This window comes from Malaclemys terrapin, chromosome 2, assembly GCF_027887155.1.
Source record: "Malaclemys terrapin pileata isolate rMalTer1 chromosome 2, rMalTer1.hap1, whole genome shotgun sequence".
NCBI lineage: Eukaryota > Metazoa > Chordata > Testudines > Emydidae > Malaclemys > Malaclemys terrapin.
The window spans coordinates 122,063,620-122,207,798 of record NC_071506.1 but is presented as its reverse complement, the minus strand read 5'-3'; the positions used below and the strand labels follow the sequence as shown (position 1 = coordinate 122,207,798).

General features: G+C 43.5%; 1 protein-coding gene and 1 long non-coding RNA gene across 5 annotated transcripts; both read right to left on the bottom strand.

Moving 5' to 3' along the window:
* Positions 1 to 4,497: 4,497 nt before the first annotated feature.
* Positions 4,498 to 6,726, bottom strand: LOC128831182 (uncharacterized). The gene is made up of 3 exons (XR_008443771.1): positions 6,603 to 6,726; positions 5,580 to 5,628; positions 4,498 to 4,603 (listed from the first exon to the last, which is right to left on the bottom strand). It is a non-coding gene; the product is annotated as an uncharacterized LOC128831182 (long non-coding RNA).
* Positions 6,727 to 74,850: 68,124 nt separating this feature from the next.
* Positions 74,851 to 143,088, bottom strand: RNF152 (ring finger protein 152). 4 transcript variants are annotated; one of them, XM_054017990.1, is made up of 3 exons: positions 142,845 to 143,088; positions 141,624 to 141,747; positions 74,851 to 82,625 (listed from the first exon to the last, which is right to left on the bottom strand). In XM_054017990.1, exon 3 carries the CDS (start codon positions 82,451 to 82,453, stop codon positions 81,842 to 81,844), a length of 612 nt encoding a protein of 203 aa, XP_053873965.1. In that variant the 5' UTR covers positions 82,454 to 82,625; positions 141,624 to 141,747; positions 142,845 to 143,088; the 3' UTR covers positions 74,851 to 81,841. The 4 variants fall into 4 exon arrangements, with proteins under 4 accessions (XP_053873965.1, XP_053873967.1, XP_053873968.1 ...); XM_054017992.1 differs by lacking the exon at positions 142,845 to 143,088 and adding an exon at positions 142,716 to 142,796; XM_054017993.1 differs by lacking the exon at positions 142,845 to 143,088 and adding an exon at positions 142,068 to 142,088.
* Between the last annotated feature and the right edge of the window lie 1,091 nt (positions 143,089 to 144,179).

Below are 144,179 nucleotides of genomic sequence, written 5' to 3'. Positions count from 1 at the left end.
ATCTGCTGAGCTCCTGCAATCAAGTGACCCCAGCCAAGAAAGAGACAATGGGGAACTCTAAGTTGGTGGGCAGCAACCCTGAGAAAAAGCAATTTGGCTGCCAGGAGACTAGCCATGAAGGGTTTAAAATGTGTCTCTTTACCACCAAACAGAATTTTAATTTATCTTTGTATAACTGAAAGAAGGAGATCCATAAAAGTAATAGGTCACTTTAGGAGCTTTAAGGCTCAGATTCAATCCCTAGGCACATGCTTCTACCACTTCAGCTCACCCAAACGAACTCATCAGATAGTAGAAGTAGTGAGCTCTTATCCTCTTGGTGGACTGTCTGCCAGAGAAGGATACGATACGTGTGGCTGAGGAAACAGAGAGGCACAAGAGTCACCCTACAGAATTGTCTGTTAGTGCTGCCCTCATGGAGAGCACAGCAGGGTGCTGGGGCTTGGGTCCTCCAAACCTGCTCATCTTGAGGAACCAGAGACCTCTGTTCCAGATCCCAAAACTTCCCCAGAGCTTCTAAAATTGCACCTGGACTCTCTTCCCTCACCCAGCAGCACAGAAGAAGGTGTTTGCAGATGTGTCAAGTGTCCTCTCCTGCAACACTCACATGCAGGTCACTGACACATTTGCAGAGTCCAAGTATTCATCTGGGCTGTGGAAAGCAGGCAGTCTTGAGCTGCAATTGATTCTCCTGTGCACCTGCTAAGCATGCAACCTCTCTGCTCCCTTTGCTGGTTTCCAGCCTACAGGGAGTACAGAAGGGTAAGGAGTGGGTGATGGACATGGCCTAGAGCTGGACATTGGAAGAAGTTAAGAAGGAGAACAGCTGGCCATTCCATAGCATCCCCCTTAGATACACACCAACAATCACCTGGGCACTTTTGTGCCACAAGCCACATGCTTTAGGTTCCCATGGTTATTCCAGGTTCTCCCCCTACAAGCTCATAGACTCATAGACATTAAGGTCAGAAGGGACCATTATGATCATCTGGTCTGACTCCCTGCATGCTGCAGGCCGCAAGACCCTTCCCTGGACTCTACCGTTGAAGTCCCCAATCCTGTGTTTTAGTGACTTCAATCGGCTGAGACCCTCCTGCTAGTGATCCCTGCCCCATGCTGCGGAGGAAGGCGAAAAACCTCCAGAGGCTCAGCCAATCTACCCTGGAGGAAAATTCCTTCCCGACCAGCTTCTTCTGGATCTCTTCAGGCTCTCCCACTGCCCTGTTGTGAGGAAGGTAAGGAATGAGCTTCTGTCCCCCACTCCCGCCCCCATCCACAACTGCTCAGGAGAGTCCTTGCAGTGTAGTCAGTCAGTGTATGGTTTTATGTATATTTGCAAACTGATCATTTGTGCATAGCATGGCAAGAAGCTGCACAATCCTCAGCAGCTGTATGTTTGGATCAACATCAATTCCCACCTGGGAGTCTGATAGGAAATGCTCAGAACCAGAGAGGAGGACTCTGTAGAATCCCAGATGTTCCCCAGCTCCAATCTAGCCTCACCCCTTCTAATGCTGCAGAGTCAAGAGGGAAGACTTGAGTGTTCTGGGGTAGCCTGCTGCAAAGCCAGCAAACCCTGCTGCTGCAGCTTCAGAGACATTGTCTTTCTTCCCCTACATCATCCAATGGAAGGAAGAATCTGACCCTTGATTTGGAGGTTTTCCCTGGATCACAGAAAATCCGTCCTACAGTAACACACCTCTGCACACATTAGAACGCTAGAGACTCGATCTCGGTCACATGGTCCAGGAAATAACGGGTTCATTTCTTTGGGTCACGCCAGCAGTACTGTGTGTCTGACCCTTACTACATGGCTCTAGAAGTGGGATTCACAACCATGCCTCTAATACCCACTGACTCGAATGAGGTGGGAGGGAGATTGGGACTGGGAAGTAGTGGGTGGAGGGAAGGAGGGAAGAGAGTAACAGACTGAAGAGGAACCAGGAAGGAGAAACTAGAACTGGCTGAGCAAGACAACTGGGGCTAGGTGTGGGAAGGAGAGATCTAGTGGGCGGGGAGATTGGGACTCAGACAGCAAGCCAGGAATGGGAAACTAGGACTGGCTCTGCAAGGAGATAAGCCTGGGATGAGAATTGGACAAGGACAATTTGGAAGAAATAGGGCAGAAAGCATCGAGCATAGGGAGGAATGAGCAGAAGAAACTGTGGCCACAAGAGAACATTTCCTTGCATAGCCTGGGAAAGAACCCAACATTCCTCAGCTGTCGGCAAATATCTGTAAAACCACTGGCAATGTGTACGTCTCATCCACCTCCAGTTCTGGCCCATGTAGAGGATGGCAACCTACTACTACTACTATCAGTTACTCTGTTAGCACTAGCGGTGAGATCTGTGTGGTGGGATTTCTAGTTTTTCAGTTTACTTTTTTAAAAACTAGGAAATTTCATGCAAAAAATATTTTAAAAAGCATTACGGTTGTAAAGTCAAGCTCTGAAAAGATAGCAAGTGCCAGAATTAAAATTGCCTGTGCAACTTTAATTTGACTCTTTGTGCATATGTGCTATGATATAGTCTTTAATCAGGGGCGGCTCCAGGCACCAGCGCTCCAAGTGCATGCCTGGGGTGATAAGCCGCAGGGGGCAGCCTGCCAGTCATGGATGGGTGAGGCAGTCAGGCTGCCTTCGGTGGCATGCCTGCGGGAGGTCCGCCAGTCCCGCGGCTTTGGCAGCAATTCGGCAGCAGGTACGCCGAAGGCGCGGGACCGACGGACCTCCCACAGACATGCCACCAAATCTGCGTTACCAGTGGACCTCCCGCAGGCATGCCACCGAAGGCTGCCTGACTGCTGTGCTTGGGGCGGCAAAATACATAGAGTCGCCCCCATCTTTAATTACATTATCACATATTACCTTTTTTTCCACAGAATGAATCAGAGTTTGCTAGTGCCAGAGGCCATTGTCTGTAGGCCCCCCTGCATTTCTGGCAAAAGTTGGAAGGTGTGTAGTGAATGAGGCAGGGGGTTGTAGGAAGAGAAAGGAAAGTCTCATAGTTAAGGTAATTGAATGCTGCCCTGGAGAACTGGATTCTATCCCTGTCTCTGCTAGAGTTCCTATGTGATTCTGGGCAAGTCATTTAATCCAGACATTTCACATGTCCACACTAATTTGTATTCCTCCTTTTTTGGGTGGCCAGCTTGATATCTGAGGTCTCATTTGCAGAAAAGCTGAGCACTCACAGCTGAAGCTGAAGTCAATGCGAGCAGTACTTTGAACAAATAAAGTACTTTGAAAAATCAGGTCCTAGGCATCTTAAATCGGTCACCCCAAGTTGGTGGATACTTTTGACCTTAATCTCCCTGTGCCTCAGTTCCCCATCTGTAAAATGGAAATAATAGCACCCCCTCATCCCACAGAGGTGTTGTGAAAGTAAAATAATATTTGTGAAGCACTCAGATAGTATACTGATGAGTGCCATAGAAAAGCCCATAAACTAATCAATAAATCAGTCTTTAGAACAGGGTTTGAATAGAGTACAGTAAATCCTGGGGGGGGCACACACTAAACCAGGGATCGGCAACCTTTGGTACGCGACTTGCCAGGGTAAGCCCCCTGGCGGGTCGGGCTGGTTTGTTTACCTGCCGCGCCCGCAGGTTTGGCCGATCGCAGCTCCCACTGGCCGCGGTTCGCCGCTCCAGGCCAATGGGGGTGGCAGGAAGCGGCAGCCAGCATATCCCTCAGTCCGTGCTGCTTCCCTGGTGAGCCGCGTGCCAAAGGTTGCCGATCCCTGCACTAAACCATGAGAATAATACAAAATATTTAATAGGTGCTCACAAAGTGAGCACTGTCCATTCTGTGCACTGAATGAGGCAGGAGTCCTGTGTAAAAAACAGTGTGTGATCAAGTAATTAAAGATGGTATCATAATGCAGGGGCTGCTTTAAAATTGCACAGATTACAGTAATTCTGGCATTCCCTATCTTTTGAGAGTTTAATTTCACAACCTTAATTATATTCTTTTAACATAGTTTTGTGTGTGTAATTAATGATAAATAATCATAATTAATAATACAGCACAGCTTTGTTAAGCCAAATGTCATGGTGTGTGGGGAGATTATATAAAATCTTGATTACATTCATTTATATAATCTAGGGAATGGTGAATATAATTAACGAACATCATGGGGCATGACCCTGTTTTGGAAAACAGAGGGCTTAGAATAAATAGATGTTTGGATAGCGACACAGTAGTCATTTACACAGCAGCATAGTTCAACACACCCCTTTACAAAACAAATTGAAATAAATGTCCTGTCCCTAGGGAACACTCTAGATTCCCCATGAAGTCCAGTCATATCCTACAGTGATTCCAATGAGAAAGCAATCTCTACTATTTATCACCGTGTAACTCTGCAGTGGTTCCATAGTATCATCCATCAACAGTTGTCAAGTTGGTGCTATTGGGAGAATCACTTCCTATTAGAAAAGTCCTGAGGGACTCATGCCTTCACCTTTCCTTGGGGTTTTCAGCTTTCCCTGGATTCCTGTTACGGAAGGTCTGAACGTTGCTTTTGAACAGGGTTGTTACTTTTTACTTCGTCCAAGTTTGTGGTCTCTCCTTACTTTCCATGTTAGTCAGTGGTTTAGCCTGTACAGCAGCAATAAGGAAAGAAGGAGCAAAACGCATGACCTGTCAATCACTACTGAACAAGAAAAATAATGGGCCTGATTCAAAGGCCACTGTAGTTAATGGAAAGGCTCCCACTGTCTTTGACGGACTTCAGATTGGTCCTATCTAGAACCAACCAGTGCAGCAAGAGGAATTTTTTTTTTAATTACCTTTCAGATTTTCACGTTAACATCCCCAAATAGTTTTATTTCCCATTTTTGACTATAATTGTCTTGAAACATCTGAGGAGGCAGGGTAACAAGTAGCAAAGACAAGCATAAAGTGTAACCCTGAATGTATCAAACATTAACAGCCTGGAATTATCATAAAGAACCATGGCAACAACAGGCAATTAATTCACAATTATTCAGATTACCATAGAAACTGGACCGACATACTAGGAATTATCTATAATTTCTCACTCCAAACATTCAAGCATAGTCTATAATTTCCATAGTAATTGCCTACTTGTAATAACCACAGAAATATTATAAAATCTCTATAAAACTCCGGAAATTCTTAACAAATATATATATATAGCAAAACAAAAACACACCTGCCAGCAATCTGCACAGCGTTAGCCTGCCTTATAATACACTGCATGGAATCCAAAAAGCTTTAATTGCATTATAGATGTTTAGGTTCTGACTGAGGGTAACTATTGTAGCTACACCCTAGCTGACCTCAGCATCTGGCTTTCACACTTAAATATAACTTCACATTCTCCAATCACTACAGTGAAAGGGAAATCTCATTATGAACTTAATCCAGTCAAATTTGAAGGAAGATGTAGTTAGCAAAATGACAAATCACAAGACAAAGAAACTGCCAAGGCATCCACATGGGGCTTGTTGCTCTTGTTACCGACTGACCGTGGTGTATAGGATGTTGCTATTATGTTGCAAAGCCTTTTTGTTTCTGTGTATTGCATTTGTACATTGTTAAGAATTCTCACCCAGTGCAGAGTTCAGCAGCCATTTTGTTCTCAGCTGCCGGAGCTTGTTCTGGAGGAGAGACACAGAAACACAGAGACTTTACTTTTGTGCTTTCCTGCTGTTTAGTTTAATCTAAAATAAACCATTTGGGGTCCCAGTCCTATCATTGGAATCAGCATGGATGGATTTTTCCACCCCCACTTAAATTCCATTGCAGGAGCAGGTTCTTAGACTGTAAATACATGTTTTGCAACTTGTGCATGGAAAAACTACAACTGAGAGAAAGTCTCCTTTGAAGAAGCAGCCTGACGTACAGTCTGGGTCTGATCTGAGATTAATTAATGCTCAATAGAAGAAAAACTAAAGCAATACACATCTAGTCCCCAAACAGCAGTGTGTTTTGCCTGAGCCTACTAGTTCTGCAAAGACCTCACTGCAGGAAACACTATACCATCATGCAGTTTTTCCTACTTCTTTATACAGTTTCACAGCTTCTGCAAGTCCCTAACTATAGAAAACTCTACTGAAGCATCTAGCATAGGCTGCCAGGATACCAGACCAGATGGTCTGTTCCACTAGGACTGTTCCTATGTAAAGTATGCTTGGGAGCTATTTATATGGACTTTCTGGTAGTAGGGGCTGCTTCTGCTATTGTTAAAGAATTGTTTCTAGTAAAAGATTCCGCAACAATCAATGCTACTGGCAAAAGGTGGGAAACTGCTGATCCAAAAAGAATTTTGAAAGTATCAAACACTGAGGAAATTATTAAAAACGTGAATGTAAATTATTAAATATGCTGGGAAGGTAGATAAAAAGCTGGCTCTTAGTCTTTTTTTAAAAAAAAAGAATAGTATAATGCAGTGGATTCCAGACTATGGGTCACAACTCCAAGTGGCTTTGTGTCATCAGTGCAATCCCATGCTCTACAAATGGTGTTCTCCATGCTGTCCGGGGTCACAGGAAGCAATAAAGTCTGAAAATGGGGTCATGCTGGCAAAAAGTTTGGTCTTATACGTCATTTGAGGATGTGAAACAATACCTACTGGTGGGTGTCCGTGACTGGGACACAGGCAGTTGTACCCAGTGGTTAGAGCAGCAGCCAAGCCTCATGAGTACAGCAGGTGTCAGTAGTCAGGAATTGGAGCCAAGGGTCAGAGCCAGAGTCAGAGGCCAGGAATTGGAGCCAAAGCTAAAAACAAGGGTCAGAGCCAAAGTGAGAGGTCAGGAAATGGAGCCGAGGGTCAGAGTCAGGTTACCTGGAATATGGCAAGGCTGGGCCCAAGGCTAGGAACAAGCAGGCACAGAAGCTACTGCAGTCACGGTCAACTGTTTTGAGAGGCCACTTTGTTGCCAATGCTACTCCTGGGGTTTAGGAGCCAGTTAACTGGCTCTTGAAACCAGTCAGGAGGTATAGCCAATCAGATGGCCTATTACAGGCAGCTACACTCTTTAGGTTGGCAAGGCTTCATCCAGACTTCTTCTCAGGGTAATTTATAACTCCCATTGACGCTGGAGTGAGCTGAGAGACAGGGTTTATTCTGCTGCAGGCCCTGATCTTGACAGTATGCTTAATATACAGTTTTGATTGACTGAGTTTTTGGGAAGTCACCCTCTTGGGAATTGTGAACAAGACCAAGAATTTCATGCTTTTGAATCAAACTGATTGGCATTTTTGGAATGAATGTCTAGGGTCTGGTTTGACAAAGAGGTAAATTATAACTAGTGAAAAGGGATGACCCCTCCCCCCCGCCAAAAAAAAAAAAGTTGGAGCTTCGGTTCACATAAATATCAAAGTTTGGATGCTTTTTCGCTTCTTGTCAAATTACACAGAATTCCCAAGCCTGACAATTAGGAATGGAAAACTCACTGTTACAGGGTTTCATCACTTCCTGCTTCTGGTGTTTTCTAAATTATCACAAGAGCAGCCTATCGAGTAGTATTCTTGCACTTTTACTTTCAATCGTGTCTAATTAGGAAGTTTAGAAGAGCAAAAAAGGTGAAAAATACTTGAAAAAATAGTTAATCCAAACTTTATTGAACTTCAACAAAAGTTTGGTTCTCTTTTGGTTTGAGTTCTGGATGAACAATTGTACCAATGAGGCAATGGAATCTAGTAGGACTAGAAGTCAGATGCCCTGAGTCCTGGTCTATACTGGGGGAAGGGGGAATCAATCTAAGTTACGCAACTTCAGCTATGTGAATAACGTAGCTGAAGTTGATGTACTTAGATCGACTTACCGTGGTGTCTTCACCGTGGTGAGTCGACTGCTGCTGCTCCCCCGTCGACTCTGCCTGTGCCTCTCACTGAGCTGGAGTACAGGAGTCAACAGGACAGCGCTTGGGGGGTCAATTTATTGCGTCTAGACTAGACACGATAAATCGACCCTCGCTGGATCCATCGCTGCCTGCCGATCTGGTGGGTAACGAAGACATACCCTGAGTTAAACTCCTTGCTCAAAGCCATGCAGTGCGTTAAGCATTTAACTTCTCCAGGGCATGGTCAATTATAAAATAGATATGCTTACCTTTCAGAGATGTAGTAAGGCTTAATTAATTGATGCTTGTTGAGCACTTTGAGATACATCAGTAAAACTACTATATAAATGCGGAGTATTGTTAATTTTATCAGAACTAGGGTCCCCCCCTTGCTCCTTAATGTTAATTTACAGGGGAGCATAAGAGGGCTGTGTGGAAGGCACAGTTCTCTTCTGTCTACGAATGTAAGGTACGCACTACGTATGATACTTAACTTGAAATCTGTGCTTGAAGACAGCAACAAAATTATTCTAAGGTACTTATATATCCCCCATTACCATAGTATCTGAGCACCTCACAATCTTCTATGTAAACTGTGCCCTCAAAAAGCCTTTGTGAGTGATTTGATAACATAACAATTCAGCAGCTGCACAGGTTTTCACAGTCATTGGCTATATTTCAAATGATGGCCACATCAATTTCTCGGTCATAAGCAGGGGCTAGACTTCAGGACTCTTCTTCCAAAACTACTAGCCCCTACCACTCTAGTGAAAGGAATCGTCACTACCTCTAGAGCAAGGGTTATACAGGGCTTGAACACTTTGGTGCTATTTAAGTATAAGGGAGTATAGGGGCAGATCCTCAGCTGGTGTAAATTGTCACAGTTCCATTGACTTCAATAGAGCTATGACAATTTACACCAGCTGAGGATCTGCCCCCAGGTTTTAGGGCTCATGGCCCCATTTCAACAAGGTACTAAACTACATGCATGAGTCTAGGGTGATATGGCCCATTTTAGCCAGGACGGTCCCTTTTCTAAGCCCTGTCCTGGCTGTCCCAACCTTTTTGGCAAATGTGGGCATTTGTCCCATTTGCTCTTGCCAACTTGATCAGATGCTCACTTTTGTCAAAAAAGTGAGGTGCAGAGGAACGTGGGGAGTGGGGGTAAGTGGCGATGCTAATCCTGCACGGGGGGAGAAGGGGAGCAGGGCTCGGGCGAGCAGCAACCCCAGCCCCAGGCTTGCGCGGGGGGCAAGGAGGGCTTGAGCAAGTGGCTCGGGCTAGCCCCACACGGTGTCCCATTTTCCCTTTGGGAAATATGGTCACGCTATGCATGACTTTAAGCCCCTGAGTAATCCCACTGAAGTCACATGATTACTATGTCCATGTTAACTTGGCAAGGTTTTTAAGCACACAGGTAGTAGGACTATTCACATGCTTAAAGTTACACACTTGCTTAAATGTTTTGTTGGATCATGCAGCCAGGAGCTCTTCTCAAGCCAGGAGGAAGGTAGCCAGTCGCAGCAGCCGGTACTTGGTGGAGGACAAACAGAAGAGCAGGTTTCCGGTAAGCGGGTTTTTTTTTCGGGAAGGAATTTTTTCGGTGCGGGCTCTTTGGGAGAGGAGGGTTAGGCACGTATGCCTAGATGCGGAATAGTGCATTGATGTGGTTTATCACATCGCGGTAATCGGCCTCGGTAATCTCTTCGAATGTCTCATCCAGAACGTGTGCAATGAGCTTGCGCAGGTTTATCGGGAGAGCCACCGTGGTCCTTGTCCCAGCCAGGCTAACGTGTCCGCGCTACTGTGCTGCGAGAGGGAGGGGGGAACATTGCTGCACACAGGCAACCTGCATATGGGCCAGGGCGGAAGCTGCATTGCAGTAGAAGACCCTCCCTTGCTTCTCAGGTCAACCTCAGCAGCGAGATATCGTCCAGGACGAACTCCTGTGGAAAATGTTGGGACAGTGTTCAGTGTAGGTGCCCCCTGCAGCTGTTGGCTCTCCCCAAGGCACAGAAACCCAGAGGACAGTACAGCCCTGAAACAATCAGTCCCCCTTACTCACCATTTTGAGGCTCCCGTGGGCTATGTGTGCTCTGTTTGGGACGGAAAAATTATGCTATAGTGTAGACCCTATGTATACCCTCCTTAAGTGCGGGGGAAATCATTACTCTGTCTGCTATAAACAATGCTGCCTCTGTTAAATGTTGCATTTTGCTTATACAGCAGCATCAACCTTGAGACCTCAGTCGTCCCTCTTATCGCCGGGCTCAAAGACTGCAAAGACTCAGGAAGAGACCACAAAAAAACAAAGAAGACATGCTGCAAGAAGTGATGTAGCAATCTATTAAAGAGAATGAAAAAGCACAGAACAGGAGGGAGAGAGAAAGCAGGATCAGCCATGAAAATGCAGCGCACCGGCGGCAAAGCACGGAGCACCGGCAGCAAAGCATGGATCGGCTCATAAGCATCCTGGAGCGCCAAGCAGACGCTATCCAGGAGCTCGTAGCCATGCAGAAGAAGCAGTACCGCAAACGCAAATGCCGGCCCCCCCACAGCCCTTGTCCCAAAACTCTTTTTCTCTTGTGCCCCACTGTTACCTCCAGCCCACTTTCCCCAACTTCCGGGTTCTTCACGCCACCAGCTGCCTCCAACACCAGTATCTTCACCACCCAGCCCTGAAAACCACGACCCTTACCCTCTGCACTCAAACCCCATCACCATGTAGTATAGCTATCCTGAAGTGCAGCACTCACTGCACACAACATCAGACAGGACATACACGAATCTGTTATTGTACCGTTCCCCACTCCACCCCCTTGCCCTTTCTGATTCCCAAGCAGATGTGTTTCTTTTCAGTAAATAAATTTTCTTTTCAATAAATGGATTCTTTGGCTTTGAAAACATTCTTTATTAATGCATAAAGTAAAAGATTCCTTAGCCCAGGAAATAAACAGGCACTGCAAGTCTGCTTAGCAAACACTGATTCCTAAAGATTGGAACTACTGCACTGCACTCCCGTGCAGGGCACCAGATATCACTGCTGGTTTTCAGCCTTAAATTGCTCCCTCAAGGCATCCCTAATCCTTGCAGCCCCGTGCTGGGCCCTGTAATAGCCCTGCTCTCTGGCTGTGCAAATTCAGCCTCCAGGTGTTCAACCTCGGAGGTCCATGCCTGAGTGAAGCTTTCACCCTTCCCTTCACAAATATTATGGAGGGTACAGCACGTGGATATAACCACAGGGATGCTGTGTTCGGCCAAGTCCAGCTTCCCATACAGAGATCGGCAGCAGGCCTTTAAACGACCAAAGGCACACTCCACAGTCATTCGGCACCGGCTCAGCCTGTAGTTGAACCGTTCCTTGCTGCTGTCAAGGTTCCCTGTGTAGGGTTTCATGAGCCACGGCATTAATGGGTAAGCAGGGTCTCCAAGGATCACAATGGGCATTTCAACTTTCCCTACTGTGATCTTCCGCTCTGGGAAAAAGTCCTGGCCTGCAGCTTCCTGAACAGTCAAGTGTTCCAAAAGATGCGTGCATCATGCACCTTTCCAGGCCAGCCTGTGTTAATGTCAATGAAACACCCACGGTGATCCACAAGCGCCTGGAGAACCATAGAGAAATACCCCTTCTGATTAACGTACTCGGATGCTAGGTGGGGTGGTGCCAGAATAGGAATGTGCGTCCCATCTATCGCCCCTCCACAGTTAGGGAAACCCATTTGTGCAAAGCCATCCACTATGTCCTGCACGTTACCCAGAGTCACAGTTCTTTTGAGTAGGATGCAATTAATGGCCCTGCAAACTTGCATCAACACAATTCCAACGGTCGACTTTCCCACTCCAAACTGGTTTGCGACCGACCGGTAGCTGTCTGGAGTTGCCAGCTTCCAGATTGCAATAGCCACCCGCTTCTCCACTGGCAGGGCAGCTCTCAATCTCGTGTGCTTGCGCCGCAGGGTGGGGGCAAGCTCCTCACACAGTCCTATGAAAGTGGCTTTTCTCATCCGAAAGTTCTGCAGCCACAGCTTGTCATCCCAGACTTCTATGACAATGTGATCCCACCACTCAGTGCTTGTTTCCCGATCCCAAAAGCGGCGTTCCACGGTGCTGAGCATGTCTGTGAATGCTACAAGCAATTTCGTGTCGTACGCGTTACGCGGCTCAATAGCATCGTCGGACTCCTCACTCTCACTGTCACTTTGGATCTTAAGGAATAGTTTGACAGCCAAACGTGACGTGCCGGCCAGACTCGTCAGCATACGCCTCAGCAGTTCGGACTCCATTTCCCGCAGACAGATCGCGCTGCACAGAAACCGTTGAAAGATGGCACCAAAGGTGGACGGAAACAAAGGGATTTCTGGGATGCAAAGCGATGCATCATGGGTCATGGGGACAGGACCCAGAATCCCCTGCACTCACGCCCCCTTCCCACAACCCACGGCGCCAGAATGGGAAGAGTGCTCTGTGGGATAGCTGCCCATAATACACCACTCCCAATTGCCACAAATGTGGCCACGACAGTGCGCTGGGCAGCTGTCAATGTGGACAGACTGCAGCGCTTTCCCTACTCAGGTGTATGAAGACAGGTTTAACTCACAGCGCTGTACAGCTGCAAGTGTAGCCAAGGCTTCAGACAATGAAAACAACTATCAAACTTTTACCTTTTTTCTTGGGCCTTTGATGAAAGCTGGGGCTGTTTCTTACAATCTTTCCTGGCTTTTAGAAAGCTTGATAAAGGCTATAAGATTAATTGATAGTCCTAGTAAATGGCAGGTGATTGATGGCTTGTTGTTATCGCTCATTTGATTTCATAGAGATCAATCCACTTCTCACTGTTATCAGTGGCAAAAGGAAAGTGTTTGTGTTCACAGACTATGGTGATGCTTGTGTGAAGCGACTGGTTGGCTGTTCCTTACAAATGGAAACCTCAATGCCCCCAAGTAGTTGATCTAAGAAAAAAGTTAAATTTCTCTATACCAAGTGCATTGCTTTCAAAATACTTCATAGTGTCCAGGATTCTTCCAGCACTCCACAGACAGTACTAAGTAACTTGCTGCACAGCTCCTTGCTGTCAATGCCATACACAAATAAATCCTCTCGACTGCACCATAAAGCCTTATCCAACACGCATTGAAGTCAGTGGGAGACCTTTAATTTACTTCCCTGGGCTTTGGACCAGGCTCCTCATATATGGAAGTCAGGCCTCTGAAATCTGCTATAAATTCAAGTACATCTTCTCCTGAATGCGGAGTTGTTTCAGAAGCTAAAACTTTGATTTTAGATATTTTTCTTGGGTGATTACAAATCTCCTTCTCTGATGAAACTTTGGAAAGGGTTAAAAAAAGAGCTACACCAGAATCATTCAGGTCTGGAAAACCTGCCTTCCAGTGAGACACTAAAGAAGCTCAATCTATTTAGCTTGTCCAAGAGAAGATGAAAAGCTCACTTGATCACTATCTACAAGCACCTACCTACGGAAGAGGTTTCTGATTGCAAACAGCTCTTTAATCTAGCAAAAAAAGGCACAATGATATGCAATGTCTGAAAACTGAAATTAGACAAAATTCAGACTAGAAAACATTTTAACAGTGAAGGTAATTAACCACTAGCACCTTCAGGTTCTTATCCCCTGCCCACCACTCTGGTATCCGAGAACCCAAATCAACCCCTTAATCCACACACAAACCCACATTTTGCTGAAATAGGTTATTTCTCTTTCCCCTCTCCCCCACTTTTACCATGTTCTTTCTTTTCCAAAAGGCTATCAAATCAAGTTCTTTATGGAAAAAGGAAGATTAAGTCACTTACAAAAGCAACATATTCTTTATCTAAAGAAAGCAACAGAGGGTCCTGTGGCACCTTTGAGACTAATAGAAGTATTGGGAGCATAAGCTTTCGTGGGTAAGAAGTGAGGTTCTTACCCTCGAAAGCTTATGCTCCCAATACTTCTGTTAGTCTCAAAGGTGCCACAGGACCCTCTGTTGCTTTTTACAGATTCAGACTAACATGCTACCCCTCTGATACTTTATCTAAAGAGAATCCATTCAGACTAGTTTTTGCAAAACGCCATTTCTAAAGCTCTCTAGCAAGAATATTAGATTACAACATATCATCACAACAAACTCTTTGGTTCATCAGTGATTCTGAGGACTGGATTGTGCTGCATAGCAGCTTTCCAGAACTGGATTTTATAAATGAACCCTTTGATAGGTATAATCTTCACTATACGTTAGTGGCTCCCAAGTTTCAGGAGGTGAAAAACAGGGGTGGAGTTAGGGGTACAATAGATTTACAAATTAGCCAATATAAATCCAACTATTCCATTATTAAAAGCCAAAGAGAAGGCAAGCAATGACTCATCTCCTGTCATGAGTAACAAAGCTCTGTCATTCCAAATGGAAAATGGATTGGCTGACGGTACATGTTGCTGGGATACTAAACAAGAACATGATCCATATAGGCCTTTAGTAGATTTGACTTATCAATTGATGGATATGAGACCCTTATGGAAAGAAAGTAGTGAGGGGTACCTTGAATATTCAGAAGGACAAAATGATATACTGTACAACCCTAACTGGAATCTCTGTCTCTTTGATTTAGTATTTGCAAAAGCTAAACATAAAAACCCCAGCCAAGTGCACATTCTTTGTAGAAGGGAGCAAGACATCAGGTGCCAGTTTGTGATTACATGGTTCACTTGTGTAATGGCAATTAAATTGCTGTGTTAAGTGATTGCAACTAAGTAAAAATTTGCTCTGGTTACTTATTAGCCACAGTACCTTGCACCTGTGGAGCAGATCACACTGTAACAGGCAGAATTCACAAACAAGCAGCGGAGGGTTACAGAGATATGTCAGAATCACAGTACCCAATATACCTACTACTTTAGCCATCAAGAAAATACTCCCAGCTACTCAGATGACTCAACCTACTAGTTACCTTTTAAAAGTCTTAGGCCCCTTACAGAGAGAGAGAGAAAACAAACTATTAACCTGAAGATAACTGGCAGAGTATGAGCCATTTACTCTACACTTACTTCTCATGTCCCTATTTTTACCTCTGTTGTCCATGTGGCATCAGCACCACTGCTATAACGGTTTAAAATAACTGCTATAACAGAGCCACCCTATGGAAAGCATGTGGTTAGTGCTGCAAATAGGTCAGCAGTGTATGCACAGCATACTTTGTGTGTTTGCCTGTTTGTCAGAAGCATTCAGATTTTTGGGACTGGAGGAATCACAAACAGTTGTGGAATGGACACTAAGGGCAGATCTACACTACAGGGCTAAGTTGACCTAAGTTATGCAACTCAACATATCTAAGTCAACATATCTTAGGTCGACTTATTGTGGTGTCTACACCACACTGGGTCGAGGGGAGAAACTCTCCCATCGACTTACCTATGCATCTCGTTCCAGTGGAGTACTGGAGTCAACGAGAGAGCGATCGGCGGTTGATTTAGCAGATCTTCACTAGACCTGCTAAATCGACCCCCAGTAGATCGATCACCACTCGTTGATCCCCCAGTAAGTGGAGACAAGCCCTAAGCCTAGCTGCTACAGAGGAAGAGTGAGAGAAAAACACAGAAAAAGTAAAAAAGGGAGTTATAAGCAAATTAAACCCCCTCTGGAAACTTGGCGTGAAATCCACAATAGCTGTGTCTTTTTTAGCTCTCTATCTCTATTCTGTGTTTGTCATTGTAGTATCTCAGCAACTTATACAATTACATAGACAACAACTACTTATGCTAAATAATCTGTTCAAATATTGTATTTAGCAGTGAAACGTTGAGTTAGTTTGCCAGACCCGAAGAAGAGCTCTTTGTAAGCTCAAAAGTTCGTCTCTCTCACCAACAGAAGTTGGTCCAATAAAAAATATTACTTCACCCACCTTGTCTTTCTAATAGACAACAAACACAGTAAAATTATAGTTCTCTTTTCCCCCACCCTCCGTCCCTTTCCTGGCAGGTAGGCAAGGGTATTTTTTTGTCCTTGTAATTACTAATATAATATTAGAGGGGTAGCCGTGTTAGTCTGGAACTGTAAAAAAGCAACAGAGAGTCCTGTGGCACCTTTAAGACTAACAGATGTATTGGAGCATGAGCTTTCGTGGGTGAATGCCCACTTTGTCGGATGCATTCACCCACGATAGCTTGTGCTCCAATACATCTGTTAGTCTTAAAGGTGCCACAGGACTCTCTGTTGCTTCCTAATATAATATTGTGTGGGAAAGCCATAGTGAAGAGATAGGCCTTGCATTTCATCCTGTAAGGAATAAGATTTATTGTCATTCTAACCTCTTGGAGGAGTTACACAAAGGTGGGCCAGTGCCTGAGACAGTGTGATGCCCTGCTCTTGTAATCTCACTCATGTTTGCTGTTGGCTATTTGATTGTTCTAAAAGATGAGCCAGGGAGCTTAAATTCATTACTCTGCTTGACACTAAAAATCATGGACTGAACAGAGACACTGAATTTAGGGCTTATTACAACAATCTGTTACCTACTAACCCCTTCTTCTTGTCCTATGACTGCAGAGTTTTTAATGGGCCACTCTACCTTGAATGGTCCCTTACAATATGTGCTAACTACTTACGCTAAACAATCTGTCCCACCTTGCATTTTGCTGTGACACTGGGAGTTCCTTTCCCAGACCTGAAGAAGAGCTCTGTCACTGTGTGGCTTGAAAGTTTGATTTCTCTCACCAACAGAAGTTGGTCCAATAAAAGATATTACCTCACCCACCGTATCTCTCTGTTCCTGGTAAATGCATTTGTTGTGGCAGAACCTGACTGCAGGAAGAGAGATGGTACCTGATGGAGCAGGCCCAGCCCACTGACGGTTTTCTCCATCCTAACTCAGTCACTGTGAAAATACACCAGGAACAAATTAAGGACAAAAGTGGCCCAGGTTGACTAAAGCCATGAAAGCTATAACAGTAGCAATTAGACTCAGTGGCCACTGACCTGGTCACATAACGAGGCATAACTAGAGGCGATCTACGTTTTTTATCATTGTTGTTGAAAATGTTTTAAAAGATAAAATTCTTTTTGAATGAAACAAAATGTTTTCTTTTGAAATACTCTGATTTGTATACCAAACAAAATGAAAAAAAGTTGATTTTTGTTTTGTATCACTACATTTTGTTTCATGTTGTTTTTTGAGACCCAAAATATTTTTGATTTTTAGTGGTCTCCCTCTCTTTGTCTCCCTTTTTTTTTTGCCCCCGAGGTGTGGGCCATGTTTCCTAGAAAAATGGGAGAGAAAGGGGTGGGGGAGCAATATAAAGAACAAAAGTTTTTAGAATATCAGTTTCAAAAACTGAAATGAAAATTTTCAATCTGAAATAGACCAAACATTTTCATGTTTCATGTGGGCAGAAGGACAAAAACTTAAGTCCCCAAACCACTGGCTTCTTCAGTCAAAGACTATTCACCTGAAGTAGGTCCAAAAGAACTAAATCCCAGGAAACTAGAACAGAATAAAGACTATGCCAAGAATACTAAACAGATAATTCGATTGCAAATGGGAGAGAATCTTAAATTTCAGACAGAAAGCAGCTGGAACATGCCAAGGTAATAGATATGCCATATACACCAAAGTCTTATGTCATCATTACCCCCCGAGGCCCAAACCCATTGGATGAGCAAAAACAAGCTCACAGAGGACGTTGGTTCTCTGTTTCTTGAAGACCTTTCTAATGCTATGGACGGTGCTCCTATGCTAATAGAAGTAACACACACCTATTGCGCCTCCAGACATTGCCCATGAAAAACACCAGGAGTAGCAGCATAAGCGCCAGGAGGTGGATCCACATCCCTAGCTAAACAGACAGAAAGAACAGCTTTGAAACTAAGTGGCCATGAGATCAGAAAGCCACTGCAATACAAAGACAATACCATAGTTACCTTCCTGTACCCTGACCTCCCTTCTGAATGAGTCTATCTGTGTGTTTTATTAAACAGCTGTAATGGTTCTGTGGTTATTTTTTTACTAATATTTTATGAGCCTTTGAAAAAAATGTTCAAGCAAAAGGAAGATGCAGCAGTAGCCAGTGGACACTGACCCATATCATGCAGCAGGAATATAACCAGAGGTTGTAACCCTGACCTATGTGATGTGGCTGATGTGAGGAAATAAATATTATTAGGCTCTTGCAAGCATTTTTTTGTCACACCTTTAATTGAAAACCAGCTCACAGGTCGTCTTTTATTTTATTTTCTAGTGGCTGGTGAGAACAAGACCTGTTCTGCACTATAAACTTACATTGGTATAACTACATCGTTCAGGGGTGTGAAAACTCCACACTGTGCTATGTCAACGGAAGGGTCTTCTCCTGTCAACATAGCTATTAACTCTCGTAGAGATGGATTAACTACTGCCATGGGAAAAGCTCTCCTGTCGGCGTAGTGGCTTCTTCACTGAAGTGCTACAGCGACACAGCTGTACTGTTGTAGCTGTGCTGCTGCAACATTTTAAGTGTAGACCTGCACCAAATAAAAATATGGGTGCACTTTTAGACCACAAAACAGCTGATGAATACACATGCTCTAGGATTTTTACTCCCAATCTGGGGTCCCATCAGAGCACAAACCATTTGGATCAGACAAACCATTCAGTCCAAGCTTAATCTTAATGTATCACTGGGCTCTATCCTTGATTACACCTACGAAGGAGATTGTCTGAGGGAGGTAAAGGGGCTGAGCCCCATATTATTATTATTTATAAGATGTTGTAAAGGTGTACGGTGTTTTACATACACATAAATGAGAGACAAGGGCCCTGCCCTGAAGATTTTACAGTCTAACTCACATGCCGTGTTTGTGTGTGCCGACACCTTGATTGTACACAAATTGTGGATCTATATATGCCCAGAGCCAAATAGGCATCTCACTGGTATGTGAAAATCCCAATTTTCAAATGTTAGGCCTGTGCTCAGCATGGAAACTGTGGCCCCTAAATTATACCTAATAACACTACAAACAATGGAGATCCTCCATGAAAGGCATTTTTATGCCTGAGAGCTTCTGCAAGTTCTTTAACCCACTTTTTACCTCTAGACTAGGGCTTAGTCTTTTAGCACCATATTTACTGACTAAGCCCTGGTCTACACTACAAAATTATGTCAGTAGAACTGCATCGCTCAGGTATGTGGATTTTCCACACCCCCGAGCAACACAGTTGTATCGACCTAACTCCCAGTGTAGACAGCGCTATGTTGATGGGAGAGCGTCTCCCACTGACACAGTTACTGCCTCTCAGAGAGGCAAAGTACCTATGCCGACAGGAGAAGCTCTCCCACTGGCATCTTCACTAAGTGCTAACGTGGCACATTTGCACCAGGCAGCACTGTAAGTGTAGACAAACCCTTAAGTTCTTTGCATTGTTCAGTAGCACCAGCTGTGTTCTCAGGCTGGCCATTAGTACTGGCACAGTGCTGTTCTCTGAGGACTATGTTTTTGATGCATCCAGTGACGTATTAGCAATGGATAGAACGCCTCCCTAACTCTGCAGGGGTTAAACTGATAGCAGTTGGGCACCTGACATACAGGCAGCTTTCCAATGTGCTCAAGACTGAGTCTGTTCCTGAATGCTATCATGTCAGTTGTGCTGAATGATGGATGGAGGCTCCTGAAGTGATTACCACAAGGTGAGTCAGGAAGCTGTATCCAGGGAGGCTGAGGGCTTGTCTGTACTTATACAGCACTGCAGCTACGCCAATGTAGCACTTAGCTTCTCTCATCATTGTAGGTACTCCACCTCCCTAAGAGGCGATAGCCCTCCCATTGACATAGCGCTGTCTACACCAGGGGTTAGGTTGGAATAACTACATTGCTCAGGGGTGTGGATTTTCCACACATCAGTTCCTAGTGTAGACCAAGCCTGACTTTAGTGGAGAGAAATTTAAGAGCTCTGTGTAACACTGATGCTGTACTCAGGATTAGGACTTCAATGGGCAACATTCGTAGCAACACAGAACTGTTGAAATATAAAAGCTCACGTTGAAGCAGCAGCAGCAACACCTTATGACAGGGTGCAATTGCATTACCTGGTCCCCAGTAAACAAGGAATTAACTCCAGCTCAGCTCTCCCCTCCATGTATACTGACACTCAGAAGTATTAACAGAGTAGCTGCTTGGGAGGAGAATATACATGAGAAGGCCAAGCTGCATACCCCGGCTCATGAGACTGGACCGACCCCTAGACCCGGGGAGATTTTCTGTTTACTTTCATATCATTTTACTTTCTTGCTATACACACTTGAGGAAGGGACCTTGCTGCTTTGTTTTTTTCCTGCTAAGTCTCTCCAGCAGCACATAAGCCTCTGATGTGAGGGAAGTGGTGCACAACTAGAGATGTATTAGATACAGGAAAATTTCTCCAGCTCCATTTGAATCCTAGTGATCCACATCACTCTGCTGCGAATGAACTCAAGAACTCTGACATACACTGCAACATTTTCATTGTAAGCCTTTACTCACTTTAGTAAAGGGATTGAAAAAAAGCAAACAGGGTGAATTAAGTGTATATGGCATTGATGTCTACAGGAAGTTCATATCACAATCTGAGCCTTGGAAAGATATCTATGTTGAAATCCTGGCCCCACTGAAATCAAGGGCAGAACTCCCATTGACTGTAATGGGGCCGGGATTTCACCCCTATACTCTAATTATTGACTTAGAGCAGTGTTTCCCAAACTTGGGACACCGCGTGTGTAGGGAAAGCCCCTGGCTGGCCGGGCCGGTTTGTTTACCTGCTGCGTCCGCAAGTCCAGCCAATTGTGGTTCCCACTGGCTGCGGTTCGCCGTTCCAGGCCAATGGGAGCTGCTGGAAGCGGTGCGGGCCGAGGGACGTACTGGCTGCTGCTTCCAGCAGCTCCCATTGGCCTGGAGCGGCGAACTGCAGCCAATGGGAGCCGCAATCGGCTGGAGCTGCGGACGCAGCAGGTAAACAAACCGGCCCAGCCCACCAGGGCCTTTCCCTACACAAGCGGCGTCCCAAGTTTGGGAAACACTGACTTGGAGGAAAGATACTATTCTGTTCTCTCTAAAAATAAAACCAAAACTATTCCCCAGATTTCTTCTACTGCTTCTTTACTTAACCAAATTCAAGCAGATTGCTACTGTATATTAAATGGGGGATTGGGAAGATATTACAGTAGAGGTAACCATCTGTATCTACTTATACATTCAAACAAGGCACGATTGTTTTATCTCTTTCAAAGGAAGATTCAGCTTATGTTTTGGCAGTGAACAAATGTGATTTATTTTCATCAAAGAGGTTGTACAACTGGCCTAGGCTGGATTCACATTCCACACTGAGAACTTATAGCTATCTCCATTTCCTGGTTAATCCTGACCATGTCGGCTATTTAAAGGTGGAATGCACTGACTATACATTGGTGACCCTTATCCAGTGTAATCATATACAGCAACCAACACACAGGGAAATAGTTTTTTAAGTGATCTGGCACCAGGTGCTATTTGGAATATAAATCGTATATTACAAGAATTAGACTATTATTAATTTGAGCCACTATTGTCCCCACAAATATTCCACTGAATATGGTTGCCATGGCACTGTGACCTCTGTGTGAGCACCAAGGGAACCTGAAATGTCTTGAGTGATTTGCCACAGAGCAGGCATGCCTCAAAATCCTCAACCAACAATTAATATGCTGCATCTCTGGACTGTAGCCTACAACATCAGTTCTCCCTTGCTGCGCCTCTGAATGCTACATTTGAGTACTTTTGGTCAAAGTTCCTCAAAATTTTCTACTCTCCAGTAACCTAGAGCCCTCTGCTGGTGTTAGCTCTTTCTACAATTAGTAACAAGCAGTGGGTTGTAGGGATGTGGAGGTCATCCATCTCAAGCTTAGTGCTGGACCTTCTGGTTATGTGGGTCTTGCATTGACTCATTCTCCATTGCCCCAGCTGTAACCAACACCACCTCACATGGAGTTCAGAATACTTCAGATTCCCTCTGTAGTGAAAAAGCAGGTTGCTGCTAGGAAGCTACACCTGAGATGTTATTGGGCAGCTAATTATCATACCTGTTTTGCAGGTATTGGGCTTTAAATAAATATTGGCACCGACCATCATCCAGCAGAGCAAATATTTAGGGCTTTAGACTTCACCCTCAATCACTAACACACGCAATAAACAGGAATTGGAGGGTGTGACAGAAAATACCTGGGTTCACTTCCTACACACTATTGTAATAATCTTTGTACAAGGTATGCCGTGTAAAATATTATTTGAAAACTCATAATTTGCTGGTCAGTATTGTCCTGATAAAATGCATGGCACAACATTGTATGTGAAGTTATAAGATCCCCCTGCATGGTGTTATTAACACATGTTCCAAACCGCACAGCCCTGCCCAAACAGAAGTTGGCAAACAGGTCTGTCCTAAACAAAGGAATGTGCGCTCTGCTTAATTTGCATTTAAGCAGTAAATGGAGTCATCAAGCAGGGAGGGAAACAAAAACGGCTCAAACATGTGAGGAAAAAGCCAGCAGGGAACATCCTTCCATATGAACTCATAGTCTCCTAGTGGCTATAGTCTCTTAGTGCTGGAAATGTTTTTCAAGAGGGGGACTGAAATTATAAAAAGGAGGGACAAACAGTCCTAGGCATGCCCCCTCTCTCCCTATCCATCTCATTCACTGCATATGAAGAGAAAAAGGAAGCAATTGTTGGACTTTGGAGGTGGGGGTCCTGACCTACCAAGTTTGGTCAGTAAGACTGCTGAACGCATGTGGTGAGAAGCTTTGCCTAAATCTGATATAGTTTGTAACTTAGGCATCAGCAAATGTTTTAGCTTTATTTTTCCTATAACTGTTTCTGGCTTTTATGCCTCATTACTTGTATGCACTTAGAATCTATATCTAAGTAGTTAATAAACTTGGTTTACTGTTTTATCTAATCCAGTGTGTTTAAATTGAAATGTCTGAATAATACGCTGGCATATTATTCCCTTTAAGGAATAACGGACTTAAAATATTTTGTACTGTCCACAAGAAGGCTGGGCAGTACAGGATGTATATTTCTGGGGTTATGAGAGTGTTGGGGTCATTCTGCAGTATAACCAAGGCTGGTGAGACCCAGAGTGTAACCCAGGTGTGGCTGGTAGGATGCAGTTCAACAGCCACTCAGGTTTTGGCTTGCAAGATGGAAGGCTGTTTCTGAGTGGCCCAGGTGGGAGCTACTTTAGCAAGGCATATAAGGCACCCAAGGTTCCAAGGCAGGGGTGACACAGCTACTCATTAGTTTATTGTACCTTGGTATGTCACAGAGGGTTTGGTGGAAAATATGTAACACAAAAATCAAACCCTTATGTGTAATCATGCCACCATTCAAAAGCAAGCCAGTAACTCATGTTCTCATGCAGCATAACGCTGCTCTGTAGGCAATGAAGTCAGGGAAGGAAAAGAAATGGGATGGTCGACTGCCTTGTCAAAGAGTGATTAAATGTAGTGTGCCTTATAAATGAAAGGAGGAGGAACTCTCTTGTCTTGAGTGTGTGCTAAGAACATACTTAGGCAGCAAGAAAGATAGGCAGGTGTTGCAGTTAGAGAGTAGCCATGAAATAGGGGCTGTGTTTAGAGCTAACAAAAAAAAGGAGTACGCAATACTGTACTGTACATCATTATGATAATCTAGGAATCATTGCATGCTGGAGCAGCAAAACCAGTAATAATAAAAAGCGCTTTTTTTTTAAACCCAGCACTGAGCAATTAAGTGATGGTCCCAGATGGACACCTAACCAGGAACCCAACTGTGTGAGCAAAGGATGAGATAAATACTGTAACACCATTGTGGATTTATGAGAGGATTGTGTCAATGACCAGCCTGGGGGCAGGGGTAGTAATTGTCATGGGATCATATTGGGTGTAGTGGGAGAGGACCAGGGCAGACACCATATGAACTTCCAGAGTTGCTATTCCATCTTTCTTCCGGCTCGTCCAGTACCACTCTACTCTCTTATGCAGAATGTTGTAGAGTAGGCACTAAAAGAAGCAAAGTATAGTATTTCTCAGAAGGTGTGATGATTAGGAGAAGATATTCCTATTTCCAGTTCATTGATTGGATCTCTTTCAGCACAGATAACTCAACTGATCGATTCTTTCCATCTTTACTATGTTTAACAGACCATAATAAATAGAAGGCTACGTCTCCACATCAAGGCACCCAAAGCTTTATCACTCCTACCAGATTTCCCGGCAGCTTCCTTCTATATAGTCACAAGGAGAGGGAGGAAAGAGGGCACATAAGTTGCCTTTCCTTTATTGCAAAGGGATATGCACCATTTTGGTGAAAATGTATTGATTACAATAGGAAGCCAGTTCTTTGCCTCTATGGAAGACTGGTAGCTGTTCTATTGGACTATGGTGGTTAAATGACAGAACCAAACAAATAGCAACTTACAAAGCTTACATAGAAAAACAGACATTTGTCCAGTGTTAGAGTCTGTAAATGGCATTAGGTAGTTTAGTATGTAGTAGATATTTAGTAGTATGGTTTCCGAAGTGGGGTCATCATAAACAATATGATCCAGATAGCTCCAGATATTCCACTAAGCACTAAGTATTGGATGCAGGTTAGACTGCATATAAATAGCATCCTCTTGACATGAAACAAGTTCAGATGAGTCAGGAAAGTTAGAACTGCTAAAAGAATCTAGACATAGCTCTAGTGGAGGTGAAATTCGGTGAATACCTTGAAACGATAGCATTGTACTGCTAATTCTTTTGCTGTGGGCAGCTAACAGTCTGAAAGCATGGCCTTGTTTCTGTTTCTAAGACCCAGGCACAGCCAGAGCCCCCTCACTGACTTCTTGGCCATAACATTAGAGACCTTGTTTTCCTGAAAGATAGATCTGATTTTCCCCAGCAGGAGAATGACCCTCCTTTTAAAGAAAATTAGTGTAAATTTAACGAGTGCAAAAACAAAAGTTACTTGATGTGGAGGTCAGCAAGAGCTTGGCTTTGTTTTCTGTCTCCCCATATTCATGGTATGAATAATGTAAGAAAACAATAATAGCTTTATTTTCATTAATCTTTTTAGCCAGACTTTTGTTTTTTGGTTAGATGGAAGAACACCAAGATACGGTACTGGCAGGAAGGGGAGCTCAGTGTCACAGCCTATAAACACAGCTCTCGCTGAGAGGATAACAACGCCTTTGTTTGGTTGCACACAGCAGAGGCAGAAGATGTCACCATAACAAAGCTGATTAAAACACACCCAAAATATTCTTGTTTCTCTTTCTTCCTTAGGTCAGATTTACTGCTGGGATAAAAGATCAGGATTCAGGAGGACTCAGGAGATCACTCCTTTTAAGAAGTGAAGTCTGCCTATCTCAAAGGTGACTTTAAACATGAAGGGCCATTTTCCAACTACCTGTTAAATTATATTTTATGCTCTTATAGCTCTTCTAAGCACTTCTTGCTGCTCCTTATTTTCTTTACAGTCATAGGAGTGGAAGCATTGGAAGAAGATGCCCAAGGAGTACTAACTCTGCCCCCCTCTTGAAATGGTGGTGACTTTTATTTGCAAGTGTTTGGACCACATGACAGCCTGATGGCAGAGAATGGTTGAACCTTCTTATCAAAGAGTGTGGGGCAATATCCTTTATTGGACCAACTTCTGTTGGTGAGAGAGCAGTTTTTGAGCTACACAGAGCTCATCTTCAGGTCTGGGAAAGGTACTCGCATGTCACAACTAAATACAAGATTGAACAGACAGTGGCTCTTCCCCTTGAATGGTCCCTTAGAATATGTGCTAAGTACTTATGCTAAACTACCTGTTTGATCTTGTGGTTAGCTGAGTACCTTTCTCAGACCTGAAGAAGAGCTCTAACTAGCTTGAAAGCTGTCTGCCTCACTTAGGGCTTGTCTACACCACTGCAGCTTTTAGCGATAAGGCAGGGTCAACACAGCCTTGTCGCTAAAAGTCAGCCTGTGTAAACGCTCTTTTTCAGTACTTTGTCCGCACTTTTGCCGACAAAATACTTCCAGCCCCACGAGCAGCATTAGCTTTGTCGGCAGGAGAGCGCTCCTGCTGACAAAGCCATGTTCACATTGCCACTTGTGTTGGCAAAACTTGTGGCTTTTTTAAGTATCCGTGAAAGACAAAAGTTTTGTTAAAAGAACAGGAGTACTTGTGGCACCTTAGAGACTAACAAATTTATTAGAGCATAAGCTTTCGTGGACTACAGCCCACTTCTTCGGATGCAAAGTTTTGTTGACAATTTCGCAGTGTAGACGAACACTAACAGAAGTTAGCCCATTAAAAGCTGTTACCTCACCCACCTTGTCTCTCTAATGTCCTGGGACCAACACGGCTACACCACCACTGCATGCTTCCTATCAAAGAAGCCAATTTAGTTTAAAAGCAGGGAACTAGAAGTACCTAGTTTGCAGAAAAGAGCAGAGGATTTTTCAATACATTCCTAGCCTGAAAACTGTTAAAGTGTTAAAATGGTGATGACCATTAGTAGAGAGCAAGAAATAAACTGTTTATTGTCTCGGAAATAGTCCTGAGGCCAAATTCAGCCCTAGTCTCCTTCCTTTTCTATGGGGCAGTGTTGCCAGGCAGTATAACACAAACTGGTGCTAAAAAAATAAAGGGTAGCTCCCAAATTGCAAGTACTAGGCCAAATTCCTGCTATATTCCACATATTCTCCAGCCAGCCAGCTCAAATGACCTGCTCCTCCTAACCTCTAGCCCAGGAATTTGCCCCAGTCATAAGCACCGACTTCGGGGCTGGAGCACCCATGAAAAAAAAATAGTGGGTGCTTAGCACCCACTGGCAGTGCCCCCTCCCCCTGGTCAGTGCCTCCCCGTCCCCCCAGCACCTCCCACCTGCCAGGACCCCACCAATCAGCGCCTCCCCCTCCCAGCACTTCCTTCCTGGCGCAATCAGCTGTTCCATAGCATGCAGGAGTGGGGTGCGGAACAGTGTGGGAAGAGGCAGAGTGGGGTGGGGCCTTGGGAAAGGGATGGAGTGGGGGCAGGACCTGAGGCAGAGCAGGGGTCAAGTACCCCTGGTATCAAAGAAAGATGGCCCCAGTTACAATAATCAGTAGCCAGACACCAGTGGCTTACATCGATAGGCAAAGCTACTCTTTGCTTCAGCTGGAATTGGAGTAAGCTGTGCTGATGCAAATCATGGCTTATACAAGTTTATCTTGTCTACATTAGGGGGTTGCACCACTTGCAGCTGCATTGGTGCCTGGCCACTGAAAGCTGTAATTGGGGAAAATTCGCATTGTAGATGAGGCTCTGTGCATACCTTGACCTGCTAACGCCCCTTCTACTTGTCATAATCCCTACTCCATTGCTGATTATTGAGGGAAAAAGCCTTTGGTATTTTTATTATAAAAATATGATGACCCTGTTCCCACTAGAACAGGAGAGATCCATTTCTGAGAAACTCCCTAATAGCCTTGTTTGGAGGGTTCTTTTCATGTGAACTCATCTGAGAGGTCCAAGCCAGTAGGACTTCTGAGCATGCCTCCTGGATAGGGCCCGACTCACAAATTAGCACCTGAACACTTGTCTTCCCCAGTGTGTAAATCACTCTTAGGCAGAAGAAAAAGTGTCTGGACACACAGACTGAGGCAGCAGTGTGCATGTCCAGACACAGAAATATAGGCACCAGGGGAACTTTTTACTGTAAAAACTTAGGTGCCCAGTGAGTTTAGGTGCCTACAGGGTTCAGCCAGAGTTTTGTGAACCACAGTGAAGCCCAAAACTGGGATTTAGGCATCTAAACCTGTGCTTTAGGCTACTAAGTACCTTTGTGAATTTAGGCCCCCTTCTTCTCCTCCCCCCCCCACACAGATATGAGACTTCTCTCTCTCTCCCATAGCAATAGGTGTCTTATCATATCCATTGTTGGTGTTAGCAGTGGAGTGCCAAATCTCTCACAAAACTGCTCAGTGAAAGTTATGGCCACTACAGAGGAAAGCAGTAGTGTTCAAGCTAACATTCATATACTGGCTTTGTCTTCACTGCTAAAATAAAATAAAATAAAATAAAATAAAATAAAATGTTTTGCCACAGGTAACTAACAAAGACATGTTAGATATCCCACTGTAAAATTCTAGTGGAGAAAAGGCACCTGTGTTACTGAGAGGTAAACTATGTCAGCTATGAGGTGAGCAATGTAGGGTTGACCTCACCTAGCTCCCTCAGGGTGCAAACTACAGGAACCTCAATCAGTTTTGCTGCTGGAGAAAACAAAAAATACTAAACACTTCTTTTGGCAGTGAAGAGAAGGCCAAAGTTTTCATTCCCAGAACAAGAGCAGAGTGTCAGACTTCTCACATGACAAAAATCAAACTAGTTTTGGCACTCGAACGATAGGATACTATCATTTACTCTCAGCTATCCTGAACAAGAGATTTTAACGTAAACACCATGCTAGCTGGTCAAATACATGAGCTATTTGTTATAATATGGCCTACCTCCCAAACACAAACCTGCCTACCATTCTTCACTGGGTGTGGGGGTGGGTTTCCATAGAGGCAAACAACAAGGGCCTGGATGTTGTGGATCCATCAACCAACAAAGGCAGTGTCTCAGAAGCAAGGGGTGCCTATATTTGTGCAACAGCGTTTCCATTGCTGACTTAGCTAAGCTTCTGCAAGCATGGGTGACACATGAACCCCCTGTTTGGGGAGGCAAGCTCCACTCCTTTGACCTGAGGCCCCAACCCTACCCTGCCCCTTCTTCCTCCCCTCTCTTGCCCCAGCCAGAAGAGTCCCGAGCCCAACACTGCAGCTGGAACCCCGGCTGAGCCATCCCCAAGCTCCAGCCCGCTGCCATGAGTTCCAGCCCACCCACACAAGCCCCGGCCCATCCGAGCCACCTTTGGCCCACCACCCCAAGCCATGGCCAGTCGAAGGAACTCCAAGCCCCCGCTGCCTGGCAGAGATCTGAGCCCTGCCATGGTCCGGCCCCCCAGGCCATGGCAGGGAGCATTAGTGGAGGTTTGTGGAGGCTTAGCCTCCCCAAGCTTCCATTACACGCCGCCCATGTCTGCAAGCTATTTGAATTGCCAGCAGAGTCTATTTGCAAAGCACACACTGGGCCAAATTCATCTCTGTTCTGGTATCTCCTCCTAGCAGAGGTTCATGTAGTCCCCCAGCCCAGGTAAGGGTAGCCTTGCAATGACCCTAATTTGCACTCTTCATCAATGGCCAGAGGCTTCACATGGGTGCAGAATTCCCAGGGCACAGGTTAGCCACGCCCTTTCCTTCTGCTCTGTGCTATGGTGGTCAACTTTCTAATGTGTGAAAACTGGACCCCCCACCACCACCCTCCCTTTTGCCCCCTGAGGTCCTGCTCTTGCTCCACCTCTTTCCCCCAAACTCCACCACCACTTCACCTCTTTCCCCCAGGCCCTGCCCCTTGCTCACTCCTCTCCCCCCTCAACTCCAGTGTGAGCAGCCTCAAGGAACTTGCAAACCCTAGCAGGCCACCTGGCAGTGCAGGTCAGAAAAGCGCTGAGGCCACATGGGAGTAGCCAGACAGCCTTGCTGGGGAGCTGGGACGGGGCCCTCCTGCATGACAGCCTTCCGCCTCTCTCTGCGCTGCCTTCCCAGCAGCCCTCTTCCTGCCTGCTTGAGCCCTCCCCTCCCCAGAACTGCCTGAGAGTGCGGCCTGTGGACGCGCTGGCTGGCAGGGCAGCTCATGTTCCTTCCCTCCCGGGGAACGTTCCATGCCTGCTGGGAGTCCCTAACCCTGCTCGCCATGGGCCCCTGCACTCTGTCCTCTGCCACAGCCCTGCAAACTGTGTTCCTCAAAGGGGCTGCTGGAGCTGGTGCATGTGTGCTGCTGCGGGAGCTGCCATTTCACGGTGGGCGATAGGCTGCCACTTCCCTCCCTTGTCCTGCCCGCAATAACCAGACTTTCAGTACATCTCACTGGACACTGCAGTCCCTTTTCGACTGGACTTTCCAGTCAAAAACTGGACCTCTGGCAACCCTACAGTCTGTGCCCACCTACCTCCATCCTACTCCTACCCCAGCCAACCACAGACTATACAGGGGCTCTATTCCAGGGGGTAGAGGCCCTCTGCATTGGGGTATTCCTGAGATAGTCTAGCTGTCCCAAAGGGGTTGCAAGGCCGTAATGAATCAGATTCACTTGCAGGACATCAGAGCAGTTAGAGGTAGGGTTGTCAACTTTCTAATCACACAAAACTGAATACCCTAACCCCGCCCCTTCCCTGAGGCCACGTCCCTTCCCTGAGGACCCACTCACAACATTCTCCCTCCCTCAGAGGCTTGCTCTCCCCTACCCTCACTGACTTTCACTGGGCTGGGGCAGGGCGTTGGGGTGCAGTAGGGGGTGAGGACTAACTTGGGGTGCGGGCTCCGGGGTGGAGCCAGAAATGAGGGGTTCAGGGTGCGGGAGGGGGCTCCGGGCTGGGGCAGGGAGATGGGGTGCATGAGGCTCTAGCTGGGGTTACGGGCTCTGGGGTGGGGCTGGGGATGAGGGATTCAGGGTGTAGGCGGAAGCTCTAGGCTTTGGGGTGGGGAAGAGGGATTTGGAATGTGGGAGGGGGTACGGGCTCTGAGCGCGGGCTCTCGCATGGGGCTGGGGATGAGGGATTTGCTTTAGTAGATAGTGTGAGGCTTGAGGCCTATAACCTTTGGTATAGATAAATTTAAGTAACTCATAAGTTATGGGGAACTGAAAGTAGCATGCAAGAGGGGCAATTTTGTCCAGAATACTGACATTAGCCACCCACAGAACATAGCTGATACCAGCACAGACCATCGCTGACTCCAGCATCCGGAAGGTTCCGGACAGAACCTCTGACCTCAAAGGTGCCATGACAGCAAATTGACATGTATGCTAATAGGGTAACATCATACATATACTAACCTATAGAAAACGGACACCTTAAGGGGAGGAAATACAAATAAGGACTGAATATGCATTGGACATGGCAGCGTCAGTGTAACCTACTATAAAAGTAACATCCCAGGGGCAGCAGATAGGTTGGAGAGATGTAGACCTTGGGAGGGGCCAGAATGATGGCCACTGGGGAAGATGAGGATGATGACGGTGATGAGAAAGATAATGGTTAAGTATGAAAGATAACAGTTAAGTATGTAAGATAATGGTTAAGTAGGTTAAGAAAGATAAGGGTGTAAGTATGGATGTCCAAATGTACTTTCTGTATTATCTCTATCTGCCTTGTTGATCTTAAGTGTGTGTATAATCTTTGCTAAATTATATATGTATGTAAAAAGAGTTCCTATGGTGTGAGTGTTGCACCTGTGCACATCAGAGTTGCCAAATTTTATAATTTTACAATAATCTTACTGGATCTGATCTTGGGACAAGAACCTGTGAATCCTCAAGTTACAATTATATATACCCAATTTTGGGTCAGGCTACAGAGGTGCCAGGACAGGGAAGGACTAGCCTGCCTTATCCCTCAAGCACCGCTGACCGGAATTTAACAACCCAATCGGCAGTGCTGACTGGAGCCACCAGGGTCCCTTTTTCAACCGGGCGTTCTGGTTGAAAACTAGTAAAGATAGAAAGATGTTTTAGCTCCTCTAACTTAATGGCAGCTCATAATCCTCATAGCTGCATGCGTTACTACCTGACATCTCTTGCCCCCAATTTACCCTCTCCCACCCTCAACCTTGCCCATTACCTGAAGGTTTCAAGGGGGACAACACAGGGCCATTTACAGTAATTCTACCTTGTATATGCACTGAGGGATTCCTTGAGTCAGCTGCAGGACACTAATGGCACCTTTAAATGATATAGTGCATAGCTGGTCCAGAGCAAGAACAAAATATATCCTTCAGTCTGTCTGTGCGCCTCCCCACTGCATTGCAATATCCACTGAGCTCTGACAGCACAGTTCAAACACTCCGCCATGTGCTGTTCATAAGACAGCAGAGGGCCGAGGGAGAGGAAGAAGAGATGAAGATGCGGGAGGGGAAGGAGGGAGCAACTACCTCAGAATTCCAAATTCTGTACACCTGCGAAAAGTTCTATTAGTGCGTTTATGTACAGTAGTAATTCATTGAAGGACTTTAGTCCAAGATTCTTTCACATATATTAAACTTCACAGCACCCCTGTGTGGGAATACTGAGGTACAGTCTTCAAGATCCCATTTCAGCTAAGTACTTAGCCATGTATGTAACTTTCAGCACAGGAGTAATCCCACTGAACTCTATGAGATTACTCCTGTGCTTAAAGTTACAAGCATGCCTGAATCTGTCTAACATACTCCTATTACCAGAATATCCATTACCATAATAGCTCAGCATCTCCAATCTTTAATGTATTTATCGGCACAACACCCCTATAAAGTAGGATATATTTATGCCATTTTATAGATAGGGAACAAAGATGGAGAGGCTAAGTGACTGCCCCAAGATGTTACTAGAAGTCTGTGGCAAAGGAGGGAACTGAATCTAAATCTCTGAAGTCCCAGGTTAGCTCCCTGACTATTAGATCATCTCCAATCATAGGCTGAGTAATTTGCCCAGGATCATATAACAATCAGTGGCAAAGACAGGAACAGAACCCAGGAGCATCCCAACCTACCTTCTGAGTAACATTTCATTTAACACAGTTCAGTCTGAAGGAAATAAGTAACTATTCTTCCCACTAATTACAAATTTACTTGCTTTGGAAAACATACTTTGTGGTACCTACTGTTTTTCGTATTTTATTTCAAACAGGATTACTCGGAAGCATGTGCATTTGTGCTGGTTGTAGCCTAGTAACCATCAAAACTTCACAAAAAACTACTTTCATGTCCCCTAACTCCTCATTGAGATCTGACTGCTAACTGTCTTCTGAGGGAGGTTTTATTATGATGATCGAATGTCTATAAAACAGAAAATGAAAGTCACTTGTATTATTTTAGGAACCTGTATGACCCTACCAGCATAATGTAACTCTGAAATTTGTATATTTAAACAAAACAAAAACAAACAAACGATCTAGGACACTGATGGGCAGATCCCTGTGCAGATCACTACAGGAGTCAATGAAGCTCTGTGGGTGAAGGGATCTGGACTCCTGGACCTCTTTATAGGTTTTCCACCCCCAAACATTCAAAAATTGTGAGCTGGGGCTTTAAGAAAATATCAAATAGCGTGAGACGTGAATAAATTCCTGAGAGATGGCAACACTGTGACATTGCAGGATCGGAGCCTATGTAACCTTGCACTGTGATGTGATGAACAAAATCTTTATTGTTTTCATAAATGTGACTTTTACATTTCAAAAAAATGCCTTGAGTACTTATCCTAGTGCACAGCTTCTCCTGCTGTCTGCAAATAACTAACCATTTTTTAAATTAATTATTCAGGTTAGTCATTTCCCTGCCGCAAAGGGATATTTTTTCTCAAATGGCACTTAAACAAAGCAAGAAATCCTATTTCATTTGATTCACTTTGAGATGACATGCTGAAAACCACTTCAATGTTACATACTGAACAAACACAACAAAAACCTCACCCAGTGGAAAATGGCAAGCAAGGCAGTGCCAGTCTCATTCGCCTCCCAGTGTCAGACAGAAAACTCAGTGTGGCAGTGCTATCAGCACCAGGGACATATGTCTAATTAAAAGGATTTTTTTTTAATTTAACATACAGCTAGCTTAGCAGAATTCTAAATATAGATACAGTCGTAGATGGGTGAGCTAGGGTATAAATGGAAATGGCCAAAGGCAAAACAACCGTTAAAGTAGCAGGATTAGAACAAATCAGCATTTTATTCCTTTTCTATAAATAAAACTTCTCTGCAGATAAATCACTGATTAAACAATGAAGATATTAGATTAAACTGCATAATTAATGGGAACGTGAAATGCACCCAACATCAGCCTGACGTCCCTGTGTACTTTGGGAAACATTCTGCTAGCTTGAATGCAGATGAATGAATGGCTGAGCAGATGGGAGGGCTTTAGCTTCCTTGGCCATGGGGTTCTGTTTTGGGAACCAAAGAGAGGTCCACCTGATCAAGAAGTGGAGAAGCATCTTCACACACTGATTTGCCAACCTAGTGAGGAGGTCTTTAAACTAAGTTCAAAGCAGGCAGGTAACTAAATCACAGAGGTAAGCATAAATAAGGTGAACTTAACAGAGGGATAGATGATGGTGGAGGAGCAGTGGAATCATAGGGTTATAGAAGCAATAAGAGGGAAAAATCACTGGGGAAATCTGCTCAACAACTTAGATGTCGATACACAAATGCAAAGAGTACGGGGAATAAAAAGGAAGTATTAGTAGATAAGCTCAATTATGACAATTGGCTTCACAGAGACTTAGGGGTGATAAGTGTCATGACTGGAATATTGGTATAGAGGAATATAGCTTGTGCAGGAAGGATAGGCAGAGTAAGAAGGAGGGAGATGTTGCAGAAGGAATATATACAGTCCACATGTTTTGAGGTGCAGAAGGAGGCAGGAGGCAGACCAGTTCAAAGTCCCTGGGTAAAGATAAAACGGGGAAAACTATAGGATGATTCCATGGCAGGGAATAGACCACCAAATCAGGAAGAGGAGGTGGATAAAGCATTTTGAGAAAAAATAACAAAAATATCCAAAACACAAGACTGGTAATAATGGGGGACTCTAACTATACAGACATCTGTTGGAAAAGTAGAGTAGCAAAATATAAGTTCTTGGAATGTGCTGGAGACAACTTTTTGTTTCAGCAAGTGGAGGAAGTAGCAGGGGACTCAGCCATTTTAGACTTGATTCTGACCAACAGAGAGGAATGGGTTACAAAGGTGAAGGTGGAAGGCAGGTTAGGTTGAAGTTATCATGAAATTATAGAGTTCATGATTCTAAGGAAAGGAAGGCATGAGAGCAGCAGAATATAGACAATGGACTTAAAAAGCAGAGTTTAACAAATGCAGAGAACCAGTAGGTAAGGTCCCAGGGGAAGGAAATCTAAGAGAGTTGCAGAAGAGCTGGCAGCTTCTCAAGAAGACAATATTAAAGGCACAACTGCAAATATTCCAATGTGAAGGTAAGACAGGAAGAATAGTAAGAAGCCAATATGATTCCATCAGGAACTCTTTAATGACCTGGAAAATCAGAAAGGTATTCTACAAAAAGTGGGAACATGGATGAATTGCTAAGGAGGAATACAAAAGAATAGTTGTATGCAGTGTTGTTGTAGCCATATTGGTCCCAGGATATTAAAGAGACAAGGTGAACCAACTTTTCTTGATGAGAGAGAGAAGCTTTCATGTTTACATGGAGCTCTTCTTCAGGTCTGGAAAATGTACTCAGAGTGTCACAGCTAAATTCCAGGTGGAACAGGTAGTTGAGCACATATTTCAAGGCCCCATTCAAGGTGAAGTGGCCCATTAACATCCCTGTAGTCATAGGACAAAAGGGGGGATCAGCTGGTTACAGGTTGTTGTAATAAGCCACCTTGTCTCTCTAATATCCTAGGACAAACAGGGCTACAACACTGCTGTGACGAACTGGGACTGTTCTTAATGTGGTCTTTGAATGCTGAGTGGGGAGTGTTAGCTGGGAAGGCAGGGGAGGTTGGCTAGGATGGTCTGCATTGGGGGATGGGAGACTGGCCATGAGGGAGAATACCTGAGCATGGAACGTGAGAACCCAGGAAGGGGTTAGAGGCCAGGTGACACCTTTGCCCGGGAAACTGAACAAAGGCTGTGGGAGGGGACACTGGGGAGAGAGTTTCAGGAGCTGGCTGGTGGAATGGCTGGGAGGCAGACAGGGCTCTGACCTCCCAAGGGGGCTGTGGTGCCTTGGGACCCCAAGATGGACCTAACTGGGGGGGATCCTGTTGTCTGTGCCTGCAAGACCTGTCTTGGACTGTGTTCCTGTCGTCTAAATAAACCTTCTGCTTTACGGGCTGGCTGAGAGTCATGGTGAATCGCAGGAAGCCGGGGGTGCAGGGCCTTGTGTCCCCCCACACTCCAGGTCAGCTGGTTACAGGTTGTTGTAATAAGCCACCTTGTCTCGCTAATATCCTGGGACGAACAGGGCTACAACACTGCATACAACTATTCTTCTTCTTTACTGGGACTATGATTTTTAGTTTCTAGCAAAGTTATGAATTTAAGCTCCCAGGCTCATCTTTTGAAAGTGTCATGAGGATGAGGACTGATAGGCCAGATATAAAGTAATCACTTTGTGAAAAAGTGTTCACCCACAGGTGATAGGGTTTTTTTTGTCTTTTACCATTCCCCTGTGTGAATTCATTCGATAGCAGAGTAATTGTCTAGTTTCACCCACATAGTATTTATTGGGACATTTAGTGGTGTACTGCATCCAGAGCACATGTTGTAATTGGCATGTGTGGGACCCATAAATCTTGAAAGGTGTGTTATGAGGGTTGTTGATCATAGTAGCTGTGGAGGTATGTCTGCAGGTTTTGCATCTGTGGGTCTGGTGCTGCTATGAGTTGGTGCTAGGAGTTGTTATAAAAAGGATGGTGATCAATTGTTCTCCTTGCCTTACCTTCAGTGGATATGAAGTAATGGGCTTAATCAGCAGAAAAGGAGATGTAGGTTAGATATTAGGAAAAACTTCTAACTACAAGGATAGGCTTCCACGGGAGGTTGTGGAATCCCCATCACTGGAGGTTTTTAAGAACAGGTTAGACAAATATCTGTCAAGGATGATCTAGGTATACATAGTCCTGCCTCAGTAGGGAGCTGGATTAGATGACCTCGCGAGGTCCCTTCCAGCCCTTCATTTCTATGAGTCTATTAATCTAGCAGCCATGCCAGAGCCACCAAATTCCTGCGAAACAGCTGTGTCTGGGTCTTGATGACACATGAAGAGTACACGACTAAAATCTTGGCTGCAGTACTGATAAGTGGTAAATCTCATGAAACAAGTGTGTCTGAGGGATACTTTGTACAGGAAAAATTATCTAAATTACCAGTGAAACTGGATGATAGTCATATATTGAAGCCAATCGGTGTCCATAAACATATGCCCTCTGTGATGTATATTTTTGTCTTTAACTGTAAGATGTCTGCCTGCTTGTCTACTAGGCACAGAACTGTGATGAAATTGATGCTGGAGCAGTTTACAGAATGGAAGATACAGTCTGCTGTCTCTCCTTGGGATTTTATTAACGTTCTTTCTTTGTTGTTTTTCTTTCTTAATCTGAAATAAAAGCCCCCCCCCCCCATACATGATACACATTTTGCTCCTTGTAGGGGGCTAACATTTCATGTGTATGTGACAGTGACCTGCATTGCCAGGACAGTGGACTAGGTAATCTAATAGATTGTTTCTATCCCAATCATTGAGAGACTGGAAGGATAGCTATATGGTTAAAGCACTAAACTTGAACTTTGGAAAAGTGGGTTCAGTTCCCTGCCCTGAATTTTCTGCCTGATCTTGGGCAAATCACACTACAGCTTTTCCCTTTGCCCAATCTGTAAAATGGGGACAATTATATTTCCTTTTCTCTATGTTTGGACAATGGGTATAAAAGTAAGCTATCAAACAGGTAGCTTAAGTCTATTAATATGTGCACAGCATCTAGCACAGACTATGACTATGGCCCCTCTACACTATGGTAATAAAAGTAATGATAAGTTAGCACCTCTTGGGTGGGGCCTATGCTAAGTGAGCAAACCTCTTCAAAAGGCATTCTCAGGTCAAGAAAATGTTTAGTCATTAGTTTCAAAATATGCAATGTCCTACAATCTAAGCAGCATATTTTAAACATGGGGATCCATGCAAATGTTGGATTTATTTGGGTGTGTTTGAGCCTGTGTAGGGGATCCAGTGTCTTAGACAGAGCATTGGGAACCCAATATGTTTACTAAAGAATCCCACATAAGCCCTGAAAAAAGTAGACATACAGCTGTGCCTGCAGAATGTGTGCAATTGAAAGCTATGAGTGATTGCAGTATACTTAAATAGGTGCTTCTCAACTTCTGAAATGCCTGAGCAGCAGAGCTTCCATAACTGAATTATACATGTATTCATTATATGTGAACACAACTTTAAAATGGAATAAGATTTAAGGGGGGGGGGGGGGGAAGAGATTGCAAGGGGCAGTTTTTTCAATCAGGAGGAAAAACAGAGGGTGTCACCCAACCACTGAAAGTCTAAAGATTTGCCATTCAACAAATTTCTAATTGTTGTCATGCCTATATGCTCCTTTAACTATAGCAATAAAAATGAATGGAGCTCGCTTTTGTGGTGATGGAGGGTTTTCTTCCCTTCCTCATGCTCTAGGGGCCTAGCAATACCTATATAATAGAGATAAATACCACTCCAGGGATGGACAGCACACACGGTGAATCAGGAAGGGGTCTGAAGTGTCTTTATATAATCACCAGATAGGGTTTCAGGGCTTAAATATATACATTTTATACACTTTGCTCTGATTTTAGTTCTGCTGTGACAAGAATTTAATTTAATTTAAATGGCATTTCATCACAGCAAATGTGCTATTACTATCTGGAGCCCATAGTTAATTAATGGCCATTATCTATGACCTTTCCATTTACTTTACGGTGAAAATTCCAAAGTTCAACCACGAGGTCTTTCTAAATTAGACTCTCACCCCCATTGCTGGGGCCAAGGAAAGCAGCATAAGCTAGACCCCATAGCAGCTTCTCTTCTTTGGGGTGGCAGAGTGGGAAAGCGGGAAGCACATATATTGTCTTAAATTCACATTGGCTCTGATATTTTCAGCCTGGCACAATTTATAGACAACTTGCACTGCCAAATGGAAAGAAATTGGTTGACAGTCTGCATAACTTTTAAGGAAGGCAACACCTGATCCAGTCTCCAAAGTCATTCACAAGCACAGTTTAGACCAGCATTTTATTACAACTGTCAGAACTATAGTGAGTAACAACTAGGAAATCTTGTTATGTATTTCAGCAGGATTGCAGCTAAGCTTTGATTAATATATAGGCATCCACATTTGCAGAAGCAACATTTATTTGCTTTTAAAATGCTTTTGATATTATAGACCAGAATTTATAGAGAGGTATTTTTCTACAAGATGCTTCCCCCCACTTTAATAATTTATGTTTTGTTTTGTCTTGATTTCTGCCAGATGAAAGATTTTTTCCATAACTTTGTGAAAATTCTAAAGCAATTTTTATGCACACTGCATCAAAGCTGGACTGTTTGATGCAATTAGCGGCTCATTAGAAGCCATGAGGCTGATGAATTCCCATTAATTTGACTAACCTGATATTTTGTGCATTATAAAACTAAAAATACTTGTAAGTCACATAATATCATCTAGCAATTTACAATATTCTTCAAGTTAACATTGTACTTGAACATGTTCCATGTAGGTCTAGCACATATGTACTATGCTGCTCTATGTATGGAATAAGACATGCATCTAAGGCAGTTTCATGGCATTTGTGGAATTTAAATAATTTGTGTTGGAGTCCAGCACCTACTGCTCTTTCTGCTGCTGCTCCTTGCCTTTCAGTTTGGTTATGTTTTCCACAAGGTTTCAAACAATAACATGAGCTTTACAATCTCTTACCATCAGACTTCTGGGCTTGTTCTCTCTCTATTTCTTAATTACTTCTATAAAACAATCCAAGTTTGAAAAAAATCATTTCTACCATTTTTGAGTTAGAATTTTGCCTGCACAACATTTCTGATTGATATTTCTGAGCAGGGAAGAGTGGTTATTTTAATATGCACTTCCAGAACAAGTCAATTGATTTTGATTAGAATTTCCCTCCCACCACTCAAAAAAAGAAAAAAAAAATGGACTATGGAACAAGCCCAAAGGTGGAAAAATTTTACAACAAAGTAGGTTGCTTGAGAAAGTTATGAGCCACTGAAGAAGAAAAGTTAGAATGGGAGTTGGAACTACTATGCCTCTTCCTCATTCACATAGGAAGCAATTCAGGGAAGTCCCATGGCATGTGTTGTACTGGAAGTCAGATAAGATGACCACAGCAGTCCTTCTGGGTTTTATAATGTATTAATCTTATATTGCATTGCAAACAAAAGTTATTCATCTCCACAACCCTCCTGTGTAGTAGGCAAGTATTATTGACCCTGTTTCAGAGCTGGGGAAACTAAGGCAGAAAACTTAAATGGCTTGCCCAAGGCAATCAGTGTCAGAATGAGGATGGGAATGTGCAAGCCCTTTGCTCTCAATCCCATGCTTAGAGCACTAGATAATATTACATCTCTTGCCACTTGAGCAGCCCCCCAGCAACATACACAGTCTCCACTGGCTGCTCAGCGGAAGAGCCACAGCTGAGTTGTAAGCCGTTGGCCGTGGAGGAGCTTGCAGTATTTCTAAGTCCAATGATAGGAGCCCAGGCTGCACTCACTCACTCACTCCCACAGCTGTGAATTGCTCTGAGGTCCCTCCAGATGCCAAGGGACAGGTAGCCATGGGCTTTACAAATTTTAGGGGCCTGCCCTGATTATCCATGAGTGAGGGGACTCAAAGTGAGGGGCTAAGCTGTGATTTTTAGGAAGAATCACAACTGCACATTTTCAACTTTCCAGATAGCTTTTTCTTTTGTGGAGAAAGCCTCAAAAATGTGAAATGACCTATAAATTCTCTTTTTGAAATGGACACTGAGGTTAGCTGTGACATGTTCAGAGTCCCAAAATTCAAGTGGGGCTCAGCTCTGTGGACATTTTGGTTTCCAAAGGCATTTCTGCTTGGGATGGATAACAAAGGAAGGCCTAATTGTATGCAGGGGAAAACACAACTAATGGATTTCAGCAGTATATATTTTACACTTTTATTACATAAACAACAAACTCTTGTTTCTCTATAGAGTAGCACAAACCAATTTGAATTAATCAAGACTTGGAGGTCTCTTCTCTAATCAGCTCATGCATGAACCACTTCCTAATGTTAATGGAATTATACATGCATGCAGTGAGAGGGAGCCTCAATATCTGAGATGTTGCGACAGATCCTCAGCTAGTGTAAATCAACATTACCCTCTTGACAGCAGATGAGGATCCAGCCCTTTACCTGAAGGTGAAAGCATGGCCTAGTGGAGAGGGCACTGGCCTAATCTCAGACACGTGGGTTCTACTCCCTGCTCTACCATTGGCCTGCTAGGTGACCTGGAGCCAGTCCACTTCCTCTCTGGGTGCCTCAATTTTCCCATCCGTAAAATGAGGATAATGATCCTGACCTCCTTTGTAACATGTTATGAGAGCCTCATGAAAAGCATTAACTACAAGCTAGTTATCTTCACTACCTCTATGGGAGGTCCACAAAGTAGGATCTAAAAAGGTCTTGAAAGATTAACCTTCTTAACGAAAGAATGGGCTTTCTTTGTTGCAGTTCTTATCTCCTTTGCCTTACTGTCTACATCTGATGAATTTTCTAAGTGCTCTCCGTGTAATGGCCCTTGCATCCAGGAACTTGACGATGCTTTTTTTATATCTTTAAGTGCTGTGCATTACTGCTCAAATGGCAGATGAAATATAAACAAAAATCAAACCACAATGAAAATAGTGCTATTTATCCTGAAGCTATCACTAAAGCACAGGAGAGCATGTTACTGCCAGACCACACACAGCAAAATGCAGAGATTATAAAGAGAGTTAAGTGGCCACCTATGAATATGAATCATATCTTGCTGGAAATAAAGCAGAGGGAGCTTCATGCTGGGAAATATTCCATGAATGAGTCCAATGTAGTCATTCCATATGATAAAAGAGGTGCCAGTTTGTAATTCATAAGGCTCTTCCGTTCTGAAAGCCGTAAATACTGAGCCAGAAAAGGCTTCTTGTTAAGAGTCTTACAAGTCTTACTCAGGCAAAATAAAATGGAGTTTTGCCCAAGTAAAGAGTTCAGGATGCAGCCATAAGAGGGAAATATTGCTCACTCCTCAGGAACAGAGGGCCTTAGATACAGAGGAGCCAGTGCAATTCAGTGGTATGAGTAGCACACAATTTCTGGAACTTGTGCAAGGAGTTAGCTCCTCTGCTGTGTGCTCTACCACAGAGAAGGTCAGGAAGGAGACCATGGAGGGAAAGAAGATATTGTCCTCACTGACCCAAGTCCAAGTATACAAGTTGGTGCAGAGAGGAGGATTTGTACATAAAACAATAACACATTGAGAGAGACAGAATGTGTGTGTGCGCGCGCTCCTACCTTCTAGCACCACAGAAATTGCTCTGACTTCACTGGTTGTGTATCCTCCCCATGCTACTTATTTACATTCCCTCCACCAATACCTTTAACAATCCTGTGCAGCAATACTGTGTTTTCGGCCCTTTGCCTAGGGCCTGTGAGGAGCAGAGGTCTCCCTTCTCCAAGATCTGAGAGACTGGGCTCAAATATCCCTGTTCCTCTCTCCCCTCACTTCCTTCCTATGCCCTCCTTATCAGTCTTGAGTTAGCGCTTTTGTTCACTCTCCACATACACACAACTGATTAGATAATTAACTTCAATTCCCCCTTAGAAGGATAATTGGGATAATGGATTGGTGTCGGAGGGATCAGACTGAAGCCTCACCTTTTAACTGCCAACACTCTGGGCAAGTCTACACTAAAATATTAAGTCAACCTAAGTTACGTAGACATACAGTCAGCACAGTAAGTCGGTGTAGTGGGCGACTTACATGGGCGAGTGCTACATCTGTAGATGCTTACAGAGTTAGGTCAACATAAGCTGCCTTACATCAGCCTAACTCTGTAGTGTAGAGCAGGCCTCTGTCTCACATTTCTCCCCTGGCCTAGCTGTGAGGCTGTTCCTTCCCCACGCCTCCCTTCTTAAAGGGGGCATTAGACTCCTTGTGCTCACGCTTGCCCTACGGGGTGGCTTTCTATCCTCCACACACAGAAGTCACATTTCATGGATGGGGGACATCCCCATAACTCTTTCTTTCTGGTGACAAAGGTACTTGGGACTCTCTGGCTCTTGTCACCACAACAGTCTTTTCCCCTGAACCTTGTTCTGAATTACCATTTCCTCCACTCCCTGTTCCTTGGGAGGTTCCATTTTCCTCCTGGCTTGTTTCCTTTGGTCTAGGATTTTCTGATTCTTTTATTTCATGCCCCATTTCCTCATTGCCTGTTGACCCAGTTTTCTGCCACAGGGGACCCCTGTTTTCCTCTTACAAGGGAAGGGGCTCTAGTCTGTCCTACCAATGACTGGATGAGGTAGCCTATCGACTACTCTTACCCACTTCCATTTGAACTTCCCCTGTACCTCTATGGGTATCTCAGCCATTGAGCAGAATCTCCTTTCTCCATGAATACACTCCACCGCTAACCTCCCACCTGGCAGCATCCACTGAGGCTTCACCAAATCCTTCCAGATCAATGAGCATCCCATGGCAGTATCCACTGGTCTCCTCTGGAGCCTCCACCCCACTTTTACAAGGATGGTGGACGTTTTCTTGTTCTGCCCATCCCCTTTAGTCGCAATCCACCTGCAGAATTCTGTGAATCCACATTCCATTACAGGACAGTCTCGCTTTATCTGCTCCAGATGCCCACATTGGTAGCAAACCTCTTCCCGGTTCCCTGAAAGAGTTCCTCTCATTTCCTGTGCCCTCCCCCACCTCCCATTGCCCATGCTGCAATCAAGGTACCTTCCCTTTTTCACCAAGTCCATTCCCTGAAATGGCTGGACTTCTTTCTTGGGAAAGTCCACTTCCACAAACTCTTCTGCAAGTTTAACTGCTGCCTCCAGGGTCATTGGACAACGCCTCCAGACCCAAACATGCATTTTTGGGGAGGCTCTGGAGAAATTGTCCCAATAATATGCCATCTGTTATTTCCCCCACACTTCGGGTGCCTGGCCTTAGCCAGTGAGTAGCTCAGTCAGGTAATTTTTGTGTAAGTGCCGTGGGCCATACCCCTTCAGTCCATTAAGTGGCCCAAAATTTCTGATTAAATTTTTCCTCTGAGAAGCCTACCCACTCCAGGATGGCTGCCTCTACCACATCCTAGTCCTGGGCCTGCTCCTCAGTTAGGGCCAGATAGGTCACCTGGACTACCCCTGACAAACAGGGTTCCACTTGGATGGTACACATCACAGACCTTACCCCATCTGGTTCCGAGTGGTACCCTCTAAAGGGTCACTAAAAAATGCATCAGGGTCTTCCGCTGAGCCCATCTTGCACAGGCTAACCCCCAGGGTCCTTCCACTGTTCTCCATTGTGGGACTCACCAGATTCTGTACCAATTGCTGCTGCACCTGCAGCTGTTCCTTTATGAACTCTTGAAGGCTCTTCTGCTGTTCACCCTGCCGTATGAGGAATGAGTCTTTCCACATGATGGGACTACTGGGACAATTGCATGGTCTTTTGCATTTCCTTTTGCTGTTCTATTAACCATTGCAGAGTCTGCTACATTGCCTGGACACCAAATATTCACACCCGCTCCACCCCATCTGGTTCTAGGTCACCTCTGATGGGGGAAATCAATCTGGGGAAATCCCCGTGTAACAGGGCAGCACTGTGCCCCTGCTCTCTTTTGTCACAGAAATCTGCTCAGACTCTGCCAGTCAGGTAGCAATGTTGTACAGTTTATTTATGTTTCCTCCACCCACCCCTTTACAGTCTCAGCAATGCTATTCACAATGTCCTGAGGAGCAGAGCTCTCCCTTCCCTGAGATCTCCATCAGTCTAGGCTCAGCTAGCCCTGTTACTCTCCTCACCTCATTTCCTTCCTGTGCCTTCATCAGTCTTGAGCTGTTGGCTCTTTAGCTCACCCAGCCGTAGCCCCACCTGATTAGATAATTAACTTCAATCACCCATATGGGGGGGGGGGGACTGATTGGTGTCAGAGTGATCAGAGTACAGGCTCACATGTTAACTCCCAGCACTCTGTCACAGTTGGTGTATAAAATAATTAAGCCCTTTTAAATAGATATATTTGAGAACCCAAACCACAGCATCCACACTATTTTTAGTACACTAGCTTGAGCCAAGCTAGTACAAGTCTGACTATTTGACCTGGGAGGCTCTTTCCCAGCAGCAGAGTAGATATACCCTTAATGACCTTGGCAAGTGTAGCAAGGCACATGCTGGGCCTCTCTGGTTTTGGCCCCTGTTGCCCTCTCCAATCAGTCAGGAACACCTCAGCTCAAGGCAACACCAGTGTTCTTTATTTACAGTTGTTTTCCCACCACCACTTTCCATCTATGTACAGATTTTGCAGCCAACTTTGCCAAGAGCAGGCCTGGCCAGCAACAGCCCAGAAGGCTCCCTCAATGCCTTGCCTTTCGCCTCCCCCCTCCTCTCTGGCTTCCTCCCACCTTTATAGCCCCTGGCTAATGAGGCTGGCAGGTGCTGCCCATTACCAGGCAGGCACAGGGCTATCCAACCAGCCCCAATCCACTCCCCTTGATTGAGGCTGGAGTGGCAGGGGCTGATTAAGTGCTTCTCCCTCATCAACACCCAGTCACTTATACTCTCTGCACCTCAACTGATGGGGCAAAATGGGGATAATAGCTCCCTACCTCAAAGGGGTGCTGTGAGAATAAATCTCTTTAAAAGGATTGTAAGATGCTCAAATAAGTATGTTCCTAGGTGGATAGATGGTAGCATTAATTTAGGTGCTCCCCAGTCCTGCAGTTTTGTGAGTACTGGCTGAAAGGGGGACTCACTGACAGTTCAGCTCCATCCAGTCTACACAGCTGGGGAGCCAGGACTCAGCCTCTATACCAATCTGCTTGATGTCCTGAAAGTGCAGTTTGTTCTGAAATGTGCTGATTGGTTTGGGGAAGTACATGTAAACTTTTCAAGTTTGTGTTTTTAACTACATTGGGTAGCAACTGAAGTACTATAGATTTTTTTTCTGTTGAGTAATGGCAATGTATGTGACTAGGAAATGAAATTTTACAATCTAGTCATTTTTTATGTTGTCTGTGTATATTTTTTCCAAATTTTAGCATGCAATATTAAGATGGAATGGGCAGTATTAGTCATGTGGGGGTGATGGTAAGTGATCAAAGTGCATATTAAATTTCAGGTGGATCATTTGGAGTGGAAGAGAGAGCTAAGGGAAGTAAAACCTTGGGCCTGTAAGGAGAAGCTAGCTTCATTCTTCTCTACAAAGCAGCTACTACCGCAGTGTAGTCAGAATTTGAAATTGTTTGTGCAATTAACCTCAAACTTTCAACAAAAAAATTTCCTCAGGGCTACATATAAAAAAATTTATACATAATGGAGCTTCCACCCCCACCTCTCCTAGAATATCATATGGGCAGTAATTATTTGGTTTATAATGGAAAGTGTCTTACAATAAATATAGACTCTCTGCTGTGACTCCATAATATTTTTAAAAGATTTTCTCCATTGAATTAGCCATTAAACAGCAGCAATCCATATTTTTTTTGTCCCCCCACATGTTTTTTGTAAATTGTTCATGTTCCACAATAGCTAATCAGCAGCATGCATGTTATATAAGCCTATCCACAATAAGCTTTTTTTACACTGCAGTTTTCTGAAGTCATTAAAGACTCAATATGTATTTTATTATTAATAGTGAATTTATTTCTATCCTATGTAGAAGTTAAGTAAGAGTAGTAATAAATAGTAATTATTCCCTACATTTATATGGCATTATTAATCTCAAACAATCTCAACATGCTTTGTATCCTAGCCAAACCACATTCAAACCAATAGGAATCTTTCCATTGACTTAGATGGACTTTGGATCAGGGCCTGTGATAAATGAGGGGGGGTAGGGCAGCTCCCTTTTATGGACCCAGCCAGCCAGTTAGCTATGAAATCCCTCGTAGTAGCTGTACTTGCTTTATTTGTAAAGGGTTAAAAGTCCCACTGCGATGCATAGATAAAAGAGCCAATAGGAAGGCTAGAACTTTTTAAAATTGAAACACGACTCTCCTTTTGTCTGTCTGTTGTTCTTGGGGAGAAGCAAACACAGTGCAACTACACTGTAAAAAGCTTGGAGCCAGGTATGAAATATCGTTGGTATCATACCTAGAAACTACTCATTTGAAACCCCAGGTATGTAGGTAGATCAGGAAATGTCTAGGAAGACGCAATCAGGTTTATCTCCTTTTATTTCATTATGGCTTGTGGACTCCTCTGTGCTAACCCCAAATGCTTTTGTTTTGCTTGTAACCTTTAAGCTGGACCTCAAGAAAGTTATTCTTGATGATTAATCCTTGTAAGTGTTTTTTTTTTTAAATCTAGCAATAGCCTGAGTTTCCAGATGTATTTTTTTCTTTTTGTTTTTAATAAAATTTACCTTTTTTTTAAGAACAGGATTGGGGTTTGTATCCTAAAAGGTTTGTGAAAATGTTGTTTAATTAGCTGGTGGCAACAGCTGGTTTCCTTTGTTTTTCTTTCTCAGCTCTTCCCGGGAATGGGGGAGGGGAAAGGGCCTGAGGGTACCCCACAGGAAGGAATTCCCAAGTGTGCCTTCCTGGGTTTTCAAAGGGATTTTGCACTTGGGTGGTGGTAGCATCTACCCATCCAAGGTCAGAGAAAAGCTGTAACCTTGGGAGTTTAATACAATCCCGGAGTGGCAAGTATTAATTTTTAGAGTCCTTGCGGGCCCCCACCTTCCGCACTCGAAGTGCCAGAGTGGGGAATCAGCCTTGACAGGACCTTTGTCAGGATCCCTCACCCATCACTGAAATTCAGACATCTCTGAGATGGAAAACAGCCCTAGCACCCAATTTTATGGTAGGGATGAGAAAAAAATAGCTTCTCTAATTGAATCGACAAGGTACAATTTAGACAGGATGGTGTCATACAGTATACACAATATGAATTTTTATTTTCTGGAAAAGGAGAAACTAGAACTGGAGACTGTATATATATATTAATACCAAAAAAAACTGTGTTCAAGGATCATGATTAAGGGCTTGTCTACACATAAACCGCTATAGCGGCACCACTGCAGCTGCGCTGCTGTAGCACTTCACTGAAGACACTACCTACACCAATGGGAGGGCTTCTCCCATCAGTGTAGATATTGCTGTCTGCACCGGGTACCAGGGGGTAGGTTGGTTTAACTGTGTCACTCAGGGGTGTGGATTTTTCATACCCCTGAGTGATGTAGTTATACTGACCTAATTTCCTAGTGAAGACCAGGCCAAAGGTTGCAGTCAAGCCCTCCAAAGTTAGGAAATGCCAGATTTAAGGTTTCCTGTACAACCGTTAATTCATCCCCCTTGTACATATGATATTACTTTAATTATTCTGATTGTCTTTAATTACATGATTAGCTGCTACACAGGATCCCTGTCTCATTCAGTGCACAGAACAGAACTGCTCTGAGTAGGAATCAGAGTTGTGTAGTGAAGGAGACTGCTGTCTGTAGAGCTACTGCATCAACTGTTCTAGAAGTTGGAAGGCTTATAGTGAGTGAGTCAGGGCTTTGCAGAAAGAGAAAGGATATGTAGCAACCTGCGTGGAGTTTTGCAGGAGGTGCACAGATTGTAGGAGAGAAGAGTTTGGAGGAGGCACCAGGAAGTCAGTCTGTATGCACATGGCTAGAATGCTAACTGCAGTTGCATATTTCTGTAAATAGTTCTCTTCATAAAGAGCCAGTTTAGTTTTACAAGCATTGTGTGATTACCTAGCACGTGGCACATGAGACAGGATGGTCCCATAGTTAAAGCAATTGAACTGAGCGGTGAACAGAGGAGAGGAGCAGCCAACAGAGGGAGTTTGCCTGCAAACTGTCCAAGAGGAGCTATGGTGACTGTTGCACTAGGGGGCCTGTGTTGTGAGCTGGTGGGGTGAATATCCGAGTGTCCGTCTGCTGTGACCATTTGTTTAACTGGTGCTAGTAGCAGGAACTCTTTAACTGTTTGTTTGAAAAGTGTGAATTGGGAGTGATTTGTTCCAGGTGGACTTTGAGTGGTTGATTGGAGGGAAGACTTTGAGCCGGGGCAACTGCTTCGAGCCAGCAGCCTTATAAAAAGGCAGCCAGTTGCAAATCAAGTGAACGGCCAACATAGGGAGTTCATCTGGGTGGAGTTCCCACAGAGGTTTTTTTGGTTTGGTTTGGGTTGGGTTGGGTTTTTTTTTCTTTTGCCTTTCAGGCTTCTGTGAGTATTTAAATACAAAATCTGAAGAGGCTCTTAGAAGGAAGACAATATGGATACTGAGAGATCAGCTGTTGTGACCTGTACAGGATGTGCCATGTTTGTCTTTCTCCCAGAGGATAAGCAGCGACTTAGTCTATATGAAGTGCAAGCTGGTCTCAATATTGGAAGAGAAGGTTAAAAAACTAGAGACCCAAGAATCAACGCTGTATTGCATCAGAGAAAATGAAGACTTTCTGGATAGAAGTTAGTGTTTGGTACTGCAGGCACAGCATGCTGAAGAATCAGAGAGGGCAGTGCAGAACGTGGAAGAATTTGGCAGCATCTGACCTCCAGAAGGAGAAAGAGGAGAACCCATGTACCCCCAATGCAGATAGAGGTAAAAAACTGTTTTCAGGCTCTCTGCACAGGTACTATGGCGGAGAATGGTATGGAAGAGTCATTTGAGGGAAGGGATCAGAAGGAGCCCCCATTGACCGGAAGGCATGGGATGCATTGTCCTAGGGATGGGGGTTCTACGACCACCACTCCCAAGAGGAGGAGATGGGTGGTGGTGGTGGGACTCCTTCTTAGGTGGGACGGAGTCATCCATCTGCCATCCAGACCGGGAAACTCGAGAAGTGTGCTGCTTGCCTGGAGCTAGAATTCAGGGATGTGACGACCTCTCTGCTGAGACTGATCAAGCCCTCTGACCGCTACCCCTTCCTACTTCTCCACGTGGGCACCAATGATGCTGCCAAGAATGCCCTTGAGCAGGTCACTGCAGACTATGTGGCTCCTAGAAGAAGGATGAAAGAGTTTGAGGCGCAAGTCGTGTTCTCGTCCATCCTCCCTGTTGAAGGAAAAGGCCCAGGTAGGGACCGTCGAATTGTGGAAGTAAATGCATGGCTATGCAGATGGTGTCAGAGAGAGGGCTTTGGATTCTTCGACTATGAGATGTTGTTCCAGGAAGAAGGATTGCTAGGAAGATATGGGATCCATCTTCGCAGGCAGGCTTGCTAACCTAGTGGGGAGGGCTTTAAACTAGATGCATCGGGGGATGGAGACCTAAGCCCTGAGGTAAGTGGGGAAGTGGGATACCGGGAGGAAATACAAGGAGGAGGGTGCAACAGGGGAGGCTTCCTGATTCATACTGAGAAAGTAGGGCAATTGGCTAGTTATTTTAGGTACCTGTCCACGAACGCAAGAAGCCTGGGAAACAAGCAGGAAGAATTGGAAGTCCTGGCACAGTCAAGGAACTATGATGTAATTGGAATAACAGAGACTTGGTGGGGTAACTCACATGACTGGAGCACTGTTATGGATGTGTATAAACTGTTCAGGAAGGAAAGGCAGGGGAGAAAAGGTGGAGAACTTGCACTATATGTAAGAGAGCAGTATGATTGCTCAGAGCGCCAGAATGAAACTGGAGAAAAGCCTGTTGAGTCTTTGGGTTAAGTTTAGAGGCGAGAGCAACAAGGGTGATGTCGTGGTGGGCATCTGCTATAAACCACCAGACCAGGAGGAGGAGGTAGATGAGGCTTTCTTTGGCCATCTAATAGAAGTTTCCAGATCACAGGCCCTGGTTCTCATGGGGGACTTCAATCACCCTGACATCTGCTGGGAGAGCAATACAGCAGTGCACAGACAATCCAGGAAGTTTTTGGAAGTGTTGCGGACAACTTCCTGATGCAAGTGCTGGAGGAACTAAGTAAGGGCCGTACTCCTCTTCACCTGCTGCTCACAAACAGGAAGAACTAGTAGGGGAAGTTGAAGTGGGCGGCAACCTGGGCAGCAGTGATCATGAGATGATAGAGTTCAGGATTCTGACTAAAGGAAGAAAGGAGAGTAACAGAATACGGATCCTGGACTTCAGAAAAGCAGACTTTGACTCCCTCAGGAAACTGATGGGCAGGATCCACTGGGAGAATAACATGAGGGGGAAAGGAGTCCAGGAGAGCTGGCTGTATTTTAAAGAAGCCTTATTGAGGGTACAGGAACAAACCATCCTGATGTGCAGAAAGAATAGCAAATATGGCAGGTGACCAGCTTGGCTTAACAGAGAAATCTTTGGTGAGCTTAAACACAAAAAGGAAGCTTACAAGAAGTGTAAACTTGAACAGATGACTAGGGAGGAGTATAAAAATATTACTTGAGCATGCCGGGGTGTAATCAGGAAGGCCAAAGCACAATTGGAGTTGCAGCTAACAAGAGATATCAAGGGTAACTAGAAGGGTTTCTACAGGTATGTTAGCAACAAGAAGAAGGTCAGGGGATGTGTGGGACCCTTACTGAATGGGGGAGGAAACCTAGTGATGGATGATGTGGAAAAAGCTAAAGTACTCAAAGACAAGATCAGCTCCCAGACTGCTGCACTGGGCAGCACAGTATGGGAGGAGGTGAGCAGCTCTCAGTGGTGAAAGAACAGGTTAAGGACTATTTAGAAAAACTGTACATGCACAAGTCCATGGGGCCGGATGAAATGCATCTAAGGGTGCTGAGGGAGTTGGCTGATGTGATTGCAAAGCCATTGGCCATTATCTTTGAAAACTCGTGGCGATCGGGGGAGGTCCCAGACGATTGGAAAAAGGCAAATATAGTGCCCATATTTAAAAAAGGGAAGAAGGAGAATCCGGGGAACAACAGACTGGTCAGCCTTGCCTCAGTCCCCGGAAAAATCATGGAGCAGGTCCTCAAGGAATCCATTTTGAAGCACTTGGAGGAGAGGAAGGTGATCAGGAACAGTCAACATGGATTCACCAAGGGCAAGTCATGCCTGACCAACCTGATAGGCTTCTATAATGAGATAACTGGACCTGTGGAAATGGGGAAAGCGGTGGACGTGATATAACTTGACTTTAGCTTTTGATACGGCCTCCCACAGTGTTCTTACCAGCAAGTTTAAAAAGTATGGATGGATGAATGGACTATAAGGTGGATAGAAAGCTGGCTAGATCGTCAGGCTCAACAAGTAGTGATCAACGGCTCTATGTTGATCTAGATGGCAGCTGGTATCCAGCGGAGTGCCCCAGGAGTCGGTCCTGGGGCCGGTTTTGTTCAACATCTTTATTAATGATCTGGATGATGGGATGGATTGCACCCTCAGCAAGTTTGCGGATGACACTAAGATGGGGGGGAGAAGTAGATATGCTGGAGGGTGGGGATAGGGTCCAGAGTGACCTAGACAAATTGGAGGATTGGGCCAAAAGAAATCTGACAAGGTTCAACGAAAACAAGTGCAGAGTCCTGCACTTAGGACGGAAGAATCCCATGCACTGCTACAGGCTAGAAACCAACTGGCTAAGCAGCAGTTCTGCAGAAAAGCACCTGGGGATTACAGAGAAGAAGTTGGATATGAGTCAACAGTGTGCCCTTGTTGCCAAGAAGGCTAACAGCATATTGGGCTGCATTCGGAGCATTGCCAATAGATTGAGGGGAATAATCATTTCCCCTCTATTCGGCATTGATGAATACTTAGGATTATGGAGAAGTCAGGTCCTAGGCTTCTCAAGTTGGGCCTCATTCTGTGCACAGGATAGACATTGCTCACTTGTTAGCAGCTATTCCATATCCACATTTTTCAGTGTGTGGCCCCCAGGCTCATTTACTGCACACTATTCAAATCCTGCGCTGAAGAAAGATCTATTAATGTCTCATGAGCTTTTCTATAGTGCTCAAAACTATAGTATCCGAGTGATTCACCAACATTAATTAATTTATTTTTAACACCTCTGTGGAGTGAAGGGGTATAAATAGCCCCTTTTTACAGATGGGGAACTGAGGCACAAAAAGATTACGGTCAAAAGTTTCCAGTAATTTTGGTTGCCCCGTTTGTTACTTCTGTAATAAATGAGGCAGAGCTCCCATAGATAATAGTCTCCACTGCACACACCTGATTCATCCCCAGAGCAGCTCCATCATGTAAACTGAATGAGACAGGGGTCCTGTGGAAAAAATAATATGTGACCATGTAATTAAAGATTGAATCATAATTCATACTCGCAATAGGGGCAAATTAAGGTTGCACAGGCAACTTTGTATTGTTTCTATCTACTTCCCCTTTTTCCACATGTTCTATATCTCTTTTTTATTTTTATTATTATTACTTCTAATTTATGCTTTCATTTCCCTACTAACCAGGATGGTCTTTTAACCAAAGCCGTTCTCTTTCACAATTGTGGAATTTTAGTTTTATGACCATCTAATAAACTCTTCTTAAACAACTCCCAAATTTCATTCACATTTTTCTGTCTAAATTTTTCCTCTCAATCACTTTCATTCTATCTCAGCCCTGAGAAATCAGCCCTTTTGAAGCACCAAGTACAAATATTACTGATTGGGACAATCCCTCTGTTTGCCCTTAAGTAATGTAATCAAGTCATGGGCACTGGTTCCTGGCAACCATCAATTTCCAGTCCAGATCTTTATCCATCATAATGAGGTCCAAAATAGTTACCCCATGTTACGTGCAATACTTTTATGTTCGAAAATTATCCTCTATAATTTTTAGAAATTTCAATAATGTTTTACTGTTGGCTGCATGAGACTTCCTACATATTTCTCCCAAAGTGAAATCACCCATAATACCACCATTTTTCTTTCCACACATAACAGGTGTTTAAGGAGCAACTTATCCCTCTCTCTGGTTTGATTTGATGATCAGTAACAGAACTCCACCAGTTCCCTTCCTGGGCTTTGTTAGATAGCACATTGCTCCACATACATTCAAGATCCTGCAGGTCTGAGTTATCAATAACTCTAAAACAGGGGATGGTGTCTTTAACGTAGAATGCCACACTGCATCTCTATACTCACTCTGTCCTCCTCATTGGTGTTTTTAACATTCCACTTGTGTCACCAGGTTTCAGTAATGCCAATTATATCAAATTTCTTCTCAACAATGAGAATATTCAATTCCTTTTGCTTATTACCCAGACTCCTAGCATTAGTATATAAGGAATAAAAGTTATTCTCTTTGCATTCTCTGCCACCTAGGTTCAACTGGTCTGTCTTATCTTTTAGAAAGTAAGTGCTTCAGGGAAGGCACCATCTTCTATTCTATATTTGTTCAATATCTAGCACCATGGACCCACAACACTGGTTGGGGCATTTAGGTGCTATAAGAATATAAGTAACAAATACTATTAATAATCACTATTAACAAATTCTAATACATTGCTCTGGATATTTCTATGAAGTCTGATAGAGGTGTCAGTGTCACACACAGGCGAAGTTTGACTTATATATTGGAGAGGGGCAGCTCCTGTCAGGCCAATGGGGCCGTGCATGTGGGGAGAAATTCCGCACCTGCCCAAGGCTTTGGGGCAACGCCCCACCGATCCTCTCCCAAACTATGCCCATGGTGTCATGCTGTTGACCATGGTGTCATGACTCACAACCATGAATGCCTACCGAAGGGCAGCCTATCAAAAACAGGGCAGACACCTCAAACTGGTGGAATGTTCTATAATTAAATTTCACAAAGCCAGTAACAAATGTGAACTCCTGGATCACTATACCAGTCTTACCATGGAGTCACAGACAGATTTCTAGACTCTCCAGTCTATCTTGCCACCCAGACTATCTGGGTTTAGAGATAAATGGTCATTTACACCAAAAATCATACCATATTAAGGTTGCTTCCAGGCCCAAGAGACAAGTCACTTACCTTGGATCAATTGGTACTCTAGATCTTACACCAAAGAAAACACCTGTAGCCAATCCTATAGTAAACTATCTAAAGGTTCATTAACTAGAAAAAAGAAATGAGAGTTATTTACAGGTTAAAGCAAGCAAACATATATACACAAATGAGTTACCATCTAAAACCTAAGAGTGACAGGATTGTAGTAATCTGTCAATTCAAAGTGTCCTTCAGTGCAGACCCAGAGGTAACCCCTGGAGAACTTTTCCTCAGTTTAGAGTCTCTGGCCCTGTCAGAGTTCAAAACTGTGAGGAGAGAGGGAAAATTTTCCTATGACTTGTTTTATTTCCTTCATTCAGCTTCCAAGCCCCCAGGACAAGCTTCCTTGCATGGAGCATTGTGATATTCCTTGATGGCCCATCTGATTTTGATAGTCCTTCTGGGTGGGCAGTGGGGGATGATTCCTGTGCCTGGGTTCACAAGGTCAGAGCAAACATTTTCAGAGTTATAAACCAAGACTTACACATTTTGTTATAATATGGAATACCAACATTACAAGTGAGATTAATGCATGCAACAATTTACAAGCATTTCATAGAGTCTAAATACTAAACACATTGTAAGACTAATACCTGTTTTGAGCAAAACTAGCATACAGGTGCACTGGTCTGGTCTCCAACTGAGTTTGTCAGTTCTTAGCTAATGCCTGCAGTCTTGGCAAGAACTGGCACCTGGCACAAAGAGTATGGTTCTGGGGTTTGTTTTCTGTTACTCCTTTTTTCCTGTGTGTATATTAAGCTGGTTTTATTACCTATTCAGCATATGATTAGTTCAAGGATTCTCTCCAAATTGTTGTAACATTTCAATTGTTATAAACACGACTATAACAATTTTTATAATTATATTTCTAATGAACTCTTTATCCCTAGAACAACTCAGAGACCACTACACTGCCATCTCCCACCACTCTCTCTTTTCACAGAGACATCTAGCTCTCCTTGGCTAGGTCTGCAACTCCTCCATCTCTTTCCCCTTTATGCACCACCAGCCCTTATCTTTAGCTCCTCTCCCAGGTTGGTTAGTAATGGTGCTGCTATGGAATGCCAGCTTCTTCTCAGGGTCACCTGTACTCAGTTCTGGTTCCCTTCTTTGTCAATGCTTCTCCACATGCCTAGCTCTTCTTCCCTACTTACCTCACATGCTCCACCCCACATTGCTCCAGCTCCTCCTGCCCAGAACATCTCTCACACTTGCCACTATCCCTAAGATCCCTTCAGGAAACCCTCTTCTACTAATTACTCTATACCTTCACTTCTGGATCTAAAGTAATTGGATTTCACCTATTGGTGAATACTGCCCTGTACCAAATAATGGTAATGCAAAAGTTCTATGAGAGTTACACCCTTTTTTTTCAAGTAAAACTCTAATTTAGAAGTCATGTTTCATTGTATAGGACATATTTCAGAATAGAAATTGCTGCATTATATTCATTAGTCACAAGACACTGACATCTAAAGTGCAGTGCTCCAGGACATAATATTTTGGATTTGTAAGTGATAGTAAATGTGTCAGTCATGGAAAAAAAGCTACAAATTGTTAAGCATTGTTTAACATACAACCGAGTCTGTGTGACAGGAATGCTGACTTTATCTCCAAAGCCAGTGATAGCATTCACATCTGTAATAGAAATAATTCATTTAAATGATGTGACAGTAACAGCAGTTACAGACAGCATGACAACCCAGTGCCCAGAGTTTCAATTCTAGGCTCTGGGCCCAAAGGAAAGGGTCCTGAATGCTAAAATAGGCAAAGAATATCTGTCTGTTTTTTGAGTGGTAGCCATGTTAGTCTGTATCAGCAAAAACAATGAGGAGTTCTTGTGGCACCATAGAGACTAACAAATGTATTTGGGCATAAGCTTTTGTGGGCCAGAACCCACTTCATCAGATGCATGAAGTGAAAAATACAGAAGCAGGTATAAATACATGAAAGGATGGGGGTTGCTTTATCAAGTATGAGGTCAGTCTAACAAGATAAATCAATTAACAGCAGGATACCAAGGGAGGAAAAGTGGTAAGAGAGTGGCCCATTACAGACAGTTGACAAGAAGGTGTGAGTAACAGTAGGGAGAAATTAGTATTGGGGAAATTAAGTTTAGGTTTTGTAATGACCCAACCACTCCCAGTCTTCATTCAGGCCTAATCTGATGGTATCCAGTTTGCAAATTAATTCCAGTTCTGCAGCTTCACGTTGGAGTCTATTTTTGAAGTTTTTTTGTTGACTTAGAACAACGCTTCCTCAGCTCTCGTCCCCTTACACGCCTACTCTACTTGTGCTACATTGATGACATCTTCATCATCTGGGCCCATGGGAAGGAGGCCCTTGAGGAATTCCACCAAAATTTCAATGATTTCCATCCTACCATCAACCTCAGCCTGGACCAGTCCACACAAAAGAGGTCCACTTCCTAGACACTACAGTGCTAATAAGCGATGGTCACATAAACACCACCCTATACCGGAAACCTACTGACTGCTATACTTACCTACATTCCTCCAGCTTTCATCCAGACCACATCACACGATCCATTGTCTACAGCCTAGCTCTAAGATACAACCACATTTGCTCCAATCCCTCAGACATAGACAAACACCTACAGAATCTCTATCAAGCATTCTAACAACTGCAATACCCACCTGCTGAAGTGAAGAAACAGATTGATAAAGCCAGAAGTGTATCGAGAAGTCACCTACTACAAGACAGGCCCAACAAAGGAAGTAACAGAACGCCACTAGCCATCACCTACAGCCCCCAACTAAAACCTCTCCAGCGCATCATCAAGGATCTACAACCTATCCTGAAGGATGATCCCTCACTCTCACAGACCTTGGGAGACAGGCCAGTCCTCGCCTACAGACAGCCCTCCAACCTGAAGCAAATACTCAACAGCAACTACACACCACACAACAAAAACACCGACCCAGGAACCAAACCCTGCTACAAACCCCGGTGCCAACTCTGTCCACATATCTATTAAAGGGACACCATTATAGGACATAACCACATCAGCCACACCATCCGGGGCTCATTCACCTGGACATCTACCAATGTGATATATGCCATCATGTGCCAGCAATGCTCCTCTGCCATGTACATTGGCCAAACCTGACAGTCTCTACACAAAAGAATAAATGGACACAAATCTGACATCAGGAATCATAACATTCAAAAACCAATAGGAGAATACTTCAATCTCTCTGGTCACTCAATAACAGACCTAAAAGTGGCAATTCTTCAACAAAAAAACTTCAAAAACAGACTCCAACGTGAAGCTGCAGAACTGGAACTAATTTGCAAACTGGATACCATCAGATTAGGCCTGAATAAAGACTGGGAGTGGTTGGGTCATTACAAAACCTAAACTTAATTTCCCCAATACTAATTTCTCCCTACTGTTACTCACACCTTCTTGTCAACTGTCTGTATTGGGCCACTATCTTACCACTTCAAAAGTTATTTTTCCTCCCTTGGTATCCTGCTGTTAATTGATCTATCTCGTTAGACTGACCTCACACTTGGTAAAGCAACCCCCATCCTCTCATGTATTTATACCTGCTTCTGTATTTTTCACTTCATGCATCTGATGAAGTGGGTTCTAGCCCACAAAAGCTTATGCCCAAATACATTTGTTAGTCTCTATGGTGCCACAAGGACTCCTCGTTGTTTTTGTCCAACATACATGATTTATAAGAGGAAGGCTGGTCAAATAGTCAAAAAATAATCCTATCCTGATTTATGAATCCATTTGTGATTAAAGTTCACCAGGATTCCTGGTATCATGCCATTTGTTATTTGCAATTATTGAAACAATTGGAAGTCTTGTGAAAGCTTGATCAATTTACCACATGTGGTTGATTATTCAAAAATCCATGCATTGCTTGTTATTGAATATTTGTTACACAGGTATTCTTCTTTTACCTAAAATATTTCTGTCATGCAATCAAGGATCACAAATAACATCACGTGGCTTACATCAGCTGCCCTACCAGACAACACAAATAGTCAGAGAACAGATTGTGAACAACCCACAATCTGAAAATTAGTAAATACATATGAAGAATAATTACACTAGAAGGAAATCAGGATTGGTTCACCAACTGTTAGCTAACTAGAAAAATAGGGCTGGACTCATCACAAGTTTAGTCATGACAGATAAGTAAATTTCTCCTGAGAGTTGAGCAATACTGGGGATCTGTAAGAATGTCAACATGGCTTAACAACACCGTATACAGCCAATCAAATGAATTGTAAAAATAACTGCTTCCTAATTGGCTGTGCTGAGCTCCATGAAAGCTATAGTTTCACTCCTTACAAGGAAATAGTTTTTTTTTCTAGGCTTCTTACTTCATCAACTTACTTTTAGAACTCTCAGGGGGAAAAACCTCCTGCTACTTTCTGCTATTAGCTGGCATGCTGTCCTAGCTACTTGAGCAATTCCAATAATGAATTTACGTAACAATGTATACAGTAACCTATTGTTTTGCTGAAAATCAACATTCATTATGTCTTAAGATAAAGCTTCACCCTTGACGCTATTTATTTCTCAAGTCAATAAATCTTGATTTAGAGCTCACTTATATTGGTATAAAGTATAAGAGGACTCCAAAGTCAATGGAGCAAAACTATAGAATAACTGACAGCAGAATCAGGTGCAATCTCCGCTTATTATTTTGATGGCTAAGTTTCTCCTGTTCTTATGTTTCTGTCAGTGATAAGGGGAGTGTATAGCAACCATATCTATTGATGGGAGTTGCTTTTAAAGGTTTGGAAGTTTTGTCTGAATAAAACCCCTAAAGTTTAGATGTTTATAAGCCTGATCCTGCAGTTTTACCATTAATTTGGATGGACGCAGGGCTGAGCCCCCTCTGAATGAACACTAAAAAATTCTGAACCCATTGAATCAGCAAAATAAGACTGGAAATTCTCAAGATTTGTGATACTTACTGCATCCAGTTGTGCTGGAAATACTTTGACAATAGACTGTGTATTGATGCAATATTTCAGCATTTCCGCTTCTGCTGAAGCAAGCAAAACTGATACAAGACTTAGTTACATTTTAAAAAGAGAGAGAGAGAGAGTGAGCTTGGATCCAGATAAAAATTTAGGGAAGTTTGGATTTTGTCTGAATGAGTTCACCCATCTCTTCTGATGTCTGAAAGCCACAGGTATATTTGATTTTTGTTGTTGCTGCTGTAATTATTCTTTTGAATAGTTCACTTAGGAGATTAAAAATTGGAACCAACACCTTCCATACACCACAGGGAGGAATGAAATGAGATTAATGAGAACATCTGAGTCTGCAGCCAAGCCCCTCAGAACCAAGTTCTTGCTGTGATTTAATGTATTTATTGACTTTGTTAAACAGGACGAAACTTCAGATATAAAAGCTCGTTTATAATGTCATCCCCCAGATCAGCCTTCATCAAACAGTGCAAAGCCAGGGCACTTTTCTGTTCAGTGAATCACGTAGTGGGTTTTGAATATGGAATGTGAATAAGCTCATTATGGAGGGGAAAGCAATGGACAGGAGTGCCAACAAATGGAGAATGTGGTTTGAAAAACGAGATTGGTTGTGGATCCAGTGTAAGGACAGACTAGTGCTCTAAGAGGAAGCAGTGCGAGAGTGAATGGTTGGGAGTATTAAAAACAAACAAAAAAAAGTGATCAGTTGGCAAAGAAGAACTTTATTTTCTACAACATGCCAAGGTTACCACCTGAATGGCAGTCCGTGTACCCTGCATATTTGACATGCACCATTTCGCAAACTCGGGGTTGGTAAGCTATCAAGCTGTAGAATGCTACACTCTTAGACCAAGATTTTCACAGGCAGTAGTAGGGACCTCCATTTTTGGAGGCCCAACATGATACACCTTAAAGGGGCCTGATTTTCAGTGACTGGGGCATATAGGATTTCCTGAAAATTGGGTCTCTTTAATGGGCCTCAAGCTGAGCCCCCTCAGAACAGTTGTCACTTTGGAAAATCTTGGCCACAACATACTGTGATTACAACCAGATGCTAATCAAGCCATAAAGCTAATAACAGCTCTGTTATGTGATTAATAAACATACCTACTATATAGCCAATAAACAGTAGCTTCATTACAGCAAGGAAAGTTATTTTTATTTTAGAACTAAGCCCATCATCCAACATTAAAGTCATAGGACTAGATGTTTGTAACTGTACATGTTTGCAACATGCAATTGCAGCTGTTATACACACAAACAGCTATTGTGCTTGCAATCGTGGGAGTTTTGCCATTGACTGCAACAGGAGCAGAATTGTGCCCTGGCTGCTAATTCTGATACCTTTATTCCCCTCGAGCAGCAAGTTATTACCTGAGTAGTTTCACTGATTTGACTTGTGGTGTGCTGTGCTTCTCAAGGTGAGCAAGGGTGCCAGAGTCTGGCCCTGAATATTTTGTGAGCCATCTACTGAGAGAATAAATGATAGTAAGATTTTCTAATACTGCAGAGATCTGGCATCTGGCCAAATCCCATAAAGCTGTCAATGCAGAAGACTGGCAGATAATATGGCTGAAAGGCTAAAAGTCAATACAACAAAGTCAGGTAGGCGAAAAGCTGACAGGAGGGTAACTGTCCCCTGGTTCAGAGATGGGAGGGAACGCTAGCATCCCCTGAGTAGGAGGTTAGTTTCTAGGCAGCAACTTCTCTGCCTCTAAAAGCTCAAGGGGTTTGTTTGTTTTTGCAAATGCAGTTTATTTTTACAATCACACTGATCTGCAGAGCAGTGTAATACGAATGGTTCTTATATCTGGAGGTGAACATATTTCACCGCTGATTTCTGAGTCTGGGATGGGAGAGGTTTATCAGAGCCTCGAGTTTTCTGAGTGGGGTGTTAGCGTGACTAGGTCTACGCCAAATTACAAAAGGAATGACGTTCCAGTGCTTGCCCATGACAGAGACCAAGCCAAGATTCCCAACAAGTTCAGGTCTGTGTTGGGAGGAGCCATGAAAGCTTGAAGTGAGACAAAATAAGCATTATGGCATAGTGGCATTTTCTGACAATCTGACATCTTGCTTATAGCAGCCCTCTCTCCATATCCCCCACTGCTCCCTGGGGTCTGGGCCCAGGCTTTTTCCTACAAATGAACACTGCAGCATGTTCCTGCAGCAGCTCTTCCCGGTGACTATCTCCTCCCCATGCTGGCAAAGGGTGGGGAGGCAGTAGGGGGAGAGAGGAGATTTATAGGTGCCTTTCTGTCCATGCTAGGGCCATTTTGCACTGATGCTGAGATAATGCATGGGCAGGAGAGCTCAGAAATTGCACTTTTCTTCTCCCAGGCAGCTGCATGAAAGGGCAACAGTCACCACAAGGAAAGGTCACCTGGTGCATTGTTGGTGAGGAGGAGCAGCTTTTTTTCATTTTTGAAGTAAGAATCCTCCAGAGGGATTCAAACAGGGCGTGACATGATCAGAAAAGTGGGAGAGGAAAGCTTCTTCAACAGCAGCAGGATTTTGGAAAGGCTGGAGAGGAAACAGCCAAGATGCACTGCAGCAAAATAGAAGATTACATTAATCAAGGAGAGGCCCGCCAACGGACAATAGTTTGCACATGCTCCCAGCTTGCAGTGGATGAATACTGCTGACAAATTCCCACAGACAGACATTCCGTTATATTTGTAAATGAGTTCATTGCTACAATGCTTGCTTGGGTTTGCTTTCCTTGAATATTCTAGCACACAAGCTTAATCACGGGAATATTTGCAGAACCAGCACATTTTAAGAGTATATTTGTGGGTGGCAAGTTAATTTTGTATCTGTATTCAAAACCAGAACCCTAATTTTAATCTAACCAGGGGGAAAGAAATATTATGTGACCAACTAAATATGCCAATCAAAGCTAATCACAGTTTGGGTTTCAAACATCAAATACATACAACTAACTACTTGTAAACAATCTCTAGACTAGAAATTATTGAGCAAGTAATCGCAAATACATCTGAAAAAAAAATCATGGTGTTCAAAAATACTACATGATGGAAGCATAAACCTGATTATTTTAGATGAAAGTTTTTTTGCGAGTATATGAAATTTTTGTATCCTCATGAACACACATTCTTTGCTAGTGAAGTTTCCCAGAGAATGTTACAATGAATTTTACAACATGCATTCAATTTGTTATAAGTATTATCAGTTTGAACATAGATTGCTGGTGAATGCGAAGGAACACATGGCAATATTCTTTTTTTTTAATAAGCAGTAACATTATTTGGATAAACTCTAGGCTGTAACTGTTAATAACATAGGCTTATCTAATGTCTGACATAATACCTCTATCTCTTCCTTGCTGTCAGACTAAAACTGTACAATCATAAGAAAAGAACAGTCCATTAAGGCTGATACCTACATTACTAAAGGGAATAACAAAATTTGTGTTTGCCTGATGTTTTTTACTTATATTTACCTGTGTAATCACCAATAATTAAAATACGCTCACAGGTGATGTGATCCACAGTTCAGTCCATTAATATAGAGTTTGATTTTGTAGCTTCTCATTTACAATCCATATCCCAAAATGCTTTACAATTTTGAATAATGCATGACAATATTTTAACCAGCTTTTAAGCAGTTCATTCAGAATTCACCCATGCATCCTCCAGTGGCCTACAGTCATGGTCTTCATTTAAAAGCAAAACCTGAGCATGTTTAAAGATGGTATTTTAGGATAATTCCTGCAACAGATCTAAGATTTAGGTATTTTCCTTTCTTTTGCCTGTGCTACATTTTAAAGAGAATAAATCTCATTGAGAGGCCACATCCCAGAAATCAAAGCAAGTTAGCTGGAGTGGGGGAACCACATATCTTTAATTACTTCACTTAACAACAGACAAAATGTGTTACCATGTTGTGATGCTTCTCAGGGCACCCAGGGGTGAGAGTCACCTTGTTACCACCTGTCTCCAGCACAAGGGAATCTTGTCTGTACGAGCTGGGTGTTAGCTCCCTAACTTAGAGTCACTCATACTCTATCCTCTGGGCTACACTAGTCATGTCTTTGCCTTGCAAATTGATAACAGATGCACCCTAGCCCCCAAGTCCTTCCAAAGCATCCCTGTGTGGTATACAGCCCCTGATCACTGGATACTCACAGAGATCCTCTGTTCCCAAAGGAACCATGTACCTTAGACCACTGCTCCCGTAATGTGCACAGCATTGAGTTCAATTATAAAACAAAAAGGAAACTTAGTAAAGAAAGAACTGAGATTCAAATAAAAACCAGTGAGAGAGATGGGGACAAATGGTTTCATATAAAACAACAACATAATACTCATTCTAAAGCCTGAACTTAACTGACAAGTTATCCTCCTCCCTAAAAAAAGTTTATCTCACCCAAATTTCTCTTTAGTGTTTTCCACCAAGCCTGGTGAACCCCCTTTTCTTAAGATCAAGCCTGCTGTCTGCTTGTCCTCATGGACTGAAAGAATACCAAGGGGATCAGCTGGAGCCCAGATACAGTTCTAAAATTTCATTGCCTTACCCCTAAACAGGATAATTCCTGCTGTTTACCTCTTCCTGTTAATTTCCTCTCTTTGAAGATTTCACAACCCTTCATTAGCATTCAATTCACACTTTTGAGTGGACGACCACTGTGAACCATAAAATTCTCAATCTGTATATGACCAGCCAGAGTACATACGCCTGCCAGGAGTATGTGGATTGCCTTTTGGTGAGCTGTTTTATCTCACAGACCTAGAGAACATATTTTTTAGTCCATCTACATAACTCTTCACGTATTTTCCATACATATACATCTCACAATGATTATGATGACCAGCGTGACAGAGGCTTTCATTAAAGACTTTACATGACATTCTTTTGGTGAACCCAGGGATACCCTGTGTCCAAGTTGCACTCTGCCTGTTGGCTTTCAAGATGTCCTTGGATCACATGTGTTTGCATTCCCTCCAGAGATGCCATTTCCCAACTTTGGAGGAAAGAGCAAATCAGAACATCCTGTCAAGGTGGGGGTCAGATTAATCCAGAGCTGACCCAGGCAGAATGGAAGCAATGAAATCAGGAAAAGCTGCATGATCCTGGAATGATCTGAGTAGAGGTACAAATTGGAACCAGAAGGGTGAGAGACTTTTGGATAAACTGCTATAGGAAATTCAGTGAAGGATCAGATGAGCACAGAAGGTGAATGTCCTATCTAGGGTGGAGGATGTTGCGGAGAGAGTAGACTGGTGTGACCGACAGTGGGGGTTGAAGTTAAAGTGGCCACTGGGGAGGGAAGTTAAAGGAACGGGTGAGCTTTAGGGAGCCAGAGCAATACTGGTGGAGGAGTTAGGTGACAGGACTAGGCTCAAGGTGGCATTAGTCAAGAGGAGCAGGGATTCAGTACTGACAGAGAGTAGGATGAAGGCTGAGGGGAGACGCTGAGGCAGAAGAATAGGGAGCTGCCACGCCAGGCCATGCTGTCAAAGGACTCCATCAATGAAGGGAATACTTTAATCCGAGACAGTTTCAGTGTGCTACCACAGTGTGTCCCCCAACCAAGGAACTGATAGTTAAATATGTTGTTTGTAACACAGGTAGAGAATATTGCGTAAATTTGTGACTTTTTTAGAGCTACACTGATTTACATCAGCTGAGGATCTGGTCCAATTTTTAAAATTTCAACAGGTCCTTTTAAATTGTCCCCAGGGTGGTTTGGCTTGTGTTTTCTTCATAACATGTCTTTCTTGTTCTAGTTCCTCCTGGAAAGGTAATTCAAAACTAAGCCATTGCAAATTTGCTTTTTTGCCTTGATAGGTTAATACTTCTAGCCTCACTGAAGACAATAATAGCTGAACTGCTGCTTTATGACTTAAGTGTTGAACTCCATCCAGTTTGCTTTTATTGTACTATGTTACTCAGACCTTATCCCTCCCTGTTTAAGTTTCCTTTTTATCAATATTTGAATACAAACACACACAAAACAGAAGAAAGAAACGGGCAATTATTTGGAAACCATAATCTCAGGGTATTAATGGTATAAAATGCTTAATTTTAGCTAAGAGCTTGGCATCATGTATTAATCCACTAACAAATGGCCCAGTTCAGTCACACTTGCTTGTGCCAAGTTGTGTTTTACTCTGCAATTAGTTTCACTGGTTTAAATAGATCTCCTCACACAGAAACCTGCTCAGTATGAATGAGGGTGGCAGAATTGGGCCTTAAATGATTTATCCACCACAGTATGCTTATGGGCTACACAGCAATCTGCCAGTTGCTCTGTTCCTATTGGTAGAAGTGACTACAACCAGTTAAAAGTGATATATTGTTGCAATTAATGATCTAGCCTGCACCTGCAATCAATTAATTAGTCAGGACACACTACTTTGCTGAAGGGCATCATGGGACCTGTTTGTGTAAAACAAATAGTTGTAGTAATGAATAAAACCACCTATGGTTTTTATTCTTGCAAACACATTCTAAATCACAGTGTTTCTGAATTTACTTCTAGTCTTCAGATTAAGGAAAGGCCATGCACTCTAGTGGAACGAAGAGCTGGGATTTCGGGGGGTTCATTCCATGTAGATATGGGCTTCTGGTCCGCCCAGATCTACCGTGGAGATACAGTGTAACCTTGGAAAATTCAACTAAACATTCTCTATCCCAGGTTCCCAAGCTGCAAAATGGTTATATAGTATTATTTATCTCATAAGGGTGTCGTAAGGCTTGAATTCATCCATGTCTGTGGAAAGTTCTGATATCCTCAACTCCAGGTAAAAGATAGCAAAGCAGTGCAAAGTGTTAATGTATTGCATGTAAGCAGGACATTCACTAGCACTGCCAGGTGTGGCAGATATATCTGAGAATAGTCATGCTTGGAATAATACCATTTTACTCACAAGGAAGTTACACGAATGATTAATTTGGCCCATTTGGGTTTGTAATCAATACCCCATCCACACACACCGTCACAGACACATAAATTAGCCTGCTCACAATTGCAGGACAGCACCAACATGTAACAGGAGAGGGAGAGTAGCAACCACAGAATCTAAAACTAATAACCTTTGATCATTATCATGTAAGCAATCATGCATGACATCTAAAACCAGTCCAGGGATTCCATTTGAATAATATCGACCCTAAAGCAAATCATCTATTCTATGTTCTCTCTTGCAATCATCCCAGCCTGTTTGCAGCTACACAGCTGAACTGTGCAGTATCCCTCCCCCAGCTCCCCTTCTGGCACCGTAGAGAATATCTCACAGGAACGAAGATTAAAATGGTGACTGCTGAGCCTAAAATATCAACAAAACATTGCAATCCTAATGTGTCTACCACAGAGGCAGTTTGCAAGTATCAACATTCAAAGGCGCCTGGACAAATCTCCCCAACATCAGTAACAAACAGCAAAATAGAAACTCAAGTGAAATGAGAAGCAGACACTTCTCGAAGGACATTTTAAAAAACTAATCATCACCCAGCATAGGAAGCGAGAGGAACAATGGGCAGCATGAGGAAGCGTACTCAGTTATTAATACACAAAGCAATTCACCCATCTGGGTAATGCTTAAGCAGTCAGTAGATAATACACTAGATAGCTGGGAGTAAATCACTCCTTCCAATCAGTACGAAGAGAAACTTTTGAAAAGCTAACATCAACGTGGCTACCGTGACGAATGTACTCATGATGAAAACAATGATTGGCTGGACCACTTAACTCACTGGCAATTCACTTGGGGGCCTGACTTTCAAAGGTGTTTCCAACTCCACAACTCCAGCTGAAGTCTATGGGAGAAGCTGATGCTCAGCCGCTCTCAAACCTCTGCCATTGCCACTCCCTTAGGGCCTGGTTTTGAGGCCCTTGTTCATGCTGACTAGTACTTACTATCCCAAATCAATGGGGTGACTGATGTGGCAAGGCACAGCTCATCACAAGTAAGAATATTGGAATCTGGACCCCAGTGTTTTCATTCTGGATGTGTTGACGCTGCAAATCACCAACACACGCTTTTCAAAAAGACATTCACTCAGGTTTTTGTGAACCAGTTAATTGACAGCTGTGCACTTTGGGCCAGATTTACAAAGGCATTTAGGCATGTAAAGATACAAATATCAGCCTAATGGGATTTACAAAAGCACCTAACCTGTTTTGGTGCTTTTTGTGAATCCCACTAGGTGTTTATTTGCATCTTTAGGAGCCCAGATCCCTTAATCATGTGTTCAAGTGGAACCTACATAGGTAAAGTGCTGCATATGAAATGACATACTTTTACAACCGAGCCTTACCCCAATTTCACACCAATCGAGCACACTGCGATAACTCCACTTCCTTCAGTGAAGTTACTCCTGATTTACACTTGGGCAACTGAGAAAATTCAGACCTATAACAAAGACCCATTTTGTTTTCTTACCTAGTTGATTGTTTTCACTGGCCACCCATTTATCTATACTTGTTGCATTTTATTTGCCCAGGACCTTGATTCTCTTTTCATTTGATTGCATTTAGGGTTATACCTTATTTAATTCAATTCAATAATTTGACTGAGCGTGGTCTAGTGGGCAGGCCCCTGAAGTGAGAACCAGAACACCTGGATTCTATTCCCACCTCTGACAGTGACCTGCTGGGTGACGGCAGGCAAGTCATTTCACCTCTGTATGCATCTGTTTCTCTTCCGACCCTTTGTCTATTTAGATTGTAACTTCTGGGGAAAGGGATTGTCTCACACTATGCATTTGTACAGTGCCAGCACAATTTAGAATACAAATTTTGGCATGATGCAGTATAAAAGGCTTCTCCACATGAATACAGTATATCATATCCATGAGCCCGAAGCAAGTCTCACCAATGCTAGATTTACACCAGAGTATTTCCATTCACTGCAATGGAACTTTTTCTGATTTATGCCAATGTAAGCGAGTTCAGAATGAAGCCATGTGTGTCTAGGTCAAATGTCACAGTGATGATGGCCCCTGAGTCTCCTGTCAGAGAAATTTCTTTTCAGCAGAGATATATTAAAAATAATGTGAGGAAGCATGGAGGTTGTGTTTTTCCTTAGCTTGACTGTAGTGAGGGGAAGGTCACACTTTTTTTTTTTTTTTTTAACTTTAGTATTTACCAGAATTTGCAACCATGCTGGGCCAGCTCCTCGGCTGTTGTATATTGGCAGAGCTGCCCTGAAGTCTCTGGAGTTACACCCATTTACACCAACTGAGGATCTGGTCCACTAATTTCAAAAATGTACAGTGAGTGAATGTGTAATATGAAGAGATTCCTTCTAGGTGGTCGGAAGTGCTGGGATTTGCACCTGAATCAAACATGGATGAGGTAGCACTTAGAAGTCACGTGGAGGTTACCCATGAAAGGCAAAGGAATGGGAATTGCATTTTGTTGAAGAGAGATTTCAATATCTTTCTTTTACTAATGCATAAAGAAGGCTTTCTTTGGCCTAGCTGATGGTCCACTTGAAAGTCACCTCCACGCACATAAAACTTGGCTGAGGATCACAGTTTTCTTTTATTACTCCCCAAAGCTATTAAAATTCTCAGTGGAACTGATGAGTGAGAATCCTGGCCAATTTCTTCTTTTATTATTATTATTTTTTAAAACACACACAAACACACACAAGTCTATTCAAAATCATTTTAAAGAACTTTAATCATACCAAATGTGTCGGAGCAGTTCTCAACATTTCCACATATACAAAGGACAAGACACCAGAGGTCAACATACAAAAATACTGTATATTAAAATTGGGGCCAGTGGGGGAAAACCAAAAACTCATGGACTTTCTAGACACCATCTAGGACAGGAGGAGTAAGGAAAGAATGGTTTTTAAGACATTCAGATTTATAAACAGCAGCTTGATATCCCCTTTGCAAAGTCAATATTTGGCAGAATTTTGACAAGACAGCCCTACAGCTCATATCCGAAGGGCTATTAGCCCTTTAAAACAAAGTTTCTGAGATAAAGTATACACATTATTGCAAATGAACCATGTCAATGACTTTAGTTAACAACTACTGAGCAATATCAACCTACCATTTGAGTAGATTATTATTAACCTACAGGGGGAGGTGGGAAGGGAAAGTTGGAAAGGGCAAGGGAACACACCTACTTAGCGTATTACAAGGAGAGAAGCCGGTGCTGCAGCTATAGAAGAGCCATGCCTCCAGGCTAAAATCAACCTTCACAACATCTCATGGACCAATTAACAAGACTGAACGTGGCTTGAAATGTATTGGAGGGGGTAGGGATAAGAAATAAGAAATAAGGACTTGCAAAATATAACTGAGTGGGGCTTCTTACTTTGATTTGAATTGAAACCAAGCACACTTGTCTTTACAAAAACATGTGTATACACAACACACACAGAGTGTATTATTATATATCACTGCCAGTCTAAAGACTTATAAGTCTTTGTACTGGCATGGAGAGGTGCTTCAGCTGTCTTGATGAAGCTGGATTGTTTTGTTTTGTTAACAGCTCCTGAAACTTGTCTGTACTGATCAGGACAAGTATCCTCACTCCTTCCTGTGGAATTTGCCAATATAGCAACCTTTGCTAATAAGGTTAGTTCAAAATGCAAAGGAAGTCCAGTCAGGACTACTGGATTTCTGAGACTGCTTAAAGAAGAACAGGAGTACTTGTGGCACCTTAGAGACTAACAAATTTATTAGAGCATAAGCTTTCGTGGACTACAGCCCACTTCTTCGGATGCATATAGAATGGAACATATAATGAGGAGATATATATACACACATACAGAGACCATAAACAGGTGGGAGTTGTCTTACCAACTCTGAGAAGCCAATTAATTAAGAGAAAAAAAAACTTTTGAAGTGATAATCAAACTAGCCGAGTACAGACAGTGTGAGAGTACTTACAAGGGGAGATAGAGTCAACGTTTGTAATGGCTCAGCCATTCCCAGTCCTTATTCAAACCGGAGTTGATTGTGTCTAGTTTGTATATCAATTCTAGCTCTGCAGTCTCTCTTTGGAGTCTGTTTTTGAAGTTTTTCTGTTGTAATATAGCCACCCGCAGGTCTGTCACTGAATGACCAGACAGGTTAAAGTGTTCTCCCACTGGTTTTTGAGTATTTTGATTCCTGATGTCAGATTTGTGTCCATTAATTCTTTTGCGTAGAGACTGTCCGGTTTGGCCAATGTACATGGCAGAGGGGCATTGCTGGCACATGATGGCATATATCACATTGGTAGATGTGCAGGTGAACAAGCCCCTGATGGTATGGCTGATGTGATTAGGTCCTATGATGATGTCACTTGAATAGATATGTGGACAGAGTTGGCATCGGGGTTTGTTACAAGGATAGGTTCCTGGGTTAGTGGTTTTGTTCAGTGATGTGTGGTTGCTGGTGAGACTGCTTAGTTTACAGTTTGCTTGAAACACTCCTGGAGGCTGGAGCTATTAGAAACAGAGTAGCTGAAGCAATCTGATCTGAAATCAATTGCAAGTAATTTGGACTAATATTGGAATGCTGACAATTGACTTCCCTAGAGATCATGTCTGTGTGCACTGACTCCATCATTACTCTTTTCAATGTACTTCCCATACACCATGGTAGACTACTGGTTTCTGTTTTGATTGTCCCTTGGAAATGTCAGCTCTTATCTATAGAAGAGTCACCTGGATCCCACAGCTGCTCCCTTTGAGTTTTCCAGCAAGTGCTCCACATCTGCAGATCTCATCACTTTACTTCCAGGGCTTAACACACACGCACACAGCACGCAGGCACCCTCTGCATAGTCAGGTTTAGTTTCTGCAACAGGAACCCTGCTGGCACTCATTTAGATGAAAAACAGGGGCAACCACTGCTTTCCTGTGACAACATTTAAATACCCATAGAGCAGATGGTGCAAACGTGACCTGAATTAAGAACAGCTTTACTCTTCTTAGTATCTCTTTTTCCTGTTGGACATTGAAAAAGAAAACAATTTAAACCAAGGGGGAAAAAAAGGAGGGGGTGTTAGAAGCCACCACAAAACATTATGTAAGCGGCACAATAGCTTAAGACTGCTCAGCAAAAGCAGCAGCATTTGACGGGTATTCAGCCTATTTCTGGGCTACTTTTTCCACGTCACATGAAGACGTATAAAGCAGGGGTTCTCAAACTGGGGGTTGGGACCCCTCAGGGGGCTGTGAGGTTATTACATGGGGGGTCGCGAGTTGTCAACCTCCGCCCCAAACCCCGCTTTGCCTCCAGCATTTATAATGGTGTTAAATATATAAAAAGTGTTTTTAATTTGTAAGGGGGGGTCAGTACAAAAGTGTGAGAGCCACTGGTATAAAGGAAAGTGGTCCCTCATTTCTTGGAATATAGCGGTATAAGGAATAGGTCTAACTACTTGAAAACCTGGAAAAGGAAGCTTATGGCAAGGTTCTCACCTTTCTCTTAACTAATTCCCTGGAATAATTTTTAGGGTAACCACTAGGCAACAAAGCATAAGACTGCAAGGATGTTATTACAGATGAATTTGACTGTCCCAGCTATGATAAAACCTATAGTATGTCCTTACAGATTGATTGATTCTAGAGAGGAGGAAAAATTGTAGTAAGTCAAGTTCATACTTCATTTCAGCACACGTAAGTATGGCAATGGGCTAAATCCTTGCTTGTTTTACGCAGGCAAAAAGTCCAATTGGGCCAAATCCTGTAGAAGTGAATTAAGGCTTATCTACACAGGGACACTCAGGAAAATTAATCCAAATTAACTATGGGTGTGAATTTAAAATGGATTGGATAAATTGCATTAAACCACTGTGTGGACACACTCATTTGGAATTTAAATGGCCTTAATTCAGTTTAGCTTAGTTCACTTTCCTGAGTGTCCAAGTATAAAGTCATTTATATAAAATGTCTTTTCCTCAGGCAAAATCCAGATCACTAAACTAAAGCAAAGGTTTAACAGATTTAAACCTGGCTGATCTTTATTGATAGATGGCTACTCATTGCAGATTTATAAAATTATAGCTACCTTTACATATATTACATAGCATGTAGATTCTCATTAGCTGAGCCCATCAAATGGCTTAATGAAGCAAAAGGCCTGATTGCTGATGTGACACAGGTGAGACTCAGGACTAACACCACATAGATCACTACAAAGGCTCAAAGTCAATAAAAGCTAAGTTGTCCTGTGCCATAAAAACTTTCCTACCTTTCAATAAGCATTTTAAATTTAATTGGCAACATGTGAGATTTTATTAAGATTTTGTGTCACAGTTTCCAGCTGTTACAGTATTTATGATGTATTGCAAACAGAAGCACACACATACATCTGAAACTAGTCAAGGACTGAAAATCCAAATCATGAATTTCTGTTTCCCCCCCAAAAAATTAAATTAATTACAACACTTTTACCACTGAGGCACTAGCTTTAAAAAAAATCAGTCCATTTTCAAATTACAGCTTCTGTACTTATTTTTGAAAAATCAAACATGAAAATATCTTGTTTTCTTTTAGTTTGTTTTTAGAAAAATCGGGTAATTTTAAGGGTGAAATACTGCAATTTATTTGTTTAAATAGATGATGGGACTGATGATGGAAATAGCGGACTGATAAAAAAAATACAACTTTTTAAGTGTGTTGGTTAGGTTCCATGTTCAGTAGTACACTACTTCCACTGTTTAGCTTTATCATGATTCAAAATGCTGCAGCATAAAGGTGTGGCACTTATTTATGGGTAATTTATCATTAGTGAGGCAAATTTACAAAGAAATTCAGGGCCTAAATACAGGTCAGAACAGGAGAGAAGAGACTGCATTCATGTAATGAGGACGAATATTTTTTGTTCGTGCTGTTTCTGTTGTGAAAGAGACAAGCAAAAAGACCCAACCCAAAAAAGCCAGATGGATCAAACATCACTAGCAACAAATACAGACAGTATCCGGTTGTTTTGTTTTTAAATTATCTGTTAATCTTGGCAGCATTCCACAAGATACTTGACCTGCCTGGATGACTGACCAAAGACACTAAATGTTGCAATAATTTGTATACCACAATATTACACTCACTAGTAGTCACATTTTACAGCCCTTATCTCCCTGCTAAATCCAGATATGCAGCAGGCTTGTCTTGTCTTGTCTAACCCAGATGGGAAAAAACAAAAAACTTGCAGCTTCAGTGCATCTGACTAGTTTAGCAACTATCAGAATTAAGCGGTGACTCAGCTATATCAACCTATAGGTTTAGTAAGTGCCTTAGCTCATCTCAGCAGGAAAAAGTCATTAGAATCTCCAGGGTTTTGTTATTTTTGTCACTTAAGATTTTTTTGTGAGTTGAGCACTCTACAGGATGTGTATAGTGAGCAATTAAAAACAGAACTTATAGGAAATTAAAAAATCTTTAGGTATGTTAGTACAAGCTTCTATATTCAAATGTTTGCAAATAGTGCTGGTTGGAATCTAGAATTCCCATTTGATGGTAAAAACCCCAAAAATCATTTTTAAAAATTCTGTTCTGCATCAGAACAAAAACTCACGATTTCAAAGTTTTGCATGGAATCCAGGGGAGTCTGAGATTTTAGTTTTAGAAAGTAAATAAATAAAAATTCTATCTGGACTTACTCAAAAGAAAATTGGTGAGGTTTCCTAGGCTGCCCAGGCTATCAAGAAGCTGGGGAAGCCTAAAAAGCAGAGGTCCTAGGGCTATCAGAGTCCTGGTTTTGCGGCAGCCCCATGAAGCAGGCAAGCTGGACGGAAACCAATAGACAGGTTCCTGCAAAATGTTTTAATTTTGACAAATCAGCATTTTCCTGTCGAAAAATGTCCCATCACAAAATTTCCAACCAGTTCTACTCAAAAACAGCTGTACTACAGGATTTACAGTCACAAAAGCATTTCCCTGTTAATCCTACTTTTAAGTTGCAAAATAAAGTTTCTTCTACTTTTCGTATGCTTTTGAAAATCATTCAAAAGACTGAGCATGATTCAAGAAAGCACCTAAGCCCATGCTTAAATCCATCCCTATGCCGAAAAGCACTAAAGCATGTACTGAATTTTAAGCATGTGCCTAAGTCCATTGGACTGGCTTAACTCAATGCATAAGAGCTTTCTCAAATAGGGATGTTTTCCTGACTCAGAGCCCAACTGTTTAAAGAAATACATTTCTTAAGCAAATTTTAGAATTTGAGAAGCATTCATGTCCATTATACCAAATTATTTAAATGTGAAACTATACATAAGCAGTTTTGGCTCAGATGCTTTGAGAACTGGGCATTCCTTTCCCGTAGTGGAAAGCGGAGCCTTTCTACTATGGGGCAAGTTGATTTTAAAAATGAACCAACATCAACCTATCAGCTTCACTTTCTTAAATTCCATATAATCTTTCTCTGGAGTGGAACCACAAACTTTCACACAAAAATAAATAAATAAATAAATTATCACATTTATTCCATCAACAGAGGTAAAAGGACTAGCTACAACATTTGTATGTTACTGAAAACTGACCCATGATCTTAGAGATATGAAATAAACAGAATCTAGTTATTCATAGTAACAGGACAATTAATTTCCAATTCTTTAGAGACTACATACAACTTAGATTTGGAACTGAAGTGAAATTTGAATCTGAAGTCAAGCAACCTGACAAGTTGGACAAGTTCTCAGATATTGATTGAGGCTCAGATCCCTCTTTAATGGGTCCCACCACAGAAATTCAGAACCATTCAGTGCATGCAACTGGGGATAGGTGATGGAAATTTTCAAGACTGATGCAATGACATAAGACACGCTTTATAATTCTTAAAATAGGCAGGTAAATACTCTTGGGCAAGTAACTACTCGACTTTCTCAATTGCCTTATTTACATCAACTTGAAAAACAAAACAGAAAAACCCAGCCCTCTTATATAACCCTAATTTTTTCTTACATACAAATGTGAAGTACAGCAATACTGCCTTTGTCTTCAACTAAACAACTTCTTAAATCAAACAGGCGTGACAGTGACATTAACATGGAATGTCTAAAGAGCTTTGTGGCATTGTTCTGGACTTTTCTTGCCAATTTTGTCAGTCAAGTTTATTTTTGCAGTGGGACATGACCATCTGTTTCCATACATTTGGCCTTCAATAGAAGCATGCTTGTAACTCATGCTATTCCCAGGATTTAAGGACTTCTCGGAACCCTAGAACAGCCCATGCACTTTGCAAATTTCTTAATTAGGCAGAAAACTTAACTTCCAAAATACTCAGCCTCAAAACTCAAAGAGGTCCAATATCTGAATTAACCAACATTTCAAGTTGCTTGGCCAAACCACTCTTGAGCTATGATATGACAAACCATCTAACTCCCAGGCATCAGAAATAACTAATCTAATTCAGCTCAAATTTGCCTGATAAATGTCTCCACTTACCACAAATACCCAGTTCCAAGCCACTGCCTAATCATCCCTCCATTCAATTTTGCCCCTCCTCCACATCTCTTCATCCCAATCAGTGCAATTCAAGACATCTTCATGACAGTTCCGGCTCCCTGCTAATTTCATGAGCCACTATCCAAGCCCAAATACCCTTTCCTCTTGCTCATTTGACAAACCCTTAATAACTCTCAAAACCCAACCTTCCAGCCCTGCTCATTTCAGGGCCCCTCATCCCACCTCAGGCAGAAGCCTCTGTACAGTCCCCAGGCAAGCAGCAGTTCAATGGCTCCTCACCTGAACACCAGGCCAGGATGCAGCACCTACTCCAGCACTGATACAAGATGGGCAGTCCCAACAGGATCCAAGAACTCCAGTGTTTGGGGAGAGGGGGAGTTTAGGGGCAGCAGCTAGGGGACAGGTTAAGAGGCAGCTTATCACAAGGAACTGAGGCAGAGGCGTGGATTCCTCCACAATGAAGAAGATGCCTCAGGGTGTACAACACCCCCAATATAGCCATACAGCATTCGTCCATTCTTGGTTACTAATGATCCTCTCAATCCTAGGTAACAGATAGTCTTCTGAGCCTCGCTCTGTGTGTACACGCGCTCCCCTCAGCTTTCAAAACCCTCCTCCCTCTCATGTTCCCATGAGCACACGTAAGTCCTCACTTTACCCGTATACATATTGGCTTCAATGTGGTATTAATATGTGTGTGTGTGTGTGTGTGTGTGTGCGACTCCTCTCTAATTCCTGCTTCTGGTGTTTAGGAGACTGCTTAGTGAAAATTTACCTAATGTTTAGATCTAAAATAAAGAGATATTTACTGAAGCATTAATTGAATGCTGTAAAAATCCATTCCCTGGACATTTATAAGGCTTTAAATTTCAACTGCTTAGACAACACATAAGTGCTCATTTGCTAAAGATGCTAAGGGCAGTTTGAGAAATGTCAGCTAACGCCGTTCACTTTGAGAAGCGTGAAACAAGCAGTGTAGTTTGACTTGGGTCAATACTGGCATGCAAAATGTTAACCTGACAGAGAGAAAGAAAGAAGAACAATCCTAGCTGTCAGGTCTAAGGACAGTGTAAAGGAAAGGAAAGGTCATTCATATCCTGTAATTCCATTGCAGCATTCCAGTAGAATCTTGCTCTGCTAAATACTCAAACATAAAGGTCTTTGCTTTAACTGTATATGAATCCTTATAGCCGCCTGGGTGATGTTTGGATTCATTTGTCATCATGCATTCCCCCCAAAAAGAAAGAAACCCCCAAATTTAAAACCACATTCCCTGGGCATCTGGCAAAAGGAAACATTTTAAAGTCAGCATTCCACTAAATGTATTTACTAGACATATGGATGTCTCCTGTATGATTTATTGTGTTGTAATACAGCTTGAATTCACAGAAGCGTGTTTAGATGTGGAATTTTTGATTCTGGCCAATCACTGATGAACAGGTCACAATGTTACCTTAGTGCAATAGGTATTAACACACACAAAAAAAAAAAAATCCAGATAAAGTTTAGGCTTATAGTAGATTCAAATCATGTATCTGTTACAAGTGAAAATAAATTGTTTGGTCTCATCCTCACCGTGTTTGCTTATTTTGCAGTGGATTTGTTACATGCATAATCTCCATTTAAGAAAAGCCTCATACCTGTAACACTAGCGGGGGATGGGGGTTGGCTGATCTGGATTAAGGAGCACTGGCATGATTGTGGCGGGCAGGGAGGGGACGCATACCTGCCTGCACAATACATGCTCAGGCTAATGCCAGTAATATCTCACTTTTGTAAGGAATAAATTCACTCACAAATTTTAAATCACTTGAAACAGAAAAGAAAATATTTGTAGCTCTGTGGTTATCAGATGTAATTTCTATTCAAAAATCAACTATTTAACAACAACAACAACAAAACTACTATCCCCCAACACAGACACATACACACACACACACACCTTTTGAAAACTATCCACAGCCCATACTTAAAAAATTTGTCTTGAGGAACACAGCCAAATGCTAGTTTTGGTTACACTAGTGTAAATACAAAATAATTCCACTGAGTTACTCACTGTGCTGTTCATTTTAAGGTGAAGGACTAGAGAAACCATAACTCATTTGATGTATTCATTCTATTCCTGCTAATATTTTATTCATACAACCTTCATTAATAAAGATGAAACTTTAGACTCACGATTGCTCCCTGTTTACAAAACTACCATGCTTCTTTCCATATCGTCTAAGCATGATCACTTAATACACAATTTTCTAAAAAAATCGCACATACCAAAATTGCGTATTTTGAATTTGTAAAATTCACTGAACAAACTTTCACAAAGTGAATCCTATTTCTGACTCCCAGTAAAGCACAAGCTAAAAACGGAAGCTGAAACCTTTAAAATAAAAGAAGCTGTACTCTCTGTTAAACAAACAAATAATAAACCTTCATAAACGGTAATTTGTCCAAAAATGCAGGTGCATAAATAACTTCAGGCAAGATTTAGTATAAATAATGTTTGCTCAACTAGTACCTATGCCATAAAAAAATAAAAGTTTGTCTTCCTTTTTCAAGAACTGAGTAGTGATCAAAAGAGTCGCTGATATACAAGGATTAAGAACCTACCCAGGAGTTGATCATTTTGGCATGAAATTGGTGCAGAACTGGGATATTATGTGAGTTTAAATGTTTTTCCTGGGAATAATTTCTCTAGCACATTTTGCAAAGTCATAGCCATAGATAGCGGTCTCCTTTCTGAATGCCAGGTCTTGGACTGAGAAATATAAAATGGAATAGATCACACTGCATTTTAAAGTATGAATATTAACCTACTTGAGAAATGGTCTAACACTGTACATTGCAATATTCTACACTCATCAGCATAAAGCTATGTGATCTAACATGATATGAAGGTTGCAAAATTTCAATGGTAGTCACACTGCCTAAAGCAAAGAAGAAACTTCCCCCATAAAATTATATTTTTGAATAGGCGTTAACCCACAAAAAATCTTGAGGTTTTATTTATTGCACTCACTCAAAAACTGTAAAACAGGTAAATATCAGAATCAGAAATTAGGTCAGCCATGCATTTCAGCAGGCTCTGAACAGTACAAGAAACTCACACTAACCAAACAATGCACTGTGTTAAGTAATAAAGTATGGTGTTCTAGTCAGATGATGCCTACATCATTAATACCAGATTAAACCCCATATTTGCCTGTTGTGTAATGTGTTATGCAGTGTAGCATTTTAACCTCATTTCTGATTTATCCTTCCAACTACACTCTTCGTGTGGGGAAGGAAAACCAGCACCTTTTATGAGAGACATTATTTGAAAAGATCAAGAGAAACCGCTTTGTGAAGAGCTTCAGTTAGGCATTTTATGATCATTCCAATGTTAATATTAATAGCATTGTACTCACGGGGCCTTCTACTCCACTGTCTTGCAGCTTGTCTAGCCATTTACACTTGTGCTCAGTGAGTGCAAAATCGGTGTCAAGTGCCGCCATTCTGATCTGGTAGCATTTCACGCCCACACCCCCCTCACGTGCCGCGAGGGTAGATGATTACAAGGGGCGAGGCAGTAGAGCAGTATGTCCTCTAACTGTATACTAGCATGGAGTCTTCTGAAGGCAGAAATATTAGCGGGCTACAGTTCCATTACATGCTAACATGTAACATGGATGTAAATAGAGTTTTCCCTACAAGATGATGATACAGATTAACAATTTTAATACCGCATGCATTTGGAATTAATATTCCTTCCTATTACACCCCACTTTCACTGATGTCCAGGTGCAGAATGTTTATAATAAGCATTTGTAAACCAGGTTCTCTGCATATTGAATATGGTTCTGCATGTGCTCTTCTTAGTGGAAAAAAGGAGGTAACAAATGTGTCACCTCTGGGGTATTTTCTTTGTTATGCCCTCACAAATGACAGTAGATAAAAACAGGCACAGTGCACCAGGAGCTTTATCTTCACGCGTAACCTTACATATACTAATTTAACACTCAGGCATATATATGCCATTCTTTAGAGAACAGACATAAAGCGGGAGAGAGAGAGAGAAGAGAGAATCTACCATTAAGGAAGATATGTGCTCTGTATTTTATTTTCGAATGAGAATGATGTTCATAATGAGCCAATTTTTCTTCAGTTGCACTGGTGCAAAACCACTGACTTCTTTTATGCCCCTAACTCAGTTGGAACAAGGTTCTCCAGTGTTATTACATAGGATTGAACCATCTCAAATTAACTATTAGAAAGCATATTACTAATAGATTAGAGGTCATTGTTCACTGTGCTTACACCTGTGTAATTGTCCATTCTTCATACTAGCAATACAAATCAGGCAAACCAATAGTTTTTTTTTGCCACAAGTCCCACTCTGACCCTTAAAAAAAAAAAAATCAAACAAATCCAGACTTTCAGCCAGATTCTGATACCCTTACTCATGCTGAATACCTTACTCCGCAAGAAGTCCCACAAAAGGTGATGAACTTTCTTGTTAAGTGAGGTGTTAGCATAAGTATCCTAATCTGGCCCTTTATGAGCAATGAATTGCAGTCACCCAGGCTTTGTAATGTCAACATGCAGTAAAAGATAGATAATTTCCTCTTGGAAGTTTCACATTTGGCCCTAAGAGTAACAAGGTTTATATCACTGAAAGGAGGCACAGGGCCTGATTATGATCTCACACAGGTTTTACACCAGTGTGACTCAGGGGGTTAGGAGAGGCAGCATGGTCCAGTGGATCAAGCATTAGTCTTGGACTCAAGAGCTCTGGGTTCTGTTCCCAGTCCTGCCACTGACCTGATCTGTGACCTTGGGCAAGTCCCTTTCCCCTCTCAACCTGTTTCCCATCATTGGTCTGTCTTATCTTTGTAGAGCATGAACCCTTTGAGCTGAGATATTTGTACAATGCTTGGCACAATGAGACCTCAATTTCTGTTCAGTCATCTAGGCATCCATAGAGTTACTGTCAATAATGACACTGCTGCAACTATGACTGAACATGGAGGCAAGGCTGGTCCCATATTCCAAAAATCAATTTGCTATCCAGTCCTTGCAGGAAGCATGTCCAGCACTTCTGTGACCCATCCCTTCACTAATCCCCAGGGAGACCAGAGCCTTGAGAAGCCTGCCTGACAGACCAGAGGTGAAGCAGCATGTCCAGTGTTTACACTTCAAAGCCATACTTCATGACAGGGCTTACACCGCAGGCCTTTGGCTGCACTTTTAGGTAGCCCTATTTGTTCACTTTATTGCTCCTCTGCTTGGATCTTGCTTTAACAAAACACTTCGAAAGGACACTTCACTACAGGTGGAAACAAAATGAAAGTATATGACAAAACACACATCACCGACGAAACACAATCGCTTGTAAAATGTTTCTTTTTAAAAGCTATTATGCAACTTTCTAACTTATTTTAATTAATGTGCAATTTAAAATATATAAAAAGCCTTACCAACTAAATGAATTTTTTTTTTACAGTTCCCCTTCACACCCCCCCCCCCCCCATTAAAAAAATATGTATGGACTGGCATTGGAATATCTTTACTGAGTCTTAGACTGATTCTCATGTTTAATTCTACTTATACATATAGCATTTTGAGTTTAATCTACTGCATTTAAAGACAGAGTGATCATATCATATACTTTTACAGTATAACCAGCTAAGTAGATGTCTTTAGTCTCATAACATGATAAAAATCATTAGAAGTTACAGTCCATTTGATCAATGAGGATGGTGACACATGCAGTCTTCCTCAATGCGGTTACCATCAGATGCTCATTATGATTTTCTCTGTACTCTGCTGAGAGGGCTCGCATTTCGCCTTTTAGGATTGCCTTCAGACTGTCAAACAGCTGTCCGGTATCAAGCGTTCTGTAGTAATTGGTCAATGTTGCAGTGCATCATCTCACTCGAGCCTGTCATCACCACCACCTTCCCAACCCCTAAATTATCCCATTAGAGTATTCTGGGAGCAGACCCTTTTCAGCCACAGGAAATCACAGTGAAACGCTTGGAAATGCAAGACATATTGTGGAGGACAATACCAAGGAGAAAGACCAAGACGCACGCCACCAAGATCACAGTGCAAACACCTGACCAGGTGGAGCTTTTCACAACGCCCCTCCTGTCTTGCTCCTCCTCTCCGACTTCCTGCGGGATCCCTCCTTGCAGGGGCTGCTGCTCGGTTGGGATTGTCATCACAGTGACAGACTTTTGCTGACTACCTGGCAGGAGGCGACAGCCAATGTCTCCTGGCAACAGCGCTCTCTCCTTGGAGATGGGCAAGGGCAACATGTAGCACCCATTGCTAGGAAGTTTGATGAAGACTGGGGTGTGCTCTGAAGTATGGGGAATTGCAATCACAGCAATCACCTCTGGGTCATCAGGCAGCTGGGATACAGAAAATCCCGGTGGCAGCTTAGTGATACCTCGGCACCAGGGACATCTCAGGTCCTTCTGGCTTGTCCTCATCTGCTGAAGGCAAACAGAACAGCAGGTATGCTTACAGTCCAGCAACTTGGGCCTCCGTCGGGGGCTGTAATAATTGAAACAAATTTGACATTCCAGCAAAGAGTCCTGGGACAGTGTCTCCATTGTAGCCCTAATGGAGAAAACACCGAGTATCTTACAGAGTCTTGCCGTATAGTCCAAAATCTGAAGCCTGGTGTAGTTCCTCTCTTTCCGTGACTTCTTCCTTTTATCTCACCAGTGAAGGACAATGCTTAGGCAGTTTGTAGACGAGCATCTGACTTTAATCTTTTGGTATCTGAGCAAAACAGAAAATTCAAATGAACCAGGTTAATTGGGAAGACCAAACAAAATGCAGAGGGAAAAAAAACAAATTTTAAAATGCAGGAGAAAAGAATCTGCACCTCTTAAAATGATTAATAACTAGTGTCCTTTTTTAGAGCCAAATTTTCAGGTCAGTCTTTACCGGGCTTCCATTTTTGTAGCTACATGTAACCATCAACACAATTTTGCAATGGCAGTTATGCCCGCAAAAATGGAGACTAGAGTCTGAACCCTGGCCCTTAGCCCATTTTTCACTTAACACATTTTTAGAATTTCCCAAATATTTCTGAACCTTAATAATCATTTCCATTTAAGCCTTTAAACCCTTAAGAATTTTTAGCTATTTCTACTAAGTCTGTACATGAGATAAGTAATGCAAATGCTTAAAAAGAATAAGTTTTTCTAGGCACCTAAGTTATGCCAATAAAACATATGCATGAATGAGCAAACAACTAACTTCATTGGTGTGACCCTAAAAACCGTCGATGCCAACTGACAAAGGGATCATTGTTCTGTTACAGTAACACTTGACAGGCCTGACAAACTCACTGCACCTAACACTTTGCTTTCATAGCACTTACTGAAAAAGGGTCAAGTGAGGTGTCTAATAAAAGCTTATGTCATATTGATACTCATAATCATTGTGAGATGTACTTACAGATGATATTTAAGGAGTTGTGTGTGTATATACTGAAAATATATTTTAGAGACTGTGTAACAGGCTGGGTAGGCAAACAGGTTTTTGCCAGACAAAGAGATGTATCTCCCTCGGTAGATTACACATTGTAATTACAGATGATATTTAAGGAGTTGTGTGTGTATATACTGAAAATATATTTTAGAGACTGTGTAACAGGCTGGGTAGGCAAACAGGTTTTTGCCAGACAAAGAGATGTATCTCCCTCGGTAGATTACACATTGTAAGCCAACAAAGCGAGCCCCATTTTGTATACAACATGGAGCCAGCACACCAGGGAATGAACCACAGGGGATCATCCTGACTCTGCGAGCAACACAATGAATTCTGGAGTATATGGTGGGGTGGAGGGGACACTTTTGTTATCCTTCAATGAGGAAGCAAAAAGGACAGCGCTTTCTGTATGCATTGCACAAATGGGGGATCCCAGCCAGGTTGGCTGAAGAAGCTGGGGAATTGCTTTAGGTGAGATGAACTACTTTAGACAGAGGTTTTAGCCTGATATAGTTAAGTTTAGAATCTAAGAAACATGTTATACTTTTGTTTTATATGTAACCATTTGTGTTTTCATCATTGTCCTTATTCACTTTCTCTTAAATCTTAGCCTTTGATAATAAACTTATGATTGTTTTCACAATAAACACACCTCAGTGCTGTGATGTTATATTGGAGCTGATATTCATTCAGTTGAATCAAACAAGCTGATGTGTGCACTATTTCTCTGGGGACAGCTTAGATGGTAATTTCTGTGAGTTTCCAGTGACTGGGTCTGGACTCTACAGGGGAACACTTCAAAAGGGATTCGTCTGCACCTCTTATTAACCTTGCAAGGCAAAGCAAGAGCTGAAAGAGCCCTCAGGAGATTGTTTGGGTGGCTAATAGACTCAGGGAGTGGACACCCAGTTAAGCATGAGCAGATCTTCCTCTCATTGAGGCAGGGGGATAACAAGGTGACTCTGACTCCTGGGCACCCAAGAAAGCATCCCAACTGAGAAATGCATATTTGTGTGCAAATAAAAGGGAACTACCGGCTTTTCAGTAACATTAACTCTTTGTATAGCTACAAGAATACTTTTTGGGCAGAGCTGGGGTGCTTTCCTTTGAAAATTTAGCCCAATAACATCAATGGAAATTAAGCTCAAGACTGCAAGCAGTATATGACTCAAGGATGGCAAAAAGCCATTAAGTTGTGTATAGTGATACTACGTTTGCGCCACAGAACAAATATTTATTAATACTGTTCTCCAGCATGAATAATTGTACTGGTTCTATTTATTTTTCAAGATGATTCTTTCAAGTTTCCACCTATTTCTTAGTTCAGTACATTAAAGATCATTTGTTTCCTTCACTATTGTGCCATGGGGTTTTTGTTTTGTTTGCCTATGATTTTGCAGGGTTTGTGAGGCCTGGGGTGGGGACATTATATTTTTCATAGATTTAATCCCAAAGGGACCACTGTGAGCATGTAACCTACTATATAATACAGGCCCTCTGACTTCCCTGGATTAATTCCTATTTGAACTAGAGCATGTCTTTTAGAAAAACATCTATTCTTGATTTTAAAATTGCCAGTGATAGAGAATCCACCACAGCGCTCAGTAAGATGCTCCAATGGTTAATTACCCTCACTGTTAAATAACTACACCTTATTTCCAGTCTGAATTTGTCTAGCTTCAGCTCCAGCCATTCAATCTTGCTATGCCTTTCTCTGCTAGATTGAAGAGCCCATTTTCCAATTTTTATTTCCCATGTAGGTACTTATAAACTGTGATCAAGTCAACTCTTACCCTTCTTTTTCTTAAACTAATAGATTAGTTCTTTGTGTCTATCACTACAAAGAATGTTTTACAATCCTTTAATAATTCTCATGGCTTTTCTCTGAACCCACTCGAATTTATCAGCATCCTTCTTGAATTGTGGACACCAGAACTGGACCCAGTATTCCAGTAGCAGTCACCCCACTGCCAAACACAGAGGTAAAATAACTTCTACTCCTACTTGAGCATTGCACTGGGAGCTCTGTTCAGCTGATTATCCACCAGGATGCCCATATCATTTTCAGAGTCACTGCTTCCCAGCATAGAGTCCCCAATTCTATAGTATGGCCTATATTTTCTGTCCCTCCATTTGGGAGTACTAAAATGTGTATTGTTTGCTTGCATCCAGTTTACCAATCTATCCAAGTTTACCAATCTATCCAGATCTTTCTGTATCGGTGACTGTCCTCTTCATTACTTACCACTCCCTCAATCTTTGTGTCACTTGCAAACTTTCAATGATGATTTTGGTTTCCCCAAGGTCACTGATAAAAACATTATATAGCATAGGGCCAAGTACGGATCCCATGGTTCCCCACTAGCATCATACCCGCTCAGTAATAACTACCTGTTTACCATTATGTTTTGAGACGTGTCAGTTAGTCAGGTGTTAATCCATTTAATAGGTGCCATGTTAATTTTATATCATTCTAGGGGTTTTTAATCAAAATGTCATGCAGTACCAAGTCAAATGCTTAACAGAAGATTAAATATATTACATCAACACTATTACCTTTATCAACTAAACATGTAATCTCATAGAAAAGGGTGACAAGTCAGTTTGACCAGTTAGTTATACCTTTCTGTCCCTGCCCACTTCACTGTATTTAAGAATATTCTTTAAAGGAGTCAGTTTGCATATGTTTGTGGAGACAACTTTTAAATAAAAGTATTTCCTAGTCAGTACTAACAATAAATAACAATAATTAAACACACTTGCACAGTGATGTTTGTATTTTTCCTATAGTAGTTTCCCAAGATTAAATTATCAGCCAAGGTTTGTAGCTGTGAGGAGAATTTTTCCTTTTCATAACATTTTCTCCCCCCATCTCTTTCCAGTTCATACAACTGGTCACAATACCCTATTTAACATGTAAAAAGCAACAAAGAGTCCTGTGGCACCTTATAGACTAACAGATGTATTGGAGCATAAGCTTTCATGGGTGAATACCCACTTCTTCAGACGCATTTAACATGTGACATTATAGTTACTATCCCAGAGATGATGGAAACAAAGGATGGAAATATGGGATTGCAATACTGGATTAGGCCATAGGGCCATCCATTCCTGTATCCTGCCTCTGGCAGTGGCCAATACCTGATACATCAAAACACAAAATGTGTGCAGTGGGCCACATCCTCAGTTGTCACAGATTGATACCACACCACTGAAGTCAGTGGAACCAGGCCAATTTACACCAGCAGCAGGTCTGGCTCACAATGTGCCTTATATAATCTCAGTGATTATATCGACACCAAAACAACCAAGAGCAGAACTGCCCCAAAAATATATATATATATATCTTGTGGAACCAAAGTGATGTTCACAGAAAGTGACACCTGCGTTCCAATGGTTAAAAAAATATATATATATTTGCTTTTCAAAATTGGGCACATTGGTCGTAATGCAAATGTTTGTATGTGCAAGAAATACTTCACAAAGCAGCTACACGTCAAACCGTATAGCTCTCAGGCGTGACGGTAAGGGACAGCCCCAGGAGGCATTCTACTCAAGGAAGAATGAGTGCAGGCAAGGCAGAGGCAGCTGCCCCTTCATAGATTGCGGCTTGCTCACATCCACTGGCCAATGCATAAAAGAGGGAGTCAAAAATCACCCAGGGGGCTCATGGATGGGAAGTCTGTCTTGCCCGCACATAGGCCACAGACTTACCTGTGTCCTTTCCCTCCTCTCCCCTCCCCCAAACTGGCACACCTGTGTAAGAACCAAGTACAATCTGACCAATCATGGGGGAAATGGGTAGATAAGGCCGTGGCTACACTCAAAACTTCAAAGCGCTGCCGTGGGAGCGCTCCCGCATCACCACTTTGAAGTGCGAGTGTGGTCGCGGTGCCAGCACTGGGGAGAGCTCTCCCAGTGCTGCAGGTACTCCACCTCCCCGAGGGGATTAATTTACAGGATTAGGGTTTTTTCACACCCCTGAGCGAGAAAGTTGCAGCTCTGTAAAGCGCCAGTGTAGCCAAGCCCTAAGTAAAAACTTTCAAACTCATAAAAATAAACTTGAGTGAATTCTTTGGGCAGATCTTAAGAGTGTGGGTGCATGGGGGTGTGTTGTCTATTTTAATATGGTACAGGAGCTAGCTGTTCATACTATCAATGTACATAACTCTGAGATAAAAAAGTTAAAGGTACAGTCCAGGTTATACACAGATATCCATTAAAACAAACAAACAAACACAACAACAACAACCACCAACAACATGAGAACATTGAAGCTATGAAAGCCCAGAAACTCAGCTGGTATAAGTAAATATTGCCACACTAAGGTTCTAGCCCCCAAATTTTTGGACGTCATGAAATTAATTGGTGAAGATCCACAAAACATCTTTGACCCTATTTGGCACTCTCTTATACCAGTGTATCTCCATTGACATTACTGGAGTTAAACCCAATTTATACTGATTTCAATGAGGTATGAATCAAGCCCCTTATCTCTGATCTTCTATCCCTGTCCAGTACTGTAGTCGTATCTACAAGTACTATCAACTCAGTGACTCAGCGTTTTATATCTGACCCAGTGTCTCCGTATAGTATTTAGGTCGCTGCAAGCATAGAAACGGGTGGAGAATTCAGAACTTAACAACAAAATAAAAGTCACCTTCAGGCAGAAACTAGACTAAGAAATTTTCATCCCAAAAGGTGTGAAAGTTTTGGAAAGTTATGAGCAATTTAAAGGGAGTGGGATAGAATGGAAACCCTTATAGAACTGTAACTCTAGGCTCACCAGTTGTACAACATACTGTGTTAAGACTAATGAAAGAAGTAGGGGTGACTTCATTTGCAGGAGATTTTCTACTGATAAAATAATAAAACTATCTCTATTATAGGTAGAGCATAACCCTGGAAATGGTCACTTCTGTGCATGTGTCTTTAAATGTCATCTTATTTATAGCCACACACATTATATGGATATAGTGGGGTGGCCAAACTGTGGCTCGCAAGCCACATGTGGCTCTTATATGGTTAAAGTGCAGCCCATGGAGCCTCCCACATTCCCCCCCACTCTCCACCTACAAGACTGGGGTGTGGGGGGAGCTCAGGACCTCTGCCTTGCAGCAGGGTGGTGGGGTAGGGGCTTCTGACCTAAGGGGGGGTCCCTGGGCTCAGGGCTTCAGAAGGAGCAGGGCAGAATCCCCGAGCCCCAGCAGGTGCTCCCCAGCTTTCAACCTTCTTCTGAAGATTGCAGACTTTTTCTGAAGATTCTTCTGTCATTTGCGGCTCAGAGGGTCAGTAAGTGTTTGTGGTGCTGATCCAAACAAAAACAGCTTCCTTTTACCGAAGGCCTCAAAATGTGATCAGGCCAGCTGGAACATGCAGTTAATCTAATTCCAGGTGAAGATTGCTTAGGAACATCTAAGAATGGGTTAAATATTAGCCTCTGTCATCTAATCCCTGGGTCTCTACTGCAGCAGAGTTCCTGATATCATTTTGGAGGTGCAACATTTGACATAATGGCAGCAAAATGAGTAATTTTACCTCAAAATATACTGAAGCCCCACAACACTCATTCATTCTGCCACAGCTCAATTTTAAAAAGTCATCACCTGTAGTCAGAATTAAATAGGGAAACAGCTACCACCCGTTTGGCTCACTGTGTGTTGGTGAGGACAGAAGGTAAATCACATGAGATCTTACAACATTTATGTACCATTTCAGTTTAATTAATAAGAACAGGAGTACTGAGTTAGTGTTCCAACTGAGAGCTTCTTTGGCCTGGGATTACTATCTATCTAAATGAACTCCTTAGAGTTTGTGATCAACATGCTTCCTAAATCAGGCAAAAGGTGCTGAGTTATCCAATATGAACAGCTGGTCCAAAGGTTAGAGAGGCTGGACTCTTCCCAGGTTTGCACAGCCTGTGGAGCCAGTCAGGTCTCATATGAGGGCATTGCTGACTTCAGCATCAGTCAGAAATGTTGTTTTACCATTAGTTGCTCTGATTATCGAGTGACAGCCAAGAAAAAGTTGCTGACAGAGAAGAGCCAGTAAAGACTGTCAGAGGTATCCATCGGACTCTGAAGGAGAGGGGAAACATGACAGTGAAATCAGACAGAGACAGAAGCAACGGGAATTATGATTAATAACCCTGAATGGTGGAGATCTGACAGCAAGCTCTGCAGGGCTGAGAGACAACTAGTAATATTAATAAAAACTAACGGGGTATGAAAATCCACAAGCACCAAAACAAAAGTGTCAGAAAGGTGCAGAAGCAGATGAGAACCAGAGAGGAATATGTAAAGCAGATGAATCCTGCAATGGTAGATCAAAGTGAAATGAAAGAATGGATGGCTGAGAATGTGACAGACCCGTCTCCCTCCTTCCCCCCCCCCCCCCCCCCCCCCCCCCAGAATTCAGGCTGTCATCTGGAATAGGTAACAGTTTTTAAGATTTGAGAAAGGATGTGTGATTAAAGAGCAATGGAAAGGCAGAGCTCTAAAGATGCTACAATAAATAATTGCAGTTTGCCAGGCTTGACATCTGCTCAGCTACTGCGATGTCAGAGACCCAGGCTGGTCTCCAGACTCTCATTCCTTGGGTCAACAGGAAGTTAGAAATAAGTGCCAACTTCCTGTTTCCAGACAAGCAATAAGGAGGGACTGGCATTTCCTGCTCTTTTTGCAGCCAGTTGCAGTGTGGGATGGTATTGCAAAAGATAGAGGTAGAATTCATAAGGCGTATGTTGCAGCTAGTGCAGTACATCTGGAGGAACTTGATAAGAGAACATGGAAAAGGAATGGCAGATCAGAACAAAATTAGGTTTACTGCAGTGAAAGATCTGCAAGAACCCTAGTTAGACTGGCCAGAACTGACCCCAGCAACAGGATCCGGTGGATCTTTGGGCCCACTGCAAAAAAATAAAGAGAATCTAGTGTGTGCAATGAGATTTGCTCAATCAATGGAGAATACAATAGTATTTATTTGCCTGTTAACATAATAATCCTGTCACGTAAGCATGGTATCAATTATATTGGGCCTCTGAAGTCAAGGAGAGTTTTCCATTGATTTTTTCAATGGATTTTGGCTCAGGTCTACAGTTAAGAATTATTTTCATGCACACTTCATAGCTTAGTCAAGGTTCTAAATTATATAAACTTTAAAACCTTTGAAAAATAAATTTAAAAAAATACTTGTATAATGAAATACGGTATGCAGAAGATTAAATATAACAACACATTTCAAAGGCTGATTTATGGACATTGATATGCCACTGACAGCTTCAAACTTTGGACAAATTTATGCATGCACATATATACCATACAGCAAGGTTAATATCAAACTTTTAGCAAGGGAGCATATTATAGCAGTTCACCTTTATCAAGGAAGGTTCATTATGTAAACTCCCCAAACACATTAAGCATTCTTTGAAAGCATTACAGAGTATGTATGATTTATGATGAAGAGAGTTCCATTAATTTCAGGTGCCCTAAGGCTAGAAAGCAGATATGGGGGAACAGCCCTTTCTCAACAGGGGAACTAATTGCTAGAATCATCAGCCCTCAGATATGAAAGGAAGTGTCTGCTGGAGTCTCTTCAATTTAGCAAAAATGGGGAAATTATATATTAAAAAGTTTGGCAATGTTTTCACATTTGTGCACATTTCAAATAATTTTATATTCTAGCTTTGCTGTTGTTGTGCATACCCGGTGTTTACTATCTGATTTCCTCAGATCTTATTTATGTAACTAAGTAACTGAGAGCATCACAAACATTAATGAATTTATTCCTCCCAGCACCTTCATTAGTGCATATTATCCCCTTCAACACCCAGGGAATGGAGGCACAAAGAAAAGAGTCAATTTGCTCAAGGTCACATAGTAAACCTCCAGTAGTAACAAATGCAACCCAGATTTCTTGAGTCTGAGTCCAATGCCGTTCCCACACCACCATCCTTCAATTCATGAACCATGTCTCAGACAAAGGTGGCAAAGCTACAAATAGAATCTTTGGGCCAGATTCTGAGTTGTAATCTGGAAGCACAAACAAGCTGGAAGCAGATGGATTTTCTCAACCACAAGATTCCCCGAGCATGGGGGAGTCCCCAGCTGACAGGGAACCCATATAGCACACAGAAGCTTTTCCATTCCTTCCAGTGCACACATGAACTTTCCCATTGACTTTGAAGTCAGTGTGAGCCTGTGAGCTCATACTTTACAAAACCTGCCCTAAAACACAATTCACATGATACAGAATTTTGTGGTTTAGTTTTATGACCAAATAAATTAACAATGAGACAATAAAGTTCATCATACCTGGTCGCTAGACTTGGCTACTCCCAGGGTTCCTCCCTCCAGATCACTCAAGCCCACACCTGAGATCCTCCCTCTCTGCATAGTTACTCACACTTGTGTAGAGTGAGTATAAAGAGGACGCAAAATGATGCTATTCTGATTTGGTGTCATTTTACACCCAAGAGGGCAGATTCTCAGCTGTTTAATTGTCATAGCTCTGTTGACTTCAATTGAGCTATGACAGTTTAAACAAGTTGAGGATCTGGCCCAATTTCCACAAGTGTATATGACTTTGCAAGTGAAAGGTAGTGGAAAACCAAGCCCACTGAAACTGTACATGAGATTGGACATTTCTAAGGGATAGCTACAGCCTGGCTTTTGCTCCAGCTGATTGGTGCTGAAGAAATTTTGGCAAATATGCAAAAAATTTCCCCCTGCATGGGGTGACTGGAGGGGAAGCTGACCAGAATAGTAGGCCTGGCCAGGAAAAAGGGGGCATGGACGGAATGTCTATCCCAGCCAGTGTAAAGCTCTCTGAAGTTGCTCTACTTTACGCCAGTAACAGGGGTCAGGGGCATGAGGGTAGCTGGAAAGTGTAGCTCAGACACAGCCCAAGATCTGGGCCTAGATGTTTCCCTTGTGAAGAAAAAGTGAGGCAAAAACAAACTCTGAAGTTTACAGCTACAGTTACATGATGCAAATTTTTCTATTTGCCCTCACTGACCTTTTTCCTCCTGTCTGTTATCTGCAAACCTAGAGAAACTCTCAAAATGTTCACATTCCCGGGTTCCAAGAGTTAGCCATCACTTGAGAGTAATCAGTACTATTCCAACAGCAACAGTACTAGACACCTGTTATGTTCCTGTTCACCAAAACATTGATATGCTTATTCCCGTTGAGTCAAAACACCACAATTAAAGCTGGATGGAAATTGTCAGACAAAATATTGTCAGAAAACATGAGTGTATCCAAATCAAAACATTCCACGAGAGCATGCAAATTCTGAGATAATTCCAACAGAAAACAGGCAGGTTCCCTGCCAGTTCACTCACTAAGCTTCTCAGCAGCCTGGTGGACTGCTGGGGAGCCCCAATTCCCAGGCTTCCAGCTCCTTGGCAGCTTGGGTTCCCAGGCTCCTCAACAGCCCTTCCCGCCATCAGACTTGGGGCTTCCTTCCCCACAGGAGCAGCACGGGCAGATGGAGACCTGGGACAGGTAGCAGTGGCACCAGTATGTTGCCAAATTGGAATATTTCCTTGTGTGTAAAATTCCGAGGTATGGGGTTTTGTTCCAATTCAAAACAAAACAAAATCTTAAACCCTTGCAATTTCACTCAGGATGGATATTGAATTTTTCAGCCAGCTCTAAGTAAACACATACGGTTTTGATCTGATGCATCTGAAGAAGTGAGGTTTTTACCCACAAAAGCTTATGCCCAAATAAATCGGTTAGTCTTTAAGGTGCCACCAGACTCCTTGTTGTTTTTGTACATACAGTTTTATTATCCTTCTTCGTCCTTTGTTGTCTTATCTTAATTATGTCCTAATCACTCTAAAAACACAGGAGAGAAGAAAATAAATCATCTCCACCACAGAATCAGAAGTTCACTGGATACTTCTGGTTAATTTTAATAGGAATGATTGGGAGTGGAAGGGAGTGAATTTATTACACAACCATTAGAAGTAGTTTTTGTTCAAGACATCAAGAGTAGGTGACCAGTAAGAAATATTTGGAAGCTGTTCCAAATATACTGCCACAGTCCTGCAGTCGGAGATTTGTCTGAATAAGGACTGTAGGATTTAGTTATTTTGTGCTCTAAGTTACAGTTTTGATTCCAATGCAATATCTTCTTCAAGGGGCTTTTCATTTACACCATGAGAACGCTGTAGCACTGAAAGCATGATGGCTGTTTACTGCAAGACTCCCTATTGTTTCCAGAACAAGTAAATGAGATACCCACAAGTAAAGCACCCTTTCTCACCTGTGCTTTAGAGAGAACCTTATTAGTTAGATGACAGAGTTCCCTCTCCCATTAGAGCTCTGTGCTTTATCTGACATTGACGGAGTCTTACTGATACCAGAAGAGAAACTTAATTAAATGCGCACGCTCCCTCCCTCTCTCTCTCTCTCTCACACACACACACACACACACACACAGATTTTGGTATTTTACTTACTTACCACAATAAATCTAAAAGACAGAGATCTAATTTAAAATAAATCTATGACACACATGTACCGCACCAATATAGGTCAGTGGGTGGTTGAGCTGGAATCAGCTTGAATTAATATATGAGACAGTCAGTCTAATACAGAAGAGAATTCTCCAGCTCTAGGGTTATTGAATGACTTAATAAACTAGGTCAAATCCTACCTGCAAATAAGCCCAAACAATGGAGCAAAAAAGGGATTCAACGCTGCACAGGGCCTAGGATGCTGCAATTTCACAGGTACCTAAGAAAACAATGCCTTTCAAATGAGAGTTTTAATTGTGGCAATTCTCGTCTGTTTTCCTGTCACTTAGACTACTGCACTTGCTTTCACACACACAAAGCGTGATTTCCTGAGGAAGTGATTCTGGGACCCACACAACTAAACAGTTAGGTTAATGCCATTATTCTGGTGAATTTGTTTTCTTCAACTGATGGGAAATGAAGCAATAGGACTAGGGGCACAAAAGAAATACATTTTCCCCAACCCAGCTAATAATCACATTAGATGGGATCATGATAAGAGCATACTGAGTTATAGATTTCATGATGATAGTTAAAAGAATTCTCTCTCTTTAGATCATAACTAAATGAAATCATTTATCAGTAGGGGGTTTTCTTTTTAATGTATTTTTTTTCTTTTTCTTCTGCTTTTGTGTGAATTTAGTGCTTGTGAACTGTATTGAGAGTCCAAGAGATCAAAGTCCTCTTTTTACTCAGAGAACAGGTGTAGCATGAGCTACAACCCTCTAGGAGTTTGTCTGCACAAGAAAATTTTATATAGTTAGAGCCCTACGAAATTCAGGGTACATTTTGGTCAATTTCACATCACAGGATTTTAAAAATCATAAATTTCATGATTTCAGCTATTTAAATCTGAAATTTCAGGGTGTTATAATTATAGGGATCTTGACCCAAAAAGCAGTTGGGAAGGGTGTTGCAAGATTATTATAGGAGGGTTGCGGTACTGCTTCCCTTACTTCTGTGCTATTGCTGGCAGCGGCACTGCCTTCAGAGCTGGGCAGCTGGACAGCAGTGGCTGCTGGCCGGGAGCCCAGCTCTGAAGGTAGAACCACTGCCAGCAGCAGCGCAGAAATAAGGATGGCATGGTATGGTATTGCCACCCTTCCTTCTGCGCTGCTGCCTGCAGAGCTGGGCCCGCATTAAGCAGCCGCCCCTCTCTGCCCTCCCAGCTCTGAAAGCAGCAGCACGGAAGTGGCATGGTATGGTATTGCCACTCTTATTTCTGTGTTGCTGCTGGCTGGGTGCTACCTTCAGAGCTGGGCAGCCATCCAACAGTCGCCGCTCTCCATTTGCCCACCTTTGAAGGCAGTGCAGAAGTGAGGTTGGCAATACCGTGACCCCACTAAAATAACCTTACGACCCCTCTGCAGCTCCCTTTTGGGTCAGGATCCCCAATTTGAGAAACTCTGGTCTCCCCATGAAATCTGTATAGTATAGGATAAAAGCACACAAAAGACCAGATTTCACAGAGGGAGACCAGATTTCACAGTCCGTGATGAGTTTTTCATGGCCATGAATTTGGTAGGGCCCTTTATAGAGTTAACTAACATGAATCCTTAAGGTTGTACTCTAACACGGTCTAATTTTCTAGTGCAGACAAGCTCTGGCAGTGAGTTAGTACTTCACTCTCCACGCCTTTTCAGTCCCTAACACCTCTGCTAATATTGCCAGCTAATACCAATTGCGGTGGTGGCTCTTGTGATGTACAAACTAGCTTTCTGCAAATTGGACTGAGATCAGCAAACTTGTTTCCCGCTGGACAGCAATTGCCTGCTAACAACTTTTGGCACCTGATATTATTAATACTCTGCTCACTTTCTAATTTAGGGTCCAGTCCAGCTCCTGCTGAAATCAATAAGAATCTTTCCCTGGATTCCAATGAGAGATGGTGCAAGCCCTTGCTGAATAAGTATTTACTATCTCCAATTTCTGAGTGATCCGTTATCCGGATTTCTAACACCATCTCTCCCCCAATAAAACCCCTTTAAAAAGCTCTAGTAGTATATACCCCAAATACAAAATTATTTCATGTTTTACAACCAAAAGGTGCCTACCCTGGCTATTGACATTCTATAAGGTCCCAGTTCAGCCAGATCCTTAAGCACATGCCTACCTTTAAGCATGCAAGTAATCCTAGTGAAATTTGTGGGACAACTCACATGCTTAAAGTTAGGCATCTGTGTAAGCACCCTGCTAAGCTAGGGCCCAGAAGCATGATCAATTAGTACAACAGTAATACCCAGTAATAGCAGAAGAGATATTCCACTCTCTCCCAGAGACCTGGTGGCCTCTGAAAACACGCACCCCAAGGCAACTGCACCTTCCCCCCAAAAGCTGGAGCTAATAGGATGGGCTTTGCAACATGCCCTACGGTTTAGTCATTTCAGAGCAAAGGGAGGGGAATGAATGTCAAAGGTGAGAGGCCCTCACAGAAAATCCCCACACAGTTGGATCCAAAGTCGACTGAAAGACTCCCATTGACTTTAATGTGCTTTGGATCTGGCCCAAACAGATGGGGAGGGCGGGGGAGAGGAACCTCTAGCTCCAAGCATCTCCACTGATCCGCAACTGAAGCAGCATCACATGTGGAAAAAGGCATCTTTCAAGTAGGTAGTATAGCGTTCTCCTGTTCGTGGCCATGACTAAAGGCTAAAGACTGTTGGAGACAAGCCTGCCATGTGCATAATATCACAATTCCACTGGCAGGAGAGAGAAAGATAAATTAGATACCTGAAGGCTGAGCTCAGAGCTGCAAACAGCATAAGCTCTGACAATCATGCTTGAAGAAAGCCATGCATTCTGAAGTTCAAATTCTAAGGAGCACTAAGATAAACAATCCCTGTAGGCATCACTGTAAACCTACAGTTGCACTGCTTCCTGGATACTGCATTCAATTCCAACATTCTTTCATTTGCTTTAGCCCATGGTAGGGTTACCATATTTTGTGCCTCCTAATGGAGGACACTCCCGGGGGGGCCGGCCCCGCCCCCAGCCCCGCCCCCGCCCCCGCCCCAACTCCGCCCCCTCCCAAAGTCTCCGCCCCCTCCCCTGCTTGAAGCCTGAAGCAGGTAAGGTCAGGTAAGGGAAGGGAAGGGAAGGGGGGGGGGAGGGAGAAGGAGGCGCGGCGCGGCCCAGGCTGGCCCCCGGCGGCTCCAGCCTGGGTCGGCTCGGGCCCTGGCCGACCACCCCCGGCGCACCCCCCGGCTCCCAGCCCCGCGGCCCGGCTCCCGGCTCCCCGACCCCGGCCCGGCCCGGCTCCCAGCCCCGGCCCGGCTCCCGGCTCCCCGACCCCGGCCCGGCTCCCCGACCCCGGCCCGGCTCCCAGCCCCGCGGCCCGGCTCCCGGCTCCCCGACCCCGGCCCGGCTCCCGGCTCCCCGACCCCGGCCCGGCTCCCAGCCCCGCGGCCCGGCTCCCGGCTCCCCGACCCCGGCCCGGCTCCCGGCTCCCAGCCCCGCGGGCCCGGCCCCGTGGGCCCGGACCGGACCGGCACTGCGACCCTGGCCCGGCCTGGCCCCCGGCCCGGCTCCCGGCCGGGCACCATGCCCCCGGCCCCGCACAAAGAGGCCCCGGCCGAGCCTCCCGATTTTCCCGGACATGCCCGGCTTTGGGGGATTTCCCCCCAGACGGGGATTTGAGCCCCCAAAAGCCGGACATGTCCGGGAAAATCCGGACGTATGGTAACTCTAGCCCATGGACACTTTAGCTGCAAGGCATTTATCAGAACTGCCAATGTTCTCCAAGTCGTATCTCATTCTCTACAAAGAGTTTCAAAGTTCAGGCCAGATGATGCCCACTGTATTTCTTTCAATCAGATGCAATCAATGCTTGACTGCTTTCAAAATCTCCTGGTCTGATATATTTAATTTGGCTATATTTACCCAACTTCATTGGAGTTATACTGTTTGTGAGAGGGAAATGGCATGAGTGAAAATATTAAGAAAAGGCTGTATTATGCCTGATTGCTGCAGGAATCCTAAAACAAACTAATTACCTTACCTCTTGTTTTGGGGCCTAATCCTGCAGTGTTGACAGACTGGCAATTTACCAGCACAGGATTGGGTTCGTGGCTAGTCTGAAGAGTATAGCAAAGGAAGTAATGGATTTAGAAAACGTAGCAAAAACAGATCCTCTATCCCCAAAGATACAATGTGCCCCAATTTACCAATTTTACTTTAAACTACCGCTCTTCGAAACCACACAGCACTTGTGAGCATTTAGCTAAACTTACTTTTGGTTTATTGTAAGAAAGGGTAAAGATTTAACTAAAAATGAGAGAAAGTGGTGGAAACAAATGGTTACAATACAAAACAAAATTCATCACTCCGAGGAGAATAGCTTGCAGCGCTGCGAGCAAGCGTGCAGCGCTGCAGGCGCTGATTACACTGGCGCTTTACAGCTCTGTACTCGCTGCGCTCGGGGGGGTGTTTTTTCACACCCCTGAGCGCAGCAAGTGCAGCGCTGTGAATTGCCAGTGTAGCCAAGGCCTAAGGGCTGGTCTCCACTAGGAACTTACATTGGTATAGCTACATCGGGGGAGAGGGAGGAGGAGGGGAGAGAGAATCCACACTCCTAGGAGACATAGCTATACCAACCTAACCTCTGGGGTAGATAGCACTAGGTCAGTGGAAGAATTCTTCTGTCAACCTAGCTATTGCCTCTTGGGGAGGTTGAGCACCTACATCAATGGAAGAACCCCTCCTGTCAGCATAGATAGTGTCTACACTGAAGCACTACTGCTGCACCTCTGTAGCATTTTAAGTATACACTTAGCATTGTGCAAGGCTAAACAATTGAACCTTGATTTGCATCACCAGCTAAACAGGGCAGGATGACAAATCCTTCCTGCCTGAATGTGCCATCACCAAGACACATTATTATCCCCTACTGATTAATTTTTATTCCAAGTCCACAAAGCATACTTTCACATACAAATACATTATTCCTCAAATATTACCCATACATTCATCGCAAAATGGTTATGAATCTCAGCAAGTTATGAGCTTTCTGTAGATACCTTACATGTTACTCTTTATGGAGAAATATCCTGTAAGACATGTGTTTAGTGTGATGAGTTTGTCAGGTCTGAGATGAGAGTAGTTTGCAAAGAACAGGAGACCCTTCTCTTAGAAGAGTCTGTGTCAGAATCATTCCCATCAGTTTACTGGGTAAAACATTCACCTGATGTAAACTTGCTATTGTTTTCCTCAGATCTGTCAGGTCCCAGAGATATGAGACCCAATTAGAGAGGGCACAAAATTCCAAGCTATGAGCATCACAAGTGAAAAAGAGTTAGTTCATGAACTTAACTGAAGTAGTCTTAAGAAGTAAAGAGTGATCTCTGTCCTCAAACTGGTTCATGTGCCTTTAACAGTTACAGGTAAAGCCCAGATTGGCATTTGGTGCCTAAACTTGAATTATAGCAGTATGCCTGTCTGGAGCAATAAGGGTGAGAAAAATATTCAGGCTTTTTTTTTTTTAAACCCATAATCAAAGCACTATATACCGAAAATGATCCTTAATTTAAATAGCATTTAAAGGTTGAAGGCCCCTGGAGCAGGCTTTGCACACATGTGTGGGAGTGTGGGGACTCAGCCAGTATTCATGATCTGAAGCTGAAAGCTGCTCCTAATAAATCCTTACTATTGCGTTAAAGAACTGGTCAACACATATTCACTCTTGTGCTAATAAGGTGATGCAGCCAATGCAGGAAGTCCTGGGAGTAGAGACAGAGGGTGTGTCTAGACATACAGTGCTGCAGCAGCGCAGCCATACAGATACAGCTGAGCCACTGCGGCACATCTGGTGAAGACGCTCTATGTTGACAGGAGAGAGCCATCCTGCCAACACAGTAGCTGTGCACATGAGCACTTATGTCGGCGTAACTTATGTCTCTGAGGGGGGTGAAATATTCATACCCCTGAGCGACGTAAGTTTTACCAACATAGGCTGTAGTGTAGACATAGCCAGACTGTGTCCACACACGTGCCCATGGAGCATATGCAACAAAGTGTTGTCCTTGTAGCACAATATGATTAATTGCAGCATGAAGCAGAGATGGCTTAACAGACAATGCTGAGATCTAACAGGTTACCATAACCAAGTCATAAGATTAAAGTGACTTTTCAGCCTGGCTGGGTAAAATAATCTTAAAGTTGAGCTGGGGAGAACAAAAACCCTCCATTTTGTACCCTTTTTGCTCTGTTTATGACATATAAAGAAGGCATGACACATTCTTTTTAAAATGTTTGGTTTTCTTCGGCTTGCTTTACATTATAAATATCAAGTCTTGACTTGCTTTCTTTTGCTTGAAGACTCCTTGGGAGACTTCTGAGATCGCAAGTGACAAGAAACTAAAACCTGAGCAATGCAGAGGGAGAGGAATTTTTAGGGCTTGTCTTCAATACCAAGTTAACTCAAGTTACAGTTGGAGTGTTGCCCCTATCTCAAGTCCCATCCATGCATGAAAACCCTTAACTCAAGTGCTGTGGTGTTTTTAACTCACATTGGTTGGCACAAGGGTGAGGCTAAAACTTGCGTGAGCACAACTTGTCAGTTGCCAACATGACCACTCTGCACTGTGAACGCAGGCTAGTGCCACTCAAGAGCTGATAGTCCTCCAAATGCCTTCCCACAATTCCCCTTGTGCTCAGAAAGGACAGACAAGTTCTCCTACTATTCAGTGAGAAAGAATTCATAGAGGGGCTCATCTTACTGCAGTGCTAAGATGGAAGTGCCCCCAGAAGTTCTAACAACTTACATGAGTTACACAAATGTTATTTCCCAGCATAGCCACTCTCACTTAAGCGCAGCCAGCTCACGGGAGTTAATTTGAGTGTAGATAGCTCAAATTAGCTCTCCATCTTTAATCAGACTGTTTTAAATTATTTTTATGCTAATCTCTATTTAACTCAAACTCCTGACAAAGATTTGGGAGAAAAGTTCCAATCCTGAAGCATTCAGTACCTCCACCCCATAAATCAGGAGTGGTAAAAACAGCTACCTAGGGATTGCCAACCCTCCAGGACTGTCCTGGAGCCTCCAAGAATTAAAGATGAATCTTTAATTAAAGATTATGTCATGAGATGAAACTTCCAGGAATACGTCCAACCAACCAAAATTGGCAACCCTAAAAATTCTTTAGTTCTCTAAAGATTCCTCCAGCAAAAACCAGAGAGAACAAATGTGATAATCCTGATATTTCTGTCATAAAAAGAAGACAAAGGGGAATCTTTATACATCATGAAAAAGCAAAAAAGAAAAAAAAACATACTTTTAAAAATCTTATTTATAGGTTGCCTAGAAAAAGAAGTAATCAATCATATAATTTACTGCTGCTGTCTGCAACTAAGTCATAACAGTTATATGGATTGGAGCAGGAGGAGAGAGAAAAGGTTATCTAAAAATGAAAACCAGAGTAGCTTTGACTTGCCAGTGCCTTAGTGTCTGGAAATCTTCTTACTACAAGGCAAAGCAATCATCATATACAACCAGTATTACAATTATAATTAACAATTATATAGGGTGAAATCCTGCACAAATCCTACCACTAGACATTTAGAAACTAAAGTGATGGGTGCCTAATAAACAAACACATGGCCAGACCCCATTGTAGTTTATATAGGTTCTTATACTGCACTCATCACTGTAGTATCTGAGTGCCTTCCAATAGTGCAGCAAGCTTAGGTGGTGTAAATTCATGTAGCACGTCTGAAGTCAAAGGCTCTATCTATATCAGAGGTGAGCAAACTACGGCCCACGGGACCATCCTGCCCAGGCCTTGAGCTCCTGGCCAGGAGGCTAGCCCCCGGCCCCTCCCCTGCTGTTCCCCCTCCCCCGCAGCTACGCTGCCACGCAGGTAACATGGCTGGCTCCGTCCGGGCGGCGGGACTGCGAGTTCCTGCTGCTCTGAGCGGCATGGTAAGAGGGCGGTGGGGGGAAGTTGGATAAGGGGCGCGGAGGTTGGATAAGGGCCAAGGAGTCCGTAGTGAATGTAACTGCATTCTAGTCAGACAGGTTGCCAGGCCATATAGATTATTAACCATTTTTATTGTTAGTTGAGTTGGTTGAAATTTTCAGAATTTTATTTTTTGCTATGAAATTTTTTGTCAACATTTTTAATTTCAGAAAAAAAAAATCAAGTATGAACTTTTTGTGAAAGATTCAACCTGGTTTTCAACTAGCTATTGAGCTGGCCAAGCTAGTTTGAATTTCAAAAATGTCAAAAATATGTATTGAATTTTGATGGAAAAAATGGGATTTTTTTTGTGGAAAATCTGCCATATTTCAGCTATTTCTATTACTGATCCATGATCTATGTATTCCTTCAGTACCAAGCTCTAGTGGCCAGGGACCATCTTTATGTTCTGTGTTTGTACAGCATCTAGCAAAATGAGGTTCTGATTTGTGACTGGGGATCCTAATGATACTGTAATATAAATAAAAAACAATAATCTATACTGATCATTATGACAACCATTACTCTGATCTGTGATTTTTAAGGGTGATTTATTGTCCTGTGGAGGAACAGTTATGAGGGGTGGGAGGGAATGAGGCTCTATAAACAACATGTCTGTATAGATGTAAACAGCTAATAAAATGCCAATAGATGACGCTCAAGAATAAGTACCATTGTTCTGGGGTTTTGCAGGACCATTAAAACTTCTTGTTAGACACTGCAAATAGTTTGCTCTGGCCCATCTTTACATCAGCTCTAACCAGACACCTCACTGGGAGTAGAAAGCCAATCAGTACCAGTCATGCTTCTTGTAACCACGGCATCAGGCTGATGAAGGGTAGGATGGCTCAGCTGCATTCACGCTGCTAGGTGCATTGTACATTTCCTTTGCAAAGGCGCAATGGGTGCCCACAGTTGGCATGTGATGTTGACCGCAGCCAAAGTGCTAGCCAGCTAGTCATGCTTTGATTGGCTTGGGGGCAGCACACTAGACAGGGCTCACCCTGCACGCCTTTGAAAGGTAGGTAGAGAGCCTGACTGGCTGCTTGTGCTTGGAAAGTCAGTGCTTCCTACAATCGCTTCCACTCACCAATCTCCTATATTTCCTCAAACCAAGTGCAGAGCAAGATGTAGCCCAAAGAATGTTATTTTTTTTTCCCTGCTTAAGATGAAAAAGAAGAAAGAAGTCAGTCAATTTCCCTTCCCAGTTGATCTTTAGTAATACCACACACACATACACCACTTTCCTTGCCTGTGTGGTTCCGATGTCTCACTGGAGACAGCTCATCAAACTCTTGATAAAGATTACCATCCTCCGGTGAACCCCCCACAGGCACGCGTTCCAATAGCAGATTCAATCAAGCTGACAATCCTTCCAATTAAAACCTGGCTGTCAGTGGCAGTCTCTACACGGTAAGTTTGACAGCTGAAAGAAAAAAAAACCCAACTCAGAATGCTCTGCTTCACCCACTCTTTATTACTCTCAATCCAACCATGACAGCGGCTTCTTATTTTTTCACCATTTTAAAACCTCCCAACCCAATCTCTCAGGTTTGCTGATATGTGAGCTTTTAAAAAACCCATGAACTTAAAAAATACCTAACATATAAACCTAGGCATAGGCGCACCCACGTGGAAAAAATTGTGGGTGCTGAGCAGCCCCCCCAGCAGCAAATCCCCCTCCCCCCAGTGTCTCCTGCCCACTGGTGGGCCTCACCAATCAGATCTTCCCCCACTCCTTGCACCTCCCACCTGCCGCAATCAGCTGTCTCGCAGCATGCAGGAGGCTGGAGGGAGGGGGAGGAGCGAGAATGTGGTGTGCTCGGGGGTGGGGCAGAACAGGGTGGGAAGAGGTGGGGCAGGGGCAGGGTGGGGGTGTGGCCTTGACGGAAGGGGTGGAGTGGGGGTGGGGCCTGGGGTAGAGCCAAGGGTCAAACACCCCCTGGCACAATAGAAAGTCAGCGCCTGTGAACCTAGGCTTTATCTACACTAGCACTTTTGTCAGAAACATTTTTGTTGGTCAGGGGTGTGGAAAAAAAACCAACAAAAGCGCCGGTGTGAACAGCGCTATGTCGGTGGGAGACACTCTCCTGCCAACATAGCCACCGCTGTTCGTTGGGGGTGATTTAATTATGCTGGTGGGAGAGCTCTCCCCCGCCGGCATAAAAGAGACTACACGGGAGAACTTACAGCAGTGCAGCTGCAGTGGTACAGATGTGCCGCTGTTAAGATCCATAGTGCAGACATAGCCCTAGTTGTGCTACTCAATTAGAAAACAAGATTAAAAACATGAGATGCAAGAGTCAATTAGTTTGCTCAGATGTCATATGCAATAGTTAAAATTTAGCAAGGTGATGAATTTGCCCATGGGAGAAAGACATGGTCTTAATCATTCCACCCACTGCTAGGGAAAATTTGTGATATAAAGCATTAAAGCTCATGGAATTTGATGGAACTGCATTTTATATACACACCTAGGTCATGTGATACTTCAGCTGAAATATAAACTGGCAAGAACCCTTCTGTGAAGAGTTAATTGGCCTTTCCCTCCATTTCATGTGAGTAGATTACCAAGGCTTTCCCCCCATCCAAATTGACTTCAGATCATAAGTCAAGACAAAACTTTAAAGTTTAAAATCACCTGTGTGTGTAAACTGAACTAAGGACAAGAACAGCGCTGACGAGGATTTTACTCCAACAATGGACAATGTTGAAGAACTACCAAACAGACAAATGTGGTTTTCATTGCTTGTTATGACATTTTTTGCATCTACAATGCTAAAGCTTTTTCATAACCAAGCAATGAAAACCACATTTGTCTGTTTTGGTAGGTCTTCAACATTGGGTATTGAAAGAGTAAAACACATTAAAGTCCCCATCCAGCCCAATGTTTGTGTTGTGCACAAATATGTTTGCTGCAATATATGATTTTAGAGTCACTATCTTTAAGTCCACAAACAAAGACTGAAGGCACAGTAACAGCAATGGAATGCCGTTCTTGCTTACTCTGGCTTCCTATCAACTAGCCTGATGCAGATTTGTGCAAAAATATATTCACATGCTGTAAAGCAAGTAATAAGAAATGTAATTATAATCCACATCCATCTTCATGCTGGAAAAATGCAAGAAACTAACTGGCTGGTGATCTTCATGAGACATAAATATTTCCAAGTTATGAAGTTACTGTTTTAAGGTCTTGTTCTGATATCTTGTTCCCCATGGATCATCTGTGTTTCTTGATGGGTGTGTTCTCTGCATGATATGCCACCCACCTGACATGAAACTAGTATAGAGACATCAACATTCTCCTTTCAATCCCCAAAGCGCTCCTGTGGAACAAATTTCCTTATCTAATGAGCAACTTCTCTTGATATGCCAGACCGCAGCTGCTAGGACTCTTGGAAATCTATAGAACAATATGTAACAGCCCAAAACTCCTGATTGCCTTAGAGGGCAAGAATAGGTAAGATTTACTTTCTTAGCACTTGGCTGTAGCCTCCAGCTTTCATCCAGACCACACCACACGATCCATTGTCTACAGCCAAACTCTAAGATATAACCGCATTTGCTCCAACCCCTCAGACAGAGACAAACACCTACCAAATCTCTATCAAACATTCTTACAACTACAGTACCCACCTGCTGAAGTGAAGAAACAGATTGACAGAGCCAGAAGAGTACCCAGAAGTCACCTACTACAGGACAGGCCCAACAAAGAAAGTAACAGAACGCCACTAGCCGTCACCTACAGCCCCCAACTAAAACCTCTCAAGCGCCTCATCAAGGATCTACAACCTATCCTGAAGGACGATCCCTCACTCTCACAGATCTTGGGAGATCTGCAACCTGAAGCAAATACTCACCAGCAACCATACACCACACAACAAAAACACTAACCCAGGAACCTATCCTTGCAACAAAGCCCATTGCCAACTCTGTCCACATATCTATTCAGGGGACACCATCATAGGACCTAATCACATCAGCCACACAATCAAAGACTCGTTCACCTGCACAGCTACCAATGTGATATATGCCATCATGTGCCAACAATGCCCCTCTGCCATGTACAATGGCCAAACCAGACAGTCTCTACACAAAAGAATAAATGGACACAAATCAGACATCAAGAATTATAACATTCAAAAACCAGTCGGAGAACACTTCAACCTCCCTGGTCACTCAATTACAGACCTCAATACTCCAACAAAAAAACTTCAAAAACAGACTCCAACAAGAAACTGCAGAATTGAAATTAATTTGCAAACTGGACACCATTAAATTAGGCTTGAATAAAGACTGGGAGTCATTACACCAAGTAAGAACTATTTCCCCATGATAATTTTTTCCCCTACTGTTTCTCACACCTTCTTGTCAACTGTTGGAAATGGGCCATCCTGATTATCACTACAAAAGTTTTTGTTTCTCCTGCTGATAATAGCCCACCTTAATTGATTACTCTCATTACAGTTGGTATGGCAACATTTTTTCATGTTCTCTGTGTATATACATCTTCCTACTGTATTTTTTACTGCATGCATCCGATGAAGTGGGTTTTAGCCCATGAAAGCTTATGCTCAAATAAATTTGTTAGTCTCTAAGGTGTCACAAGTACTCCTCGTTCTTTTTGACAGAACAGAGACAGTGGATTTATGGTTTATTACAAACATCTGTAACCCATTAACCCCACTCTCCCATTTTTTTTTGTCCTATGACTGCAGAGGTGTTAATGGGCCACTCTACCTTGAATGGCCTCCTACAATATGTGCTAACTACGTATGCTAAACAATCTGTTCCATCTTTCATTTTGCTGTGACACTGGGAGTTCCTTTCCCAGATCTGAAGAAGAACTGTGTGTGGCTTGAAAGGTTGTCTCTCTCACCAACAGAAGATATGACCTCACCCACCTTGTCTCTCTTTATTTTTTGGTGCATACTAAATAACTACTACTAATAAAAACAACAGCACATTTTCAAAACGGTCTGCATGATTAATAGAAAAATTAATCTGGGAGTGATATTACTCCTTCAACGATTTCTCACTAACTCATTACTGAATGTTTATTATCTTCTAGACATACTTCACTAACTTCACAAACTGACAGCTCCTGCTCCATTAGCCTTCCTGTCTTGTACTCCTCAGTCAGTGTAACCCCAAGTGTCTATTTAAAAATCTAATCTGTTTCAAAAAGGTAGAATTGTATGAAATGTACTTTACATCTTGTTTCCTTTCCTACTCCATTTCCTTCACCTGCTACAGAAATGGTGCTTGTTTATATCATAGAAGCACCTGCTCCTGGTGCTGAGATATCCTCTCTTAAGGCAGGCCAAGTTTTCATCTTCATGTTCCTTACCCTGACCTTATAACAAATTCTAGAGTTCTGCAGTTACATTAACTATTCTAGGCCAAGCCAGCTAAAACCAGGCATTTTGCTGCCAGCAAACTAAGAGCTGGTCAAAAAATTGTAGTCAAAACTGTTTTTGATAGAAAATTGAGTTTTCAACTAAAAAAAATGTGTGTAAAGTTTCTGCTTTCTGAGGAAAATTCTCACTTTTTATCAAAAAACTAAACAGCAGAAATCCAACATTTGGAAATGTTGACAGGATACCTCATGGGAATTGCAGTTTGGGTACCTCATATTCCCATTCTGCTCTACAGGTTGGGTTCCTCAGCTAGACTAGATCTCCCATGAAACACCACAGCCATGGGACTTCTGTGACACACCATGATGGATCAAAAGGAGGAGAAACGGTGATGAATCATGGAAGATGTAGTCCAGCCAGGGAAGCTGGCCGGCACATGGGGGTATGAGGCACCTCAACTACAACTCCCATGAGGCAATGTGATAGCATTTCCAAATGGAATTTTTTCAGTTTTAGATTTTTTGCTGAAATTCTGACCTTTTGTGTGAAAATTTTTGAAGAACACATTTTTTCCCAGTTTTGTCAAAGTTTTCCACCGAGGGAAAATGGTTTTCTGATCAGCTCTGTGACAAACCAACTGTAGTTTAGGCCAACAGCAAAATTACTCACCTCACTCCCTCAACCCCCAGGAGAAAGGAGGAAAAGCAGAAGCCAAAATTCCTTTTTTAGGAATATTCCTGAAGTGGCAAAGCAATGCCCAGTTCTGTCCCTTACTATGGGCTGTATCCTTGTGGTACAATCCAGACCTTTGTTTAAAAAAACCCCAAAACCCCTCACTGCCAAAAGGCCCAATTCTTAGGTCTTTACCCAGGCAAAACTTCTATTGGGTTACACCAGTATGGCTGAGAGCAGAGTTTGGCCTATAGCCTTAAAGTGATCTTAAATTGCTTGAAATACAGGTGAACCAAGCAGAATTAAATGGGTTCAGGTGTTCTGGATGTCAAAGAAGGCCCATTTCTCAAGTTACTAACATCTCTTTCCAGAACTAGAATGTATGTGAGCTCATGGGTTGATGTTTGGCAGTGAGATCAAAACACAGTGCCCTGTTAAAGAGAAAAAAAGTAGTCCCTTTTTGTAATCTTCTGATACCAGTGCCACCTCCCTAAAGTGAAAAGACTCAAACAGGCAACTAAACACAAACATTCCACACACACCCCACACACCGCACTCTTCTTTTTTTTGTTACTTCCTATGACTGGAGAGGTGTTAATGAGTCACTTCACCTTGTGCTTATGCTAAACAGCCCATTCCAGCTTGTAGTTAGCTGTGATACTGAGTATTTCCCAGAAAAGCTCTGTGTAAACTCAAAAGCTTGTTTCTTTCACCAACAGAAGTTGGTCCAATAAAAGATATTACCGCTTTTCTCACAAACATTTCAGATTGATTAGAAACCTCATTTTTTCAGCATAGTTCAATACAATGAATTCTTGTAATGTTGACTATGAACTATTTTGAATGTTGTGTTGTCCTTTTCTTACATACATATACGACTCTAGGCTGAGGGGGAAAAAATGTGGGTTTTGAGTAATCAAGTATTCAGGTAACGTGTAATGAAAGTCTTCAGGTGGACTTCTAGTAACAGTGGTCCATATGAATTATGATATTGCCCAAGGTCATTAACTTACAAAGCATCACTGATTTTTTTCTCTCATACAAAACTTTGTCACAATCAACAACCTGAAATAATATATTTGCTGCAATGCTTTGGCCCATCTGCATTAGGAAAGTCCATTTTGGCTGATCCAGTTTTCAGAAATACATTCAGTCTAAGGGTATGTCTACACTACGGGATTAATCCGAATTTATATAATTCGGATTTGAAAAACAGGTTGTATAAAGTCGAAATGTATGCGGCCACACTAAGCACATTAATTCGGTGGTGTGCATCCAAGTACCGGGGCTAGCGTCGATTTCTGCACCGTTGCACTTTGGGTAGCTATCCCATAGCTATCGCATAGTTCCCGCAGTCTCCCGCGCCCATTGGGATTGTGGGTTAAGATCCCAGTGCCTGATGGGACAAAAAACATCGTCGCAGGTGGTTCTGGGTACAGCCTCACCTCCTCCCTCCCTCCTCCCTCCCTGCATGAAAGCAACGGACGGCAGACAACCATTTTCGCGCCTTTTTTCCTGGGTGGGTGAACACTGCAGACTCCATACCACGGCAAGCATGGAGCCCGCTGAGCTCAAGACAGCAGTCATGAACATTGTAAACACCTTGCGCGTTCTCGTGGAGTTTATGCTCAGCCAAGACCAGAAAAACGAGGCGAGGAGGCAGCGGCGGCGGCAGCGCAGTGACAAGCATGATGAGGACATTGACATGGACATGGACACGGACACGGATACAGAATTCTGTGAAACCATGGGCCCCGGTGCTTTGGAGATCATGTTGTTAATGGGGCAGATTCTATCCATGGAACGCCGATTCTGGGCAAGGGAAACAAGCACAGACTGGTGGGACCGCATAGTGTTGCAGGTCTGGGACGATTCCCAGTGGCTGCGGAACTTTCGCATGCGTAAGGGCACTTTCATGGAACTTTGTGACTTGCTGTCCCCTGCCCTGAAACGCCAGAATACCAAGATGAGAGCAGCCCTCGCAGTTGAGAAGCGCGTGGCGATAGCCCTGTGGAAGCTTGCAACGCCAGACAGCTACCGGTCAGTCGGGAATCAATTTGGAGTGGGCAAATCTACTGTGGGGGCTGCTGTGATGCAAGTAGCCAAAGCAATCACTCAGGTGCTGCTACGAAAGTTAGTGACTCTGGGAAATGTGCAGGCTATAGTGGATGGTTTTGCTGCAATGGGATTCCCTAACTGTGGTGGGGAGATAGACGGAACCCATATCCCTATCTTGGCACCGGAGCACCAAGCCACCGAGTACATAAACCGCAAGGGGTACTTTTCAATGGTGCTGCAAGCACTTGTGGATCACAAGGGACGTTTCACTAACATCAACGCGGGCTGGGCGGGAAGGGTTCATGACGCTCGCGTTTTCAGGAACACTACTCTGTTTAAAGGGCTGCAGCAAGGGACTTACTTTCCGGACCAGAAAATAACCGTTGGGGATGTTGAAATGCCAATAGTTATTCTTGGGGACCCCGCCTACCCCTTAATGCCATGGCTCATGAAGCCGTACACAGGCAGCCTGGACAGGAGTCAGGAGCTGTTTAACTACAGGCTAAGCAAGTGCAGAATGGTGGTAGAATGTGCATTTGGCCGTTTAAAAGGTCGCTGGCGATCATTATTGACTCGCTCTGACCTCAGCCAAAGAAATCTCCCCATTGTTATTTCTGCTTGCTGTGTGCTCCACAATCTCTGTGAAAGTAAGGGGGAGACCTTTATGGCGGGGTGGGAGGCTGAGGCAAATTGCTTGGCTACTGATTACGCGCAGCCAGACACCAGGGCGATTAGAAGAGCATACCAGGAAGCGCTGTGCATCAGAGAAGCTTTAAAAACCAGTTTCATGACTGGCCAGGCTACAGTGTGAAATATCTGTTTGTTTCTCCTTCATGAAAACCCGCCCCCTTTATTGACTCATTTTCTGTAAGGAACCCACCCTCTCCCTTCCCCCAGCTTTCTTTCAAACCAAATAAAGTCACTATCATTTAAAAATCATTTATTCTTTATTAATAGATTAGAAAAAGAGGGAGGGAACCCGGGTGGTATTTGGGAGGAGGATTGCTGGGAAGGAAAAAGCCACAAAGAAAAGGTTAAAAAAATGACAGCCTTTTGCTTGGGCTGTCTACTGGGGTGGAATGGGAAGGTGTACGGAGCCTCCCCCCCCCGTGTTCTTACACGTCTGGGTGAGGAGGATACGGAACATGGGGAGGGGGGAGGGTGGAACAGGGGCTGAAGCGGCAGTCTGTTTTCCAGCAGCCGTTCCTGAAGCTCCACCAGACGCCGGAGCATGTCTGTTTGCTCATGCAGCAGCCCCAGCATTGCATCCTGCCTCCTCTGGTCTTCCTGCCGCCACCTCTCATCTCGAGCGTCCCTCCTCTCCTCACGTTGGTCCCTCCTGTCCTCACGTTGGTCCCTCATGTCCTCACGTTGGTCCCTCCTGTCCTCACGTTCACTGGCTTCTTTCCTATACTTTGAAACTGTTTCCTTCCACTCATTCAGATGAGCTCTGTCACTGCGGCTGGATTCCATAATTTCAGAAAACATCTCGTCTCGCGTTCTCTTCTTACGACGCCTTATCTGTGATAACCTTCGGGATGGAGGAGGGAGGCTTGAGGAATTTGCAGCTGCTGTAGGGAGGGGAAAAAAGAGAGAATTGTTTAAAAAGCTACATTTTGCAGAACAATGCTTATACTCTTTCACGGTGACCAACACTATTCACATTACATAGCACATGTGATTTCTGTGCAAGGTCGCATTTTGCCTCTTAATGCTGAGTGCCTGTGGCTTTGCTGCTAGAGATCACAGGTCTGGGCAACAGAATTCGGCTTGCATGCGGCCATGGTAAGCCATTGTTTTACAGCTTCTGCGCCCTCCTTTCCCACATACCAAGCATAGCCTGTAGAGTGCTGCGGTTTTTCTGTTAACATTCAGCAGCAGCAGCAGAAAACAAACTAACCACCCCCCCTCTCTCCATGAATTCTCTGGGATGATCGCTGTACCCCTCCCCCCCACCGCGTGGCTGGTATCAGGGAAGATCCCTGCAGGCACCAAACTAACCACCACCACCCCGCCGCCGCCCCCCTCCCGCCATGAATTCTCTGGGATGATCACGGTACCCCTCCCCCCACCGCGTGGCTGGTAACAGGGAAGATCCCTGCTAGCCAAACGCGAAAAACTCAGGGCCAATTTCCCATCTGCGCTTGGCTAACTGCAGGGAAGGATTTATTTTCCACCACAGGCAAACAGCCCAGTAGGAACGGCCACCTCTGTCCCCTTAATTAAGTTTCCGTATTTCAACCAGGTTACCAGGAGTGATATCACTCTCCTGAGGATTACACAACAAGATAAAGAACGGATGTTGTTTGAATGCCAGCAAACACCGGGACCATACGCTGCCAGGCTTTGTCAGGCAATGATACCAGATTACTTGCTGCAAGCATGGCGTGGTCAAGTGTCCTACCATGGAGGAGGGAATAAGGATGCACTGCCCAGAAACCTTCTGGCAAGGCTTTCGGAGTACCTCCAGGAGAGCTTCATGGAGATGTCCCTGGAGGATTTCCGCTCCATCCCCAGACACGTTAACAGACTTTTCCAGTAGCTGAACTGACCGCGAATGCATCCCAAGTCCTCAGGGCAAAGTAATCATTAAAAACCGTTTGCTTTTAAAACAAGTTTTATATTTTAAAAGGTAAACTCACCTGAGGTCCCTTCCATGGGGTCAGAGTCTTGGGTACTGGCTTGGGAGGCTTGGGAGGGTACTTCAGTCAGGGTGAGAAAAAGATCCTGGCTGTTGGGGAGAACGGAGTGCTGTGTGCTCTCTGCAAGCTCATCCTCATCCTCCTCCTCCTCCTCTCCCCCATCGGCAGAATCCTCAGGCGTCGCTGATGAGACTATCCCTGACCCAGAATCCACGATCACAGGTGGGATAGTGGTGGCAGCCCCCCCTAGAATTGCATGCAGCTCGGCGTAGAAGCGGCATGTCCGCGGCTCTGACCCGGAGCGACCGTTTGCCTCCTTTGTTTTTTGATACGCTTGTCTGAGCTCCTTGACTTTCACGCGGCACTGCTCAGAGTCCCTATTGTGGCCTCTCTCCATCATGCCCTTGGAGATTTTTTCAAAAGTTTTTGCATTTCGTCTTTTAGAACGAAGTTCTGCAAGCACTGAATCCTCTCCCCATACAGCGATCAGATCCAGTACCTCCCTCACGGTCCATGCTGGTGCTCTTTTTCGATTATCAGCCTGCATGGTTACCTGTGCTGATGAGCTATCTGTGGTCACCTGTGCTCTCCACGCTGGGCAAACAGGAAATGAAATTCAAATGTTCGCGGGGCTTTTCCTGTCTACCTGGCCAGTGCATCCGAGTTTAGATTGCTGTCCAGAGTGGTCACAATGATGCACTGTGGGATAGCTCCCGGAGGCCAATACCATCGAATTGCAGCCACACTATCCCTAATTCGAAATGTTAAAATCGATTTTGGCGCTACTCCGCTCGTCGGGGTGGAGTACAGAAATCGATTTAAAGGGCCCTTTACATCGAAATAAATAGCGTCGTTGTGTGGACGGTTACAGGGTAAATTCGAATTAAAGCTGATAAATCCGAATTAAAGTCGTAGTGTAGACCAGGCCTAATACAGGGTTAATTCTCAGGGGAACAGGATTTCCCAAAACTCCTTGCCACAGAAGGATTCAGTTGAGCTAGGCAGCAGAGGGATAAGGTCTTAAAGCTAGAGCAGCCCTGCTGGAAAGTACCATTATGGCTGCCCAGGCTGAGGGACTCTTCAATAGCTTTAATGGGCATTTAAATAGATTTCAAATTTATACTCAATGAATGGCACACATTCAGTGAGATCTACCCTACCCCTCAGTGAGATGTACTCCCTTCCGGATAACTTCCCAGAAGGGTTTCCATTTGATGTAAGGTTGGGCTGAAGAGAGCCATCCAACTTAGTCTGATTAATGACTGGTGTTTTTCTTTAAGTAAGATAGTTATTGAAATAGATGTATTTTGTCTGGTTTTCCCCACAGCAGCTATGCTGTTATGACAGACAGTATTCAGTCTGACCGGCATGAATTTTATCTGCTGTATAAATATTGATGATCTTAATAATTGGTGTTCTGTATGTATGCTCCTTACAGATATAAATATCTCTGTCTAGGCTGCCTGCAAAGTGCTCACATCCTTTTGCATGGTAATGAAGTATTTCTAAAGGTATCATTTAAAGTTGTTAGCCCTGCAAAAGAATGAGTAACAGCAGCTTTGGGGGAGGGAGAGTGAACAGGACACCAGCTTGGACTGTGAGGAAGTGATAGTCCCAGAGAATACTGACTTGCTTGGAAATGAGGCAGGCAAACTGGTATTCAGAAAGCAATGTGTTTTATTTTGCTAACATGAGACATCATACAACAGAAATCACTATCTTGGGCCTAAGCAGGACACTTAATGAAAAACTAATGACATGTAAGGCCAAATTCAGGCAGGGTGTAAGCAAGTGTGTTACACCCAGTTAAGGCATTATCCACAAAGGAAATTTTTACTGGCTATACAGGTATAAAATTTGTATTAAAGTTAATGTTTAAAATTAAATATACACAAGTTAAGAGGGAAGGTACTGTACATCTGGGGTCAGGCTTGGGTTATGAGGGATTACAGGGAATGGTTGCAAGGATGAAGAGATACATACATATCATATAACCGGCATAGACCCAGATTGGGGTGCAAGAAAACTACACTGGTATTGTTATTCCAATGTAATCCCCCATGTGAACACTCTTATTCCAGAATAAGAGTAGCTTTTTTTCAGTTTAGTTTAAACCGCTTCTCCAATGACAAACTAAAGCCATGTTATACCAGAGTGTCCACATCGGGGGTTATACCAATAGAACTGTAAGGTAAAATTAATACTTTAACTCCATGGTTAACTCCATGGCTCTCAACTTTTCCAGAATACTGTCCCCCTTTCATGAGTGATTTGGCTTGCGTACCCCCAAGTTTCACCTCACTTAAAAACTACTTGCTTACAAAATCAGACATAAAAATACAGGTTCCACAGCACACTATTACTGAAACATTGCTTACTTTCTCATTTTTACCATTTAATTATAAAATAAATCAATTGGAATACAAATATTGTACTTACATTTCAGTGTATAGTATATAGAGAAGTATAAACAAGACATTGTCTGTATGAAACATTAGTTTATACTGACTTTGCTAGTGCATTTTATGAAGCCTGCTGTAAAATTAGGCAAATATCTAGATGAGTTGATGTACCCCTCAAAAAACCTTTGTGTACCCCCAGTGGTACATGTACCCCTGTGGTTGAGAACCACTGCCTTCACTTATACCAGTATAACTTTCCCATGCAGACAAGGCCTTACGCCAAGTCTGAATTCTGCCTGGGACTTCAAAGGCCCAACAGTGTATAAGACTTGAAGGCTTCTCCTTATACAGACATACATTTTTTTGGTATGTAGGACCTGAAGTATGAGCCAGGATAAAGTGATTACTTTGGAGTTGTGAGTCAGGAAACTAAAGGCTTCTCTATACAGGCAAATTGACCAGAACAGCTATTCTGCAATAGCTCCCTATGTGGACATTCTTATTCTGGAATGAGAGCATTAACACAGAAAGCTATTCTGGATTAGCTACTGCACTTCAAATTCATCAATAATTTAACATGTAGACAACCCCTAAGATTTTTCTGCCTTGTGAGATTTTGAGGTAAATTATATGAGAGAGTTTAAGTTATATTTATTATTATAATATATATTCCTAGGATATCCATTCACCGTAGTATCTGGGCAGCAGCGCTTTATATCTAGTTGTGGTCTTATATTATTATTTTCTCTCCAATATCTGTAGCACTTAAAAAAATCATTCACAATTAACTGAATTGTACACTGGGCCACTCAGGGAGGATGCCAGGGAATAGGAGGTAGCATGAGAAAAGACAGCGGGTGAGGTAATATCTTTTATTGGACCAATTTCTATTGGTGAGAGAGACAAGCTTTCAAGCTACACAGAGCTACTTCTTTCAAGTAGCTTGAAAGCTTATCTCTTTCAATAAAAAAATATTACCCCTCACCCCCACCCCCAATCTCATTCCTGGCACCAACATGACTACAACAGCATTGCAAACAAAAAACAGTGCTATTTATGGGGACAGAAAACCCGGGAATCAATAATGTGAGTAAGATGGGTACTGGCAGGGCTTGAGCAATAGGTTAAGAGCGTTTACGGATGAGATGTAGGCAGAGCCGAACTTTGCAGGGCCTTGAAAATGAGCGTCAGAAGTTTGTGTTTGTTGTAAATAGAACCCTAGACTCCTGCTTTCCATTCCCCTGATTAAACTACTACACAACCTATCATGCTGACCAATACGGTCTCGTCCTCTTCCATCTGTCTATATCCATCTGTTCTCTCTCACCCTATGCAATATTAAACTATCAAAGGTTCTGGTACAGCTCTCATCATCATAACATTGTGCACAATTAATTTCCCTTCAAGCTTTCTATAGCTGCTTTTCTTCTTCCATGATTTATATGGCACTATGGGATTTAATATGTTACAATCTTTAATGACAACTACTGTATATCTGAAACTTGACAGAAATTGCTGCTGGTAGAAAATTAAATGCTGAACTCTTTCCAGTAATTCGGAGCGTTCCTAACTGTAACACTAATCCATGCAATATATTCTAATTACCACAACAGGTCCATTAAAAAAAATCTTCCACGTGACCCATTAGTCTGTCTGTTGTGCTGAAACATTTTGGAAACCATCTGAAACAGAATCCTAGATAATACTTTGACATCAGTGCTGAATTACGTTGAATCAAGAAATCTGAATCTCTATTATTACAACCAGTTACAAAACACCTTGATTTAGGATGACCAGGTGTTCAGTTTTCGACCGGAACACCAGGCCAAAAAGGGGTCCTGGTGGCTCCGGTCAGCACCACTGACCGGGCTGTTGACTGTCCAGTTGGTGGTGCCATGCAGTGGGGCTGGCAGGTTCCCCGCTAGCCACCGTGCTCTGTGGCTCCTGGGAAGCAGCCGACATGTCCAGCTTCTAGCCCCAGGAGGGTCCTCTTGATGCCCCGCCCCCCGCCCACAGGTACAGCTCCCATTGGCCAGGGCAGGGGACGAACTATCGCGCCTACTAGGCAGCTGTTGAGGGGTCGTGGCACATGCTTCTCCCGCCGCTGCTGGCCCTCTTCTCCTCCTGCTCCTCCTGTGGCTGGGCTCGAGCTGTGGCGCATGCCCTGCGGTGAACCGCGGTCTGTCACTCCAGGTATCTATTCCCATCTCCGAGTGCTGGGAATGGGGCTACATCCCCATCCCACTCACTGCATCCCTTCTCATCCCAACCCCCCAACACCTTCATCCCCCTCACTGTATCCCTTTCCGTCCCATCCCACTCTACCCTCCACCACTACCCATCCCTGTACCTCTTACAGCGCTCTCCTACCCATCCTCTCCACCTCCCAGAGCTGCCATGCCCATGTCCCTCACCCTGCACAGCCCTGCAACCCATTCACCTCCATACACTGCTGCACTCCCATTATGTCCCTATACACCCCTGTGCCTCCCACATCCGCATACACTTATAGTCCTCTGCCTCCCCCTGCATTCCCATCCACCCCACATACCCCCCTCCCCTCTCCTTCACTGCCCCCTCTCACCTCCACCCTGCTCTCATCCTTGGCCTCTTTCCCACCACATCCTCTCTCTTCCACCCCCACCCCTACCCCTCATATTTTCCCCTCCAGCCCACCTTCCTCCCTTCTCAGCTGGGTGTGTCTGTGTAGGCAAGTATTTTGCATGCATGCAATGTATGTGTGTAAGAGACTGTGTCTTTGGGTAGAGAGGTATGTGTATTGCCGCATGTGTGTATACCTGTGTGAATAAAATTTGCAGCCTAACTCTTTGTTTTTAATTCCTTTTGCTGGCTTGCACACAAAAAAATTTATGACATAGAATGTGTGTATTCATTTTATAACAAGTTTTTAAAAGAGAAGGGAACTCTAAAAGAAATGCATTATTTCTTTAAAAGTTAATGTTGTTGACCATTAATTGCAGAAGAGCCAATGTATCATATATTTCTCGCCACCTTTGCCTAGCTAGATCATAAACTCTCTTTTTATGTGTATGTCCAGCACCTACCACCCTGGAGCCCTGATCTTAGTTGAGGTCTCTAGGCACTAAACAATAATTGTAATAATAAATAATGTGTCAGTATATGTGTTAGTGCATGCTAGATGTGTACACATGAATATACACGTGTATCTGCAGTAGGTGCGGGAGTCAGTATTTGCAGATTTATTTATATAGGTATATGGACAGGTGTGCATTTCTGTGGTTGTTCTCTATGGATTTGCATTTGGGCTTCAGGAGTAGGCCTTTAATGGACTCACTGCAGCTGTGATAATGTGTTTGGTCCTAATTACACACATAAAATTACAATAACATTAGTAAACAAAACACATGGAGCTGGTTACAAAAAATGGGAAGAGGGGAGGGAAAGAATCATGAAAACCTTTGTGAAATTTCATTTTTTTAAAAATTACCCCTTTGACTATTTTGCTGCCAACTCTAGCATCCTGTAACAAATAAAACCTGAAATTAGCATAATACATCTGTTAAAACAATAAATATGCCTGTTTGGGCCATGCAATGAAAATGTGAGCAAGGGTGGTGGAAAGCAAGTGATGGAGAGAGGGGGGATGAAGTGAGTAGGGGAGGGGTGTCGGGCAGAGGTGTGGCCTCAGGGAAGGGGTGTGGCAGCAAGCGGGCAAAGGTGTTCGGTTTTCTGGAATTAGAAAGTTGGCAACCCTACCTTGATTTTAAAAAAGAACCAAAGAAGAGGCAATTTTGTGGCTTCTACTCAAGAGCCAATTTTCCTAAGTGGCCTCTAAGAGCTTGTCTACACTTAATGAAGATGCTACCTACAAATGGAAAGCATCTCCTCTCGGCATAGGTACTCCACTCCCAGAGAGGCAGTAGGACAGGAGAAGCCATCTGTTCAACATAGTGCTGTCTGCATTGGAAGTTCGGTCAGTATAACTGCAAGGTACCTTTACTGAAATAAATCTGTAGTGTAGACCAGGGCTGTGTCTATATGCGCATTTTCCAGGTCTACGTCATTTGCATGCATTTGCTGGAATGCTCTCAAGCATCCAAAACAACTTGCATTTGTAAATTCAAATATTGTGTGGTTAGGCACCTAAGGCCTGATCTACACTTAAAACTTAGTTTGACATAGCTCTGGCACTCAGCAGTGTGAAAAATCCACACCCCTGAGCACCATAGCTACGCTGACCTCATAGCTAGGTCGAAAGAAGCATTCTTCCATCAATCTAGCTGCTATCACTCAGGGAGGCAGAACAGGACAGCTTCTGCCAGCTTTCCAGCAGAGGAGAGTTCTTCTCATGAAGTGAATTCTCCACCAAACTATCTCTGGTCCTTTTAAGGCCTCTTTGTTTAAATGGACCAGAAAATCCAGTCCCAGAGTGAGTGAAAGTGTGTGGACACAGAATATTCTACTCAATCTAATCAAATCTAGTTCATTCAAGAGAACATAATGTGAGCTATGGGGTACCAAATGCATTGTACAGTAACTCAGAAAGGCCTAGTAACCAACTCCTATTTAAAATTCCAAGCAATCTTTCTGCAATTCTGCTGTTCACAAAATGCTGTTTCTTCTAGCTCGTAGTTGCAAAAACTCCCGGTACTTCCATCACTGACGAAGTTGAAAAATTGGGAAATTTACAAGTGTACAACAGAAGGGAGCCTATTTAGGAGAGTCTCTTTCAGTAAATCAACCCGTGATGTTTTCTGTTCAGAGATAAGTTTAACAGCTTTCTATTCTGCACAATGTGGAAGCATTGCTTCTTTCATTTCATCTGCCGGTTATTTAAATAGTTCTGGGGGGGCTAAAAGGTTTCTCCTTTGGCTAATATTTAGCTTTCTTGAAAATCTTTACTTTGGTAATGTTTTCCTACGATCCAGAGATATTAAACATAACTGCATTACACAGGGGGAAAAAAATCCATATTCACTGAGTGCTCTTGCTTTTCAGAAAAAGCTGACCCCTGACTGACTTAGTTTAAAAACAACAAAAAACCCACTAAAACAACAACCACCCAATCTATGTAAATACATGTTTCATGAGTAGGAATAACGGAGAAAACTGATGGCCTATAATGAAGCAAATCAATTTAGTACTGCCATTTACATTACTTCTCCATACAGCTTTAAGGAGCAATTCTGATCTTTCTTACACCAGTTTTATAGTGGAGTAACTCCACTTGTGTAACTCAAGTCCCTCCTATTTACACCAGTGTGAGAGAAGAATCAGATTAATAGCACCTCAGAAATAGTCTTTCACTTATTTCAGTGCTATGAACACTGTCGCTTGCAGGTTTCCATCTACGTGGAGAGTTTTGAATGGATGATACTGATATAACTAGCTGTTTGGGGCCAAGTTGTAGCACTAGTCATCTGCTGAGCAAAGGTCGGAAAGCAGACTAGTAGGAATCAGATAAAGACAAGAAAGAAGTGAGGGTATTACAGCGTGCTGCAAAAGGCTAATTTTATTAGGGTCAGAGTGGAATCTCCTTGGGCTAGGCTTTCTAGTTGAAAAACAACTTGGTTGATGACTATCAAGAAAGTTCTCTTTATTTTAGAGGTATGTTTACTTATACAAAGCTTCACAATTTCTATTCAATTCAGAATTATACAAGTGTTCATAGATGGTATCCTTGACCTAAATGCTTGCATACATTTTCTGGAGTCCTTTTTACATACAAAAAAGACACGGTCTTTTTACCACTGCATGTTGTCCTCTCCTAGTCAGTTTGAGAATTGCATATCAAGAGTATATAAATTATTGTACAAGTGACTGCAGATCTTTCAACAACAGTGTTTGGCTTTTGCCTCAGTCATATCCTGCCAGCTTGCATTGGAAGTAACCTGATCTATCTTCTTTGAATATGCACAAAGTTGTGTATCATTAGAAACTGCAGATTTATGATACTCTATCCACACTGAAAGATTAGCATATTGTAAATTTTAATGCCTTTGAGGTTACCACTGTAAGAATTACAGGGCAATTTAGAGCAATCCTGTTAGCACTGATTCACAATCTTTTAGCCAGATAAGCATTACTAAACAGATATCAGAACTAGAAACAACGTGAAATGAAACTTTTAAACACATATACAGAAAATATGCCTATTAGTATATTTGTACTTTGTACGATCGTTTAAAAGTAGAGTGACCAGATGTCCCGTTTTTATAGGGACAGTCCCATTTTTGGGGACTTTTTTTATATAGGTGCCTATTACCCCCCACCCACTGTCCCGTTTTTTCACAGTTGCTATCTGGTAACCCTATTTAAAAAAATATCAGGGTTGATTCTTCATTCCGTCCAGGCCTGCCAACAGAAATTCTGGGCTCCAGGGCCAGGGCCGTCCCTGGAGCTAGGGTTACCATTCGTCCGGATTCCCCCGGACATGTCCGGCTTTTTCGGGTTAAAAATAGCGTCCGGGGGGGGAATTTGTCAGTGTCCGGACTTCCCCTCCTCCCCCCCACCAATGCAGAGCGTGCGCGTGGCTTACAGAGCAGCCCAGGCTCCGACAGCCAGAGCCCTTCCTGCACTTCCCCCCCTCCTCTCTCCTGAAACTTGACACCACTCCCCTCCTCTCCCTCCCTCTCCCGCCCTCCCTGCACTCACAGATCAACGGCTGTTTGTCTGGAGCTCCGACCCTGCTGCCCTCCCCCGCTGTCGAGCGCGCTGCTCTGCAGCACAGTAAGGGGGCCGGGGGCCAGAGAAGCGGCAGGGAGGTTCTGGGGGGGGGGGGGGTAGTCAAGAGCCAGGGAGCAGGGGGGAGGGTTGGATAGGTCAGGGAGTCCGGGGGGGGGGGGGGGCTGTCTGGGGGTTGCGGGTGTAAGGTTTTGGGCAGTCAGGGTACAGGTGGGGGGGTCTCAGGAGGGGGCAGTTAGGGGACAAGAAACAGGGAGGCTTAGGTAGGGGGTGGGGTTCTGGAGGGCAGTTAGGAGCAGGGGTCCCAGGAGGGGGCAGTCAGGGGACAAGGAGCAGGGGGGGTCGGGAGTTCGGGGCAGGCTTTCTGGGGGAGGGTGGATAAGGTTTTGGGCAGTCAGGGTACAGGTAGGGGGTAGGGTCCTGGGGGACAGTTGCGGGGGGTCTTAGGAAGGGGCAGTTAGGGGATAAGGAACAGGGAGGCTTAGGTAGGGGGTGGGGTTCTGGAGGGCAGTCAGGGGACAGGGAGCAGAGGGGTTTAGATGGATCAGGAGTTCTGGGGGGGGCTGTCAGGGGGTGGGGGTGTGGATAAGGGTTGGGGCAGTCAGGGGACAGGTAGGAGGTAGGGTCCTGGGGGGCAGTTAGGGAGAGGGGTCTTAGGAAGGGGCAGTTAGGGGATAAGGAACAGGGAGGCTTAGGTAGGGGGTGGGGTTCTGGAGGGCAGTTAGGAGCAGGGGTCCCAGGAGGGGGGGGACAGGGAGCAGAGGGGTTTAGATGGGTCAGGAGTTCTGGGGGGGGCTGTCAGGAGGTGGGGGTGTGGATAAGGGTTGGGGCAGTCAGGGGACAGGTAGGGGGTAGGGTCCTAGGGGGCCAGTTAGGATGTGGGGAAGGTCTCAGGAGGAGGTAGTCAGGGGACAAGGCGTGGGGGGGGAGGGTTGGGGGTTCTGAGGGGGCAGGAAGTGGGAGGGAGTGGAAGGGGCAGGGGCGGGGCTAGGACAGGACGGGGGTGGGGCTAGGACAGGGGCGGGGCTAGGGCGGGGCTCCTCCCGTCCTCTTTTTTGATTGTTGAAATATGGTAACCCTACTGGAGCGGGGGGCGGAGGTAACAAATCCGTCACTTCCGGGACCGTCCACACTGTGCGGGCCCAAAGTGCGGGCCCCGGAGCAGTCTCGCTTGCCTAGGCGCCCTGGGGCCCGCCCGGGCAATTTAAGAGGGCCCGGGGCTCCTGGCCACCACCATTACTGCAGCAGCAGCCATGGCTCCCCTGGACCCTTTTAAATTGCCTGGGCCCCTGGGCAACTGCCCTCTTTGCCCCCCTTGTCAGCGGGCCTGATTCCATCAGACCAGTTTTACACCAGTGTAATTCCCCTGAAGCCAATAGTGATGTAAAAGCCAGGGTAAGAAAGTGGAAAAGCAAGCCCATTGCTTATACCACATCAGAAGTTACTCATGGTGAGAGCCGGTCAATAAAACAGAACAAATTGAGAACATTTTTGAAAATTTAAACATTTCATGAATGTTTTACTGAAAATGTTTGGATTTTGATTTTTCCTGCTTCCCCCTTCATTCCCCCCACCCCCAATTTTGCCATCAAAAAGGATGCAAAAGGGGGCAGAAAGAGCAGGAAAAAAATAAAACAAGAATGTTTTACTTTTTGTTTAACAAATGGCAAATTTCAACTAAAAAATTGGGGGGGGGGGGAAATATGAAGTTTTCATTTTCAGAAAAGGCCAATTTCATCTGAAAAATTTTAACCAGCTACATCCATAACAAATACTGAGAACCATCAGTCCTGGAGCAAAGAGCTTGGCTGTAAGTATGGCATATGTCAACTTTCCTTTTAAATTTCACATATAAAATAAGAATATAAAAGTCACGGAAATCCATTCAACATTGAAGATGATCTCACTTTGCATTTCTCCTTCAGGCAGGCGCCACACTCCATTGCCAATCAACAGGGATGCTAACACCATCAGTCAATTGCATGTTGGGACATCTGAATATTTGCATGAAGTGAAATAATCCTAATGCAATAGCTATCCTCATTTCTTATTCACTGTTATGGATAAAAAGCATAATATGGTTAACACATTGGTGTTTTTCTCCATCCCTACAAGATTCACAGATAATAAATTAGAGTATTAATGGTGGCTAGAAGAAAATGTCTCTTAAATTGCACAAGAATCTTTTTGAATTGGTCACAATCTTCTGGGGGGTCTCTAATGAAAATCATGAATACAAAGTCTCTATTAATGCAAATATCCAGCTTGGCCCCCATTTAAGTATCTTCTAGGAAACAATACGCCATTAGACTGTGGAGACCTATGTGAAGAAGCTCCCATATGCAAATCATCTTACTCTAATTATGCTGTAGATTCCATTCTATGCAACTGTAGACAAAAGTCTACTAAACATGTCCATTTATCTTAAAGCCAAGATAAGTTCCAAATGCAATGACAGATGATAGGCCCTTTCCACGCCTTCATGTCCTCACGAAACAAAGGAAAACTGTTTAGATATTGGAAACATTATGATGAAATGAAATGGGAGTTGTTTCAGATATAAGAAAATAGCTTTGTGTCTCTATGTACCTTTAATAAGCTGTGTGGCCTAGTACAGTGGTTCTCAATCAGGAGTATGCATACCCCTGTGGTTATACAGAGGACTTCCAGGCGGTACAGCAACGCATCTAGATATTTGCGTAGTTTTACAACAGGCTACGTAAAAAGCACTAGCGAAGTCACATTTCCACAAATAGACAATGACTTGTTTATACTGCTTTTTCATAGATTCATAGATTCATAGATTATAGGACTGGAAGGGACCTCGAGAGGTCATCGAGTCCAGTCCCCTGCCCGCATGGCAGGACCAAATACTGTCTAGACCATCCCTGATAGACATTTATCTAACCTACTCTTAAATATCTCCAGAGACGGAGATTCCACAACCTCCCTAGGCAATTTGTTCCAGTGTTTAACCACCCTGACAGTTAGGAACTTTTTCCTAATGTCCAACCTAGACCTCCCTTGCTGCAGTTTAAACCCATTGTTTCTGGTTCTATCCTTAGAGGCTAAGGTGAACAAGTTCTCTCCCTCCTCCTTATGACACCCTTTTAGATACCTGAAAACTGCTATCATGTCCCCTCTCAGTCTTCTCTTTTCCAAACTAAACAAACCCAGTTCTTTCAGCCTTCCTTCATAGGTCATGTTCTCAAGACCTTTAATCATTCTTGTTGCTCTTCTTTGGACCCTTTCCAATTTCTCCACATCTTTTTTAAAATGCGGCGCCCAGAACTGGACACAATACTCCAGCTGAGGCCTAACCAGAGCAGAGTAGAGCGGAAGAATGACTTCTCGTGTCTTGCTCACAACACACCTGTTAATGCATCCCAGAATCATGTTTGCTTTTTTTGCAACAGCATCACACTGTTGACTCATATTTAGCTTGTGGTCCACTATAACCCCTAGATCCCTTTCTGCCGTACTCCTTCCTAGACAGTCTTTTCCCATTCTGTATGTGTGAAATTGATTTTTCCTTCCTAAGTGGAGCACTTTGCATTTGTCTTTGTTAAACTTCATCCTGTTTAACTCAGACCATTTCTCCAATTTGTCCAGATCATTTTGAATTATGACCCTGTCCTCCAAAGTAGTTGCAATCCCTCCCAGTTTGGTATCATCCACAAACTTAATAAGCGTACTTTCTATGCCAATATCTAAGTCGTTGATGAAGATATTGAACAGAGCCGGTCCCAAAACAGACCCCTGCGGTACCCCACTCGTTACGCCTTTCCAGCAGGATTGGGAACCATTAATAACAACTCTCTGAGTACGGTTATCCAGCCAGTTATGCACCCACCTTATAGTAGCCCCATCTAATTTGTATTTGCCTAGTTTATCGATAAGAATATCATGCGAGACCGTATCAAATGCCTTACTAAAGTCTAGGTATACCACATCCACCGCTTCACCCTTATCCACAAGGCTCGTTATCCTATCAAAGAAAGCTATCAGATTGGTTTGACATGATTTGTTCTTCACAAATCCATGCTGGCTGTTCCCTATCACCTTACCACCTTCCAAGTGTTTGCAGATGATTTCCTTAATTACTTGCTCCATTATCTTCCCTGGCACAGAAGTTAAACTAACTGGTCTGTAGTTACCTGGGTTGTTTTTATTTCCCTTTTTATAGATGGGCACTATATTTGCCCTTTTCCAGTCTTCTGGAATCTCTCCCGTCTCCCATGACTTTCCAAAGATAATAGCTAGAGGCTCAGATACCTCCTCTATTAGCTCCTTGAGTATTCTAGGACGCATTTCATCAGGCCCGGGTGACTTGCAGGCATCTAACTTTTCTAAGTGATTTTTAACTTGTTCTTTTATTTTATCCGCTAAACCTACCTCCTTCCCATTAGTATTCACTATGTTAGGCATTCCTTCAGACTTCTCGGTGAAGACCGAAACAAAGAAGTCATTAAGCATCTCTGCCATTTCCAAGTTTCCTGTTACTGTTTCTCCCTCTTCACTAAGCAGTGGGCCTACCCTGTCTTTGGTCTTCCTCTTGCTTCTAATGTATTGATAAAAAGTCTTCTTGTTTCCTTTTATTCCCGTAGCTAGTTTGAGCTCATTTTGTGCCTTTGCCTTTCTAATCTTGCCCCTGCATTCCTGTGTTGTTTGCCTATATTCATCCTTTGTAATCTGTCCTAGTTTCCATTTTTCATATGACTCCTTTTTATTTTTTAGATCGTGCAAGATCTCGTGGTTAAGCCAAGGTGGTCTTTTGCCCCATTTTCTGTCTTTCCTAACCAGCGGAATAGCTTGCTTTTGGGCCCTTAATAGTGTCCCTTTGAAAAACTGCCAACTCTCCTCAGTTGTTTTTCCCCTCAGTCTTGATTCCCATGGGACCTTACCTATCAGCTCTCTGAGCTTCCCAAAATCTGCCTTCCTGAAATCCATTGTCTCTATTTTGCTGTTCTCCCTTCTACCCTTCCTTAGAATTGCAAACTCTATGATTTCATGATCACTTTCACCCAGGCTGCCTTCTACTTTCACATTCTCAACGAGTTCCTCCCTATTTGTTAAAATCAAGTCTAGAACAGCTTCCCCCCTAGTAGCTTTTTCAACCTTCTGAAATAAAAAGTTGTCTCCAATGCAGTCCAAGAATTTGTTGGATAGTCTGTGCCCCGCTGTGTTATTTTCCCAACATATATCCGGATAGTTGAAGTCCCCCATCACCACCAAATCTTGGGCTTTGGATGATTTTGTTAGTTGCTTGAAAAAAGCCTCATCCACCTCTTCCACCTGGTTAGGTGGCCTGTAGTAGACTCCTAGCATGACATCTCCCTTGTTTTTTGCCCCTTTTAGCCTAACCCAGAGACTCTCAACACTTCCGTCTCCTATGTCCATCTCTACCTCAGTCCAAGTGTGTACATTTTTAATATATAAGGCAACACCTCCTCCCTTTTTCCCCTGTCTATCCTTCCTGAGCAAGCTGTACCCATCCACACCAACATTCCAATCATGTGTATTATCCCACCAAGTTTCAGTGATGCCAACAATGTCATAGTTGTATTTATTTATTAGCACTTCCAGTTCTTCCTGCTTATTCCCCATACTTCTCGCATTTGTATATAGGCATCTAAGATACTGGTTTGATCTTTCCTCCCAGTTTTGTCCTGACTCTCCTTTCTCTCTGCCAATATAGCCCACACTCCCTCTTGTTTCCGACCCATCTCCCCGGTCTCCATGTTCCCCACTTACCTGTGGGCTTTGCTCACCTGTCCCCGTCGAACCTAGTTTAAAGCCCTCCTCACTAGGTTAGCCAGTCTGTACTATGCACTATGCAGTTTATATACTATGCACTGACACCAGGGGTGAAAGTAAGTCCAGTGACTTACCGGTGTGCTGGGGCCAGCTCTGACTCCCAGAAGGGGCGGGGCCTAGGGTGGAAGGGGCATGGCTGAGGGAGTCAGAGCCAGCCCCAGCCCACCCTGTAAGGTAAGTGCCCCCCCTCCACCAGGGTAGCAGCAGCAGCCCAGGGCTCTGGGGGCTATTTAAAGGGCCCGGGGCCCCCCTGCTTCTACCACCCTGGCCCTGTAAATAGCCACAGGAGCCCTGGGGAAGCGGCGGGGCTCCAGCGGCTATTTAAAGGACCGGGGTGGCAGAGGCAGCTGGAGCCCCGGGTCCTTTAAATAGCCCCTGCAGCCCCCCCACCCACCCCTGGGCTCCAGGGGCTATTTAAAGGGCCCGGGGCTCCCCTGCTTCTACCGCCCCAGCCCTGTAAATAGCCACTGGAGGCCTGGAGTAGTAGCGCAGCTCTGGCAGCTATTTAAAGGGCCAGGGAGGTAGAAGCAGCAGGAGCCCGGACTTTTTAAATAGCCCCCACAGCCCCACAGCCCTACCTCAGAGCTCCAGCAGTGGGGCTCTGGTGGCAATTTAAAGGCCCTGGGGCTCCAACCCCTGCTGGGAGCCCCAGGCCCTTTAAATTGCCCCCTGGGGATGCCAGGCCGCCCCGGTACAGCAAACCGGCTCTTGCAGGTACACCGTACCGGGACATACCGGCTTACTTTCACCTCTGACTGACACGTAAGTCAACAGGAGCTGCAGGTGGACAGCACCTTTGAAAAATCCAGCCATTGACTTTAAAGGGGGATTGCTGTAGCAAGAATAAGAAAATACACTTCAAGTGCTTGAGAAATAATATAGTTACATTTATTAAAAGTAGATTTCCTGTTAGAAGGGAGTGAACGGCTCATAACTTCCTATCCCATTGATATACTATGTTATGGAAACACAGCAGCCACCATTAAAAGTTAACATTTTCTTAGAAGTATCACAGCTATTTCCTTTACTAGTTATATTGAGAACTGTAGTATCGTGAATGCCACCGCTGGCAAATGTTGATGTTTTAATGGCAATTACTGTATAATGGAACTCCTTCTAACAGCAATATCAGCTGTGGCCAAATACCACATCTGGCAAGTAACAACATACTGCAACACCTTAACATTTCTGTATGTAAACAGTATATTTCAAAGAAAGACACTGAGAATATTGTCAAAGTAAACAGTACAAAGATTTTCACCATCTAAGACATCAGAAGTCAGTAGTGATTTGCCACTCATTTTCAGTGCTTAATGTTTACTCAACTAGAAGCTTCTGTAACTCAGAGACCATGCTACACTCTGCCATCTGTCCCCCATTTTAACAAACTTAATTTTGGAAATGTTCAGATAACCAGCTAAGACCAGAATGGGAAATACAGAAGGAGAAACTAGAACTAAAATAAAGCAAGAGAGTCTGTTCCAACCAGCTTGTTCTATAAGCACAGAAGGTGGAAACCTTTTAAGAAAACCTATTCTTACAGAATTTCCAGACCAGTTTTACAGATTCAAAAGGTTTTGGATAGTTCCAAGCTTTTAATGAACTTCAAACCCCAAATCTTTCAGGGTTCATTCCTCATTCAATTTTTTTTTAATGCTGCTCTTTAAAAACTAAACATTTTCCAACAATAGCATTGCTCTAACAAGCAGATAAACTACTCTGACTTACATCACTGTATCAACTAGTTGTGGGAGCTGCCATATTTTAAGAGGTAGACATCCTGCCAGTATGACCTCTCTGACTTAACTGATGTTATATTAGTCCAATAAACTTTCCATAGGAGAGAAGGTTTATTGTCGCCTGGGGGATGGGCCACCAGAGTAATTGTCCCTGGGGAGGGCTGGTAACTGGCTAGGACAGAGCCAAAATGTTATGGCCTGTGTCATATAACAGGTCAGATAAGATGATCACATTGCTTGCTATTGGCATTGGAATCTATGAATCTATGCAAAAGCAGCTGCCCCAGAAAGATAAGGAAGGAAAGAAAGAAAGGTAGCTGGTTGCATCTCTTGAATAGATCCCAAAGATGCTTGCAAAGGAGTGGGAGAGGAAGAGAGCCACTAAGTAGGCAGATACTACAGTTTTGGTTGCTATAGGAAATTGATAGACTGTGAACCTGCTTGGAAGTAATTAAGAGACCAACCTGTAGGGTTACCATTCGTCCGGATTTACCCGGACATGTCCTCCTTTTGTGTGCTAAAAATAGCGTCCGGGGGGAATTTGTAAAGCACTCACAATGTCCGGGATTTCCCCCTCCCCTGGCAGAGCAGAGCGAGCGGCTGGGAGGGCTGCAGGAAAGTCCCGGGCTGGACTCCGGAGCAGCTTCCTCCTCCCACCCCCCCCTCCCTGCATTCTGAGCCGGCCGGCAGCTCCTCCTCCTGCAGCCCGCTCCAGCAGCCCTGTGCAGGGCCAGGGACCGGGTTTTGTGTTGTGCTGGGGAGCTCAGCCATGTGTCCGGCTGGCACAGAGCCCAACACCTTGTTCTGAGCAGCAGGGTAAGGGGGGGCAGGAGAAGGGACAGGGAGGTTCTGGATGGGGCAGTCAAGAAACGGGTGGGGGCTTTTGGAGGGGAGTGGAGAAAGTTTTGGGCAGTCAGGGTACAGGTAGGGGGTAGGGTCCTGGGGGGCAGTTGGGGGGGGGTCTTAGGAGGGGGCAGTTAGGGGACAAGGAACAGGGAGTCTTAGGTAGGGGGTGGGGTTCTGGAGGGCAGTTAGGAGCAGGGGTCCCAGGAGGGGGCAGTCAGGGGACAAGGAGCGGGGGGTAGGGGGCTGGGAGTTCTGGGGGGGAGCTGTCAGGGGGCAGGAGTGGGGAGAGGGATCGGAGCAGTCAGGGGACAGGGAGCAGAGGGGTTTAGATGGGTTGGGAGTTCTGGGGGGGCTGTCAGGGGGCAGGAGTGTGGAGAGGGATCGGAGCAGTCAGGGGACAGGGAGCAGAGAGGTTTAGATGGGTTGGGAGTTCTGGGGGGAGCTGTCAAGGGGGCAGGAGTGGGGAGAGGGATCGGAGCAGTCAGGGGACAGGGAGCAGAGGGGTTTAGATGGGTTGGGCGTTCTGGGGGGGGCTGTCAGGGGGCAGGGGTGGGGAGAGGGATCGGAGCAGTCGGGACAGGGAGCAGAGGGGTTTAGATGGGTTGGGAGTTCTGGGGGGGGCTGTCAGGGGGTGGGGAGTGGTTGGATGGGGCGTGGGAGTCCCAGGGGTCTGTCTGGGGGTGGGGGTGTGGATAAGGGTTGGGGCAGTCAGGAGACAAGAGGCAAGGAGGCTTAGATAGGGAGTGGAGTCCCGGGGGGCAGTTAGGGGCAGGGGTCCCAGGAGGGGGCAGTCAGGGGACAAGGAACGGGGGGAGGGTTGGGGGTTCTGGGGGCGCGGGAAGTGGGAGGGGCAGGGGCGGGGCTAGGGCGGGGCTCCTCCCGTCCTCTTTTTTGCTTGTTGAAATATGGTAACCCTACCAACCTGGCAAAGAACTGAGCATGTGCACAAGGTGCTGAACACTCTTAACTTTCATTGCAGTTAATGGAAGTTGAGGGTACTTAGCACCTTGCTGAAGGTGCTGAGCACCTTGCAGGATTGGGTCTTTAACTAGGAGATGACTCTTAAAGAGAACTAGCCATATGCCAGCTTTGAATTGCTTTTCTTTATCTGTTTGTGAGTTATTGGGGGAGGAGGCCAGAAAGAATGTTTTTGTAATGCCAGTGTTTATACTGAAATTACTGACTCAGAGTTGGGAGAGGAGGCAAAACAGAGTTCCATCACAGATTGCATTGTTCTGAACCAGACAGGCTTCAAGTAGAGTTCACTGCCCATTTACAGGACCTAGTCACTAAAACCCTGGCTTGCACAGGCTTGATCCAATGTCCACTAGAGTTAGTGAGAGCCTTCCCACTGACTTCACTGGAAGTTGGATCAGGCCAATTGACAATAATCCAGGGAAGTGACCGACATTTACATGGACTGTGGCCAATTTATTGTATTTTATTAATAGTAATCAGGGCAACAACCAAAGGTTAGTGGTGGGCTGGATATAAGCTGAAGCACAAGAAGGCTTTGGTAGTGGGCAAAGCATTGATTTAGAGGTGCTGCTCCTAGAAAGTGCCAGACTTTATCAACTGGATGCATTGGTTATTTATTTATCGCATTTGTTGCGAAAAGTCAGAGGCAATTGTGTGGGAGAGTTTGGCAGCTGGAATGGGGGAGAGGTGTTTCAGGTATCAATCACTAGGAGCCCAGATCTTGGAAGGTACTGAACACCCTCAATGTCTGTCAGACTGCTCAGTAGAAACTGACTCAGCACACTTTGCTGGTTCAGGACCTAAGCAGATGCTGGAGGGCTGGGCAGCTGGAGACGCTTGCTATATATTCTTCCTTCCTCTTGTTGCACAGGGACAGTATTTCAGAGCTGATTTGCCATCATAATGTGGCATGCAACTGCATATTGCAACCAAGTGAGACCAAGAGTACCAGAGAGGAGAAAATAGATTAGCACGAAAATCCTCTTCTTTTGGGGGGAGAAGGAAGGGGTCCACAATATTTTCACAATCTGTGTCAACAAGAAATGCTTATCTGTGCTATACCTTATGAGCAAGACCACTGAAAAATCCTGAATGCAATTAAAACATTTATGTTTCACTTCCCTCTGCAATTTTATAATCCTCTCATCCATCAGTTTAGAAAGAATATTAATACTGGCATTAGCTGTTCCCAACCTCTTCTGCTGAGCCTGCTTTCCCAAGCTGTCCCAGCCTTTCAGCACCCAGCCATAGCTACTGAGAGGAGAGGGGACTCTTCGGTTCAGAGTGAAGAATGGAGAGAGGAGACAGTCAAGCCCAGCATTGGAGTTAATATACAACGGAGTAGATCCTGATTCAATGGAGCTGTGACAATTTACACCACCCTAGGATTGTCCAAACATATTCAACTCAAGAAAGAAAAAGGAAAAAAACAAGAGACACAAATGATACAAAACTGTCAGCATCAGAGCTGCACTAGAGTCAAACAATTCAAACCTGGATCTGACCTTACACCAAATTCAAGGTGGTCAGGCATGCAGCTTTGGTTCAAGCCCATCTAATATTTAGAATGTCAAAAAGTTTTAAAGCTCCTCTAGGTAATTCTCTCTTACTCAAAATCATGAAGTTACAGTGCTGAAGTACTGTTCTTAGCAGGACATCACATGAGCATCATAAAAATACATGGCAAATTGATTTATGCACACTTAAACATCTGTGGCATTATTTTTAAGTGTGTACAGTTTGTTGAGTCAAAAAAATGTTCAAGACATTCAGTTCTATGGGACTCAATATTCTATGATATAGTCTACCGGTTTTATATCAGTCATGGTCCTAAATTAAGCCAAAACTCCCCAGCCATACAGGACTAGTTAAAATGCAGTTTTTATCATTATTCCATTTGAGGCTAAGCTAGTCTTTTCTAATGGCGGTGATTTTTTTTCATCCACATCTCCTCATGCATCTCTATACTCTATACAATGCACAAAGAGAAAACCAATTGTTATGTGGACTTGATGAGAATCAGAAATTTCCATTTCCCTTCCCCCCAATCCATTGTGGGGCTTATAATTGCTTTTGTTGACAACAAAAGCTTCAGCAATTAAGTCAATCAGGGATTGAAATTTAGGCAGAACACCACCTCATAGCTTGTTCTGAAAGAAGCAAATGTGGCTTATTTACAAAACAATGTGCACTCCAACAAGTTGTTGGCGCCTCATTCAGCTGGAAATAGAGCACTCAGTTCATGGGATATGCACAACATTGGTAGGGTTGTCACTTTTTTTACTCAGGCCAATACCAAATAAAAGGAATTTCATTACCTTTTTGCCCCAATCTGTCTCAATCTCCAGCTATGTCTACACTACACAGTTTTTAGCAACATGGCTTTGTCGCCACAGCCAGTGCCACAAAAAGTTGTTTGTTGGCTCTCCAGCTGACAAAAAACTTCTAGCCCCAACGAGCGGAGTTTGCGTCGTCAATAGTAAAGCGCTCCTGCCAACAACGAGCTGTTCACACGGACACTTGTCAAGGCAAAACTTTTGTCTTGGGGGGGAGGGGGGTCTAAGTCCTCTGAAAGATAAAAGTTTGTCATTCAATTGCCAGTGTAGACATAGCTAAAGCAACCTAATTTAAACAAATCACACACAGCCATAATGGTGGCATGTTTAACTAGGTTCCACTGTAGAACTGGGTATGTGAGAGACTGAATACTGGATAGAAAGAAACTTTGGAAAAAAGGGTAGAGCACAAAATATTCTTCAGGTATAAGCCATTTTTACAGAGTTGGTCTAAAGCAGTATGGTCATTTTTATCCATTGCTTGATCTCATAGAGAAGCTCAGTAGAGGTGGCCCTAAAATATGAAGCAATGGATATTGAAACCCACAAAGATTTTGGCTTGAAGCAGCATGAAATTCACATCAGGATTTGAGTTCAGGTTCCACACAAACCGCAAGGTGCATCTGGGACCTTCAAAGCGATCTCTTGTTGCCAGATTTTTCACATTATAGGTGAAGCTGGAAGCACCACCTCTAGTTAAGGTTTCCCAACACTTCCATTTTCAGTTACTTATAAACTTTGTTAAAGTTTTAACTGTTCAGGTTAAAATTTTCCATGTGGGTGTCTGCCACAGGCTGAATTTTTGTGGAAAGTTGTACCCAAAATGGTTCTTCCATTTCTGAGAATGTGTTTAGGAGAAAATAGGTCATTTTGTCCACATCCAAAAAATTCTTACAATCCTTTTGTTCTGCGGTTGTAACACCCCCTTTTCCAAAATTCATCCAGGAACATTGCAGCTAACTTATGCTCACTTCTTAGAATTTGGCAGCTACCCCACGCTGCAGAGGAAGGCAAAAAAAGCCCAGGGCCTCTGCCAATCTGCCCTGGAGGAAAATTCCTTCCCGACCCCAAATATGGTGATCAGCTCAACCCTGAGCATGTGGGCAAGATTCACCAGCCAGACACCCAGGAAAGAATTCTCTGTAGTAACTCAAATCCCATCCCATCTAACATCCCATCATAGGCCATTGGGCATATTTACTGCTAATAGTCAAACACCAATTAATTGCCAAAATTAGGCTATCCCATTATACCATCCCCTCCATAAACGTATCAAGCTTAGTCTTGAAGCCAGATATGTCTTTTGCCCCCACTGCTCCCCTTGGAAGGCTGTTCCAGAACTTCACTCCTCTGATGGTTAGAAACCTTGGTCTAATTTCAAGTCTAAACTTCCCGATGCCTCAAGGGCATCTGGTCAACCTAAATCCAAATGCCCCAAGGAGCAGCCCTCTATTCAACCCACTGCACTATGCTACCTCCCATAGTCAGACTTGTTTAAATATAAATATTCCCTTTAACTGTAGGCCAGTGATAAAGCTGATCAACTGTAGGTTTTTGCTGCTGGTGAACTCAGCCAACAAGCAATTTTTAGTCATGTGTCATGGAAAATACAAGTACAAGCAAATGCCATGGGTGTGTGCATTTATCTGAATAAAAATAATTTGTTATATTGTTTTTTAAAAGTAAATTAAACAGTGGACCAAGGACTTCAGGCAATCTGCCAATGTGGCATCCCGAGCTGCAGGAGTTGGGTCATACTACTTCAAAAGGGAAAAGAAGCAACAGCAACAACCTAATTCATTTTATTTGCAGATGATCTGAGCTGGATAAAAAAGACACAGCATCTGATGGAATATTCACTCTCTATAATTTTTTTTTAAAGGATAAAATGTATCAGTCACGATTCAGAATATAATGTTAAAAAAAATCACCTAACTAATATTTTTACCTTATTATCTAACACAGTGGTTCCCTGGGGGGGGTACCCAGAGGTCTTCCGGGGAATACATCAACTCTTCTAGATATTTACCTAGTACTACAACAGGCTACAGAAAAAGCACTAGCAAAGTCAGTACAAACTAAAATTTCATACAGAGTGACCTGTTTATATGGTTCTTTATATTATATACTGAAATGAAAGTACAATATTTATATTCCAGTTGATTTATTTTATAATTATGTGGTAAAAATGAGAAAGTAAGCAACGTTTCAGTAACAGTGTGCTGTGACACTTTTGTAGTTTTACGTCTAATTTTTGTAAGTAGTTTTTAAGTGAGGTGAAATTTGGCAGTATGCAAGTCAAATCAGACTCCTGAAAGGGATACAGTGGTCTGAAAGGTTGAGAGCCATTGATCTAATAGGTGTAGTCACCAATTGTTGCACACTATACAAATTCTTTTGCCCCAGCAAGGTAAACTTAATTCCCATCATGCCTCATCATCTGAGATCAGAGCTTGCAACTACTGGGGTTACTGAGTAAATCCTCATCTTGCTTTCAGGAAGTGGGATCCTGTTGAACGTTCCAAGCACTCTAACCTTGCCATCGTTTTATGATTTTTAATCATTTTTAAGTTCAATTATGGAGGAGTAACTTGATCAGAGCACTGCAGTGTTTGCTGTTTTGGTATCAGACTCGCACAGCTTTGTGTAGAATGTACTGTGTGGCGCATTATGGTATTAATAGCACTACATTTATTTATAATGATAACAAGAACATTGAGTTACAATAACAAGAATTAAAAACAGCAAGAGTTTTGAAAGGGATAGAAGCAATCAGATTTCAAGGCATACGCCAGTCTCTAATAGATGAGGGTTCGGAAGGCACTTTGCCTGTGGGCAGGGTATTCCATTCCTGCCTACTTCAGGATTTCTTGCACCTTTCTCTGAGGCATCTGATACTAGCCACTGTCAGGGAAATGGCTACATTGCCACAGTGGATCAGACCAATTCCTGTGTTCCTATGTATAATATTAATACACTAGAAGATTATAGTATCCATAGTATTAGTACACAATAAAGAAGTGAAATAAACCAGTAGTTACCTCCCACAAGGTACCATACACTTCCGAAATCCCCTACACACACACATACATGTATGACCCACTGGTCAATGTGTCCCTCTCTGTGCCAAATCCACAGAAGATGTGAGTCACTTCCATCTTGACAGCCTAACTCTTTAGGTCAAGTGGTAGAGGCTCATACTCTAGCTCTGGAGGACCCCAGTTCAATCCCTGGTGTCAAGATGGCATCTATCAAATAAGTAAGGGCTCTCAGCAGTTTGAATCCCAGATGAGCTCCATTTAAGTGACAGCTGCTTTCTTGAAACAATGATTGAACCAGAGACCTCCAAAGCTCAAAGTCGGATTTTAAAGAGCCAGGCTCCGTAGCTGGGGCTGTAACAAACATATTTTCTGACAGAGGAGCATAACACACCCTAACCCCGGGGTTCCACCCACATCCCAGGTTTGCCTCCAGAGTCCCAGCACATTTACACCCTACTCCTGGGTCTGAAAAAATCCCTCACTTTCAACTTAGCCTAAGGCCAGGTCTAAACTTGAGAAGGTTTGCCAGCATATTTAACAAAGTTTAACAAAGACAAATGCAAAGTGCTCCACTTAGGAAGGAAAAATCAATTTCACACATACAGAATGGGAAAAGACTGTCTAGGAAGGAGTACGGCAGAAAGGGATCTAGGGGTTATAGTGGACCACAAGCTAAATATGAGTCAACAGTGTGATGCTGTTGCAAACAAAGCAAACATGATTCTGGGATGCATTAACAGGTGTGTTGTGAGCAAGACACGAGAAGTCATTCTTCCGCTCTACTCTGCTCTGGTTAGGCCTCAGCTGGAGTATTGTGTCCAGTTCTGGGCGCCGCATTTTAAAAAAGATGTGGAGAAACTGGAAAGGGTCCAAAGAAGAGCAACAAGAATGATTAAAGGTCTTGAGAACATGACCTATGAAGGAAGGCTGAAAGAATTGGGTTTGTTTAGTTTGGAAAAGAGAAGACTGAGAGGGGACATGATAGCAGTTTTCAGGTATATAAAAGGGTGTCATAAGGAGGAGGGAGAGAACTTGTTCACCTTAGCCTCTAAGGATAGAACCAGAAACAATGGGTTTAAACTGCAGCAAGGGAGGTCTAGATTGGACATTAGGAAAAAGTTCCTAACTGTCAGGGTGGTTAAACACTGGAACAAATTGCCTAGGGAGGTTGTGGAATCTCCGTCTCTGGAGATATTTAAGGGTAGGTTAGATAAATGTCTACTAGGGATGGTCTAGGCAGTATTTGGTCCTGCCATGCGGGCAGGGGACTGGACTCGATGACCTCTCGAGGTCCCTTCCAGTCCTAGAATCTATGAATCTATGAATCTATGAATCATATCTACCAATATAACTATACTGGCAAGTGGAGGCATAGCTTACCCCAGGGGAAAAGTACTTTTGTCAGTATAGCTTATACCAGTCCCCTAAACAAAGTAAGCCATACCAGCAAAAGCACGTTTATGGCAGTATTACTGTGTCTACCTTAGGGCTTTTGTCAATATAGAAACATCACCCCAAAATAAATAAACAAACAAACCACCACCACCGCCACGACATTGCCATACCAGCAAAGGTTTCTAGTGCAGACCTGGTCTAAGATAATCCTGGGGAGAAAGAGGGGTGGGAGGGAGGAACCATGTGCTCCCACATTTCCGACTTGGAGAGAACATTTGGAACTTAATCCCATCTTCCCAGTGCATCCCAAATTGTCACTGAAATCAAAGAGGCCAACATTTGTAAACATCCATGTGGCCAAGTTGGGCCAATGCAAATCACCTGATGCACACATGAGTTGGCACACACAAACACCCTTGCACAAATCCAACCCCAACTTATACATGCACTTTTTCCACAAACACTTTTCTTTGTGCACCCAAACTACCAAGGCCTAAGTTGGGAAAGTCAGTTCTGGACTGAGATGATTTGCCTGCCACCTTTCACAAAAATCTTAGGAAATTGAACTCTGTTTAAACCATAATTGGGATGAAATTTGGGGATCAGATTGGCTGATGAAGATTCCATGTCTTGTAATTATCTTCCAGTTAGCGAATGCTGTAATAGCCTCTTCCCCAATAAGGTCTCTTCATCATATAACATGCTTTTCAAATTAATTTTATACCTCTTATGATTTCTTGTCAGCTATTTTAATGACCCTGGGGCAGCTGGTAGGAAGGGACAGATTACAAATTCATTAACATCTGTACAGTACTTTGAAGAGCAAAAAGGCCAGGTCAGGGGCTAAGTATTTATTACTCAGCTTTATCTATGAAAGTTGCTACTGCTTCTCTATAATTTTTTTATCATCGGTTCCTCAGAAGTTTTAGGCAGGGAGCTGATCTCGTCCCAGAAACTTTTGCTTCCTCCCCCCACTGTTTCCTACTGAGGCTTTATGAAGCCACTTCTGTTCTATGCCACACCAGCTCTCTGTTAACTTCACCTAAAGAAACTCTAGTGAGACAGGTTTCAGAGTAGCAGCCGTGTTAGTCCGTATCTGCAAAAAGAACAGGAGTACTTGTGGCACCTCAGAGACTAACATATTTATTTGAGACAGGACTCAATTCCTCACAAAACATTCAGTGTGGACCCTTCCTTGGGTCTACATCTTCTCCGGCTCTTTTAGGATTGTTTAGATCTGACCCCAACCTGCATACCTAAGCCACTGATGGAGTTTTCACCCCATAAAACTGTTATTGCTTACCCTTCAGTTCTGGTGCAGTGAGTGGGCGCCTTGGAAACCATGGCTGGCAATACTGCAATCAGAGTCAAACTTTTTTTTTTTTTTCCACCTGTTTAAAATTTTGTTAGATCCTAGATAATTAACTTAAGAAGATGAAAGCTGAGATGGTTTCTTATTGCTGTTTTCTTTGACAGGAGACTGTGCAACTCAGCCAAATCAGTTTCAAAGGCTTCCACTCCTCTCCCCACAGAGCTGAGCAGCAGAACAGCGATTTGTATAGAAAATGGCATCAGCAAAGAAGGCAGGGAACTCTTGATAGGCTCAAAAACATCTGTGGAATTTATGTAGAGGATCTATATGGTGTGGAGGGGAAAAAGGTCCAGGCTCAGATCTCGTTTCCAACCCACACGATAGCAGCAGCTAGAGGTAGAATCTTAAAAACAGTACAGAATTTGAGATGTGCTGGGATCCCATGTTTTTTTAATATACTCCCCATGTTCTGCCAAAAACAATATCAAAGGGCCCAGCTCTGCAACCCTTACTCAAGTTGGCTGCTAAATAAATGTTTTTGTTTGTTTGTTTTAAATAAAAGTGTCAATTATCCCCATGTCACAGATGGAGGGCCCGATCCTGAAAGCATTCTCTATTACTATTTAATGTTTATATTACAATAGTGCCAGAAACCCTAATCAGTATCAAGGCCCCATTCTACTAAGCACTGTACAAGTATAGAAATAGACACAGCCCAGGCCCCAAAGACTTGCAGTCTGTGGTCTTGACCCTGAAAATACTTAAGCACAAGGTCAATTTTACACAAGTTTGTATCTCCCTACCTTCATGGGACTATTCACCTGAGTCAACTATATGCTTAAATGTCCAGCAGATTGGGACATGCTGAAATGCCATGCAGAATTTCCAGTGGCGGATCTACATGAAGAGCACCTCCAGGAGCAAGCCTGGAGAAACTGAGACGCAGAGAAGCTAGCAATGTTGAACACACAAGTGAATCAGTGTCAGAGCCAGAATTAGAACACTGAAGTACATGTCTTCCAGCTCCAGACTCAGTTGGCTAAGCCTTGGCTTCTCTTATGATGAGCAGCCTGTTCTATGTTATTACAGGATACATACAATTTACACACACAAACACAGATTGAAATATTTATTATTCTTCATGGCATCAAGATACCTAATCTGGACATTCCAAAGCACTGGCCAATGCTTCCAGGGAGACTGAGATGTGCATACCATACTTTTGTCAGGTGCGGCCGAAACAATTTTTTCTGTACAAGATAACATCCTCATTTTTCTTGCCAGCTGTACCAAGCATCACCTTTAAAAATTGACAGACGTTACAGGTGAAGCACTGAACTCTTCATTGAGTTCTTTACTTTTATTGTAAATGAAGGTATGTATGCTGGGGGGGGGGAGAGGGAAGCGGGGGGGATTTTCCATAGATCTATGCCCTGACAATGTTTTGAATGGCAACACTACAAACTGTTATAACTTTGCAGTCCTCAGCAGTGGTTCCTTTAATATTTACCTTTTCATTCAAATTAGCAAAACCATAATTATAATGTTAAGAACAGCATTTTCAAGAGCAGGACAGAAAAGATTTTTTTTGTCATTGTCCCATGAGTTGTATATTATTTCAGTCTCAACGGGCACTTCGGAAAGGCCTATGACCTCAACCTGGACATACATACAGGTTGAAAGGAAGACCTGTGCATATATTGTGTCTGAAGGTTACAAATGTTTTAAGTGGCCCCAGACTTACACAGACAACCCCAACACTTAAGCAAATGTCAATCAGAATAGAATTACTGTGCTTGTTTGAAGAAGGGCAAAACAGAACATGGACCATACTTCTGAAAGGGGGGAGAAGAAGAGATTTACTGAGGGAAGAAGCAGCTGATGAATTTCAGTATTGGATAGTTGAATTAAGGGGGTCTTATCAAAAGCCTGCTTTCTTTCTCCTTTCTTTTGCCCCCCCACACACAATTAATAGCTCCCCCAAGAGCAACTTATTGCATACAAATCTTTTCCTATGTTTTAAGCAAAACTACAATTTAATTTTTTTAAAGGCAACCAGTGAATTACTTCCAAGGAAAGTCACGCCAACAAATATCATGGTTGAAACAAAGCACTTTGGTGCTAGTCCTTGGTAACATTTGTAGACCATATTTTTGGCAATGCTGCCTTTTCAAAGAGGCAATTTCTAATTCAACAAGAACAAAGCCAAATTCTGTCACCATTAATATATTTAACCCTTTATTCTTGTCTGTAAAAAAAAATACTTAAAACCCATCAGAACGTTTTAATAGGAATGATGGTTTTGAGTTACTGGATAGTTTCTCCCCTAACTGGCACTATGAGAAAAATAAAGGAAAAAGATCAGTCTCTAAAGTCATCTGGATTTTTTGCTCAGCAAACCTCACTTAAACAACGTTGATGCAACCCCAGACATCACCCAGACAGAGTTCAATACAATCTCCGTGTATTGCACTACTCCACAGACATGAGCATTGACACAGTTACCGATATCGAGCGTATTAGTGGTGAATTACCTGAATCTCTCATTGCGTCTCGTTTCTCCCTTTCTGCATGACGATATCAAGTGGAAAATGTTCAGTGGTTTGCAGGCAGGAGGCGACAACCAGGAAGCACAGTTGTGACAGAGCTTTGTTCTGCCTGCAGTGAATTACATGCAGCAAGGGTTAGACACAGCAGCAAATTATTAAATCAAAGCATCCTTTTAGCCTGGATCTATAACTATATTTCAGGGGTACAAGGGGGCGGGGTGTGACATGCTTTCAGATTCATTCAGACTAGAAATAAAAATAAATGGAAAAAAATAAATATCGATTCCCTATCTCCAAGTTCCCCTTTTTTTGAAAGCAGCCTCCCCTTTAGCAACTCCCTCAATGCCGAAAAGGGAAACAAACACCCTGTGGCTATTACATATGAGAGTTGATGGGTATAGGAGACAGATACCACATGCACGCACACACCAACGGATCAGCTGGCATTTCAGACATCGCTTTACCATCCCTACCACTGCTCCCCCCTTTTAATAGGCTAAGCCCCTTTTTAAAGCCTCACCCCTCCCGAACGCAGGAAACATGCAAAGCCTACCCCCCCCCCCAAATTGCAGGGCTTGTCTCCCCCCCTAAGCTCCGGTTCCTTGCCTTGCCCTTCCAGCGATCATTTCACCCCTGTCAAGCAGAATCGGCCAGATGAAAAGCCCTAAACAGCTGTCTCTTCTCCTCCTCCTGGAAGCCCCTCCTCGGGAGAAAGGGCTGGAGATAGAAAGCCCAGCGGGCTGGAGATAACAACCCCTCGGTGAAGAAACTATTTCTTTAGGGAAGGCCCGGGGGCAGGAAGGAAATGCAGCCCCCCGTGCTGCTAGAGACAAGGGGGAGGGTGGTGGGCGGAGGGGCTGGCTTCAGCCCGGGCTCAAGGAGGCATCTGAGGACACCACCGACTCAGCCAGATGGCTGTCACCCCATGCCAGAGCCGGCACTCACCAGCCCCATCGTCACCCCACAACCCCGACACACGAGCAGCCCGACCTAGTTCCGCCCGCTGATGAGCAGGACGAAAGATTCCCCGCACCCTCCTTTGCAACTCCGCTTGTCAACACACACACACGCACACACACTGTATAACCAGCCATGCCGTGAGTTACTGGGGTCCTCTCTGAAACCACTAGCTGGCGGCTGCTTTAAAAGGCTCCATCGGACACACCGGCTGAAAGAAGAAGACGGGTGTGAAAGAAGCTCACTGACCTGATTTTGTTTTATTTCGGGCTGCACGCCCTACAACAGAAGCCGCCTACGCCCCCTCTGCTCCCCTGCCCGCTCCTCTGGCGGTGCCCCTGGCTCCCAGGCCAGCGCTGGGCTCGCTGCGCGCTAGACTCGCAGACAGCCGGGAGCAGAGCTTACAGGCTGGCGAGGGAAGAGAGTGGCGCGGGGGGAGGGGGGAGTGGCTCATTGCTTTTTAAACACACTTGGGCTCGCACGCCTGGTCGCAGCCTCCTCCCCAGACAGGGAGCGAGCCCCCCCCCCCTTCCCGCTCCCTTGTCAGTTTCACAGCTGGCTGGCACCAAACCGCAGCGGGAGCCCTCCCTGCCTTATCCCACCAGAGACGGGCACGGCGGGGGCCAGGAGACTCCACCCCTCGGGCCCGCCTCCTTCTTTCCACCCCAGCTCTGCCCCGGCAGCCTGTGCTTGGCAGCAGCGATCCCCCCAGGGGCGGTGAGGTGTGGCAGCCCTACGGGCAAGAAATTATAATGATAGTCATGTGATCATGCCAGGCGATGCCATAATAAAATCATAGCGTCCTAATGAGCAATCAATAGCAAATCACCCACCCTCTTAGTACTCCTGTCTCCTCTCTCCAAAGCGCTTTGCAGAGCACGTAGAACTAAAAGTACAGTACCCTTCAGCACTGCTGCTCTCAAACAACCCCCTGACTAAAAGCCTGGGGGGGAAGAGTCATACAAAGGGAATCCTGGTCCCCATTGTGCAGTCGAGAAACAGAGGGGTTAAGAGGCCTGTTTATGGTCACACAGCAACTCTGTGGCAGAAATAGAAAGAGAAGGCAGGGGTTCTTTCTCTGAGTTTGCTTCTCTGGGCCATGCTGCTAGGCAAAGTGCAGGGGTGGAGAATAGTGAGGCAAGAAGGGGTACTATATATAGGGGCTATTTATAACTTTTTAGCTTGGGGAGCTGTAATAACCTGAATTTTTCATATATATTTTATTGCTTTTTAATAGACAGGGAAAGGATGATGGCACTGTCTAAAAAAATACTAGTCAGTGTGTGTTAGGTATTCCCTTCAGTGCCTGATCTACAGAGGATATGGGTCTGCTATAGGTCTCAGCTTAAATTAGACTTTCACATTATAGAGTCTCTTGCTTTTCACTTTGGAGGTCCCCAGCCAACATGGCAGTCATCACATCACTGTCAATGTACATTAAAATAACACAAGAAGCAGGCACAGGACCCAGTGCTGTTTACTCAGAAAACAGTCCTGTTTCCATCAGTGGTTGAGGACAAATGTGTTCAGATGTCTTGGCATCGCATGAGGTCAGCAAGTGTGAAACAAGAAAGATCCATAAAT

What these genes read in the sequence shown, in the direction of transcription:
- RNF152 (XM_054017990.1), bottom strand. Translation starts at nt 82,453, where the DNA reads ATGGAGACACTGTCCCAGGACTCTTTGCTGGAATGTCAAATTTGTTTC.